This window comes from Pempheris klunzingeri, chromosome 5 (assembly GCF_042242105.1).
Source record: "Pempheris klunzingeri isolate RE-2024b chromosome 5, fPemKlu1.hap1, whole genome shotgun sequence".
NCBI classification, from domain to species: domain Eukaryota; kingdom Metazoa; phylum Chordata; class Actinopteri; order Acropomatiformes; family Pempheridae; genus Pempheris; species Pempheris klunzingeri.
In genome coordinates, this window is record NC_092016.1 from 20167837 (window position 1) to 20312015 (window position 144179).

Sequence of the window (144179 nt, forward strand, 5' to 3'; positions counted from 1 at the left end):
GGAGACAGTGAGCTTTTCTGGCTGCAAGTCCTCTCGCAGTCAAAATGTTGCTGCTTTGAATTAGCGTAGGTTTATAATATGTGAGAGATGTGATGCAATGTTAATGTTTTCAATTACATAAGAGAGAGATGCATTTTTAATATGCACATAAACTTTTGCATGTCCCAGCTGTGTGACTATTGACCAATGTCTGAAGTTAAGAAATCCTTGTTTTGAGTAGCAAGAAACTGAAGGGCTATTATGCACTTACACAGGTATGCAGCAGGACAGAGCCCAATTCACCATATGCTGGAGGAAGTGAGGTGTTTAATGTTTTCTTTTTTTTTTTTTTTTTACCACTCTAAAAAAAAAGCATTGCGTAACCCTCTTAACAAGCAAGTCTGGAGCCACACTAATGATTATTTCATTTTATACCAAAGACAGAAATTGCCTGTGAACGTGCAGCACAGTGCTTATTTTAGGCAAATAACATTTCACTGGTGAACCAGTCCTGTATGATCCATCCATAACAACCTGTGTGTCTGGCTTTATACTCTGCCTAATTCAATACATATCCTTGTATCTCTTTTTTATGTACAATTCCGTGAAATATCCCTGCATCCTCTTATAGATAGATAGAAATACTTTATTGATCCCCGGGGGGGGGGGGGGGGGGGGGAAATTCTTATTCAAATGTGGAGACAGAACAGAACATTTTTTTTGTGCTGAAGACTATTTCAAACTTGTCGGGGCTGCCGTAGCACTGATCCTCCCACGTGGCTGTATTCAAGTTGAAGTTTGCGCCGCATCTTTGTGAGGGATTACAAATGCCACGTGTCTCTGTGTACTCTCAAAAAAGCAGCCACACAGACCTATCTGTCCAGGGACAGGAGGTGAGGGGAAGGTGTCCGCCTTGCTGGATGCACAAGAAGGGAGAGACCGACCCTGTAACGTGCAGAGAGCTGATAGTAGCAGAAGGTCTCCTCCTGGCGAGGGCGCAGAAAAACATTGTGCTCAGTAGAGAGCATAGATAGCATGTCTGATCAAAGTGGACAAACTTTATCTTAAGCTGTCACACTGTTTTTGCTAGCAACAGTGACTGTGATAGTTGAGTGGATTTTAAGAAGGGCCTGACCTTTCCTTTGAACCAGCCAAGACACTTACAGTAGGATAATCATCACAGCTTTTAATAGGTTCTCTGGATTTGCAGTCAGAATTGTTCGGCTGCTTACGTGTACAATATGTTTTTGTTGCATGAGTGTAAGTCTTGGGTTGCGCTGTGATTGAGACAGAGCAAAGCAGTGTATCGGCAATGCATATTTCTGTCTGTGGGAAGTAGCCCAAGACTCACTATGATCACATATTCCATGTGATGCCTTGCCTTTTGAAAGCGATTGTTAGAAACTTATAATTTTCCTAAATTGTAATCTTGAGTGGTTTCCCACTAAGTCAAACTTCAGCCCCTCTGAAACCACGGCACAATCCATGTCTATGCTTTGTTAGGAAACAATCGAATGGGCTTTGGGATTCAGCGGGGATGATGTTTTCTTAAGAGTCTGTGCTGTGGAAAAGACTCAACAAACTCACTGAGACTGAGGAATCACAGTGATTACTTTTGGTCATGCAACCCATTAAGAGACTTATCCCTTCTTTCAGTGCTGCCCATACTTCTTTTACAGAGGCAACGTAAAGATGCTGGTCATTGAATTACTCTAATAACTTAATTGAACAAATCAGAAAAAATTCAGCCTCTTGAGGACTAGTCACTAGCACTGGCTTTAATTTCACTCCCAGCATGACTGAAGTTCAGCGGTACACACATTTCAGTTAACAGTAAAAGTAAAATAAACGCTTTCATAGAATTGCATATTTTAGATAATCAATATACTGCTATCACTCATTGTTCTGTGCAATCATTGTTGTTTGCTATATCATTTATCATTAGGCTTTCTTCAGGGCCATCAGTTTTCAGTAGTCACCCATCTAAACGTATCATGTCACGTAAGGTCAGTATTTATCTAAGGCGCACAATTACACACGAGGAATACTTTACAGTAATTAAAAATCTCAACAAAATCTCTGCAGTTCGGTTATCATGGAGAATCCCGCCGGCTTTGCCCTGTTGTGTAAACCAGTTTCGGTGTTTCTGACACCATTTGAAGGCATCAGGACCGCTGCGTCACGTTGGAAGAGACCAATCGGATTAAACTGAGTTAAAACACGCAGGCTCACCCTGAAGAGTAGTGGGGGTTTCGTATCGTATATTTTCAAATAAATCCACATATATTCAAACATAACGGCGTATTTTCACCACACACCCAGTTACATTCCCCTGTATTGTTATTTTAGCACGTATAACAATTAAATCAACAAGCTTGCGATGTTTCGGCAACGTGTTGTTATTTATAGTTTCGCTCGTTCCCCCCTCCTTGTCGCCGCTGTGGTTTGGACCGATAACTCTCTGTCAGTTTCAAGTTGCGCCCTCTCCTCCGCTGTGTGGCTCCCTGCTCCGGCCTGAGCTCAACAACACACCACCACCGTGGATTTTACCGGGAGATCTGGACGGACACACGGACATGGATTCATTCCCGCCTTACACGAGTGGATTATAAACACACGGGATTCAAAGGTAAGAAGGCACCTTCCTCCCGACCGCCTGACAGGCTCGGTGCATTTTTTAACGTCACCCTTGGATCCGCCGACTGCACCTCCGCTGCACGTTTGGGAAAGTCACGGTCCGCTGGCTTTAATGGAGCAAATAACGATTTAACTACGCGGGCCCGGTAATAAATCTGACATTTCTATCTGCACGGTACACGCACATCGTTGTAATGGTGCATCAGCGGTCATCAGCCCAACCCATGTTTAGATCACTTTAGCTCTCAGTCTGGTAACGTTACAGACCTGGAGACAGAGCCTGTGGGCTGCAGTCAGGTCTATAGAAATATCCACATCTGTTTTTTTTTAAAATCCTTTTGTCTTTATATTATTTACATATATCCGATTGGTATTATTGGTTTGGCAAGGGGACATTAGAAGACATGTTTAATTCAAACAGCTTGACATCTGAGTTTGAGAAGATGCTGGAGTACTCTGTTTTTTTTTTTTTGTAATAACATAGGCACAACTGAAGTGGGGAAAAAATCAGCCAATCACATGTACTTTATTCGTCTGTAATGAGAGGATGCCTGGTCTTGTGGTAGTGTTTTGTCTTTGTACCTTTCTGCATCCCCATATATCACTTTTGACATGAGCAGTTTTGCATTCTGAAGGAATTTGCTGCACAATAGTATACAACAACAGAAGTGGGTTTATTGTGTAAGGAGCCAGTAAAGTCCCATTTAAGTTTGTGTCTGCTCTGCACCCATTAGAGGCTATGTAGCAACTTTTCCCGTTGAAGCCAACCAGTGTGACCTTGACAGTTTCTTGTGTCATTGAGTGTCTTTTCTCTCTGGTGTGTTCACTGAAGAGGAGAAAGTGGGCGAGTTTTTAATTTAGCAGCTTATTGTTCATACTCTTGTGTAGGCTAAGTGACTAACTGAATTATGCACATGCTCCAGGCAGGGTAGTAGACGTTGCATGTTCATCTGTCCACAACACACACACCTACACCTGATTCGTGCCTGGAGGTCATTTATGCTGTAGTATAGAAGTTTGGCATCATGCTGTGATTCTCAATTCACTCTACTTCTCTTACTGATGAATGCTTTTTTTGATGCGTCTGTGTTTGGTGGGTTGACTGACTGCACCTTGACCCTAACGACAATAACAATACTACTGTACGTTACTCCAGCTGACCCACATCGGACCATCCATCAGCACACAACAACAAGGGTGACAAGAGTCAGTCTGTGGCTAAATGGAGCGGCGAGGTCTTGACCTGACAGGCATTTTCCCTGGACAAAGACTCTTATCCTGTCCCAGTTGAGTGATGGAGCATTTATTCTATTGATCAGCGATACTGGCCCTTGTTGCATTTCACCTACATCCTTTTTAGGCTGTAGCAGCGTCAGTGCTACACTTTGGACATCTTCTCCGAGGTTGCGAGGCACCGCAGGGCGGGCAGGCATTAATTGGGATGTGCTGCCTCTGTTGTAGCCGTATGTGTTGTCAAAACACAGTTTGTCTCTTAAAAGATCAGGATGTGGAGCGGTGAAGGAGGAGGATGTTTGCTTGGTGGCTGACTCAGCACGAGACAGCATTGGAGAAGGCAGCAGTCTGGAGTTGGTGTCAGACTTGTATATGTGAGCTCTACTCTTGTTTATAATGAGGTAACCATCCCTTTTAATATCTCTAGGCATCATTCGACAATTACAGGCAATGCTGCAAATCAATATGCCGGACTGCTTTGTGACAGTATCGGCTCTACAAGACTTGTATATGAATGTGATGAAGTATGTTGATTTTACAGGTATTAGATTCAATGGATTAGCAGAAACAAACATGCCCCTCTCAGTTTCTGCATTAAATGTCCACAAAATGTACTATGTCAAAATATATATTGATATTGTGAAGAATAATTAGGTATACTGTGATAAAAGATAGTGTCAATGCTGTCCACTAGTCCTAGTTTAGCAGTAGCCTATACTTTTGTTTTCCCGAAATAAACACCCATAAATGCTGCAATCTATCCATGATGACTATATTAAGCCATGGTTAGTATTGTCCGGCAAGTGTGTGTTATGTACCATCCTGTGTGTGTGTGTGTGTGTGTTAAAATGCAGTTTCCTTGGGACAAAGTTGGCTCAAGCACGATCCTAAATACCGTGAGACTTGCCCAGCATAAAACCAATGTGGCAGATTTGACGTAAGAGCCTGTTTTATCAGTACACAGTGCCGTCCGCTGCATCCGTGGAAGGAAGGGTGGATGTGTGGAGGGAGGGAAAAGTGAAGCTGAGTCAGTCTGACCCCTCGCTGGTCGTCTTTTGGAGGGAGAGGGTGAGTTCCTGTCTAGCTGTGCCCCTCCACAACCCTCCAAAGTAGCACAGATTTGGATGCGCCGCTAGATGAAAGGGTAGCAGAAGGAAGTCCTCTGAAGACAGCGCCTGCTTTGTCATGAGCGGCTGGATGTATCCTGACTGTCAGTTTGTGCCCAGAGGTCTGTTGCTGCGGTTGACTCATCGGAAGCTCGCTGGTCAAACCAACATGCACATTGGAGAAGGTCCGGTCTGGAGTAAGTCCTTAAAAGGTGACCGTCTGTAGCAAGATGCTAATGGCATGTTGTTAACTGCAATCACTTACTGTAAGGACATGGGTATATTGAAGTACAACTACCACGTTCAGCTGTGTCCGTTACTGAACGGGGTCATGTGATGATTAACGTATTCCTGAGTGTTGAGTCAAACAGATTGTAAAACCAAACATGGCATTATGCAGATCGGACTCGGAGGGCAGACAGCAAAAGCGATGGGTGAAGTTGTGTGTATGTCTGCTAAGTACGGCCTCAGTCCGTTTACTGTGGTGATTTCTCACAGCTCCGGATTAAAGACTTACGTCTTGGCTGTTTCTTCTACCTTGCAGGTCAGAAGTAGGTCAGTATGACAAATGCATTCCTGAGCCCAGACCAATGAGCCTGTTTACGTTTCGCCAGTCTGTTGACCCTTGAACACTATAGCAGAGCCGCCCGAACATACTTTTCCCTCTGTATATGATGAATGGCGTTGACGGTCTAAATACTAATAGGACTAAATACATTCGAAATGCAGGTGCACAAAGGGCTCGTGCAAAGCTATTGTTTCCATCTCAGCAATGTCACGCAGTTTTCCTAGTGTGGTTGTAAAACAGCGTTGTAGAAGTTGCAAGGTGACTCATGAATTGTATCCCGTACATGATATCTATCACGTCTCAAATCATTTCCAGCAAAATTCCAACGAAGGCGTATCCAAATTATTGTAGGTCAATAGCCTTGTTAAATGGAACTTATTATACTGCAATCTCATCTCATGCATGTCTCATTAAGGAGGCTGGTACCTATTAGCTGCTGACTATTATGGGATCCACTAATCAATGTTTTTTTTTTTATTAACAATTAATTCATAGCAATGTGAAAGGTGCTACTTGTAGCGTCCTTTTTGTAGCTCATAATGATAACAATTATACACTACCTGCCCAGCACCAACAGTCATCAGACAGTTAGCGACGAGCTGATGAACATAGCAGAGACTTGAGCAGCTAAAGAGCGAGTTTGGAGATGGAGGTGACCAAAACAAAGATAAAAGGAGAGTGAATATTGGACTTACACTCCTGTTCCTTGGCTGGAATCAAACTGGATATGCTCTGGTTACAAGATCCCCATGTTTTCACCCTTTTGTTTTTGTGTGGGTAGATGTTACTGTAGCCTTTACACCCTAAAGCCACACCTTAAGTCAACCATCTCCAACCTAATACTAAATGCCTTTTTAAAGTAATATCTTGTATAACATAACCATTCAGCTCTGTGAACAGGGGGCCACTTACAAAGACCATTACAACTCAAATATAACCTTTGCTCACGTGACATGTCTCAGCTACGTGTGTGTGTGTGTTAACTGCCTTCAGTCTTGCTCAGTGGGCGCTGAATCACATGGAGGTCAGGTCTTTTTCACTGTAGCTTGTTGTCAACATTGTATTGTTTACAGAATATGGCACAAATGAAGGCTAATTCATGAAGGCTAACATAAAGCATCGCAGAATTACAGAACAAATCAGCTCAGCTGTTTCTGCCCTTTAGAGCAACTTTTCAAAGTGTTAGGATCAGTCGAGCTACGCTGCCTATGCTTAGGAGGTATTTGGTAGTGAGTGGACACCACTCACCACAGCCTCACCTGTTGAAGTACAAACTCTGAGATTGTCACAATAAATACACCATGTCTCTGTACTCCAGTAGACTCCCACGGGTGGCTGTTGTATCCTAATAAATGTAGGCTTTACTGCAACCACTAAGGTCTTATTCTGACACATCTTCATATTGCAAAACCTACATAACATAACAAGCCTGTCCTTTTCAGACATCGGGCCTCAGGAAGCATCTAACAGCTGCTCAGCCTATAGCTGTTAACCTTCCTCACAAGTCAGGTCCTTTCACTCCAGTAAACCATTCATCCCTCTGGAGAGCACATCATATTTCACATTCACTCTCTGGCTGTGTGTGGAGGAGCCATGGGGCCTTGTTATCTGCCTATCTGGACAAGAGACAAATTCCTCTCTGGCAGGCCTGATGGAGAAACAAGCCCACTAAATGTTCTTTCCCAGCAGAAAGTGAACAAACCTACACAGGCTTTGTCTCTCCTCATCTTTTTTTCCATCAGAGTAGGGCTGGAGATCTTTCCAGTATCAGCCATAGCTACTAACCAGACAGACAGTAAGTCTTATCACTGGAGTATTGGCTCGGTAAGCTAATAGGAGGGCTTGTGTTTGTGCCCTAATGAGGCTATATACCAACCTAATTATACTTCAGGAAGATGCTGCTTCAGGGACGCCTCTGCAGCTGTCTGAGCCTCTTTCCCCAAACACAAGGTAAAATAGATGTTTCCCATACGGATGGTTAATGTAGTATTTAAAGGAATAGTTCAATAAACACTTATTTCTTTTCTCTCCGAGAGGGAGAAGAGAGGATTGATATTGGTCTCATGTTCTCGGATTTCTGTGCTGACGGTATAAAACCTTCGCTAGGTCTGGTTGACTTCAGCACATTTTCTAAGTCGTTATTCCAATGTCAGTAACATATCTTTAATGATTTGCATGTTGCAATGGCCAATAACTAGAAATGGAGGCAAGTTTGCGCCTGCAAATCTTTTCAAGTGTAAAGCAAGTTAGCCAGGCATGAAAATATAAAAAAAAAAAGGGGTGTTTTGTTTAAAACAAATGTGGCCTTGACTTCATCAATTAGCTTTGACGTTGCTTGTCACAAAATACACAGATTTCCTGCAGCCATTTATTAAGGCTTGTGTCTTTTCACATTGGAATAAATTCATCGGGACGCTGTTTCTGTGATGCGTCTACTCCCCCTCCTTTCCTGTTAATCCACTTGCCCTCCCTCCCTCATTTCTGTTTATTGAAACATGACTTATAGCCAAGCACTTAAAGTTCACATCCAGCGCATATATGTAATCTGCTCTGTGCCTGTCAATGGCTTGGTTCGACTACCTCCTGCATCTTGTAATATGTGACAGGGATTAGTGTCATTTGGGAGGAATCTATTTGCATGCTTTCTTCCGTGAAGCTATCAGCGTTCTTCGTGGCTCGCTGTGGGTGTTCAGTTACCTTCTGGATGCTCAGCTCTGCGCAGCTCACACAGGAAGGCTGACCTTCCCCTGGTCCTGGGTGTGCTGAGCTATTTAGTGGAACTGGCATGAGGGAGATGAAATGATTGAGCACCGCTGAGGCTGGAAAGAAAGCCACTCTTCCATATTCTCCTGCTACCGTCTCTTTGAAGTGCATATGTGTGTAGTCCATTTCACTTTTTGGGGTGTATTTATGGTTTTTTTTTTAAAATGGGTTTGACTTTAGGATTTAATATACAGGTGTGGCTCTATAAATCACTGTTTGGTTATGCAACTCAACAGTGTGTGAGTGAATTTGAGTTAGTAGCAGTAATTTAACGGTACAAACCGCAGATTTCTGTTACTGCCTGAGCGTAAGCCCATAATGAATAATGAGTTGTAGCTGCAGGCACTTGCTGGCTGAACCTCATACCAAGGAGGGAAGGTCTTGGCCCAGCTGATATTTGTATACCTGCGCGCCACAGTCCTCAGTTTACAGTCAACCTATTGGGTATCCTGGTTTCCACTCTAGTAGTTGATTCAGTGAGAATATAACCTACTTCTCAAGTATGACTGGGGCCCTCAGGATTGCTCGCTCCCTGCAGCTGCTTTACTGCACAATGACAGGCTGTCACAAGTCCAAATCTGAGGATGTTTGAGCCCTAGAGAAAGGTCATCTGCATCCGCAGGTCAAGGTAGGGGGCGTTGGCTAGTCACCGTTGGTACAGAGGGCACAGCGGGTAGCTCATTCTTCAGATTCCCTCACTTTACAATCTCACCCACACGTCCTGCGACTTGTTTACCATCTGAGCGGCTCACAGCCGCGCCCACGCACTGAGATTAGAGAAAAGCAAGCGTGGATCTGACAGGATTACGGCTTGTGCTGGCTGTGTGTCACTGTTGCATGTCCCATCAATGCTTTGCAAGGCAGCCATTGGTTTCTTTGGTCTTGTCAGTTGAAATTGATCATAAAATTATTTCAGATGAGGCACTGATGTTGGTAGATCTGGAAAGAATAAGTCTTAGTCTGAAATATTGTTTTGCTCTTCCATTTCTCAACATCATATCATATCATATCATATCATCATAATATCATAATAACTTTTTTTTATCTTTCTCTTTATCTACACCTTGTGTACATGTATCCCACACTTGTAAATTCATTTATAAAATAAAGAAAAGAGCGTTTTCTTACTTGGGATATTTCTCAGAATCAGTATTTCAAATGTCAGAGGAGAAAGCTCCACTATTTTAATAACTTTTCACAGTATCATAACCGTAATTCCTCCATCCCAGTTCAGTCAGCCCTGATAAGAAATCACACAATGTCAGTAGTGGGAATATCAGTTAATTTCTCCTTCTTCCTTTTGCTTGATTTGCAGCCGGCTTGGTTGTTATGTCAGCAGCCATCCACACAGACTGGAGTTCTGGCTGTTTGCTGAGCCTCTGCAAAGTTTAACTATTAGCTTTGTAATTAATATGTGGAGCCACAGAGTTGTACTGTAGTTTCCCATGGCCTGCCAGAATAAGAAACATGTCATAGGTTAGCCTCTGTGTATTAAATGTGTGATCAAGTTATGAGGCCTTGAAGGTTAGTTTTTATGTCTAGGCCCCGCTGTTTATATTCCTGTCCATCATCCTGCATGTATGAACACACACGGAGACAAAAGACTGATTGACGTGTTAGATATTGCTTGATGTACTAAAGGCGTAATTCCTACCCAGCTCTTGGTTTATTTAGATTTCCATTTTCCATTTGATTCATTCTCCGTTATAAAAGAATAAGCTGAGCAGGTCCTGTAGCCAGTCTGAGACATTCCCTCCTTCTCTCCTGCCTGCCTCAATTCCACATCGGTCATGACTAAGCCTTGGAGACTAGTCTGTGCTGACTGTGTTTGCCAACCGGGCTCAGATTACACCTCCCAGTTCACTGGGAAGGATGGACCTGAGTCTCTGAGTAACCAGATACATGCCTCTGTCTCCCTACGCTCTGGTGTGAAAAATGCAAATCAACAAGGGAGATAACCAAATGTTAAAATCCATGAACATTTTTATGACCTAGCTATTCATAGCTGTGCTTTTTTTTTTTTTTTATGCATTTGTCCTCCAGCCCTCTTGTGGTTAGCTGAGTTCGTGGATGCTCTGCTCTTGTTATGAAAGGCATGCAGGTGGGAGAAGTGGCATTCGTGTTGGGATTTGAGAGGTTTCCTAAATCAAATGGCTGTGTCAAGTGCTGGCAGGCAGCTCTAATCGACCCATGTTTAACACCCATAAGCAAGCAGTCTGGGCACAGACTCAGACTTCCCCCTTGAAGCTGAACTAATATGAATTTCATTAAAGACCCTTTGTCGTCAGTAAATATTCCCCCTAGTCATCTCAGAGAGAGATTCTCAGTTTTTTTTTTCTTTCATTGGCTGTGCTCTTGTGCACTTTGAATCCAATCCATTTGAAATCCCCTGTCATGGTTGGAATGAATCTAATATAGGCTAGTCGATTCAGAAATGTAATGGGGCTCGGATTCAGTTAATCCCTGTCTTTTACAGGTAGAATTGATGGTTGCCGCGGCGGCACAACTGAGCCGACAGGGACCAGAATTAATCTTGGAGTACGACCTCTGACCTACAATCACTTCAGCCTTTTAGATTACATCATTTGAAGAGGACAAGTGTAGCTGGTCACCTCTTATCTCTTGCAACTGCAGAATAGAAATATTTTCCAGATTACTAATCACTTTGGTTTACAGATTCGTGGGAGGTTCTCGCCCTTTAAACTTTTCCTGTTAGGTAGGAAGAATTCAGATGAAAATGACACTGGATACTTGCACTGTAAATCCTCATCATAAAACAATAGAGAGGATCCATTTGAAGGGGCGTTTACTCTTTACTGGAGGCGTCATTGACAGAAAGGTCTGACAGGAAATGTATCAGTCTGTTTAGAGTTTAAAAGAGGACGACATGGAATTCAGATTTTATTTTATTGGGTCAGGCTGATCTGTTGCCGGAGTTGATGAAAATCTGCATCAGCTGTACGGAGCTGAAATGAAGTGCTCGGCTGCACAGCGCAGACAGACTGTCAGAAGCAGAAGTGATTCGAAAGCCAGATGGTTCGGAGACGGAGACTCTGCCAGGGGCAAGTTGAGTTTCAGTCAACTAATGTTTGTGCACTCTGTGAGCTCTGAGGCTTTTGTCTGCTGATGTGAAGAGACACAAAACTGCCTCCACTCCTGTAGGCCGATCCCGAGCATACGAGTAGCAGAACAGAGCTTAGTGGTTTTCACTGGGGCGTAATGAACATATCTGTACAAGATCGGATATCAAAGAGGGCAACAAAGCTGGTCATTCAACTTGTTGACTTAAGCTTCATGTGTATTCTTATTCTTTTGACTTGTAGTGATAATGTTTGGAGTGGAAATCCATCATTACTGTCATTTCAGGTAATTATATTTCTTCCGCTTTTTGATCAAACACTTTCTGCGCTGGTGTTTATTGTCTCGGTTCTGGATAACACCTGTCAGAGTTTGACCCGGGGCTCTAAATTCCCCCTCTGTTGTTTACAGATAGACTCAGTAATGATGGGCATCACTGACAAAGCTGTAGTCCTTTTGAAATATGAAAAAGATTACGCTTGAATAACTGCAGTCTGGCACTTTTATGTGCACAGGAAAACGGCCCAACTTTATGAATGGACTTGACTTACACTGTAATTGTAATGCACAGCTGTGTGCATGCACACATACACACACTCTCAGGTGTCTTTGATGGGGAAAGGCATCACAGCATCATTACTGGGTTACCCATATATTCATAAAATTTGAATTCTTGCTTTAATTTAGGTTAAGAGTGGAACAACGTGCACATTAAATGGACATACAGCATGATGACGTTGATGTGTTTGTGTCAGACGGAGGCACACAGCTCTAGTGTTCAGAGCTATTTGGTTAATCAAATAATTGTTCAGTCTATAAAATGTCTGCCTGTCATGTTTTTCCCAAACCAGCATCAGTCCAAAACCCAAAGACATTCAACAATATCAAACACAGAAAGTCTCATATTTGAGAAGCTTGAACCAATGCAGGTTTGGCATTTTTGCTTCAAACACTGGTGGTTTGTTTAATCTGAACAAAAACAGAGGCTGAGGTTTTATGGATTTTATTTTTTTTTTCCTCTTGTTTCCAGTCTTTGTGCTAATCAGAACTAATCTGCTGGCTGTAATTCATATAACAAACACATCATCAGTCCCTCATCTAATGCCAAGATGGTGGCTAAAAAGCATCTTTCCCAAAATGGCGAGTTATTCTTTTGAAAATTAGCCCAACATTTTTCTGTGGTTTCATTTACATGATAATGGCTGTAAACTTTTTGTAATTGCAAGCTTAGGTCATTTAACTATTTTGCACATAAAGACCTGCAAAGATGGGTGAATAAGAGGTAACTGCTCTACTTTTGTTGAAGTGTGATCTATTTACAGCCGGCAGACAGCCCCCATTTAGACCACACCTGCTGCTGCGTTTCTCTGTAATTAGCTTCATAGTCAAAGTGTTATGCAGCCATCTCCAGTGACGGTCATAATGAGAACAAGAGGGATGTTAAGGTGATCATTAAATGTCAAGAACAATAACAAGATGGCAGTTGTGTCAAGGCAAGCAGGAACAAATAAGCAGAGACATAAAACCTGCCACATCCCGCTATTATTACAGGTTTTTAGAACTGGTAACTCAGGCGTGGTCCGCTACAAGTTTGTCGGACTAAATGTTCTGCTTGTACATCCATTAGTGGGAAGATATCCACCGCTCAGAGAGGAGGAGGATCACAGTGCATCCTGCTCTCTCTGCTGCTCTGTGCCAAGTGTGCTGATGGATGACAGGTGGAGACTGGATATTACTTGTATCTCCAGGGTGTCCTCAGAGCATCAGTCATCCCTGAGCTGGAGACTGACGGAGGACAAAATGCTATCTCAGGATACACACTGACATCAGCCCAGCAGTTATTCACTGCTGCTATGGCTCGTAAGCAGTTTACTTCACTTGTTTCCCTTGAAGCTTCTGGGTTTTACTGTCCATCTCTGCTGTAACAACACACCAAACTCCCCTGATTCCTCTTGGTATTCTGTTCTCTCATATTGACATAGAAAATGACATATGAGCCCATATTATTCTCTGTTATTTTCATGCACTTGTTTTTAAGCCTTAAGCTTTGATCTTGGAATTAAAATTGAATTAGTTGCTGGCAAAATAAATAATATAATGTGGCATCCCAGATTATTTTTCCTCTGTGACCAAGCCAACAAACAAAGCACACACGCCACTCCAAGCTATGATTAACATTCATTTACAACATGCTCATTCATCCATTTGAAATCGATAGTTATTTAGGGTCTGGTATTTATTAGTACTACAGAAAAGCAGTGCTGTGAAATGTGTAGCCTAGTGGCCTAATCTCTGGCTCTATTTTTAGATTAGAGGATGATGTAATACAGTACAACCAGTGAAAAGCAAAGGCATGCTGTGTGTGTGTGTGTGTGTGTGTGTGTGTGTGTGTGTGTGTGTGTGTGTGTGTGTGTGTGTGTGTTTGTGTGCGGGGGGTGCTGTGTGTCTAAGGGTTTGCATGCATGTGTGTAATTCTCGTGTGAATGTGTGACATCCTGCAGCTCATCCAGATGCCGGGGGATTTTGAGTGCATGCTAAGCCAAAGCTGTTTTGATTCTTCTTCTTTGTATTATTCACTTAAAACTCTATTATTCTGGAATTTTAGCATTGTCTACGGAAATTATTTCATATTATTATATATTTCATGTCCCACGTTGCCACTCTGGCCGCTCACGTCAACGCGATAATCTGTCATCTGAGTTTGTTCTCCGCTCCTCCTCACAGAAAGCAACATGTTGAGTGACCATATGGGGCTCTGCAGAAGGTTACTATTATTCAAATTATAGGCCAGGTTTATTGTTGTCGTTAAGCTGGGTCAGGGTGTAGTATGTCACAGCAGACCTGCCTGTGCTGCACCACCTCCATCATCTCACACACACACACACACACACACACACACACACACACACACACACTGCGACACAGCATGCCAGTCTGTAGACCCTATTTCCTTCAAAGACCTCAAAGTGTGGTAGATGTTTACCGCTAGCTTTCTCAGGTGTGTGTCATAATGGTTATAGTACCCTCACATCTCCCATGCTTGGCTTTTGATGCGTTGCCCGTAAACTGTGTCTTCATCATAAAAAGAAAAGCCCACAGGGGGAAATCACTCGTGTCCCCGCTATGACTGATTAGAGGAGCATAGTTCTCGCAAAAACGATTCGGTTTCACCATGAAGTGAATTACTGGCCCTCTGAGATCATCCTCCCAAGTTCTTGCTCTGTTTGATGTGCCTTCTTTTCAAGTTTGGCTTCATGAGGCTTTGAACGAGGAGTTTAAGACGACCTGCTTTCCTCTGCTCTCTGCTCCTCATAAAGCAGTCTGAGTGCTGATGAAATGGGATCTCTTTGCTTGTCTTCTGTCATTAAGTTGACAACCGTCGGTAGGGTCAAAGAGCAGAGTGAAAGAATCCAGAGCAGTAGCAAGCTTCAGGCTCGCTTTGTTTTGAGATGCTCCTGTCAGGCTTTTTGGGACTTATCATTTTATTTTCAGAGACACTCCCACATGAGACACTGTACCTCACCCACCTGTACCTCACCCATAAGTAGAGAAACTGTTAGTCATTGCTGTTGCACTCACCAGTTCATCTGATGCTACACCTGTTGCACTTTCACTCTTGTGGATTGTTCGTGCAGTCGCACACTGCATGTATGTGATGCCATGCGCTAGGAGCACGGCTACTGAGAGTCTTACAGTAATACAGTGGCCCATATCTGTGCAGAAAATAAGCTGCAAACTGTCTTTTTATTGCCACACAATAAAGAAACTGCAAGCCTGACTGCATTTCAGTCTGCTCTGCAACAGACCGCAGCTTCTCAAGTCCCCCTGGAGATAAACAGGAACAGGCTTCAGATACCTGATGACTATTTGAGTGACGTTTATGAATTGTCCTGTTTACCTATTTTCGATCTCACAGTCATTGTTATTGACTTGCAAATGAATAACCATCGACTGAGTCGATGGCTGTTGGCTGTTTCCTTTTACACCCAGTCGATCAGAGGATCCCTATTTTGTTTGTTTGGTGCCATCTGGTCTTGACTGTCATATAGAGGAACTACTGCTTGACGGTATCTTGCATGTAAGCCACTAAAATGATACTATGGGATGGCTGTCACACATGATTTATCGAGCACAGGTGTGTGTGGTGTGTGTGGTGTGTGTGGTGTGTGTGGTGTGTGTGGTGTGTGTGTGTGTTTGTGTAAATCTAACTGCAAACCACAACTGCTGTAGGTACAGATGGACCTGTTGTTTGCCATTTTTTGAGATGATAGACAGGACATGCATGTTCACTCATAGAGGAAATGATGGAGCAGGTTATCAAAATGCTTGTGTTGGAAGAGGCGGTTTCCGTCTGTGCTGGCGCTGCATCCCACAGCCCTGATCCTGACTGACTGAGGCAGAGCCAAACCCAGAGCCTGCTGTTTTCACTGCAGTGAGGAGTTGGCAGGCTGTGTAAAGGAGGCCAGCTGACCTCTGTACCTGCCTCCCTTTCATCATGTCTTGCCACTGGGACTGGGACTACATTGGTTTCCATGAACTAGCTTAACATCCAGTGGAGTGCAAAGCTCAAGCTTTTTGCAGAAAAAGTGGCTGACAGTGTAAATATTCACAGGCGCTACCCCCACCACCACTCCCCAGGATGTCACGAGCCGAGTCCTGTCTTCGCCTGACTGGGGAGAGCAAAAGATTAGGTCCCGAGCTTGAATGGTTATGCTCCTCATTATTAACAATCATTGATCAATAAGATTTGCTGTGCCACTATCATTGTCTAACAAGCAAAGCAAGTTTCTTCATTGATGCCCTGAGGGGCCAATGCAAGCCACAGCTGCTGCTTGGCTGAACACGCATTAACTCCGCAAATAGACTGGAGTCTTTTTTGCAGTCATCATTACCACTTTTGTCATTGCACTCAGTGGCATTTCTTTCATCGTCTTTTTTCCTCTTTATCTTCTTTTTTTTTTTACTTACATCAACTGATGTTGAGTAATGCTGACCTTTTAAAGGCTGCTCTTGCTGCTGAAGCCAGTTAAAGACTGAGAGCCTATCATGACATTCCAGTCGTGACAGCTGAGCCACAGACGCCAAAGAACACAAATGATCTCGTCCCCCTGGGGGTGAAGAAGCAGAACACATTAAGTTGCACTGCTGCAAGTCATAGCAGGTAAAACGCCAACAAAAGTCAACTCTCACTCAGTATTTACACAGGAAGCTATAGCAAACTGGGGCTGTTTACAGTGGATAAGATGGTCGCTACCGTCTGGCTTCTTGAAACATTGTTCTGTTGCCAAATAATTTTCCTGAATGACTGGGGTTGTGTTTCATTTCATAGTGTTTTGGGATGAACTGGTTATTTCATGCGTCTGGAATCTGTCTGAAGTGGTTTGTGCCGCACAAACATATCTACACACTGGTGCCCCATGTGTTTCCTGTTTGACTCTGTGTGGGTTCAGTGCCCTTCTTGTGTCCGGCAGCCTCATTCCTCGACAGATAAGAGGTTGTTTGAGGTCATGTCGCTGCAGAAGAATGACGGTGAGACCTTAAATGACCATGGTTCTTAATAGCTGCTTGTCCGACCAGCAGTCACACATATGATTGTCTAGTTGGACAAGATCGGGGCCCAGCTTATTAAGAGGGGCCCTAAAGAGGCCAGCAGTCATGTGCAATCTCTACATGGTTCCTTGCATCTAATTAAAGTTTGTGTTTATCCTCTATGATTCACTGAGTATCATTTCTCTCCCTCTTGCTGACAGAATGAAGATGTCTGAGGCCGGGAGTTAAAGCCCTCCACCAGAGAGAGCGTGTTCCTGGGCTGGGGCTGGACCCAGAGACCCCTGCCTTGGTGGGGGAGGGCCCTCACAGCCCTGTGTGAGTCTGGACCATGGGGGATGGCGGCGCGGGCGCAACTGGAAGAGACGGGGTGAACCACTCCCATGTCCTGTTCGACAACTTTGTCCAGGCGAGCACATGTAAGGGTACTCTCAAGGCCTTCCAGGAGCTGTGCGACCACCTGGAAGTGAAGCCCAGCGATTCCAGGATCTTCTATCACAAGCTCAAGTCCAAACTCAACTACTGGAAGGCCAAGGCGCTCTGGGCGAAGTTAGACAAGAGGGCCAGCCATAAGGAGTACAAGAAGAGCCGTGCCTGTGCCAACTCGAAGGTAAGCTTGATTAATTACTGAATGATTCATATCAGGGCTTGTTGGAGGCCTAGTTCAGTGGGAGGTAAAATTTGATCCTCAATATCAATGAATCATGTGAAGTGGTGCTCATGTTTACCAGCCAGACTGGTGTGCTATTGCTTCACACGAAAGGACACTTTCATTTCTGTAGAGAAAAATGTTCAATTCAGTCTCAGAAATTTGATTTGTCACCTCCTCTGGTTTGCAGTGTATGCATAGCTGACCCCAAATAAAGGTTGAAGCTGTATCATTTTTGTTGAAACGTTGAATTTATATAATTCTTGTCACTTGTCCATAACGCCTGCACCTCTCTGTATTTAGTGTCTGATCATTGGCGCGGGACCATGCGGCTTACGCACAGCCATCGAGCTGGCTTTTCTGGGGGCCAAAGTGGTGCTGCTGGAGAAGAGGGATGCCTTCTCCAGGAACAATGTGCTGCACCTCTGGCCCTTCACCATCCAGGACCTCAGGGGCCTCGGGGCCAAGAAGTTCTATGGAAAGTTCTGTGCTGGTGCTATTGATCATATCAGTGAGTACATGTGATCTCCTGACCTTACACGATTGATACAATTTAGGAAGATGCATTTGTGGGTGTTGTAGTTCTGACGCCATTCGTATTTTCTTTGCCTCTCTGCATTGAATTGTAGGTATTCGTCAGCTACAGCTAATGCTGCTCAAAATGGCTCTCCTGCTGGGCATTGAGATCCATGTCAACGTTGAGTTCAAGGGTCTTATTGAGCCCCCAGAAGATCAAGAGACTGAGAGTAAGTTAGCTAAATCGCTGCCAGACAAGCTGAAGAAAAATGAATGGAAACGGAGCATGTGTTGTGTCAGAGGTTCTAAACTGGCCCTGTTGATGCATTTTTGTTTGATTACCCATTCTGTGTTTTCTTAGGGATAGGTTGGAGGGCTGAGGTCCACCCCAGGACGCACCCTGTCAACGAGCTGGAGTTTGATGTCATCATTGGAGCAGACGGAAGGAGAAACACGCTACCAGGCAAGCCTACAAATACTGAGTGGGAGAAACGTATTAGTAATGCAGTATTTTCCTTGACTAAACAAGGCTAAACAAATCAGCTATTTGTTTTTTTTCTAAGCAAACTTGGTAGTAAGTCAGTGATCTCACTTGTGTACAGCTGTGGTTGGGTGGCTGACATCACTCCGCTCTTCACGTATGAATGAACATTTGTGCACATCTGTGTGTGTTTGTGTTTGTGTCTGGCTGCTGGCTGAGAGTACTTCTGATGGGTCTCCCAGCAGAGCAAAATAGGAATTGTTGAATTGGCTGTCTGTTTCCTCTATGATTGTTGGGGCCACACTGGCAAAGGGAACCCCTGTGGAGTAGAGTACCATGACCCCTCTCTGTACTACTGACTGCTGCATCAACGAAGGAAAGCAGCAGGCCCTCCAAGGAATAACCATGAGTCACATTCCCAGAGCTTGAAAAACTGAAAAGCTGTTATGATACAGAACATCTGGTTGCATTTATAGTGTACAGTTTGTAGGGTATGATACAGTATGTTGAGCATGAGCGCATGAGTGATTGAAAATTAACCTTGTTTTGTGATTTATGGTGTAGTTCAGTACAGTTCAGGTCACCTTGAAGGTCTGCTCCCTCATCGTCTTGTAACTTTTCCACAGGGTTTCGGCGGAAGGAGTTCAGGGGCAAGCTTGCCATTGCCATCACTGCTAACTTCATCAACAGGAACACAACAGCGGAAGCAAAGGTTGAGGAGATCAGCGGGGTGGCCTTCATCTTCAACCAGAAGTTCTTTCAAGACCTCAGAGAAGCAACAGGTCTGTCACAGCTCTGTTCTACTACAATGCTGGAGGTACCAGTTACCTCTATTACCTCCTGTTGAGGTAACTGTAAGAAGCAGCACCTAAAGAAGCAAAAATAGATATATATGTAATTTGGAGTCGTAAGATCTCCAACTAGTTGCTGGACACCAAGGGGTGTTTTGGTGAAATGAAGGTAAAGAGGACACATAATCTGTCCTTGGATCACAGTTCCGAATTTGTCAGCTCATCCAATTAAAATGCTTAACATTAGGTCTGATGCCAAGCCTGCCACACAGTTTATTGCTGACATGACGGTGTCCTCTGGGCTTTGGTTGTGTGCTCTGAGGCGTGTAATTGCTCCTCTAATGACGACATAAGAGCCAGCCATGGCAGTAAGGAAAATTATTGGGCTTGGTATGTAACAATACGTCTTTCTCTTGGTGTTCGTAGGTATTGACCTGGAAAACATCGTCTACTACAAGGACGACACGCACTACTTTGTGATGACTGCCAAAAAACAGAGTCTGCTGGAGAAAGGAGTCATTCTGCATGTGAGTGATCAAAGCCCAGAGCTCAGCTCAACGTGGTGTGTGTTTGAGAGACAATTATTGCGTCTCCTGCTGTCTCTCTGTAGTAGACTTAAAGGCTATAAGCACGCACAGACTGACCGAATCAGAAGCCCGTCCCTCTGTTGTCTTTGTCTCTTTCATTCTTTCAGTCTTTTATTCTCTTTCTGTGTTTGCCCAGTATCGGACTAATGGTCTCACCAAGCCAACAGTGTTTTACCAACTCAAGCATACTTACTGAGTGTTTGTGTCCTCACTATACACGGTAGTTTCCTTTCCCTGGCCACTTTCCACAGGAAACCGGAAAGAGCTTTTTACTTGTCTGTCTTCATGTACAAACATAACGTGAAGGTGTGCTATGATTGTGCAGTGGCTGTTGGATTCCAAATTGCCTCAGAAGTCTTTTAAATTAGCGTTTTTGCAAACCTAATCACAGTCATCACTCCTCTGCTGTCTGACATATGCACAACATAGTTTGGTGGGTGGAAGCTGCCCCTCTGCGTGTGTGTACAAGTCTGTGTGTTTTCATGGGTACTTATGACATTAATGAAGTTTTGGTGTACACTGAGGTCGGAAGCCAGATGGTATTTGGAGTGTGAGGGCACGTGTTAATGAAAAGTCATAATTTTACTGGCATAGTTTCTTCTGGAAGTTTCCTTTTAAAACCAAGTCCTTGACGGATCCTTTTATAGCAGCGAAATGACTCTGTCCTGCCCCTTGGAAAAGGATAGAGGAAGGGCGGTCGAGTGGCAGAAGGGCATTGGAGGCCACACAGTTCAAGGCAGCTCTGCAAATCAGAAAACAGCCCTCATTCATATCTTCCACTACCCTGCCCTTCCCCTCACCCACCATCACCACCACCAGCCTGGCATTGGACAACCGGGGAGTTCGAAGATGGAAGAATGTGCCTCTCACCGCCCTCTATGAAAACATGTCACCTTGAAAGCATGCAGTGATTTGACGCTACATGTTGGAGAGACTTGTGAACTGCACAGTTCAAGTGCTTGGGCCTCTCAGTAGGGCAGTGAAGTCTTAAAGGGGACCGTCGCCTTCAAATTGTTCCTTATTTCGAGGGCAATTTTTAGGATTATTGCTATTTTTCTTATCTCTTTCTTATACAGTAGTTTTCTTTATCGCCAAATGTCATAATGTCAGTTATTTTGTGAGCCTTTAATTGTCCTTCCTCATATAATAGAATACATTTTATCTGGGTAATTTGTCTAAATAATACCTTGTCTTGTCCCTCCTGTAGGACTATGCAGACACAGAGATGCTGCTGTCCAGGGCTAACGTGGACCAGGCGGCCCTGCTGTCTTATGCTCGCGAGGCTGCGGATTTCTCCACCAACCACCAGCTGCCCACACTGGACTTTGCCATCAACCACTACGGCCAGCCCGACGTAGCCATGTTCGACTTCACCTGCATGTACGCCTCAGAGAACGCCGCCATGGTGCGCCAACGCCATGGTCACAATCTGCTGGTTGCGCTCGTGGGCGACAGCCTGTTGGAGGTGAGGGAGCCAGCAGAGGGTTTTAAAGCTTCGTATGAGAGAATGTATTATTGTTCCACGCTGGTCAAGTTCACTTTGTTCTTAACTCTTGCGTCGCAGTTCTACCCCTCTTGGGTTTTTTTCTATCCTCGGTTCTTCTGTGGCCATATTTGGTTGTTGAATGTGCTGCTCTCTGTTGTCTCCAGCCCTTCTGGCCCATGGGCACTGGCATCGCCCGAGGTTTCCTGGCAGCCATGGACTCAGGCTGGATGGTGAAGAGCTGGGCTCAGGGAAAAACCCCTCTTGAGGTTCTGGCTGAGAGGTGAGGGTGTGGAAACACTGATGCATACGCACGGAGACCCGCCCTATTTTTGTACTGGCACGCACACACTCACGCACACACCTAAACACACACGTTCTCTCTCTTCAAACACACCCTTTTATCTCTAAGTGTTTTACTAGGAAATGTGCCTCTATGTGATTTCAAACATCAATCCCACTTCTGCTAATACTAATGTGATAAAAGGCTCTCAGAAGAACTGAATGGAATGTGACTCCTCTGTTCTGCACAAACTCTCAGTGCTTTAACAAAGTTAATGTTTTCTTAATCTGTTGCCATAGTCTCTCCCTATGTTTTCCTCCAAGCAATAACACTCTGCTTATATGTGAATATATTTCATTTTTTCCTCTTTGCCTTAGAGAGAGTATATACCGTCTTCTGCCCCAAACCACACCGGAAAACGTCAGTAAGAACTTCAGTCACTACAGCCTGGATCCGACCACGCGTTACCCCAACATTAGCCTTAACTTCCTCAAGCCCAGCCAGGTGAGTGTGAGAGCCAACGACTCGCAGGTTCCATCTTTGTCTCTGTTGTTATTGCCCACAAAAGATGTACGGTGTCAGTCACGGATAATGTCATCATGAAATCACAAATTTGAACATGTCTGTGGGTGGGTGTACTATAATCTTGTGTGTTCTGATGTTGCAGGTGAGGCATCTCTGTGACACAGGAGAGTCCAGGGAAATGCGCATAGAAATCGAGAATGTGATCAACTCGTCGACACCCAAGTTGGCCAGGAATGGTTTGTACCTTTCACATGCTTGCAAATGAGACAGTAAACTGTTTTAAAAGACATTCTTTGGTGTGCTGATTGATCAGTACAGGATTTTGCTGCAATCACTGTTGCTGAAATGTAATAATGAACTATTTTCACTCTAGACAATTGCCTGCTTGACAAGCAGTTGCAAGGTAACACAAAGTCCAAATGCATGGTGTTGCTTTTCAGGGATTCTTTATAGTTTTAACACTTTTAAAGTGAATCTGCTGTGAACTCATGAATGGATAATGTAAAATGACTAGAGGAATGATGGAACCTTGAGCCTATGAAATTATTTTGTGCGTGTACTAACTCAGTCATTGATAGTCTCATCTGAGCTCCCTGGTTTGGTTCTGTCCAGTATGTCCATTCTAGCTGTTTTGAGGGTTTCCTGCGAGTTCTGCATCCCTTCCTAACCTCTCATTTGCATCCCTTTCCTCCTTTATGTCAGTAAAAGTTTTACATCTCGCAGTTCATAATATTTCCTTGTTGGCTGGTTAAACCTGGTACTAACATGGATGATGAGGCCACGGATGACAAAACTTTATGATCCTATGCTCAGCCTTGCCTGACCAAGGCCATGAGATTGCCCAGCAAGAGATCTGCAGCTCTGCCCAGAAACAGTTTATGTTTCTTTCCATGTTAAATCCACATTCTGCTCAACCTGCTGCTCTGATATCAAGCCCTCAATTTTCTCTTTCTGCCACACCAGAATCCATAGCTCGATCCAGTAAGCTGCTGAACTGGTGCCAGAGACAAACGGAGGGATACAGGAATGTCAACGTAACAGACCTTACTATGTCTTGGAAGAGCGGTCTGGCCCTGTGCGCCCTCATTGACCGATACAGACCGGATCTCATGTGAGTAGAAATGCACACAGAGCACACACCGAATGGAGCACAGATGAATCCAGGTGCAAAATCTGTGTTGCAATTTGTGGATACATTTACAAACTCTGCCAAGTGTGTCTGTTATGGTTAGAGTGAAAGGGTTAAAAAATGCTGCTGTGCCTGGAATGACAGGCCTGCTGTGTTTATGTGAGTTTGTTGGTTGCTAATGATGTTTATTGTCTGGTTGGGACCTTGGCTTCAAGCTGTATATCACTGTAAATGAGGTGACAGCTACCAGTCATAGTAGCCTCTTGGGTCCCTTATGGGAGCCCTCCCCCTTATCCCTGCTTTCCCTCATACACACACACACACACACACACACACACACTCTCTCTGTAAACAACACAGTCTCCAGCTACATTTTCTAATGTAGTTTGTTATTCTCTGGAGGCGACGTGGCAATTAACATTATAAGCTATTAGTGTGTGTGTGTCCTGCCTGGCCTTTACTAAGTAGTGTAGCAGTTGTGCTCTGCTGCCTTTGATAGGCCAGAACAGGAGGAGGGGAGGGACAGTGATGAGTGGAGGTGTCTTGGGAAAACTGCAGCATGTACAAGAAGGACTGTTAATAGGGACTGAGTGGAGCGCTCACTCTGCGCCTGATGTTACATTCTAGTGCTAATGCTTGTAAATGGACTGAATGTGCAGCTGAGATGTATTGATGACCAGTGGTAATGGTATTTTCAGCTGCAGTATAATGACATTTACAGTAATACCTTCCACACTGAGCACAGTGCACAAATACTCCTTCATTAGTGTTTATTGCAGACTGTGCGTCAGTTCATTTCCATTATATGCAAAGCTCCTGGATAGTTGTTGCGGGAAAGCATAGATTTGTTCCCTAATTTTATTTTTCTGAAATGTTGCTGATTCATCACAAAATGAGACATTTGAGATATTTGGTTATTGCATGTTCATCTTCATTTCACGCTGCACGTGAGGAAATAACCAATCATATTTAGATTGTATGACAGACATTCAAACCTGCATTGATAAATATTTTTATATCAGCAGTGGATCAAATGACTGTGTATAATGTTAAAGGGGTTGCTCATAGTGATGAACCCACAGAGAATTCCTATCTTCTCTTCATCCTTCAGCTCACAGATCGTGACTTTGCTGTTTTGTTTGACTCACATCTCTCATATCATCGTTTCCTACCACAAAAAAACACACACTCGTAAAGATTAGTGACAAGCTGGTGAACACACGAGTGAAGTATTCAGCAGCTTAAGAACCATATATCTCCCTCAGGAGTGTGTATAGCGCAACAGGGTTCAAAGGTGAGTGAATATTAGACTCACATTTGTCAGGTGGCCAAAATGAATGATATTGTTGCTCTGTGTTTGTTAAAGAAGCAACTGTTTGCTCACTCATTTGCCATGTCAGCGATCAACTCACAGCTTGTTTTTGCTGCCCCCAAGTGGCCAAAGAAATTTATAACGTGGGTTTAAACGCCACAGTTTGTTTTACGTGAGGACCAGCACAGTTCTTCTAGTTTTTGATAATGTCTAAGCCAAGGTCATGTCCCTGAAGTACACCTGAGCGGCTCTCTGTGTTTGGGGGATGTAAAATGGATAACAATAATCAGACACAGTATATCTGGTGTAATATGGTAGTAATACATGTAGTTAGAAAGACTGCATGTATGATTATTAGCAAAGTGAATGTTGCAGAGTTTGTTTCTGGATCACAAAACAACTCTGCTCTGCTTTGAACGTTAATGCAAAAGTCAGAAAATAATGACTGTAAAATCTAATTTTGTCCTCCAGACTTCACTAATGAAAATCCCAACCTAATCTGATTTGTAGTGAATGTGTTGCCTGTTGTGTGTGTGCTTATGTTACATTTACAGGAACATCAGAGATTAAGATTATTGAGATTAATGCTTATTGTTTTATGATTATCTTTTTTTTTTTTTTTTTTCCACAACCCCCACCCTGTCCCATCTCATTCTCACTTTGTCTTATGGTCCTTCTCTCCTTCTCCCTCTGCCTCCTGCGCTCAGTGACTTCGATTCCCTGGACGAGCGAGATCAGGAGAAGAACAACCAGTTGGGTTTCGACGTGGCAGAGAGGGAATTCGGGATCTCGCCCTGCATGACTGGCAAGGAGATGTCGTCTGTGGTAGAACCAGACAAACTCTCAATGGTCATGTACCTCAGCCAGTTCTATGAGATGTTCAAGGACACAGTGCCACCTGGAGGTGAGAGTGGGTGATACAACAGGGCTGCCTTCGTCTGTAGTCTGGTTTTGGAAGGTGTCTGTAATTACAGCCTTCTCACAGATGCTGTGAAAACATAATTACCTATAATCCTGAAGGGATTTACACTGCTTTTCTGTGCTCTTATCCTTCCATTCTTTGCTTTTTTTTTGCTCAGATAACCACAACTTGAGTCCTGAGGAGAAGGCGGCACTGATAGCCAGCACCAAATCTCCCATCTCCTTCCTCAGCAAGCTTGGTCAGAGCATCGCAATATCCAGGAAAAGAAATCCAAAGGTCAGAGTCTGAAAACAGCCTGTCAGCACTGCTTGATCTTTTCTTTAAACATCAAAAATGTGGGAGTGAAAAATAACTCATGTGTCATCTGCAGGACAAAAAAGAGAAGGATGTTGACGGTTTGGGGAAGAGAAGAAAAACCAGCCAGTCTGAAGATGTGAGTAGGTCTGACAGCGAAGCGTCTCAGATATTGAGCTTGAGATTGTTATTTGAGCAGCCAATTCAGCCAGAACGGACTAATTAATCCCACTAGACTGACAGCAAAACGCAAACAACTGACTGTTTTTCTACTTTCTCACAGGAGGAGGTATCCAGGACGGGCCGTGACGACAGGCCGTCAGTCCCGGCTATCCTGTCGGAGAGAAAAGTGGACTCCTCCGCCGTGGGGAACCACAACAAAGTGAAGGTCATGGCCACCCAGCTGCTCGCCAAGTTTGAGGAGAACGCTCCGCAGCCTACAGGACTCAAACGACAGGTAGTGGGGAAGTCTCGTGGTTCATTTTGTGGTATTGCAGCTGGGTGGGATGGAAAGCTTAAGCAAAAGGGAAGAGACGTTGAAGGTTTTTGGGACGCTGTGGGAGTTCAGATAAGTTTCGCGCACACATTGTGGTTTGTTTTTCCTTACAATGAATATTTTGATGAATACGCAGATTTCTCGCTGTGTGGCAGGGCCTCTGGTCTCATGATGGACGGGCTGTAGGCCACTGTATTAATGAGCCCAGATCCAGAATGCTAATGCTGGTCAGACTGGGCATTGTTCCTGGGTCATGTAGGCGGCCTCACAGTGCTGACTTGGCTTGGAGGGCTCGGGTGAACTGGTTCGCCGAGCTCTGGTTTGTTTGCTTCTGAGAGTAGGAGGGAGTGTGGACTATGGGGACACTAGACGGTATTGTTAAAGGAGAGAGAGACAAATCTCAACTGTTGCTGGTGGAGAAAATGTCTTGTTTCCTTGGAACAACTACTTCTGATTAGATTTTTATTTTTTTTTTTACATCAGATCTTCTGTTTCCACTGCCTTGGCCATCATAAGCCTATGAAATTAGCCGATTTTATGATTATGTTAGTACAAAACTTAATAGTGAGTAATTGGAAGATTTGTGGGGAAGGATTTTCGGATTTACTTTAGGAATTAAAGGTTAATGCTTGGCTGAAGATACTTCATGCACACAATGCATTTCCTCTCTTTCCATCTATTGATGTACATCCATTTAGTGTTTAATGCCTGTTATATTTAGTGCTGTTATAAATACTACACGACTCTCTCAGCATGATCATCTCATGACACTCTGTCATTTCCTTATTAGTTCTGAACAAAACACTATGACTCCATCCACCCATGATTCACTTCCTTCTTTGTTTTTTCTCTCTCTCTCTCTCTCTCTCTCTACCTCGTTTCCACCTCCCATCATGGACTATTTCACGATGCCTTGCATGGTTGTTTGGGCCTCTTACTTGCTCCACTCGCTGTCACTCATCTTTATCTGACCACAAAGGGGGAATCTCTGCCCAATCTGGACCGCCTTTTGTCCCCTTCCCCGCCCCAAACCCCTGTGACTCAGCCAGTGCGCCTGGCACCTGTCCCAGCATGGAGAAAGGTAAAGAGTGGAACCCCCCCCACACACTTTATCCCCATAGAGACTAACAAGTAGACTGACCCTCTAACCTTCTGTCCCTGTGGTGTGTCATAGTGGGGAAAGCTGCTTTGCGTTGACCCGCACTAGTCTGAGCTTCGCTGTCTCTGTAGACAGTCTGCAGATCTGTTTTGTGACATTTAAAAGAATTAACTCGGTAGCTTTTGCTGTGTGGTTAACAGAACTGTGTGAGTGTTTTAAATTCGCAATCAAATGGTGGTGCGCTGTGTGTGTGTGTGTGTGTGTGTTTTTGTGAGAGACATATAACAGTGAGACGCCATCTTGGTTTCTCCTCCTTGCTTCTCCTGTCCTGGTTCAGAGGCGAACACAGCAGCAGGAGCAGCTGAGCATTCGGTACAAAGAAATGATCAAGTGTCAGACACTGCCCAACAGAGGGGAGCAGGTATGGTTAGCTACGCTGGCCTGGTAGTCCTCCAACTCCTTTCACATCCCATTATGTCCAAACCCCCCCCCTACAGGTGGAAATCGACTGGTCTTCCAGTCTAGAAGCAAGGGGAAGGGAAGGTAGCCTCACCAAGCCAGACAACATCATGATCTCATTATACAATAGAAGATTGTGCCAAACATCCTCTGAGAGCCTCATAAGCCCCAAGCAGATCAATCAGTGAAAGATGGGGAGCGCTCAGATTGGTTTCACGACTCCAAAATCTTCTCAACGGCTGTTTCGACTGTGTGCTACAAATATAAAGGAATAGTTAATGTTAAAAATGCAACACTAAAAATGACATAAAGCATGACCATAAAATGCTAACAGACCAGGAACTGTTACCCAGCAGCCATGTTTAAAACACAAAATGAATGCTAAGAAGAATAATGTCTAAATCTGCATTGTTTGCATCCGTGTTTGCTGGCTGAGTGTCTTCTTCGTCCCTGCATTTTGCCGCCGCAGTGCTGCGTTGCTTGGCACGTTAAGGCCACCTGTTGGTCAGAGGAATAGTGTGAAATCATTGGCAGGAACGTCAATCACATCATCATCATCATCATTTGTGGAAGACACAAACAAAACGGGGACTAACCCTCACCCTAAATTATCCCTCCATGGTACTGACATTAGTGAAAAACTTTGAACATTTAATAATGCTGCTGTGACCTGTATTTTAAGTATTGGTTATACGTTTTCTGGAAATCTTTAAACTATGAGACCAGACAAGGAAAACAGAAACAGAAAGGCTGGTCTCATTCGATGATATCTGCCTTCCTCCTCTTTCTTGTTGCCTTCTCTATTGCTTTTAACCCGAGAGCTCCAGTTAAACGCCCCCCTCTATGCTTCTAACCTCTCTAGAAGTAGATACAGTCAAGCTTGCCATTTATACCTGTAAATGTGTCGAAATGTTGCTCACGGAGAAATACGATCCAGTGCTACATTCACTCCTCCAGCCTCAGTAGAAGACCGGCTGCAGCCAGCTGGTTGTCATCCTGCTTTTACTCATCTCACATGTAAAAAAAAAAAAAAAAAAAACAGAGTCGGCACCAGTTTTCTCCTGCTCATGTTTAGAGAGTAGTCTTTTTTTGTGTGTGTTGTCGTTAAGACATTGATTTAAAGCTTTCAAACTCTCCCGTTTTAATGGGATTTAATTCACTGCTGTTCTTAAACGTCCTCTCACTGCGCAGGAAGCCTCTAGCTGCTAGGTAAATTAGCTGAGAGTCAGGATTATCAAGACTATTTCCAGTCTTTCCATCTAAGGACTTTTCCACACTAAGTGCACCGTTACGGTTTTTACAGCCACTCTCGCTTTAATGGTTATTTTTATATATTTTCTGTCTTAAAGTAAAACTCTCTTCGTGCAAGAAAATACAATTCTATCCGTGCTTTCTCTTTATGTTTAGATAACAAATACAGGGGAAATTTTCTACAGACTAGTCGTATACACTAAACCTTATATTAAAGTTAATTGCAGCACCAGATATAATTGTTTTACTTTGCCATGTAAACTTTGTTTGGACTATATTTTCATGGTGTGTGTATGGAAGTGTGTGTCAGGCCACCACACTAATTCTATTAACCAAATCATCACTAAGTTTTTATTTTTATTTTATTTTACTTTTAGGATTACAAGCTTTTGTGGAAGCGTTAAAATGTATTACTGCTGTGAATGACGACAAGCAGGACTGTGAAGCGTTGTGTTTACTGTTGTGTAGTGAAAGCTCATCATCATTCTCATCATCTCCTGCTGAATCTGCTGTTCCTGTTCCTCATCTCTCAAGGCCAGCAGTGGCGCAGACCAAGCATCCAGGTCGGGCTCTCGGAGCTGCCCAAAGAAAACCATTCTGCTCCCTTCTTCCTCCTCCACTTCCTCGCTCTCTCTTCACTCAGAGGTGACACATAGTCTGCTGTATCTCTCTGTTTGTCTGTCTATCTCTGCTGCAGGTCCACAGCAAATCCCATCTAGTGTCCCCGTACCTCTTTTCCCTCTCTGAAAGCATCCTTTGTAATGATAATAATAGTAATACCTCAGATTCAACCTCTGCAATGTGTAGCTCAAATGAAAACAAAACATTGCCCAATTCCCCAAATGAACTTCCTAGAGAGGTTACAGTCTTGTTTACTTCCCTGTGAGTGGGTAGTGGGTGTCATTATCAAAAGAACTGCATGTTTTGGTGCTGAAGGGTATGTTGTTAGGATGTGATGCCTTGTAAATAAATGTAGACTCGGGGGACCTTGGGTAGGTTTAACTTATTGTCAGGCACTGTCAGAGATTCTGCATAACAAGCTGTTCTCTAACACAACAGTCTTTTGTAAGAATCTGTTTATGCCCGATGCAAACCGAAGTGTTAATACAGGATGTGTCTGCTCACTTCTGCTCAAGCTTTTGCGTGAAGGTCCAGCGGAGGAGGAACTTGAATACTACGAGAAGCCTCTGAAATATGGGGTAGAGTAAATGAGTGATTGCATGGATATGTGTTCAGCTTGTCACTGCTCTTTTATTTATTTATTTATTTTTTTATGAGATGATGGTTGGAGTAGGTGTAAACAGGCTTCTTTATGCACCAAACAGCCAAAGTAGGTGTTTCTTTACACAAAGAGTGTTTTTAAAAGCCTCTTTAGCTGCACCCGAAATCAATACAGCTTCTTTGGCAGGAGTGGAATCCGCTGCACCCGACAGAGCCTGGGCCCATTCACATACCTGGTATACAGGAGAGGGCTGAGCGCCTCATCTCAAAGTTTAAGGGCAAACCTGACAGGCCGCCAAAGGTGAACCCCATGCATGGACATTTTCTGAGAACATGGTTTCTGTTGTTGCGTCATCAGGTTTTCCCCGGTCCATTTATGAGCCTGTACTGGATGTAAAGAGCACGCTATTGGGTCCTCTTAAGTCTAACTCCCTCTTTCAACTATTCCTCTTTTCTCCCTGGAGCCTAAGAAAAAGCCGTCCCGTTTCTTTTTAGAGCAGTGGAACTTGTCCCACGGCCTTACCGAGAGTCCTGGTCCACCACTATCCTCTCCTGAGTCCTCCAGAAAGGTTAGGTCGTGGTGCTGTGGACTGAGGCTCTAACATATCGACACTTTGTTGTACTGGAAGTTTTTACATTTGAGTGGACACTCACAATCTTGTTCACTTTATTTATCTTAATTGTAGCCTGTTGTTTTGTATTTCTGCTAGATAGCCTCACTAACTGCAGGGTATTGCTTTTATAGTTTACTCACTTAGGCTTAGATTACCGCCTAAATGAAAGGCTGTCAGCTGGAACTATGAAAACAGTGGCTAACAAAACATCCACGGCTCTTACCACAATAACAAGCTTTTTGGAAAGGAGACTGTTTTAGAAAATAACTAAAAAGCCAGATAATAGCTGCATTTTCCTTTTAGTTCCTGTCCTGTGATTGAATCATCTATGTTTCTCTGCAGGAGCCAGCAAGGCATCTGCAGCCTGACGATGAAATGCCCTTATATGTGCTTAGTATTCAGGAGAGGGCCGAGCAACTCGCCTCTCAGTTTGAGGGCAAGCCAGTCGGACCGCAGGTGAAACTTCCCTATTGACACAGGAAGCAGATTATCAGTCTAGTATTTATAGATGTTGATAAAGGAACATGTTTGTGGGAGACTTGCCCTGTTGGCCATACTGACCTTTTCTGGCGGTGTCAGCAAAATCGTTCATGTATCCCCGGTAGGTTTGTGTAGTAACTGCACAATGGGAAACCTGACAGAGCTGAGTATAAACTAACAACTGCAGGACTAAATCAGATTTCATCTTTAAACTGTATTAAAGGACAGTTAGTAAAAACACAAGCACTACAAAATATATATATATCTCAATAGCGGCAGCTGCCTGCTCTGTCTCTTTCAGCTAATGCGATAGCATGGAAGAGCTAACAAGAACACGTCACTAATTTTAAAGGCAGAGGCTGCAAGAGAAGCTAGATTTCGAAAGAGGGCTGCTGAAAATATCCCACCTCCTCCCTTCAGGCTTTCCTCCAAAGCCACTCCCTCACAGCACACTAACGCGCTGCCTGACTAACGTTACTGCTGGAGGATGATTTTATTACAGTCCTGTGTTTTTTTTTTTTTTTAATTATTGATTTCTGTGATAAGAATTTCAAGAACATAACAAAAAGTGCTTCTAAATAAGTTGCAGACCCTGCCTTTTAATGTTTGAGTCAAGGTCAGCTGACCGTAAAGGTCACATTGGCTAGAAATTAGAAATAGCAGTGTTGGTAGCACACTATTGCAATATATACTTGCATGTTGGCGTAAAGCCTCAGAGGGAGTGAAGCTGACCCACGGGCCGCTCTCCCAAACAAAACTTGGTCCAATAGTCCAATAAGAAATGCAATGAAAGAAATTATACATTCAAATTAGTTTCTTCTATTGTTAAATTGCCATTGTTTAACTACTCTCCTCTCTCCCTCCTCGTTGTCGAGCCTAAGAAAAAGCCCTCACGTTTTTTTATGGAACAATGGCACCTGGCCCGAGCCCAGTCTCCCCCCGACTCTCCCTCCTCCTCCTCCTCCGACACCTTGAGACAGGTAGTCATTTCACGCCTGGAAGGAATGGAGTGTGGTGGCGCTAACACACTGCCCCTGCACTTGGTCTTTCAGGAAGCTGCATCGTCTCACTTAATTACTGAAGTTGCTTAACCAGACTTTGCTCACTTGGGGCTTGCTTTAAAAGATCGCTGCTTGTGAAATACCAGCAAGCTCACTTGCAACCTGTTAATTGTTTACTGTGGTTTTTGGGATTAGTATGTGGGTGAGTAATTAGTCCCGACTGTGATTCTATCTGAACAGGCATCAAAATATGCTCAGCTGGGGTGTGCTTCAACTCAATTATAATTCCCACAGTTATTTTGCCAGGGGAGTCCCTGGTAGTCGTTTTGGATTAGAGGAGCAGTTTGGCAGCAACAATCTCATCTTGTGTAATTCCCATGCTGACGAGCACAGTTCCAACTGTGGAGGAGTGGCGACTTTTCAATGCAGTGGGACTACACAGTAATAATTTGCATGGTGTAAGTTTGCCTCATGTCACATGCGACCTCAATTTCTTTCCCAATAGAGCATAAAATAGATTGTTTTGAGTTATAATAGATTTAAATCCTCCGGTGGTTTGATTTGGGATTTAAACTAAAGGCGGATTCAGATAATACTGTAAAAAACCAGTTGACTGGTCCTTTCCAGGGTTTTCTTTTGTGCATATTTGTGGCTTGTTTAGTATTACACCAGTGCAGTGTGACTGCCTCAGTGTGTGTGTGTGCATGCGAATAAACAATGCATGACTGCTTTACTGGGGTGTGTGAGCACGTACAGTGGTCTTCATGAGCACTGATGTCACAGAAGCAAAGGTCTAGCTTTTTTTTGTCTTTCCAAATTCTGGGACAGTCGCTCTTTTCCTGATGTCCCAAATCCAATATTATACTTCGTTGGCAATTAAGTGCAAAGTGGAACTTCTGGATTTATTTGTCGGACTAAATGACAGATCAGTCATTTTATCACCTCTTTGGTTTGGTTTGGCCAGCACATTGAAAAAGCTTGATCAATCAAGCATGGAAACATTGCATTGTCATGTCTTAAAGTCCTGTCAGGCACTCTCGTGTGTGTAAACTCTTGTTGCTATGGCGAGTGATCTCATTACACACTCCTCTCCCCTCTGTTTCTCATTTTATCTTTCTTTTCTCATCCCCAATTTTCTAACGTTTGTCCACCTGTCTGTTCTTTTCGTTTGTTTGTTTGTTTCTCATGCTGTTGATAGCGCTATGTAAGGATGTACACAGGTGGAGTTAGCTCATTGGCTGAGCAGATAGCCAATCAGCTTCAGTCTCAGGAAGATCCTAAGCCCCCACCTGAAAAGAGGGATTTGGTAAGCACGCTGTCCCCGGGGTAGGAGGCATGTGGCTGAGCAGATAAAAGCCTCACTTGTTGTTTTTCTTGCATATCATCCGGCATTGATATGTTGTTGACACGTTGATGTGTTAGTTTTCTGTCACAGTTTAACCCTGATCCACCTCCTTTAGCCTGAGAGTGTGTGTTTGCTCAACGAGTAACTGTGATACTGTTGTGTTTGTAGAGCATTTGTCAATGATCCCCATTACCACTGATCAATAAGCATTGACTTGCTCGGTTGTTGTGGTGTTATTAGTTTAAAAAAACAGCTCAATTGCCAGCATACATCAACAGTGGCCTGATGTGTGAGCTTGTGCTGTCCACTGAGATTAAGCCTCTCCTCTCCTCTCCTCTCCTCTCCTCTCCTCTCCTCTCTCCCACATGTTTCCTTTCCTGTTCCTCTGAAAACTGATCGGTGCCGCATCCTTCCACAGGGCTCTCTGAGGAAGGAGTTCCCGGTCAACATTGGCGGCAGCGATGTGTGCTTCTTCTGTCGAAAGCGCGTGTACGTGATGGAGAGGCTGAGCGCGGAGGGGAAGTTCTTCCATCGCAGCTGCTTCAAGTGTGACTACTGTGGCACCACGCTACGTCTGTCCTCCTACGCCTTCGATGTGGAGGATGGTGAGACTGACACAGACATAACTTTTCTTTCCTTAGCCTCTGATTGTCCCATCTGTCAACTTCAACTGCAGCCAAAATGAAATTAATGAATTAGTGAAGAATTAGATTTGAGATAAACAACAGAAGTTGGAAAAGTGCTGCATCAGTCGATGCATTTTAGAACCACCATGTGTAAGATTTGAAGAAGTGTGCGAGTTCGGCGCTCTCCGGTGGTCATGTCAGAAAAGGGCCTGTGGCAGACAGACAACGCTCGCCACAACCTCCCACTCCACCCATGGATACAACCTGGAGATGAATGAGCTGAATGGAACACACAGACTGCGCCAGATTTCACAGAGCGCGTCTCATTTTTTGGTACAAACAGAAAAACATTTGCCGCCAGAGTAACTTGAAAGATGCCATATCCACATCGAATTTCAACACCTTCTGGCTTTTAACATGTAAATCTCAGCTTTAAAGGCATTGCCCCACGTTACATTATGTTACGCTGACCCCAGAGCCGAGTGCGGTCTCATGATTCCATATTTCTCCTCGCTGGGAGGTGTCTTTTGTGCTCAAGGACAGGCAGCATATTGTTCACTCACACAGAGTAGCTGTTTTTCAGTTAGACGTGGGACTAAAACCCACCGACGGTCTGAACTGGGACAGAACGAAAGATAAGATAAAGCCTGTGGACACTTGCAGAATCTGCTGTGCATATGTATATTTATGTGTGCAATTATATTTTTGCTTATGTGTTGTCTGTCTGCTTTATCCTGCAGGGAAGTTTTACTGCAAGCCCCACTACTGTTACCGTCTGTCTGGCTATGCCCAGAGAAAGAGGCCTGCTCCCTCCCCTGCTCCAGTCACTGCTAAGGTACCTGTTTTTGTTTCTAGCTGAAATCCTGGCAGAAATCAGGATTGGCTGGGAAATAATGAAGGACTTAATTATTCGGATTATCTCTAAAATGCAGTGCTAACGCAGAAGTGCTAATGTGGAAATCAGACTAGCATATTGAGTAGAGAATCTTTTCATGCTTTGACCGTTGTTGGAGAGCTCTGTCTTCCAGGAGCACCACTGTCTCCCAACACTTTGCCGCAGGTTGACGCCATCTGTCCTTCTACCTCTAACAGGAGAACCAGGCTCCCCAAATTCCCGCGGTGGCCGTCGATGCCCCCGGAAGGCCGATGGCAGCGGCAGCCCCCTCGGCCGAGCTCCAGCCTTCAGGTACCCCACTTTCCTCTCTTGCTGCGGTGGCTGCGCCCTGCCGTCTGGCCATGGGCGTGGGAGTCCCGCTGCGTACCCTCCGCCGCACGCTCTCCTGGACCTGCCACCAGGTGGCACACAACCCCCTAGACTCTCCCTTCTTGTGTACCTACTGCATCTACCTCTTCTGCTGTTTCACCATCAATGTCCTGCTCAACCTCCTCTAGCATGACTCTCTGGTCCCTCCTTTTTTTCCTGCCTTACTTCCTTTTACTCTTTGCTAACTAATGTCAGTGGGATTGTATAGATTTAGCTGACTGTACTGACTCACTGAGCCTGCGGAGTGTTCATGTAAAACTTGTGATTCTTCGTCTCAGTGATTGATTTGTTTCCTGAAGATGCAGCATTCTTTCTGTTTCTGCTACCAGCCATTTTACGAGCTGTGATTGGCCGAGGCAGTTACGCAGCGCTCTGGCAGCATCGTTTTAGAAGTGAATGGTGCATCTTGAATTCCTTTTATTTTCCTTGGCTTGGAAATTAGAAAAGAGTTGGACAGAATTCCTTCTGGTCAGCTCTCCAGGCAGCAATATTAACCATTTGTTTAACTATCCTATTCTGATTTTATTGGCAGTATCGCGCCAGCTTTCTTAACTCAATTAAATTTGGCTCCTAAGTAAATTGTTTACCTGCCTGTGTTTTTAATGAAAAGCCAAGCTTTATTCTTCTGTGATTGTAACCTCTAGTGGCCTGTGACTGCTCTCTTTTAGCTCTACCTCCACCTGTGTGATGTGTTTCTTTTAGAGCCTGCTTTGTGATGTGTTTCTTTATCTCTGTAAGCTGTTTTGCACCTACAGTATCCCTCTTACTGAAACTCACGTACTGTGATGAAGTGCCTGTATCAGTGCTTTTGTGAGCTTTACCTTTCCCCCTCCTATCAGAGCAGCTTAAAACTGAGAGCTGTACTAGTGCTTAAATTAGTGCCTGTGATTGGTTCTCTTGTGATTTTCACTCCTCTGTCAGACCTTTTCGGCTGCCCTTTCCTCCTGCATCCCTCAACCTCTTCTCCCCTGATTGGTTGCTGCTGAGACCCACTTGTGTTTGCTCAAAATAGTGCATCTTTGCTACACGAATAGCTCTGCTTTTATAGTTTGAATTTAATCAAGAGACTGGATTTTAAGTAAGCGAAGTGTAGGCCTGCTGCATTTTGTGGCAAGAGTAATATTATGAATTTCAATGGTTACTCATAAATACTCTGCTATACACACACATACATAACAATATGTTTAGATATTGGCAAAACGAAGGAATTACTTTTCTCACCAAAGATGGGCTACATGGAAAAATAGCATTAAGATAACCAGAGGATGCATCGCATCATTTTACCTGTTGAGGAAAATGGTGTCATCGTGTATAGATGAACATTATCACTGTAGGCTACATGGTAATAGGAAGTTTATATTCTAACTTTATCAGTATTCCCTATGATGTTCCTTATTCTAAGTATTGAAGATTAATATATTTGTTAGGCCGTGGGTCTCTTTAATTCCAGGGTTGGCTTTAATGCAGAGGTGAACCATCACCAGCGAACTGATATGTGAACATGTCGCCTTGCTTAGAGGGAAAAAAGGAAACCATCGCGGCTGTTTGACCACATTCCTCATCTGCACAACTTAACACATGCTACTGTATCAAATATCACACATTCATTGTCATACCTCGGTCTGTTTTGTCCTAATTAGGTAGATTGGACTTGTATCTCTGCGTAAGTGAGTGGAAATATCGTAAGTTTAGTATAATAACAATATATAAAAAAAACAATATTCATTTTGCTCAACTCAAATAAACTCAAATAAATTTGAAAGAAAAATATAATACAGTTTTAAGATTTGCTTCTCAGGACGGGAAAAAGGCAAGGCACCAACCTATTTTAGAGTGTTAAACTCATTTGTGTTTGTGGATACTATTTGCTGTAGGATTATAATCTAATGCAATAAATTCAGTTATAGATCTTAAATTGGTGTGTCCTTGTCAGTTTGTCCTTAAAAGACGAAGGTGCCTCGGAATAGTGGGAGTAATTTAACCACCAACGTGTACAGAGATGCAATAGTTTTATTATTGGATGTGTGATGGATTTGATGCTACTAGAATGACAGGTTCACACACAAAGCTTTTGTCGCCATGATTACAGTCGTTTTCATTAATGCTGACACGGCGGATTTGTGTTTTGGTTCAGTACATTTCCACACACAGACAGATACAGTTAAAGGCTTAAACGCGCCCTTCCAATCCGTCCTGCATGGCTCCTGCACTGCAGAGGGTTATATGCCCCTTTGCTCTCCACTGTTTCACCTGCCTGATTCTCAGTCGCATTTTCCTGTGCTCTCTCTCTCTCTCTCTCTTTTTCTCTCTCTCTCTCTCCTCTTGCCTTCTCCAACCTGCCTCCCCACCCTGATGTCACCATTTCACCTGCTGTCCCCACCTTATGCTCAACCCCAGTACCGGAGGTCAACGGCCTGCAGGAGCCCAGCCTGGCTAAACGTCTAAGGGGAACTCCAGAGCGCATCGAGCTGGAGAACTACCGTCTGTCCCTGCAGAGGGAGGAGGAGCTGGAGGAGGTGCCGGAGGAGACCCTGGCAGAACACAACCTCAGCAGCGTGCTGGACAAGGCCACAGACGCTGACGACTTGGGCTCCAGGTACTTTTTACCTGTTCCAAAAACAGGAATTCCTCACTCTATTTAAATGAGTGACAAGCTAACTCATAGTGATACAGACAACAGCATCCACTAGCGCTGCAGCTACATTTTCACCAGTGATTAATCTACTGATTAGTTTATCAATTGTTAGGTCAAAGGAATCCAAGTAAAATAGCTAAAATTCAGACCCCTTGGTGATGACTTTAAATGTTTACCATCATAGAGGAGGATTAAAACTAGAAAATATTCACATTCAAGAGGCTGGAACCTGTGTGTTTTTTTTTTTTTTTTCTTCATTTTTGCTTAAAAAAGTACTTGAATGAAAACGAATCTCTTCACTGAGGCTCCTTCTCTGTTTTCCAACAGTAGCTCAGAGTCAGACATGGAGGAGGAGGATGAGCAGGAGGATCAGGAGGAGGTGGAGCGACTAACCAGCCCCTCAGACCTCGGCGGCGTTCCCTGGAAGGAGGCGGTAGAGATGCACGCCAAGCTGAGGGGCGAGGAGGCAGAGGGCGAGGCTCTGGCGGACGCAGTCAGCAGAGACGGGGAAGTGGATGAGGAGGAGGAGGAGGACGAGGAGGAGGACGAAGAGGAAGACGAAGATGAGGAGGAGTCGAGCGATGGTAAATATTCATGTATCGCTCTTGCTGTGATTACAGTGGGGGTTCCTGTGTAGACTGGAGATGTAGTTTGTTTCCTTTGGTGAACGCTGTCACCATGTCCAGACTCCATTTGACCTGTTCAAAACTCTACTGGCTTTTTTTATCGAAATCTGTTTCATGTCCAGTGTCACTGTCTCAAACATTGTTCTCCTCATCCTCTTTCCTTCTTTTCCATACCCTCTGCTTCATTACCCCCCCATCCCCCCATGTCCACTGTGTTTGTGTTTGTGTGTGCGTCTGTATGTGTACATGTGTCTTTTTGGTTTTTTTCTTTTTGTTGGGCTCTGTCTCCCCCTGCTGGCAGAGGGAGATTACTGCCCCTGGGATAAAGAGCTCCAGTCTGGCCTTTGGCTGGAGAAGCACCTCACAGATGAAGAGGATGTTGGTACATTCAAAGGTAGCAGCAGAACTGCCCGTGGATGTGTTTGCAGTACCTTTGAGCGTGATATATAATCCTGGCTGGTTTGGGTTTCTTTTTTTGAGGATTTCTACATTACGCGCGTGGCTTTTATACTCTTTTGTTTTTGAGTTATTGGTTGCAGTTGTGGTTTTAAAGGGGTTTTGTGTTCATAAATGTTTTGTCTTTTAAAGCGTTGCTGTGAGTCTCCTCCCATTTTAACCTGCTATATAATACCTCTGTTTCTGTATATGGCTTTGATTTACTAACCTGATAAATGTCAGAAGTTTTTGTGTTCTCCCTCTAGGTGCAGTTATGTTTGGTATTGAGTAGCAGAATTGCTGTGTTCAACAAATGGATATTGTTTTTTCTTTAACCTTTTAACTTTGACGCTCACTTTTATGTTTTGACCTTTTTGCAGTCTAGTGCATGCAGCCTCCCTCTACTTTATGTTTTTATTTTTATATTGATACTGTATTCTAACTCTGCCTCCTCTCTTTCATTTATGTCCTGTCTTTTCCCTCCTGTCTTCTTCCTCTACTGTGTTTTTTTTCTACCTTTCCTGCACAACTGCCTTCATCTCTTTCTGGCTCACACACACAACTTCACCACGACCCCGAAAAACACACACCACACCATACGCTGACACCCTCATTTAGCCAGAAACCTGCAGATCCAACAGGTCCTGCAGCCTGTGGATCCCCAAGCCATTCCAGGTTTGGTGACAACACACCTGGACTATGAGGGAGACAAGGACGGCCAGCAGGCCTCAGCCTCCCAACCCTCTGAGCTCACGCAGCCCTCCTCCGCAGGTAACCCACCCAGAGGAGCTGAACCCGCCAAGCTGTAGGCCTCACGGGGGTTAAGGATCAGGGCGTCTCATTTCACCAGTGTGGCTGCTGCTGTCCTGTTTTGTATGTCTGCGTCTGCGACAGGAGGAGCCCCCTCCCCCAACTAACCCACCTGTTGTTTATAATCACTTTTAATTTTGTACATTTTTTGTCATGTTGCTTTTTTTTCTTGGAATGTCTAATTTTGTGTTCAATCTTTTAATTTGTCGTTCAGAGTCGCTGTTGGTCCTCTGGGGTGAATCTAAAGTTCTTCAACCACATCCCAGTTCACCACATAACCCCCTTGTCAATTCTTTTGATTTTTGTTCTGCTTTGTTCTTTTGTGTTCTGCTATGTTCTTTTCTCATGTGTCTAATTACTTTACTGTTGTTTCCCTGCCACCTATCCCTCGTTGTTCTGTATCTTCTGGGTTGAACGTAGCCCCTGCCCACACATCCGCCCGACACGAGGCAGTGAGAGTCTGGTTGGAGTCCATGTCTGGAGGTAGCACAGACTTAAAAGGGATCACGACATCCCGTCTTAGACTCGTACACTATCTGTCTATCGGCTGGCATTTTCCTGGAGCATGCAGCAACACGTGCAGAGATCACTATACTCACAAGCATGCATGCCGTGTAAGGCTGTCACTCTCAAGAGTTCTGCTCTCTTGAGGTCAGATCAACACCTCTGTTTCGCCTCACACTTCCCAACCTCTCATCCTACCCTTCAAACTTCCAAAATACGTATTTTATGGGTACTCAGAGAGTATACTGCACTGCAGTGTGATGTATTCCAGAAACAGATAGTTACAAAGGCTTGAAAACACTTATCATGTCAGTGTTTCTTGTCCTGATGGGTAATATGTGAGGTATTTCACTTATCTGCTATCACTGCCATTACATTTTGAACTAACCCGTAAATAGCTCGCACACATTTCAGATAATGAGGCTGTTGGGGTACTTTATGAACCGTTTTAAACTTAAATAAATGGAATGAGAGTCCTACATACACATTTCATTTCACAGGCAGCACTTGTGGTAGCTCAGACCCACTAGAGTCAGGTGTTGTGTCAATATTTGCCCGCGTACCCACCTGAACCAACGGCCTGTTTAGTGAATTTAGCAGAAGTGACTTTCAAGGTTGTGCTATTATTTCAAAAATGCATGAATTAACTATGAGGCTCATCACCATTTTAGGTTTGTTAGAAAAAAAATGTCTCTCCGGACAAATTCTGTTTACATGAGGGACATAATGTTTTGGTTATACTTTTGCTTGGTTCATTATCCATTTGCTGTTTTAAAAATGGATAGCTGCATGTACCTTTTTACTAATACTTGTCTGTGCCCGTCCATTGTTCACATTTATTTCCAAGTCCTCTTGTACATGATTTCATTTGTATGCGAAACTAATGTATGATTTTCTTGCCAGAAAACTTTCCTTAGAAAAAAAAAAAAGGATTTTGATTTTGAAGCCTTTTCATCCCTTTTCACCCTTCAATTTTTTCCCTATAACTGCGCTCCACTTTTCAAAATTGGTCTTGAAAGATTTCTTTTCATTAAGCGATCTTCTCTGAACTCTGGTGCTCTTTTCTTTTTGTATTTAGCCTGCAGTGAGAATTTCTGACAAAGGTTCAGTGCAGGTTAGGTTGTTTGGAAGGTGAAAAAAAATCTTATTAGAAATTATAGGTTATAAGTTATTTACTGGAGACAGAATGTGTAGCATGGTGACTCATTTCTTGCCATTTATTTGTCATGCCAGAGCCATGTGAGGATGAAGACCTGGAAGCAGAAGCAGACAGTCCCGATATGGAGCCTGGCACAGAAATGGATCAGGGTAGGTAGTCAATGAGTCTAACAAGTCTTTTGTTTTGGTTCACAAAGAACTCTGCTGCGTCACCATAAAGGAATTTAGATAAACACAGTTATAAAGCTGTGTAACTGTTTAATATTTCATAACATTATGTTTAAATTCCAGATGACATCCCCTCAGATGCAGAAGCTGAGGCCCGTTTGCATCAGTCAGAGCGTGCTGAAGTGCTCCCTGAGGAAGACAAGAAATCAGAAAGTCTGAGAGTGGTCTCCAGTTCTGGTACATGTTGCTAATAATTCCCCCAAATCTACCACTCAGATATATTTTAACATGTTTAAAATTCTGTGCCCTTTTGATTGTTTGTCCTTCAGAACCGTCCAGCGTCAGCAACATTCAGAAAGAGGATGTTGTTCTCTCTCCGCTAAAACCATCTCCAGAGCCAGAGACACAGGTGAGGTTATTCCACACTCATCAAGCTGAAGGTATGTGATGTTAGTTTGGACTGAATCTGGATCGTCTCTGTTTCTTTTTCCAGATAAGTCTGCTGAAGTCTCCTGGTTCCCGTTTTTTCCCCGAACCGTTCATACCTGAGGAAGCGAAGCCCGAGAGGACAACTCCATCTTCCTCAGCAGCAACCAAGAGTCCATTGTGCCCTTCACCTGTTCCAGTCCAGGATCCCCCCCCTGCCCCTTCTCCTACTCTTGCTGCCGCTGCTTCCCCTGTCAGTGTTCCTGCCACGTCTCCTGCCAGCCCAACCATCGGCTCTCCAGTCAAGCCGATCAGCGAGTCACCTGTCAAATCACCTGTCAGATCCCCTGTCAAGTCACCTGCTGACTACCCAATCCGCTCCCAGCCCACCCCCCTACCAGAGACTTGCACACCTAAATCTCCCGTTTACCCTCACCGCTCCATTTGCCCTCTCACGGGCAACCCCCTCTCACCAATCTGTGCTCAGCCTTTGTCCTGCCAGGAGCCCTCGTCACCCCTCAACTCCGAGTCTCCAGTCAGAACTCAGCCTGTCCCCGCAGTAACCTCGACGCCCATGACCAAAGCTGACAAGGCCACACCTGAGCCCTCAAAGTCCATCGATTCGTCAACGGAGGAAACATCTAAAAAGACAGATATCATTGAGGAATTTTGGTTAAAGAGTGCTGAGATCAGGAAGAGCCTCGGTCTGACTCCTTTGGACCGCAGCAGTAAAATCTTAGAGAAGAGTGCTGTTACGGCTCCGGAGGAGAACCCCACCCCTGTCAAGACACAGTCCCCAGAAGTGTCTGAGGAGCAGAAGCCCGCCTTTACCGGCCGTGCTGTCATTCGCAGACTCAACATTACTCTCGAGGGTCAGGTCATTACCCCCATTGCTCCTTCCGAGCTTAAGAGTAACGGCTCCGATAAGAGGGACCTCAGCAGCAGCTCTGGCTTGGGGTTGAATGGGAGCATGGCCACGAGCCAGACAGCAAACAGTGACAGCTACAACACGTCCGACTCCACCATGCTCACGCCGCCCTCCAGCCCTCCACCACCTGTGCCTGCCAATCAGTCTCCAGCCGTGTTCAGGCAGCAGAGACACCAGGTGTCCTGGAGCAACGGAACAGAAAAACCTCCACCTGAACGTGCCAAAGAGCCAGCGAAAACCACGAGTCCTGTTCCAGCTCCGAGGACCCAGCTGAGCCTCGGGGCTGGCCCCGTTCCCGCTCCAAGGAAAGTCTCCTCTCCTCAGGAAACTCCAGAAACGGCTCCAGCGGTTGTCTTGAGGGAGAAGAAGAAGCCACGACAGGAGCAGGCGAGGAAGTCGTTTGTGGAGACGGTGGAGGAGATTCCGTTTGCTGATGACGTGGAGGAGACCTACGATGAGCGGACACCAGAAACGAGCATGAACAAGTACTACACTCCTCCCACCAGCAAGCCCAGCAGGGACAAACCTCCCCTGCATCTGGCTCTAGCAATGGAAAACGGTAAACCCAATATCCCCGTCAACCCAGCCTTTAAGTCTCAGAGGGCGACCCAGTTCTCCCCAGAGGCCAAGGAGATCGCTGAGGAGAGGATAAGAGCCAGAGAAAAGTCTGTCAAGAGCCAGGCTCTAAAAGACGCCATGGCCAAGCAGCTACACAGAATGAAAGAATCTGACATAGACAAGGGTGCCTCACCTAAAGTGGCCTGGAGCGCAACCCCAGATTCTGCCGGAAAAAGCAAAAAGTCATCCGGATCTCCTAAGACATCAGCCGTGAAAGCTCTGGAGTCGAAGAAGGCTGAGACGTTACCCGAGCGTTTCTTCAGCAGCAACAAGAGTCTGGACAGCTCGGTGGCTTCATCGGACGGCTCCACCTCGAGCAAGAGCAAGAAACGAAGTTCCCTCTTCTCGCCGCGCAAGAATAAGAAGGAGAAAAAAGCCAAGAACGACAGCAGCAGGCTCTCCAGCACAGACGAGACGCCGCCCAAACACAAGTCGCTGTGGAAGGCCGTCTTCTCGGGGTACAAGAAGGACAAAAAGAAGAAGGATGATAAATCATGTCCGAGCACCCCGTCCTCGAGTTCCACCGCTCAGGACTCTGGGAAGAAGAGAGCGTCACCTCTTGGGAGATCATCGGGTGAGAAAAGAGTGGGTTTTAAATGTGATATTTGCTACATTTCTAAGAAGAAATCTCAAACAAATCTCTTTTTTTTTTGTGATAGACTTGAAATCACGCAGAAACTTGAGCTTCTCCGAGGACTCCGACCTGTCCTGTGATGACGTTCTGGAGAGATCCTCCCAGAAGTCGAAGGCGGATGTGAGTAACAGCAAACGCAGTCAGACATTTCACATTTTTGTCACTTGGTATTTAGACATGTTGAGCCTCGCAAAGCCGGCCTGAGCTCATTGTTGAGGAAACAATTTAGTCTCCAAAACCTCTTCTGACAATCAGCCGAGCGGACGAGTCGGCAAACAAGGGAGCGGTTTAGAGCACGTGTCAGTTTGGTCAGTTTGACAGTTTGATCTTGGTGTTGTGGAAAAAGGCTCAGTGAAACGAGACACGTCTGTTGCATCCATCTCTATTTTACTTCCTTAAAGAAACACTCTCCTTTTAAATAATCTCTCCTACTCCCAGCGGCACATGGACATCTTTGACCTTGTGTCGGGCATGCAGAAGGAAGCGATAAAGGAGGAGAAACTGGAGAAGGAGAGAAGGAGGGAGTTAAAGGAAAGAAAGAGGGTGAAAGAGACTCATAAGGAAAGAGTGGTTGATCGAGAAAAGGAGAAAGACAATGAGGAGGTATTGCTGCAGAAGGGGGTCAAATGATTTTGAATTTCATAAAAAAAAACGACCAGATTTTGCAAATATATTATATTATTATATTATATTATTATATTATTATTATTATATTATTAATTATATATATATATAGTATTCTACTAACTTTAAGTTCACAAAGTGTGTATCCAGCTTTTAGCCAGACCTCACATTAATCTTTAATAACAAATGTATCCATTTTCGAAGTATTGTCAGAACCAAGACTGTGTACATCTTTGCCCTCAGGTGATCCCAGAGCAAAACATGCAACCAAATCATGATAAAAACACAATTTTTCTTCTTCTTTTCGCGCCATAATATGAAACTATCAAATTCATGATCACATCTGGTAGAAAAGGTTATTAAATGAGTGAATTCCTTAAGCGGCTGGATTCATTAAATACATAGGTGGCAGAGGTTCTTTATTTTGCATCCATTTGGTCTGAAATTCAAAACGATTGTCTCCACTGCTGCTCGGTCTGTGTGTCTGTGCTTGTGTGTTTGTGTTTCTGGTGCTTTAGATAGAGTTCAGGGCCAGAGGCATGAATTCATTAACCATTTGTAAACACAGTGAAGGAACTCAGGCATGCTCCCATTCAGGTTTTTTTTTATTTTTTTTTATTTTGACCGTGCACACAAAGTATGAGCAGACATTTTTGTTATTCTTCAATAATATCGATCTGAATTTGGACTTTAAAGAGCTACAGTAACAGGAGGTTAAAGCTGTATCATGCCTGCCAGGTCATGCGTAATCCAATAAGAGCCCCCAGGAATCGTGTAGACTAGTCTCTAGTGACTGTTGTGGTGTTTATAGTGTTCCAGATCTGTGAGTGTGTTAGATATAGTCTCGTAAAAGAGTGTTGTAGACTTAGTACTGGAAATAACAGACCTCTCTTATTGTTTATGGTACGGTGGGTGTTTTAGAATCTCTATTGTTGTTTTGTTTGACTAATTTCTGATTAACATAGATATATAAAATGTTGCTGCATTTTTGTTTTGGTGTGGGATATTAACATTGCCTGTTTTGATTGTACCAGCTAAATAATTACTTTTTTTTTTGGACCAATTTAACATAATCATTAACCCATTTAATCATATCATCTGTATCATGTTTGTTTCCTCCCTTTTTTGTTTTGTCTTCCCCAAGTCTGTTTATGTCCCTCACGCACTGGCGTTCAAGAGATCGTACGCCACAAAGGTAGTATTACATACGTTCCCATTGATAACCCCACTCCCACCCCCAGCCATCCGCGCATGCGCCAGTTTTCCGTCATAACACCTTTCGCGCATCCGGCCCTAAACTAACCGTACTCTCTGGATGCATGTGGCAGTCTGACCGCAGCGCCCACTCACTCACTGCTGGATGTCCACCCTGTTAAAACATGACTCTGGTGGCTCGCTGCTCTGGTCACAATGATACCTTTGCATCTCTTGATATCAGGGGCTGTTCCTCTCTGACTGGTATGATATTAACCTGTCTACCTGTCACTGTAGCACTGTTTCTCCTCCAGTCTGGCTACTGGGTACTTTGACACTTTTTTTCCTTCAGCACTGTTTTCTCCCTCTACTGTTGTATAACAGCTTTTTATGTCCTCACAAGTCAAGCTAACGGGGGACAAATCCCTGCTTATTCACATACTGTATAACATCTTCCTTTACTGTATAACTTCTAACATCTTCCATCCATAATAGAATGGATGGAAGATGTTATAATGTGAGGAAAGATTAGAACTGCGAGAGCTACACTGAAGTTGATATATGTGTCCATTTTGTGTTCTAAGATGGTTTATGTCACCTTACCTTCAGATTGCAGTGTGTAGGCCTAGAGAAGCCTGTAGCTGTGAAGTTTTAAATATTCAGAGCTAGATTACGTTGTGCTAGTCAATGTTTTTCCTAGTCAGAGCTTCCCCCTCCTCCCCTGGTCGGTTCCTCTGAAGGGCCAGGGCCCCATGGAGTCAACACCACATGGTGGCAGCTTGTTAGTAACCGACTTCTCTGACCCATTTTTTTTTTTAAATTCTATTATTGCATCAGAAAACCTACACAGAAGAAGAGCTGAATGCCAAGCTGACACGAAGGGTCCAGAAAGCTGCACGCAGACAAGCCAAGCAGGAGGAACTGAAGAGGCTGCACAGAGCCCAGGTAACGGACTTTTGATGATCCTCTTGGTGAAGCCTATTTATGTCATGCATGTCAAACTATTTTAAAACTAACTGGGCTATGTCGATACGGTTGGTGGTACGCTAGAGAGGCTCCATAAGTATTGTGTTTTATTTTCCTTCTTTATTTACCATATGGTCACTCTAATGTGACTTAACCCTTTTGGAGTGCGGCCAAATTCATCCTTTCGCCAGGAAATCCACAGTGATTGATGTTGTAACTTTGCAGTCAGGCTTCCAGTGCACTGACTCAGCACTAAGCCACAGCTAAAGTCTGTTGTCCTTGAGCTGTGGGTCAGCCTGCCTGAATTTTGTTGCCTTTTAGTGGCGATTTGCAGAACCCAAGCGGTGCTTCCTGCTTAGCTCCTGTTGCTGCACTGCACTGATAAAGTTCAGCACTGAGGAAGTAAAGAGTCTGAGGGGAAAAACATTTTAAACTAAGCCGTGTCTGTTCATTATCGACACCTCCTTACGTGACTTTACCCACGATGAACCAAATTTCAGTAATCAAATCCTACACAATCACATTCAGCTCAATAGGACCGCATCTCACGTGTCTACTGTTCAGAACACACTAGACATGAGATATTAAAGGTGATTCTCCTTTTCACCGAAGGAGTGTCTGTGAACTAAATTTGCCAATAGACATGCGAAACCCATGTGAACTAGTTGTAACTGGGTTTACATGGATCACTTAACGACATCATCTTTATTTATTGCGCACTTAGTATTTCTGGTAGGTAATAACTGATAATAGCTACGATAAGAGAGAATGGCTGTAATCTGAATTATGATTCTTTATACAAAGGCTGTGCTACTTAAAGGGTCAAAGGTCTCATTTAAATAGTATGTCTCTCAGGTTAGCACTGGTTTACTTTGTTCCTCATAGCATTAGTTTAATAGTGGGTAGAAGAAGTGAAAGTCGAATCTTGGCTCGTTGTACCCGCTGCTTTATATCGCTCTGTGGCCTGTCACATTCACTGACAGTTCCTCCACTTCTTTGATACTTGCCACTGATCCAGCGATTAAGACAAAGTGCTCTTCCACCTGGAACTGATTTTGATTTCGCTGACTCCCCTGTATCTATTATTGTATACAACCCTAACCCTGTAACCTGCCACCCCCACTGCCAGTAACAAGTGAGAGTGTGGCATGAGAACTACACAGTTTAAGCGAAAACTGTTAATTAGTATTTGGCCATCGGAACAGGCTCACGTACTTGTCGACAATACAGTTCTAATTAGAAGTACACCTGTTGCTCCCTGAGGCATTTATTTTTAATAAGGGTAAGCTGTGGTATCAACTGAATGTCAGAGGAAGCCTCTGCAGCCGTCTCCTGCAGAAAGGTTCGGGACAAATGGGTCGTAATTAGCGGTAGATATTATTCTGTGCACCCATGTGAGATAACTCAAATTGCAAATAATGCACTTGTGCCTCTGCGGTTACATTTCCGTGCATTTCTCTAATAATGTGATTCTAACCTGCTTGTCTATTCAGATCATCCAGAGACAGTTGGAGCAGGTGGAGGAGAAACAGAGGCAGCTGGAGGAGAGAGGCGTAGCTGTGGAGAAAGCTCTGAGAGGAGAAGCAGGTAACGGCTCATCACTTACATCCTCATTCACCTTTTATTTTTTCTTAATCAACCTGGCCAGTAATGCTACTGCAGATAGACATAATGCCGGTGCTCGGTGAACTATAGGGCGTAGTAAGTTTCAGAACATTTCCAGCTCTTATTTTTTATTACAGCTGATTTACTGTATGTATAACGACTTAATGCTGTTTTTGTGTCAATGCTGGCTCCCCGAGACCATGTTTTATCTCTATATGATATGAGCTAAGTAGAGTTCTAAAGGGAATAACAATAATATCGATGATTAGGATGATGCAATCTAAGAGTTAGCAATACCTCAGAAAAGCAGTCCCTCTGCAGCCATTTAGACTGTGTCAAATTCACAGTCTGCATTTACCGTTTATTCACTTTCACACATTTCAGCACTTAGACTTGTGTGCAGAAAGACGCGTCTCCTTCTCCAAAGTAATAAACCGAAATTGTTCTTAACAAGGGACTATCACAGACAATATACTAGCGGGATGAAGACTACATTATTTGTTAGGGGAGCAGCACAGTTCATTATTTGGTGCAGCGTGTGAAGCAGGAAAAGGGCTCCGTAGCAATAACACATTATAGTGAGTGAGTTTTGTACGTCAGTAAGGCACTGAGGTTATCCATTATAGACATGACAGTGCATTCCATCCTAATTCACTTAATGGTGACGATAACAGAATTGAAATAGAAGCTTTTATCATGCAAATGCATTCACGTAAATGCATCTCTTTAAATTCGGCCATTATCCCACCAACCAAACGACTATTTACTTTTCCCATCAGCTGTTTCTGCAGTGATGTTGTCTGAGTATGTTTTAACTTGTTTACCACTTTACTCTCTTAAAGGATTGTATAAAGGTACTTATACATTACCCAAACAGCACAAAAGAAGATCAGGTATTAGATTTACTATAGTTACCTCCTTTTTTTTTTTTTTTTTAATGACATGTGACACTGTTATGTAGGCTCCATCTGTGGTGACACACTGCAACAGTTCTCCATCTCTGAACATGTTGATCTTTGTCCGTTCATAACATGTCCGCCATCGTCAGTCCGAGCTGCATGCGATCAGGAGAATGTGTGTCCCGACATAGATTTGTGTGTGCTCATTCTGGGTGTGTTTTGTCTCCTTCACTGCCTCTCAATGAGGAGAGTGTCTGTACTCTGATCAACACTCAGATCACGAAACGTTTCATAAATGCAATCAGAACGTAAGAAATCCAATATAAATTGGCTTGCTGGTTGTCGTCTTATTAAAATATTTGCTGTGGCTGAGTGACTTGATACAGATATTTGTTGAGATCTTACCTATTATGTTTTTTTTATTGTGGTGAGTAATAACTATCCAGAGTTGTTTCTGACTTTATCTGTCGCGCTCAAAGGTCTCACTAAACGCTCAGCTGCACTCTCAGTCTGATGTGAATAAGTATTAAATTATTAATTTACTGAAATCAGACACTGGTGCACATGGATTGGATTGTACATAACTAGAGAAAATTCTTGCTGTTTGAACTAATTACAGCTGAACGCAAGCTACACACACACACACACACACAGACAAAAAAAAAAATTCAATTCCATCGACTTGTCAGCACACAACACATTACAAGCGTTTTGTGATATTAAGCAGACTGAGCCAGTAAACAGCAATACAGCAAATCTATGTTTCAGTCTGAACGTTATTTTTGGAAAATGCCATGTAGCATTGTACAGCCTGACTGTATTTTGCACTGTGGTGAGTACTGACGGACTCTCTTTGTTCTGAGTGTTGCTGCAGTGTGTATGTGTGTGTGTCAGAAAATGTTTGCAAGAACACGCATGACTTGCTGTTGTTGGAGAATTGTGTGTGTGTGTGTGTGTGTTTGTGTGCCCAGTTTGGGGCCATGTGAAATAACTCCTATCTCTAATATATCCCTGTCATTGTAGACTATTGGGGAGATTCTAATTACAGTGAAATCCTGGACTTGCATCTGGGCGGTATGTATTTCAAATCTGTCGCTTTAAACTAACCTAATGGCTAACCCAATCTGTCCCTTACTCCCTTTTTTTTTTTTTACTACTTGAGCTTTGTACCCCTCATATCTACCTTGATTTGGCTGACTGGCTAGCTGGCTAATTGGCTGGCTGGCTGGCTTTTAGCCTCATTGCAATACTTTCTGCTCCTATAAATCCCCCTCCCTCCACCCGTCTCCCTCCACCCTTACCGGGTTTCTAGTTCAGACACTCTATACATCAAACAGAGATCAGACACTCTGGCTCATGCTGTCCTCTTAAGATCGTCTTTGATCTCAATAAACTTATAAATGATAAATGAGTGAATTAATGAGTAACTTTTGTCACTCCTCGGCACACAGACTGTACAATGCAAACTGCAGCACAGACGCAAACGGCAACACATTGCCGAGACAGAAATCCAAATATACATTCTTGCATTCAAAGAAACACTGTGCCTGTGCTGAGGACCACTCCAGCACAGGCGAGGAAACAAAAATAGTTACACGATGAAACTTAAGTAAATAATGCACTGGCACTGTTGACAGTATATTTTTATACTACATCCACAACATGCTCATCAAACATGCCTCAATAATACATAGTTTCATAAAGTCAATGCGTCATTTGTCAACAAGAATCATTAAAAGCAGCAGCATTGATGGTTGAGAAAGCAATAATGACTGTAAATGAACTGGGTTATTGTCTGTGTTTTGCTAATTAAGATAAGATAAGACAAACCTTTATTCGTCCCACATTGGGAAAAATTGTGTAACACTGTATTTAAATATTACAGCTGTATTGATATTCTGAGACATCCGAACTCTTGGTTTGTCTCTTCTTACCTAGTCGGCCAAATTATGTTGATAATATAATCTTTGTTTGTGCCAAACTGATAAGAAAAAGCACACTAACGTGCAAAAGAGACACCACTAGACACACACACACACACACACACACACACACAGTGAAAGTATTGTATAACCTGCCCTGGACTGACTCATACTAAACTGCTGGCATGGCTCTTAGCTTCCCAGAGCTCCTTGCTGCTGTAGTTCTGTCCTGTGGTCCCACCAATGGCTCCCCTGACTTTCTCATACCTGCTCAGTTGCATAACTCCCCCGAGTGTGCGTGCCTGTGTGCTAAAAGGCAATGTTGCAAACCTTGACCCTCATTATGTCTGAACTGTGTTTGGTCAATAGTAACAGTGCTCGCCGTGTCTGGGTGAGATGTCTCGTGGTATCTGTTGTTAATCCTTGACTGTGGCCTCGTTTGAATATGAACGGAATGCATCTTTTCTTCCTCCTGTCTGCTGTGAAGGCTGCGGGCTTTTTGTTTGGAAGCGACGTTTCCCTTATAGTTTTTCAGTGTCTGTGGAATCCCTCAACATTAGTGGGGGAAAAAAGGTGCATTTTCTCATATTTGAGCAGGGCCTGTGCCTCTGTGTGGTTTTGTCCTGCTGGTTGTTGTCACTCATCAGATGGGAGATTGCGTGGAGTTTTGAGATGAATCTATGGACACAACAGAAGTTTTCCTACCTAATGGGTTGACCAGGGTTATTACAGGGACATGACGTTTTCTTTGGGTCACTCTTTCGGTCTTTGCAACTGGATGCTGTCATCCTATAGTGCTCTGAATGTGTTTATGATGGAGGATTCCTGCCAGCGTTTTGACTGAATAGCAGGCTGTAAGATCAGCAAGGTTGTATTTGAGTCCTACAGAGGGCACTAAAATACAAGCCAGGATCAATATATCTGTAGATTAAATACATAAAATCTGTTAGTTTAATATAATTTCCCCAATATTTTAATCCTCTACTTTAATAGCTGTACAATTTAGGAATTACAGAGCGTTAAGAGCTATCGATGCAATTCATAACCATATTTGCATGATTTGGCAGAGCCGTTTAAAACTTTCTCAGGCCCGCTCTGTCCAAAACAGATATTCTGATCTTCCCAACATAAGTTAACTTTTTTCTCTGTGATAGTCCCTTGTAGTAATTATTCTCCCAGTTCAATTTCCCACCAGCCTGAGAGCACGGTGCCTGCCTCCAATTTGGGTCATGTAATGGTAAAAAGCCGTTTCCCCCAGTTATCTGCATGTTCTCCCCGCATATTCTTCACTTTAAACTTATTTAACAGTCTTTAATTATTTTTGAGGTTTATTAAAGTAGTATCCGCTATCTGTGATCTTACTTTTGTGAGAAAATCCGCTTCGTGGATGCATATTAGAAAAAGTCCTAATTTGCACTTCAGTCGTAGCCAAACTTCAAAAACCACCACACTGGCAACTAAATGAGCCGGGTGATCTAAACATGCTCAAGTAGTGTTTACAAGGAAAGGCTGAAACATCTTTAAAGAAGAAGCAATTATCTGCGCCTGCGAGGGAGATTGATCTTCTGTGATCAATAATGGCTTTAATAATGGGATTAAATCATTTTGTGTACCGTGATGCACTGTGTGTGGGCTACTGCCATTTCATAATGCAGAGTGCTGTTGCCCAGCTGAAGGTAATGTGAAGAAGTGCAGATGAAAGATCAAACAGGAGGATTATTTTCCCTTTTTGTGCTCCAGGTTTTCTGTCTTCTCCAGTTTCCTTTTCCTATTTTTACCCCTTTTTTCATCCTTCACACCTCACAGCTGATCTCTCCCACCTCCTCTCTCTAGGTGATTTGTCTTCTCCCTTTCACAGTGCTCCTGCTCTCTTTTGATTTTCTCCTCAATGTTCTTTCTCCCTCATCACGCCCCTCTTTCTGCTCCTCACCCTTCTCCTTTCCCCTCCACCCACACTCTGTCTCCTCCACTCTTTTCCTCTCTGCTCCTCCTTCTGCATCACTCTCTCTCTCTCTGTCTCTCTCTCTGTGTCTCTCTGTCTCTCTCTCTCTCTCTGTCTCACTCGCTCTCTCTGTTTGACGCCCACCACTGCACCCATCTACGTCACTCCCTCACACTCTTTCCCTCTGTCTTGTGGAAGTTGAGCCCTTTGTGGGGATGCCACGCCGAAGACCCCTCTCCTTCTGCCCCTGCTGTTCCCCCGAAGGTAACGTAACCTCGCCGCCTCTGTTGACGGTTGTGGCGGGTTACCATGGCAACCGTATGGATCTCCAGGACCGGGCTACTCCCTTGCGCCCCCCCCGCCCGCCTCCACCCCCTCCTCCCCCATACCGGCCCTCCCTCTCCTCTTCCTGTCCTCACCGTTTGTGTGTGATCTGGCTCAGTAGATTTCCCCAGAATGTTCCCAAAACTCATATTTCACTATTTAGGCATTTATCATGAGGAAATTGATTAAAGATGCTACAGAAAAGCAAAAAAAAAAATATATCTACATTCCATCACAATTTTGTTCACTGCATCAGAATGTATGCTGTTAAAGCCAGTTGGTCATTTTTTAGACTTGTTCACCATGACTGTACAGAGTTGTTTTATATGGATTGAAGTCAGAGCGAGACTTTAACTTTTGACTCCAGTGTTGTAGTAATTGGCTCCCACAGGGTAGATGTTCCAGGCCTGGCCAGGTATATTTTAGGGTTACATAATGTGTATTCTATACAATCCATTGTGAGCTTTGAAAGGCGCCCTAAAAATAAAATGTATTATTATTATATTATTATAAGCTGAGACCCAGTGAAGTGATGCAGTCAGTTACTTATCTGGGTAATAAGCTGGTTAGCCGTGCATGCTAACGCTTGCAGGTCATGTTAAAGCACACAAAGGTGCACTCTGGCTCTTGGTGTTTTTGGTTCTGTAAAAGGCTAAAAAAAGACTCTACCATCCAAGCTATTTCAATATTTTAGTAGAGCTCTCCCTGGAGTGTAGTTCACACTGTTTTAACATGAGGAGACATCCAAAGGTTGACAGGCCTGCAGTGCACTGCTGTCAGACTGGGATACTTTTTATTTAGCGGAGTGGGTAAAAAAAAAAAGACACAAAATCACTGATAGCTGCTGATCATCAAAACTATCGTTTCACTATATTGTGTCATTTCAGTATGTGAAATGTGACATTTTCCAGAAAAAGCAAATGGTCCATTTTAGCCCGTCAGCAGCAGAATACATACTGATGCATATAGTGTATGTTGTAGTGAATATCCTCATTTAGCCACACGAGCATGGTGTCTCAGGAAATGGAGGTAGATTAAAGATCTTTTTCCTATTACTCTAAGTAAGTGCAGTCACTCAAAGGGGAAACTACTCTGCTCTGGTGTGTTTTTACTCAACAGCATGTGATCTGTTTTCTGTTTAGCTAAAGTGTAAAGCTGCGTAGTCCGTTGCAGTCTCCGTTTTTTGCAGTTGTTTTTTAGGAATTCTGACTCCTATCCCTTAGATATGTCATGAAATCATAAAATGATAATAAAACCGAGCCGCGAAGACCCGAGACATGGCTAGCTCGCAGCCAAGTTTGTGGTTCAACGAGTGAGAAACTTGCATGGTGTGATGGTTTGTTATAAATATTCAAATCTTGCACAAAACAAGTCTTAAAAAATGAATGGTTCGTCTGGTTTGTTCCTGAGTCTAACATCTGTCAGTGGAAATTTTGCCTGAGCCTCTAATCCGTGTAAAGATCCATGCTTTTGTTTTTGTGTGCAAACTAGTTTTTTCTTCCTTTTTATTTCTGTTTTCAACTTGCACCGGTTGGTCTTCTCTCCTTTGTGTTGGGAGCCTTGGGCTGAGGGTTGGTGGCGGTGGAACCGGTTGAAATAGAGAAAAATAAAAAACCCTTTAAAAGAATAGGTTTGCAAACTCAGCCTGGCTTTTATAATTCCTCCTGTGTCTCAGTGTTTTTTGTTCCTCTCTAGTGTGAGCAACTCTTCTCCAGCTTTGCCTCTCTGTCCCCTTTCTGTTAATTAGCGAAAACCAGCCCACAAGACCACAACCATGCGATTTATGTGTGTACAATGTTTTTCCTTTTCATTTTGCAAGAGCCTCCTCTTCCCCAGCTAAGTATGTCACGCTGCATTGAGGTTTGCCTTCAGGTGTTTCATTGAAACGGCTTGGCTCCACCTGCTACAGTTAGATAAACGAACGGGATGCATCGCCCCGGCACCAGACTTTTCCAAGCATGCTTCAATAGACTGGTCTTCTCCTGCAGTACCTACTGTACGCAGAGAAGTGTGCAGCTGTTCTGCGCTCAGGCTGATTGTGCTTAATTTTGAAGACTGCACATCCGCAATGCATGCTGCCAGCACCGAACATGCTTTTACCCTGAGGCAGAATTAATAGAGGAGTGTGAACTTCGCTATTGGTCTCAGTGATAAGTCATCCCATGAACGTTTGACCTTGTTATTGAATATGTAAAGACAGTGGAATAATTCATGCATTTTTTACCAGTCCTCAAACGGCTCAGCATAAATGGGGTCTAAAAGGATTTTATTTCTGCTGGAGGGTAAATATGTGGGCAGGGGAGGTTATAAAATTTCCATAGGTCCTTGGATTTACTTTGCTGTAATGTCTTAGCTACTGATTGGTTTGTTTGTGTTGTTTCTAACTACCCATCCCTCCTGAAAAAGGAAAAAGAAAATGGATAGGAGGAGGTAGTTGCTCCCAAACAGCAGCTTTGTCAGACACAGTGTCCAAACTGGGTAACACAAACTCTTTTTGCAAAAACAGGTATTGTCTGTTTGTGCGTGCGTGTGTGTGGATGCACTTTCCACAAAGTTGAAACCTGTATCTCCACGCCATCTTCTGTGCGCCATCTATAAGTATGGCGCTGACTGGCCACGTTGGTGTCGAGTTCATCCTCCCACCTCACCATCCCTCAGCGAGGACATCCTGGCTTGGCTGTCATTGCATTGCCTGTGTCAGTCCTTGTCTGTGTGACATCGGTGTCGTCTCTCAGCCATCTGGCCTCTCACTCCCACTGTGTGCTTCCTCCTCTCCTCCAGGCATGGGCAAGAAGGACGATCCCAAGCTAATGCAGGAGTGGTTCAAGCTGGTGCAGGAGAAAAATGCCCTCGTCCGCTATGAGTCAGAGCTCATGATATTGTAAGTACATTAGTTGAGTTGTGGAGATGGATAAGCTAATCAATGAGCTGATGCATCAAAGGTGCTTTTCATTTTCCAGAAGCATGGCTCCACTGTGAGCTATTGGCTGCTAAGTCTTTTGTTTTATTCTCCGTTTTATATTTTCATGTAGGTGCACTTGTATGTATCAGTGTATCACTTCAGAACTGAAATGCTACAAAACACCATAGAAACGTAGTAAAAATTGCTATAAATTGGTAAACAAGACCAGATACCTATAATCACAGTAAGCTGTACTTTCATTAGATTAACATTCATCACCTTCAGCTGCACTTTATCAGGCTCAGCTGTTGTTTAGCCTCAGCTGTGCTTTGACGTCAGTGTTAAGATCATCTTGGTAACATGCATACAGTTAGCTTGGTACTGTGGTATGCTTATCTTGCTGTTTTAGCATTATTCTCTCATCTCTAAGTACAGCTGAGGCTGTTGGGAATTGGGTGGTAAAATTGTAGAGCTATCTTCCTATGAAGACTCGGCCAAGTGGAACATTTGGCACTATAGGGAGGTCAAGGGATCACCAGTGTCATGAGGATTGCAGCGGGTGTTGAGATATTTCACTCTGAACCAAACAGCAGTGAACAGATCCCAGAGCCTCTGTAACACAGTGTGTAACACAGGGGTGTCAAACTCATTTTAGTTCAGGGGCCACATACAGCCCAATTTGATCTCAAGTGTAAAATCATAGTATAATAAAAAATGTTTTTGTTTTAGTGCAAAAAAGTACAAGTACATTCTGAAAATGTTCAGATTTAATGAACTATCTTTTTACAAACCATTATGAACGACCTGAAATTTCTTTACAAAAATAAGTGCAATTTCAACAATATAATGCCTCAGTTTATCATTTACACTTTGCAAAGTCATCCCCTGGGCCGGTATATTTGATTATAATGTAGGTAATATTATCAATATTACATAATGTATTTTAAAAAGGTTGTTATCCCATAATCATAATAATTTCAAATGCAATAATATGAAGTGGTATCACATTTGCATTCTATTCAGAAAGACAACTTTATTACATTGTGACAAATCCTTAAATTATTCAGTGTTATCTCATCATCAGAAACTAAAAGCAATTATATTAACTCTGAATCTGCTTTTGAACAACTATGTTTTTTTTTTTGTTTTTTTTTAAATCCTGCCTCAATAAATAAAGACACAGCCAAAAAATACAAATCTTGAAAGTGACAATTTAGAAGTAAGTCAAACTGAGTGCATCCATCTTTTTTTCCTCTGTGTCCCAAAGTGCCAGAGAGCTGGAGCTGGAGGACCGACAGAGCCGACTGCAGCAGGAACTCAGGGAGCGAATGGCTGTGGAAGGTGAATGCAGGAGCCCAGTCACTTAAGCTGTGAACGTATAGATCTGTATAATATGCTCCGTCTCTTTAACTCCTGGCTTGCCCGTTTCTCTCTCAGACCACCTGAAGCCGGAGAAGGAGCTCGCTCAAGAGAAGCAGATCCTAAATGAGATGCTGGAGGTGGTGGAGCAGCGTGACGCCCTGGTGGCCCTCTTGGAGGAGCAGAGGCTTCGGGAGAAGGAGGAGGACAAAGACCTGGAGGCAGTCATGCTCTCCAAAGGCTTCAACCTCAACTGGGCTTAAGAGGAGTGAAATAATTGCTCATCAAAAGAGCTGACTCATGATATCCGGCCTCTGCTCCGCGTGGTCATCTTTGATCAGAATAGTCTGCTGAACACCTGCAGCAGTGAATGTGTAAAGAGTCCCCCAACACACACACACACACACACACACACACACACACACACACACACACACACGGCTGCCTCTGACATTGAAGCAGTCTGAAACGTTTACATATCCTCTGCCCAAAGGCAGTCCTAGTTAATCACTTTGCGGTTTTGCTTGCTCTCTCTCTGTGGGTGGAGAGGAGAGTACATTCACAGCTTTATTGTCCCAGCCTTGAAGTGGATCCTCTCATGGGAGGGGCGAGGGTGGGGGTGAATGTTTGAAGACTTGTTTCGTTCTCGATTGTCTAAAGGGAAGAATGCAGTTCGGTCCTGCTGATGTAAAGGAATTGTAAAGAATTGTGCTTTTGTGTATAGTCGTGTAGAACAAGTCACTTTTTCAGCGGACGAGGCTCCTCTGTTTCCCATAAAGGACTGCTACAGAGGCGGGTTTCAATGCTGGAGCGACGTCTTCAGTTTCAATCTCAGATTCTCCTTTTCAGTCTGACTGTGTGAAGGACATCCTCTGCTGAAGCTGCCTTTCTATCCAGTGACAAACTGACCGTCTCGCATCCTAATGACCCACACAGATGCTTTTCTCCCCTCCTTTTTTTCCCCCTCGCAGAGTGTTTAGTGATTCAACACTAAGAATCCATTAAATACGGCCATGCTTTTTTTTTTTTTTTAAATGTATTTATTATGTTTGTTTGCTTTTAACAGATAAACAGATTTTGTTTGTTTTGCCTTCACAGGAGAGTGCCCAGAATCTCATTATCTTGCGCCCATAAGCCATTGCATGTAAGGAATGAAGGCTGCAGACAAATAGAAGAACTTAACCTTGTCTTTGATAGCTAGGGCATAGAATACAGACTACATGCTATATATGAATGCTTCACCTGCCTCGATAATGATGGGCCTCTCCGTGATGTGCTGTTCACTGTATATCACACTGACAATTAACGTTTACAAATGCTCGTCCATATTCAATATTGGATGTTTCGTAATACGGTAATCCGTAGCGAAGTGAACCAACTATTGAAAGTATTCATCTCGGAGGGAACTGCTTCCTACCGCATATTAACTTTGGGATGTTATTATTAATGAAGCTGATTTCTCTGTTGCTAATGGGAGATCAGAGTAGCTCACAATACTCATTTTATGCAACAGGTCTGTCTCTGTTGGTAGATATACTGCAAAACCTGAGGAGCGCACCACAAGAACTTACACACTACACAACACTTACATCAGTATATGGCAGTGTTAATACTTTACCCTTCAACAAGATGCCTTTTTCATTTTCATCCTCTACATTTAATTTATGTTTTAATTTTTTCTGAGTTGACTTGTTTTTGAGGTAGTCACACACGTGTATCCCACTGGAACTCAAGATTTTTACTCGTCTTTTTTTCAAATACTTTTATACTGCAGGTCCCCAAGCAAACAAATCAGATGATTTTAAACGGGGTGCTCAAGAAATGCAAAGTGCTTCATGAGCACGTTGCATCCAACAGGAACATTATGGTTTATGTGGTGGGCAGTCAAATCTGATAGCCTTTTCGACAACTGTAAAAATCCAGGTGGTCACTACTTTACAGCACAGAAACACTAGAGGCTATATTTATGACTTGGTATGAGCTGTGAATAAAAAAAAAAAAGTTACATAATTTTAAGGGTTGTTGTTTTAGATGGTGTGTGATAAGTTTGACATGATTGTATTGATATTTATTAACATGTGTGCAAACTGTATTATATGTAAAGAAAATGGATCCTAATTTTTAAACTGTTCTGTTGACACATGACTTGTAATGTAAATGCTTCATGTAGCTAAAATGCATAGGGGTGTTGGATGTATGCTGAAAATGGCAATAAAACAATGCAGTTCTTTTACATGTTTGCCCACTAAAATCTCACTTTTTAATTATATGGGTTTTGTTTTTTTTTATCTTACGATTGTGAACCACAGTTGTGACCTTAAACAGACTGAAAACAGAAATTTTTGCCTTAACTTTTGCCCCATCTGACTACAGCTCTTTCTGTCTCTACTGCCATTACCATTACCTCTCCTAATAAATGATTAGGCTAAAATCTGTTTTATTTCTGCTGAGATTATGAGATACTGCAACACAGAGATTAACTATTACCCCAAATCTATGTAGGTGGTTTATGTAATGCAGTTAGGCTTCACTGGTTTAGAAATGTGGTAGCATTTAAATTTTGTAGCATTGTAATCCAACACTTGGGAACTCACAATTACAGAATAAAGTTATATTGTTAGTCCCAAGTGTCAACCATCAGAAATGTGGATATCTACATTTCTCACAGAGCACACAGTGTAACTTTTTCATCGACCCTCCCGTGTCTTCTATTACAAATGTCCCCAAGCCGAGATGTCTCCGATAACATCATCAAGGGGTTATTCTCTCATAACCTTTGATGTCAACAAGGTCAGTTTCGTCTGACTGTAAATCTCCTCCAGAGACACAGAGGAGTTTTATTTTCTCAGTCTGATCAGACCTCTTCAGGACAAATAACCTAACCTGAAATTACCCCTAAAACCTTGAAAAAGCCAAACAAAGTGGAAACAACAAATAAAAACCGCATTGCACAACGCAGATTAAAAAGAAGCACACACGAAGCAGTTTATTGTTGAAAGCTTACTTGTATAATTTACCCATTTTGTCCATGCGCTTATTTTGAAAGGGAGCCCGATAAAGGCCTACTTCCGGTCCTCTTGTTTATAAACTTGACGCAGCTCCAGTGTTGCGTTTAGTGTTTGCAGGGATTCACGCTGCTGCCTTAAGATGTCAACTGCGAGTTTCAGAGACTGTCAGGTTAGTGTCTGCAGCATTAAAAGAGACAGGACGTTTTAGTTTTGTTTTTTTTCTGGCGTGAAACTTGTTTGTTTATCAGTTTCGCAGTTCGTGTTTAAGGAGTTGACAGTAAACTCTGAGGAGAAGATGGCGAAGTGGGATGGGAGGGATTCAACTTTGTTCAAACGTGTTGTTTAGAAATGCAGCTTCAGCCTCAAGCTTCAGGTTGAAAGTGCAGCGACGTGACATTAAAGTGAATAAACATAACTGTGTCTGAATGAAGAGCTTCTAACGTGACTTGATATCAGTGACACTGAAAGCCGTTTGTTGAGTGGGCGGAAGTTTGATACTGAAGTTCTGCTGTGTGCGCAGTTTTCACAGGCGCCTATTTGACTTGATAGAGAGAAAACTGCTATGTGGAAATGTGTGTGTGTGTGTGTGTGTGTGTGTGTGTGTGAGTACTGAACTATAATAATACAGCAGGCTATTGATATCCTCATACTAATACTTGTGTCCTTTGCAGGCATGGAGGGCGGAGGGTCTCCAATTGTCCACCACCAGTAATGAGGCTTGCAAGCTATATGACGCCGTGATCACCCAGGTAGCCGACCTATCACCCACATACAGTCCTTTCCTGGTGTGCACACACACCGTGATATTATCCGCTAAAAACAGCATTTCAATTTTGTTCGGGTCCTAGTATGTGAAATGGCGCAATGATGAAAGCCTGGGAGGATTTGAGGGATGCATCTCTGCCATGCATGCAGCTGACCCCAACTTTGGTAAGTAGATATGTGGTCAACAAGTTTTTCTTAATTCTATTTAAGTTTTTCCTCTAATCATGTAAGTCCTGATCATCAAAGTAGACTCGGCTTGGAGGCAGCAGAGTAGTAGAGTTGAAAACTTATAAAAGGAGACAACAGCAAAATAGGTGTGAGGAGTTGTGATTAAAAGAATAAGGGATGAAGGCGACTTTGCTAAATTTATCCGCTGCAAAAATAGCCTAATTAAAAGTGACTGTGACCCTCTATACTTTAAATAAACATCGGAGAGGTCAGTTCCTCAAAGTCCTCTAATAGGGAGCTCCAGGTAGAGAGAGCAATAATCATAAAAGCACCTTGTCAGCTCTCGTGATCTGGGAGAAATGAGAAAAGTGAGAACACAAATAAAAGGCACCATGACGCTTTATAGGCACAGGTCCTGCTTAACTAAACAAATACACTTTCCAAATAGGCTATTTTATTTGCGGACATTTTCCAGTGGTATAAAATGATTAATGATTAATCGACAATAAGAATTTCGACTGATTAATCAGTTAAACAGTTGTAAAAAATAATGTTGCCTCGACAACTGCTTGTACAAAGAATACAAACAAGTGCAAAAGTACAGGGGTAACTAACATGAGTTAGATTAACATGCGAGACAGAGGCCTCGGTGAGGGATCTGTGCCCCTCTTCACACACCAGCGCTGAAAAGTGGGCCATTTGGCTGCACATGAATAGTGTGCATTGTTGCCGGACACAGCGGCTGCACAGTACTTCAGTAAGGGAGTGGTGACCCAGGGGATCTTAGGCGGACTCTATGCTGGAGATCATGACAGCTGTGGTCGCTCACAGTGCAAAAATGACCCAGTTAACATCACGGGTGAGGAGCTCCTGCTGTAAACACATCAACAATAAGTGTATTGCACATGTTATTGTATTTGTATTTTTTAATGGGTCACAGTCGTTTTAGAACTTGTCGGTTAATGATTAATCAGAAATTGGTTCATCAGAAAAAAAAAAAAAATTAGCATCTCTATTGTAAAATGCAGGTGCACAGGCATAATTAATAACATTACCAACAACGGCAATACATTTGGGTGAACCAGTTCCTGGACACTAATATTTTGCATGCTAGCTCAGCAGATAGACTCACCAGGACGATTAATGGAGCTGTGGCATAATAAATGTTCTTAGTTACACCTGCTTTTCCTGCTATGACCAATCCAAATGTCTGATATCATAAAGACAGCCATAGATATAATAAAGGCTTTGAAATGTAGCACTGACCTGTTGATGTTCATCATGAAGCCGAGGTCCACAGTCGCTGTCTGTCAAACTAAACAATATGAAATGTAATCAGTGTTTTAGATGCTGCTGTTTCTGAAGTTGCCTTCAGTTTGAGCTCCTCTCAAGTGTTTAAAGTGTTTGGTTGTTGTTCATGCAAATGAATCAAAACTCTCTTGTGCAGGTTCAACACTTATTGGTGCTCATGGGAACATGCAAGCTGCTTTAGACTTGTGTATATAAAAGATACAGGATCAGATCATTTAAATGGTGTGTATGTTGTAGTTGCAGAAGGAAAACAAATTGAGGTCTCCAGGTCTAAGATGAATTACATTGCCAACATGAGTCATGAGCAATACATTAATTCAATCTGAATATATAAATAAAGCACAATACCGTTTGCTGGTGCTCTTGTTTAAGCTGTTCACTGTTTTGCATAGAAAATAAAGTATCAATATTTAGAATCAGTGGTAACTTTGGAACAAAGTTTTTAATAAAGTACAATTCATGACAGGAATAAACATCTAGTTTGCGGTCAGAATGCTCAGTGAATCACCAGTGAGCCACCTCACGCCATCTTCAACGCTACCCTCTCTTATTAAACATAGCTTAAACCCAGCATAGACAGCACAGGCAGTTATGTAAACTGTTAAATTGCAGTAAAACAGTGCAGAAGAAGAGACCAGTGTTGTCTGTTTTCCCTGTAGTTATGGGCCACGTGCTCAGTACTGGGCTGGAGCTGGGAGCAATGCTGAGCTCCATACGCCTGGATGAGCGTTTGTCCAGTGCTGTGAAGCGAACAGTGGAGCTGGCCAACAGTCAGGACATCACTCCCAGAGAGAAGCTCCATGTCAAGGCTTTGGAGCTCTTCTCACGTGGGTAAGATCCAGAGCCAGGTTGCCAAAGTTGAGGTGGGATTTTAAAAGACATAGAATGCAGTATTTCTCTCTAAGAGACAACATTTTATGATGCAATAATGCATACGCACATACTATTTAGTACAAAAGCACAGTGTCAAACCTAAAATAAGCACATATATACTTTGAGTTGTGGGCAGTTCAAAGCTGTCTGTGAATCTTTTCCTACTGAATACTAAGATCTCACTCAATGAGTTTGGCATTTGATTGACCGGACAATATTTCTGTCAATTAAATAATTTAAGTGTAAATGGTGTTTAAATAGATAAGTAAATGAAAGGAAAATGTACAGACAACTGAATAATAAATTCAGTTTGACAATATACTAACAGCAAAAACATCAAAATTAACTTTGGCAGACAGCATTTCACAAAGCTACATTTTTATAGAAACAAACCAGCAAAATAAGGTGAAGAAGATGTTATGATCACATTAAAATTCAGCATATAGTGTCTATAATATGATATATGTTTTAATAAAATAGTTTCAAGCAACATTGTTCACCATAATGCTTGAATTAAACTGTTCTGATCTGACCAAAAGAGACATTTCCGCTGATTTATTGTAACATGTTCAGAAGTGAGCGCTACAGTGCAGTCAGTCATCATTAGGTCTCAGTGGAGAAGGGATCAGTTTTGTTTACTAACACGCCAGAGGAAATGGGTTGCCTGTTAAAGAGTGACATCTCTTTCGACAACAGAAGACTACAAGAATGTGTTTTATCTATCAGGCAATATTCATTCATCCCCGAGTTCCTCTTCGTCTCTTTTTATTTGATATGCTCCAGATCCACTGCAGTCATCTGTTATATTGTGCGCCAGAGACTCCTCTGTAAATGTCACAGTCGAGTGTGTAATATTTGTATTTTATCTGCAGTGTCTTTTCCCCCTGTGGCATAGTGGGCTATACTGATTCTGAGAAGACATTTTGCCTCTCAATATTGTCTTTGAGGATACTTAGATTTTTCAAGGGCCTCTGATTTCCTCCATTTGCACATTGAATTCTTTGTGATTCTGTTGTCCGCCATTGCTTCACAGAGCTGTGCCTGACTTTTAACAGTGACTCATGTTTCTTGTAGAGATTGTCCCAAAGCCTGCCATGTATGGGAAGACATTCTGGTTGATTACCCTACTGATTTGCTGGCTCTCAAATTTGCCCATGATGCCTACTTCTACATGGGAGCCCAATCCCAGCTAAGGGACTCTGTGGCCAGGGTGCTGCCCTACTGGAAACCACATATGCCTTTATCCAGGTACAGAAAACAACATACATTTTAACCATATGAAAACTCACTGACCTCAGTGGCTTAGTTATAGATGTAATGGGAGTGCATATATATTATATATATGATATTGAGCATTTTGAAAGTTGAATGGGGTTTGTACTGTGCAGCTGCTGACTCACTGCACAAGTACAATTGGACTGAATGGGCCTTCATATATAACTCATAATAACTCAAACTGTACATGTACTCACAATAATGAGCTTATGAAGAGCTTGTCAGTGTGTAATATTGAGCATTTTAGTTCAGTTATCAAGAAGAAAAGACCCATCTACAAGTAATTGCACACAGTGAAACATATCAGTCATTTTGGCAGCATTAGAAGATACAAATAAATGTGTCTTTAAAATGACTATGATATCAAATATATGTATATTATTGGCATTTTAAGAATAAAGATAACAACATGAAAACGATGCGAAAGGGGTCACAGATACTGATGTACTGATGTTTTCAGCAAAATGGCTGTAAAAGCCCACTGTACACTACCTGCTCAGCACCAGACATCAGACAGTCACAGGGTGCAACTGGCTGGTGAACATAGGAAAGCATTTCGCAGCTAGAGATATTTCCACCAGGAAATGGTAAAAAAGCATCAAAAGAGAGTGAATATTTGATTTAAATTCACCAGGTGGCCAGAAACACAACTCCAAATAAATGATAATGTTGCTCCATATCTGCTGAATATGCAAACAAGCGATTGTTGAACACATCAACTTAAAAGGTTTTCAGGCATAGCTCATTTTATATGAAAACTGCACAAAATTGTCTGCATGTTTTAATACATGAGCAGTATATGTTGCATAAATGTTTTCTGAGTTGCAGGTAAGCAAACAAACAACAAAGTATGAAAAATCACCCAAGGCGGTGCAAACACAGATAGCGTAGATACTGATGTCCCTGTTTAGTGCACTTATGTGGCTGGTTAGCTGGTGGTTGTAGGAAAAATGGTTCTTGCTGTGAGAGTAGAGAGAGTCTGTAGAGGTGATTGAACCATAGTGTCCAGCAGGGGGTAATTTCTCATGCAGTGGGTAGCCTCTGTAGCACCCTGCAATCATTCATGTCCTTTATGGGTGAGGAGAGTAAATGTTCCTCCTCCGTTCAACAACACATAGTTGAAGTCACACCAAACAAACAAAAATCCAATTCATATTTTAACGTGTACTGGTAACATTCAACAATATCTTCAAGCTTCAGTATACATTTCCACAGTGTGAAATAAAAGCCTATATTCCCACATAGCAACAACATGAAGGCAGTCATCAGTATGATCAAAAGCTGGTGATGGAGCACAGAAGGTGACAATAATGTAATGATCATGTTGACTTTTAGTCAGTAATTTTTTTACTTGCACCCTCAGTTATCTGAGTGGACTCTACTCATTTGGTCTCCTGGAGACTCGCTTCTATGACCAGGCTGAGAAAGTAGCCATGAAGGTGAGATATTTCGTCTCCATTGTTCACAGCGTTGTCATTATTGTAGCTGGGTGGTCCAGGCTGTCTGTGCCTGAGCTTATTGTGTCGGTTCAATTCAGCAAGTAATTTGCTGTCGAACACCAATAATAAGCAGCCCTCGCAGTCCTCGGCAGCCTTACTCTTCTGTGCTGAATGCAGAATGCATACAAAGTAGTTGTGACACAAGGATCACTTGAAAAAAGAGTGAGGAACATCACAGATGAAATGAAAGACGGTAACGAGTGTTAAGCATGCCATTTTTTTGTTTTTTAAATTGTCATTTTACTCTGTGTAAGAAATACAGATTTTTTTTTTTTTCTGCATCTGCATAGCTTCTCCTTACTTCAGACTGTTAAACTCTCATGTGCAGGGCCTCGCTCTGACTCCAGACGACGCGTGGTGTGTCCACTCTGTAGCCCATGTCTATGAGATGACAGCAGAGGTGGACAAAGGCTTGAAGTTCATGGAGAGCAGAGAGAAAGAGTGGCAGGTACAACCTTTGGCTGCTGTATTGACACGTTTCTCTGATGATTTACATCTCAGCAACACTGTGTCAGAGTCTACTGAATTAAATTCTAAATTGCAATAGCCCCAGGAAAAACATCTCAAATATGTATTGTTTAATTCCAGACTGCTGACATTCTGGCCAGTCACAACTATTGGCACTGGGCTCTATACTTCATCGAGAAGGTAAAGATTTGTAATGAGTTTCCTCAGTCAAGAGAATAGTTGGCATTGTGAAACTCATATTTATGATGTCTTTCCCCCAGGGCAATTTAAAATCTAGAGTTGATTATATTGCAAGATTAATTTGTGTTTGCATTTGTGTAACGCAATCTATCAGCCTCACTTATCTCTCAATTCTGAAGTTACTCCAGTTCATCTTTCTCGCCTCCTCCTCTTCCACAGGGGCAATACGACGCCGCTCTACAAATATTTGATTCTCAGGTTGGTTTTGTGTCCAGAGTTTTCATCAAAACTTTAACAGTATCTCTGTCTGAGTACACACACACTCAGTCCTTTTCAAGAGCCATGCATGTACCAATACACAGGGGAAGCACACTAAAAGCAGTATGTCGTGCTTGTTGTGAGTCAAGTATGTGCAAATGGAAGTCAAATCCACATGAACACATTTCAGTGTGTCAGCTGTCAAAGTTTATTACTTTTTTATTCACTCTAAAAATAGAAGAGACAGTTTTAAGTGTTACTTACTGCTACCATAAGTTTGACCACAACAGAAATCCTCACATCAAGTTAGCTGAAGTTCATGAATGTTTAACTGTTCATGTCAGGGGAATCCAGCAAGACATAAACATGTCTCTTTTAAAAATTGATTTCGTTGGGAAATGCCTTTGTGGAGGTGGTTACATCTTACATTCTTCATGGGCCAGAGTGAATCTTAACAGTTTGTCCTGTTATCCTTAGATATTCAGACGTTGTAAGTCCACAGGATCCATGTTGGATGTTGTAGATGCCAGTTCAATGCTCTGCAGACTGGAAATGGAGGGTAAGATGCAGGCAAATATGGAAATTCACAAGGAATTGTTGGCAGTGGAACCACTGTTTGCACTAAGGGAAGTGGGAAAGGAGTTTTGATATCTGGTCTGTCTGTCACATGCACAGTCTTGGACACCAGCGATTAGAGAGAAAATTTCTAAATTTCACTGATGAAGGTGCTGCAACATTTGTTAATGTGTTGCTAATGGGCTGAAGGGTGACTGCAACATCTAATTTAGTATAATTTAAAATGCTATGGTCTTAAAACTGCTAATGATGTGAGATAATCTCAGTTATCATACCTCATTAATCTGAAACCCAAGATGCTGTGTTGGGTGTAATTAGCAGAACCTCTGACCTAAATTTTTGTTCAAACGAACAGACCACATGACTGCTGACATTTCAAAAATATGTTTTTCTTCTCTTTTTGTGGCCTTTATGAAATCTTAAAGCAATGTTTGCATGTTTGTGCTGGTGCATGTGTCAGGTGTGTGCGTGAAGGACCGCTGGCGAGAGCTGCTTCAGGTAACAAAGCCTCACACCGATGATCACGTGACCTTGTTTAACGACCTCCACTTCCTCATGGTGTCGCTGGGAGCTAAAGACAGCGGGAACTCACAGCGTCTGCTAGAGGGCCTCCAGGAATTGGCCAAGTAAGTTCCGCACCATTTCTTCTCCTCACTCCACACCTCAGCACTCTGTCAGCATTACATAAGAGCCACCCTGGCCTTATGCAAAACTGAGATGGAAACTAAGGCTGAGCGTGGGTTGGCGAGATCTAGAATGGATGCAGACAGAAAGTGAAATAGAGAGGATGCTGCCTCTCCTTCTCTTTTGTGGTGTCCGACCAAGGACAGCCTGTGCTCTACATTTTGTCCACCACACAGCCCACAGAAAAGCTCCCATTTAAAACCATTTCCTTAAATTGTCAAATTTTTCAGTGTTACATAATACAGTGCAAGTCACAAGAGTCGAGGAATGATGAACCTACGGGTGGTAAATGGCTCTTGAGAGTCAATTCATTTCTAAGTAGAAACTACTACTACTTTGAATTACAAGGCAAACCATGAGGAAATGTTTCAGCTTTGCATTTATTTAATTCCATCACTCACATATACCGTGTCACTTTGATTACCTTACATTTGGAAGGATCGCACAGTTTTACATAATCCATATTTAGCAATGATGTCATTTTTCATGCTTCCGCTCACAGTCAGAGGCAGTGACTGTAGGCATTAGCTAATCCAAGAAAGCCTCATGCCAGTATGGAGTCTGTGGCCTCACAGTGAGGTGAGCCCCACTCAGATGTCAGTGCTTTTCACGACAGACTAATGCTTGAATACCTTCATCACTCTGTAGGAAAAAGAACAACCTGCTCCTTCATTTTTTTTGGTGTGTTTTTTGAGGAGATTACATGTTGGCATCATTCACGGATTTCGTTTCATTGAACTTTAGAGTTCCCTCTATAAAAATGTCAGGAGCCTTATTGTGTTGTGCAGCTGAAGTGAAGCCACCTGTAAATCTTAGCCTTTAGTGTTTGAAAAGCAGTTTGTGAAAGTCCTGATGTCAAACCTGATCTGTATTTTCCAGAAAATACAGCTGTCAAAAAAAGTTTATTTTTCATCTTAGACCATTATTAAACAAACAAAATAAACCTTATATGCTAGCTATTTTTCAACAAAGGTTCACCCCAAGAATTCTCTTTTCATATGTTGTGAACTGTTCCTTCCTTTCACAGAGAGCCAGGGGACAATCAGCAGCATCAGATGGCTGGGCCTGTCGGTATACCACTGTGTCGGGCCATGATTGAGTACGACAAGGGCAACTATGATCGAGCTGTGGAGCTGCTGTACCCTTTACGCTACAGCGTTTTATCTGTGGGTGGCAGTGATGCACAGGTAAGTTCCATAGGAACGGGTAACTGATGAACTCAAAGCAAATAAGAAAAATGAAACAAAATCAAGTCCAAACCAAAGTTCTCAAGCAGTTCTCAAGCAGCCTTAAGGCTTTACTTTCTTTGGATACTATTGATCATACTGTATTTTGTGTTCGTGAGTGAAACAGAAATCCCTACGGTAAAATAGGCCAGAGGTGAAGAACACTCTGTCCATGAACATACTACATAGTGTAAAAATGTGGAGCACAGTGCACCAACGTATGAATTATGAATCTATGTGTTGGATGCTGATGGGCTTCCTGCACTCTATGTCCTTTGTGCTGAGAAAACTGTTCCCCAAGGTGCAACAGTGCACATACAGTATAACACAAAAGGGTAGAAAGACTAGACTAGATTTGGTGTTGGAGCATGTGTGTGTTTACTAATGGGTTTGTCTGCTGTTGTTTTACAGAGGGATGTCTTCAATCAACTGCTTATTCATGCAGCCATGAAATCAGAGAATAAGCACAACCAGAAACTGGGAAGGTAATGCACAACAGAGATTTCAGGCCAGACAATTTCACTGTCAGGTATCTTTGTTATCTATGTTTTTATGTGAAAATGTGCGTAGAGATAATAGGAGGAAAAAACTTGCACCATTCGAAGCACTGGGTTTCTTTATGATACCATAGAGTTGCTGTCGTGTTGCTGTCCACCACAGTTTTTAGATGCAGTCTTGCTTGTAGAATGCATGCTCCCATGTGTAACTGACATCCCCTGTCTGTCCCCTGTCAGTTAGGCTTTCATTATTGATCAGGTCAGCCTCTCAACTTGTCTCTCTGAATCTGTCTTCATCTCTTAGTACTGTCTTGTGTTGTGCTGAATTCCTGCAGATGTCTTCTGGTGGAACGAGAGGCTGTGAGGCCAAATTCCTCTCTGACGAATCGTCTGATGCAGAAAGCTGTGGTTCTTCACGACTAGACTGGTTGCAAGGTGCGCAGAGCAGTTCCCATGCAAAAAAAAAGGATTTCCCCAAGGGCACCAATGATTTAATCAAAATTGAATTGAAACGTCAAGCAACAGTGTAACCTGATGTGCCATTGTCTGACCTGGGGAGACTCCTTTACCAACTGGCAAGAAGAACTTGTTGCAAAGATAATCTGATCTTTTTATACAGCAGCCTTTTCAATGTAGAGCTCATTGTGCGTTAAGATTGTTGACCTGTTAAGCTTTGCAAGTAAACAAATTTTCACATTACTCAAGCTTATATGAGCTAATATTAACCACAGGCTGCCAATGTGCATGATAAATAACAGATGCCTAATTTGAGCTGATTCATTTAGTTTAGAAAACTGACACAGCTAATCAATACAGGGAAGTGTAACTTTGTTCCTCTGAATTTTATTAGCAAATATCACATTTAAATATACTTCATCTGAAATGAAATCTTCATGTCAAGATCAATACAAAAATCATGTTTAAAACCAATAAATATACAATTTTCACTTTGCATGCGACTATTTGAGTAACACTATAAAGTGCACTACAGCGTTCAGAACGTTCAGAAATGTACTCAAACGTTGCAGTGATACAGTAGCAGTAAAAAAAGATGTCCTTGCACATGTTAGAGGAGCTGAACAGAGTACTGTAAGTTCTTTTCTTCCCTCCTCTTTCCCTGTGTCGGCCCACTCTCACAACACTGAGGTAATCTCATCTTGGATCTGAGAGATCAGGATCTGGGACAGCACGATGCCTGCAATCTAGAGGACAGCAGCAGCCACTTTAGATTACAGAACAGACTCTCTGTAACTGTACAGCCTGTGCCGAGCATCTCAAGGTCCCTCGGAAGGATGTCGTAATGCTCATTCGGGAGGAAATGTTTCAAAATTAGATGAGAATGTTTGGATTGTGTCATTTGAAATAATCCTTTACTCATATTTATGGGTCTGTAACACTTAATACGTATTGCTTCCTATAGCGCTTATTACAAGAACACACACATTTGGTGGTAAACAGATCTTTGAACAGCTTTTCGCTAATTAACAGTTTGATTTAAACATGGCTTGTTATTCAGACAAATCCAGTAATGGTGTTTAGTTATGATGTGCAAGACACAAAAGAGAACTTTGTCATCAGATTTACTTCACATCAAAGCGTCTGGAATACTAATGCAATTGTTTTGACAGGACGCATGGGTAATTCACATGCTTCCCGCTTAGCAGAATCTTTGGGGACCCAATCAACCAGATATGAGAGTGAGAGAGAGATTAGGCTGAAGAACCAGTGGCAAAGCTGCATGCTGTGGGGGACAGCAAAGTGACAGTACCTGAATCATTTTGATAAGTAATCGGGCTAATTATTTAGAGGCAGCTTTTGATAAGTGTTAATTTGATTTCATGGCCAATCTAACATATTGACTTGAGTTATTAACAGTACTTAATGCTGTGGGATTTGAGCTCTGTTGTGCAGTGGTGCTCAGTGAGTAGGAGGGAATCGTGGGTATCCTCCTTTCCTAGGCACATAATCTGACATTATCACACAGAATCCTCTACCTCGGTTGCACATTAACCTGCACTTATAGTCCAGAGCAGTGTAATAAATGAATAACGTGCAGTTAAAATTTCATTGTCCCATTGTGCCTAGTTATTGCTGTCTAAGTATAATCCTCCATTTCAAACGAGTTTTATCCCAATGGCCTCACATTAACCCTACACCCTGTTGGTTCCTTTTAGATGAATATTTTTAATAGATTCATTTTTCTGTTGTACTAGGGCGAGGTGAGAGAATCTCATGCAGGGAAGCTGTCGGAAGGCCCACGATTGATGTTTGTGTATTACTTCAGGAAAGGTGCAAGGTCCTGATTGATGAAGTGTTGCTCAGTCTACTTCGCAGGCTCGTCCAAATGCACCTAATGAGTAGGGCTCAGCAGGGCTCATCAATATGTTGATTTCTACCCGCTCAATCTGGTGAGCCTCCAATTGATGCCAGTATTGACTCGTGCGTGAGTTTATTTAAGACAAAAGTAAAGAGTCGTTTCAGCCTGTCTGAGGTTACCAGTGGCAAAGGACTGTTGCTAATTAGTGCACATCCTGCATTAAATAAGCGCATGTGTTCGTTTACCTGAGGCAAGGCTAGACCCAGGGCAAGAGCCCCCACCAGCAACAGATGAGACTCGATCCACATCACTGCTCTGTCCGCACAGCCTACCGGGTAGATTGACTTGTTTGCCTCCAGGTAATTCTGGGTTTGAACCCCAAAACCGCACATGGTGTTGATCACTGCCTGCAGGCCAAATGGACAAAGGCAAAGACAGACAGAAAACATGAGGGGTTGAGAGAATATCCTTTAATCTTTGTTTCTTTGTCTCGTCGATTAAACCTGAAACACCGAAAATGGTGTTCAGGAGATACTTTCACAAGCTGCTGTTTGACGTTTGTTATTTAGCACTGACAAAGACAGTAGCTATTGTGACAGCCAAGGGAGAGCTATGCAGAAGTCTGTTGACTGCAGAGACTCAGAATAAAAAAAGAGGAAAGAAGACAGCAAGACAGCAATACAACCACGTCCATTTGATGCGACATGAAAGGCTATTCAGTCCCCAAAGAAGCCATGCAGTTATAGGCTCTGAACAGCAGGTTGCAGCACTGCATCAGCTCCTCTACTGTTAAATTAATGGCTTTTTCAGTCATGCAGGAAAAGGTTGCTGTGATCTGTTTTCCGTGTAGCATGATGTATAATCAATAGTTGTGTGATGGATCTACATGCAGTCTTTAGTTTCCTGTCTGTTCACAAACTAGAAGGAATTGTCCTTGGTGCCCTGTAAGCTGTGCTGCTGTGAGTCTGCACAGAGGTTGGACAAGTGTTTTGGACGTGTCTTTGTGTGCGCGCAAATGCGTGTGTATATCATGCATGCACGAGTGCAGCATTTACATATATACTATTACCATGCATTCTTATTTGCACACATTTCATTGTTTTGTGCAGGAGGCTTTTTGTGTCGATTCTGTGCAAACAAAATCCCTTATAACCTTCATGGAAAAAGAGCACATCGCCACTGACACCACTGCCACAAAGGTTGGTCGTGTTACTGTAGGCAAAGCACTGTATGTTGAATATGACCATAATATCCCAGTTTGCCAGTTTCAGCAACTCAGCAACTCCTTTCATTAATACAGTTTGTGCAGCTCCCTTTTAAACATTTCCCTTGATTATTGTATCGTTCTGATACTTGATGACTTGATACTTGATTTTTAGATGCAAATGGAGGTGGCTCGTGACTCACTAAAACACTCAGTCACACACCAATCATTCATGCAAGCTGCAGATTCTTGACAAGGGAGACACACCGGTTGGTCATTATCAAAACAGTTTGTTGCACGGCAACTTACTTCACCCAGAGGAAAGCAAAGTAACACCAGTGACAGTTTATACTGCAGATGTAGACATATTGATGTCGCCTCCAGGCAAAGAAATAAATAGCTCCTGCAGTTTTGACACACTAGTGCACTTAGCCAATGTGAAAAAAAAATAGTGCATATGCTGTTTGTCGTTGTCAAGAAACTCTGGCTTGATTCGGCATCCACAGACTGCTAATGGTCCAGTATATTGTATAGGTGATTTTGAGTGCAGGGTGAGTGTTAAAAAGGAACCTCAACATGGACAAAACAATAAATAAAACTGCTATTGTAACACTTGGATGATAGTTAGGCCATTTCATTTCACTTTACTCATTCAGAGTTCATGTGGGGGATTATTTTGTTTTGCCCTCACCAATCAGTAGTGAGCGACAAATCAATAGCTAGCAGGTGGCATTATTTTCATTTGACACACAAGCTGTGGTAATGTATGACGGTAAGGTAAGGTAGTGTGTTTCACATGAATCAAAGAAATGAGTTGATTTAAGAGTTGTTGTTGTTGTTATCTGTGAAAAACAACATACAGCTGTGTTCATCTCATCCAGGATTGGTGCCATTTTTCTGTCACTATTTTTCATTAATGTAGGTACCTAGCTTTGTATAAAGATGATGTTCTCAGTCTTAATCCTGTGTAATAAACTCGGATTTGTCAATTGTCTCTCTAACTGAGGGAAACTGCTGTCAGTGGGCCCAACACCAGATCTTTTTGAATGGCTGAACAGATCTGAGATGTTGGCAGCATTCAGATATGTAGGCTTAATTGAAACGTAAGGTAGCATATTTGTTCTCTTTCTGTAAATGGTGCACGTCAGAATATCTACATTTGCAGTTCCCTTTCATAGCGTCTTAACATCCCACTCTCATCACGTTATTAAGGAACCCAGTTTAAACTGTCGCTGTGGTACACTTTTCTTGCCTGTAAGTGATGAAGGTTGAACTCTAAGTGCAGGTCCAGGACATAAGCCTGAAACTTGTAAACACTGTGTCCTTGTTGACTGATACATCTGCAGGTTTTTGACCAGAGAACCTTGGAACTTAATTGCTTCGCATTACTCTAAAACCTGTTTTTATAGCTAACAAATGCTGCTAACTTGCATTCCATTACGAGTCTTCTGTGAAGCAGTGTTTTCAAGTTGAAGTTACTTCACAGTTAACACAGTTCGATGAAGCCTTTGTATTAGTTTGTCCACACATTGTATGTAGTTAGGCTGCATAGAAAAGCACGCACCTCTCCAGGAACAGGAGTGCAACAGGAGTAAGGCACAGAACAGCGCTCGGAGCTGGGGTTCTCATGTGTACAGTTAAAGTACAGGTTCCAAGACCAGTCTGTGTAGTTGTTCCACCCACAGCACTTGAACTGAGAGAGAGATATGGGTGGTGGGGGGTCACATACAGGAATATATTTAGAAACATGTTGCTCTTGTACTTTACATCCTGCCAGTCTGGGCTTCTCCCGTGGGGAAAACCCAGGCTCACAAGTGTGCCAATATGTGCAGATGGAAGAGGAATATCACATGAGGAGACCCACAGAGTACAGGAACTGTATGTAACATGTAGCCTCTTGTGTAGAAAACCCTCACCAAGGCCAAAATAACCAAACATGAAACATACAGCTCTGTGGTCTCTGTGGTTTCCTGGGTTAGTGCTCAGACATATTCAATAAACCACTGGCTGTGATCAATGCACACACTTGTGTGGTGTGGACAGCTACAGACATATGCACCGCCACTCTGGCAGTGGAACTGGCCACTGCACCTCTTTCTGGATGTAATCCATCAGGTTCTGCAGATCCAGGTCATCCCTGTAGTGTACTATGGCTTTCTTCACAAACTTTCCCAAAGCATCCCGAGTCTAAGGGTGAGGACAGAAGGAAGTTATTACAAAGGATAATAGCTTTAATATCAGCATTGCAAGGTTCCAAAAAATTAAATCAGTTAAATTTTAATAACTTCATTAAAAGAGCCAGAGGTGAGCAAGTCTATTAATGCCCAGGTGCTCAGTGACATGAAACCTCTCAGGTCTTGTGGCTCAGTTAATTACTTGGGCTGCATCTATGGAGAATTACAAAGTGCCTGTTCTGTTCCTGAAATGTTCTTTGGATCATATCTGGGATCATTTCAAATCTAAGTTGAACCCATTTCTCCAGAGTGATCAGGCATTCTAGGTTGATCAGTTGGCTTTCTTTAGATTTTGTTGCTGCATTGCACTGCAAATGTATTCTTTATTTTCATAAAATGCTGTCCAGAGACACATTCGGTTTTCAGCTGTGAACTCTCTGATTTGCAATATTCGTGTTCTCTTTGAATATTCTATGTTCATGTATCTGTCCATACAAAAATAAACATGAATAATAATAGATGTCTGTGGGGGACACGTAACATCTTCTTGTTGGGATTGCATGAGCATCCTGTGGGATGCATCTCAACCAGACAACAGCGTAGCAGGAACTCCTGCTGCAGTGTGATGGCTGCAGGAGTGCGGCATCATGATAATAATAAAACCATCCATGCCTCTCAGATCAATACATGCGATGCATATCAAATGCGGAGCACACAGGCAGTTTATTTTACACTATTTCCGCTGTGGTAGATAATTGCTTGAACTTGCCCATTTGTTATTATAATGTGGTAATTTTCATCAGCTCCACTTGAGCTGAATAAACAAAATCTAGATTAAATATAAATGAAATACACTGATTGTCTGAATAAACTGTAATGAGGATTTCAAACTAAATGAAGTTGAATCAGACATTAAAACTGTGTCCATTATATTCCTTTTCAGAGTATTAATGAGGCATTGCATTGTTAATACTGAATTTTTCTATTCTCAAATATAAATAAAGTGTTTGAAAAGGTACTTAATGCAAATCTCCATCCTTTAAAATCCTGAAAACAAGGAGGGCTATGGTTGTACAGACTGAGTTCAGATGTAATATATGCTAATAGGGACACTGTATGCTAATAAGAAGCTGAACTTTAAAATTTCATTAAGCTTGAAATGAACTTCTGTGAGCAGTTTGCTGAAGGCTTTCTGAATTGTTCGTATTACAGCCCGTGTAAGAACAGGTTATGTTGATAAATACTGTGAGCTGTATCAAAATAGCCCAAAATGTTTTATCCCGAAGTAGTTTTACTAAATTGTGTTTTGGATTTTTACGGCGTCCCCCTCCACCCTCACCCCGCCCTCCCCTCTGTTTCTGTCTTCCCACGTGGTACAGTATGCTCGTGGGCCTCTGAGCCCACCGTCACACCTCCCCATGTCATTAGCGGCAAAGTCTCCTTCAAGGGATCTGTTGAAATGGAACATTTGGTTCCACTTTGAAGTGCCAAAGCATTTGAATCATTTAGCGAGGAAGGATGCTGCGAGGGTTGTTAAACTGCTCTGTTTAGCAGCAGGCAGTCCGAGCACAGACAGAGAACACAAGGGAGAGGAGAGGTATCATCAAGCACCAGGCACCTCGCCACCACACTGATGCTGCTGAATGTTACCACTGCTGGCTGTTGTGTTTTTATTCCCAGTGGAGCCCTAATGGGATGTTACTGTAGGAGATGAGTGGATGTTACAGGGGGGATTGTTCCCTTCCACACAGCCTCAGTCACTGGGATCACACATGGGGCTCAGACAGATACACAGAAGTCCACATACATGTACATTCATGCACGCGCTGGGTGGATTACCGGTTCTGATACAGACACAGATAGTTTTATTCAGTGATACCCCTGGGGCTAGGAATCGAAATGATAGGAAAAAGAAACTTGTTTTTTGTTAAATGCTTTATAATTAACTAACTCTTTAGGCTTATAAAATTCACTCAGATGACAGTTTGGGAACCCAGTATCGCTTTTTGATGAGTCCCAATTACATATTGCATACTAATTGTATGCAGTATATACTATAAACAAATCTCTATGCTGTACTATTCAGGCAGTTAGTCAGTTAGTATTCAAACAAACATCACACTTAACGGTTTTATAATAAACCGTACAGTTAGACGGTAATCAATGCATTGTGTACATCAGTCTCACTGATTAAACAAATATGTCTATTGTGTATTCTAAATTTAATCACTTTTCCCGTTTGAACACACTGCGTGTTCAAATACTGCTTCAAAATAGTATGTAGTAGATGTATGGAATTAAGACACGGTTATATATCTTCAACCTGTTAACGACGGGTCACAGCTTTGTCGCAAGCAAAAAAGCATTGGGAACCATTTCTGGCTTTTCCTGGGTAGAGTGGGTCGTCGGTGGTTCGATCCCAGGCTCCTATGAGTCAGCATGTTGGGCAAGACACTGAACCCCAACTTTGTGTGTGAAAGAACAGTCTCATCCAACTTAGATTCCTCCTGAATGAATGATGTGTGAATGGGTGAATGAGGATGTGATGAAAAAGCCCTTTGAGTAGTCGACTTGACTAGAAAGGTGCTATACAAATACAGACCATTTACTATAGCTATGGCCTTAAGTTCGTTTATAAGACTTGTGAGTTGTTTAATACACACAAAATCACGATATGAACAGTTTTCTTTGAAGGTAAAACTGAAAGTGAAAGCACCCAAAAAATATGAATAATCCCTAATGTTTGAGAAAGCTACGGCAAGTAGAGGAGGTCAAAGTTGAACCAGAGGATGTGTTCACTGTTATGAATGTTAACAATGGAGAGTGTGGGACATAATGTTACCATTTGCTTTTACTTTTTCCACTAATTGGTAAATGGTCTGTATTTGTATTGCGCTTTTCTCAAAGCACTTTTAACATCACATCCTCTTTCACCCATTCACACATCATTCATACAGGAGTAATCTAAGTCCCATACACATTCATACGGGTTCAATGTCTTGCCCAAGGACACTTCGACATGTGGACTTGGAGGAGCCGGGGATCGAACCGCCGATCTTGATGGACGACCTGCTCTACTCATGTCTAATCATCTGACTGTTTATTGCCCAGTCTTTCAGTGCACTGCTGTCAGCCAAATCTATGAAAGTAAAACCCAAGCTGTAACAAACTGGGATGGTCCTATAAGTATTTTCCAGTCAAGTCAGTTCAAGTCAGTGCTTCTGAGCGAGAGCATTAGGATGTTTTCCTCTCTTTTCTGGCAGTCTACAAAACAAACCTGAGACACACATTTTCAGGGGTTGCAGGCAGCAGCACAAACACTGATTTCCACTGTAGTACTGGAGTGTTTTTTTTTCTGTGTATGCTGGGTCAGACATTGACAAGACATTCCCCCTGTGGGCTCAGCGGGCCTTCTTTTATACATTGTAGTTCACACAGAGAAGCTGGGAAAGAATACAGTGAATAAGTAGTGTTTGGGGGCATTCATGATCAATGACGGTGACGCTGCCTGTCCAAATGTGACTGAGTGGAGACTAAATGTGACCTTAACAGTGACTTCATATTGTAATTACTAAGCTAATCCAGAGAATGGTCAGTATGAGACACGAACCTGATCAGAGTAGAAGAAGCCCAGGATTGCTATGGCCAGCTGGGTCAGGAAGACCAATGTCAGGCTGAAGGAGAACTAGAGTAAGAAATAAACAAATATTAAAACACAGCTGGACTAACACAGAATCATTAACTGACTTTAGGAGATTTGTTGTTACACGTGAGATGTAAGACTTGGCTTTGGATTAAGCTTAATTTGAGTTTCTGTAGCAGAAGAAAAACACAGCGTCAGTATCAGTAATGTGACTGTTATGTCTGTTACTGTCTTGAGAAGGCGAATGTTCTCTCGGAGGGCTCCGATGCAACCACAGAAAGTGATGAAGAACATGACCACCCCCACCACAATTAGGATGACAGCCGGGTCGATCAGGAACGTGTCCCGCACCGTGTCTGGCACAAAGACAGGAACACAACAGCTCCTGTTTAGATATCTCTTTTTATTTCTATTTACTACCTTTCTATCCTTTATTCAGATTCATTCCCTCCCTCACACCCTTTTTTTGTTTTTCTATCCTCTCTTGCCGCATTCATGCTCTTACAATATCAACGACTTGTTATGGATTACGCCGGATACACAGGCGTAATCAGTGGAATGAACCCAGGTTAATCTATTTTGCTGTCCATCTACTATGTATTACAAAGTAATGCGAAAATAATATCACAAGGTAAAATAAGGATAACGCTCAAGCTGGCTGACCCACTAAAACATGACATGCTATTGCTTTGTGTTTGGGGGAAGCCCAACAGGTGTGCAGCTAAAAGAGGCCACCATCTCGCAGCAGCGCAGCTTGAATGACTGCAATTTATGAAGACGGAGTTTATCACAGTTCTTTTATTCACTGTGAGCAAAATGGGGGACTAAATGGATATACCAACACATAAAAATCCTCTTTCTGTATTTGTCAGAAAGGAGAGAGACAATTTCTGTAGAGTGCGTGGAAAAGTGTGTTCGTATGTACCTGAATGTGGGGGAAGTGTGCCATGTTATGTACCTGTAGCTTTCTGGACTTTAGCATACACCCCAATTGCGACAATCAACAAGGAGAAAACCTGTGAAAAAAAGGGATATGGGGTTCAGCCACAGAATGATTTGATTGTGCTTCAAACCTTCTGGTAGTTCCATGTTGGCTGCCAAATAGTGCTGCAATCATTTGCAGTGATGGAAAGCCAAACCAGACAATGGGTTTAGGTCTGAAGTGGTTAAATTAGTTGGACGAGAAGATCGATCCACTCACAGTGTATTTCCATCAAATATGAAGGCACAGCAAGGAGATGTAGAGGCTTAGTGAAGCATAAAAACACCGGGGGAACAGTTCAAAGCCTCGCTCTGTTCAAAGGTATACAAAAGGCCAACCAGCACCTCTAAAGCTCAACAATTAACATGATTTTTGTTTTTTAGTGTTTGAGTCGATAAGTTGCGTAAGTTAGCTTTCCCACCCCCCCGTGACTCTATATTAACCTAAGCTTAACATCTCCAGGCTTTAGTCTAAAATTGAATGTACAGAAATGAGAGTGGACTCAAGTGGAAATGAGCATAATGCTCAAATGTTGAACTGTGCCTTCAAAGGTTGGGTAAGAATTTACAATTCGTAAGAACACATCCACCTTTTCTTATTTCTTAATTAGCGACTGCAGTATCTTGAACCAGTGTTCTTTATTTGTTGTGTGAAAAGTTATTTGTGAGGAAAATATGTTGCTTCCAGTGTGCCGGCTCTGATTTGAACAGGCTTTGTACACACCATCGAGCAGGACAGGTGTCCTCAGATTAGCGATGATGAGCCTTTCCTCAGGTGCTAAGTATGCAGGACACTCTATAGCCATAGCAACCACGGCAGTTTATGTGTTTACAGACAGATGGATGTCGGCGGAGAAAAAAATAACAAAACATATGGATCTCTGCTTTAATCATCCGAATTTGGTGGCCGTGTGGATTGTCAAAGTGGAGAATTAATTTTTCTGACAAACTTAGTCCATCTGTGATTTCAAAGACTGTTTTTCAATAGCAAAGACCATATGAGAGTAGAACTTGACCTTGGTCAGAAAATCATGGTTATTATCCACTCACGCATTACTGAGCAGTGTTTTATGTTTTGATTATTGAAGATAATTTTTTTTTCTACGATGTCAAGGACTACAACAGCAGAGACGCAGAGGCATAGAGGAAAAACTAGAGTGAAGGTCAAAGATGAAGAGCAAGCAAAGAGACGGTGTGTGTGTGAGGCGTTCAGTGTGTCGATCTGTCTGAGACCTGCTTGACATTCTTCTAAAAAAAAAAAAAAAAAGCTCCGGCTGCGTAAAATGTTGAACGAAAAAGAGATGTCGGCAGCCCACACGGTGCATGCAGCGTGTGAAGGCAAGAATGCCTGCTCTAATGAGGTCTCAAAACAGTGACAACATTCAGGTGAAGACGTCCCTGTGTGTGTGTGTGTTTTTGTGTGATGTAAGTAATGGTGTTGCTTGAGGGTGTGCTGTAGAGCTGCACAAGACGCGAGTTCATCGTAGGCGAGGCTACAAAAAAAAAAACAGCAAACAGGGTGGGAAATAAGTGGAATTAGAGCTTCCCGATGATTGCATTGTCAACACTAATTTCCATCCTTACCTTGTTTGTTTTTCTCACCTTGAATAACAGTCTGCATGGCGTGGATTTTATTTCCAGCTTCCAGATTCACAGATAATCTACTGATTACTAATTGTGTGCGTCATTGTGTATGTGTGTTTGTACACAGAATGCCTTTTGTTCAGACTGTATGAACATGGATTGGTTTTGTTTCGGCCTGAACAGAGGGTATTGGATCTCTGGGGGTCACGAGTATCCATGTTCCTTTGTGTAATTTGTATGATAGAAGTGTAATTATTATTTGGCAGCTTTCACATCCAACCCATTTTTAAAAAATATGTTCTGGAGGAGTAAACTTTGTTACTTTGAAATAGTATGTTTTCTCTCTTTCACATTTTTGAATCAATAACGGCGAGGCAATAGCCGACAAAACACAAGACATCGATAATGCACATTTTCTTTGAAGCTGCAGTGTTTTAAAGATTTTTGAGAACACAGTTAGTCTTTTTTTTTCAAAAGGATATGTAGGAGTGTGTGTACCTGCAGCTCCATTTGTCTTGTTTGCCACTGTGTGTGCTTATGTGAATACTGGTGGCAGTGTGCATTTGCAACAAGAGACACACACACACACACACACACACACAGAATGTATTCCAGCTCTGTTTTCATGCTTTTCAAAAGGATGAATCAGGCTTCTCCCAGCGGATTGTGTGCCGAGGTGAAAGCCAGCTGAACTGAGCCATGGGGACGTGGGGACAAAGGGCTGATGGATTAGGGCTGCAGTGTTCACTTCTGAGCCCGCGTCTGATAAACAAAGTCAACACGGGCTGGGCTGACGGGGCTGTGGTTATTGCTGATTGGCTCTAAACACAGCAAGAGTGTGGTGCAGTGTGCAGTGCCCCCTCACTGTGCTTGTGCAGGATTAGATGAACAGAGATATGATGGAGGTGTAGGGACTCCGTAGAGCTACAGATGTGATCCGTGCGCTCAAAGTAGTAATGTAGCAGGAAAGCGTGGCAGTTGGAGAGATTCTTAACTATGTGTGTGTGTGTGTGTGTGTGTGTGTGTGTGTGTGTGTGTGTGTGTGTGTGTGTGTGTGTGTGTGTGTGTGTGTGTGTGTGAAAGCAACTCCTGATGATGGACAAATGGCCTGATGGATAGTTTAAAGGTTGCATCCGATTGTGTCCTATACCTTTCTTTTTCTCTAACAGTCCCAGTTGTCTCGTGGCCTCTTAGTTACATTAATAGCCAGCAGTGGCAGCAGGGAGCTCCCATAGTTTGAGACTGTACGTACTTTCAAACCTGTTGCAGGTATGTACTGCTGGTAGCAACACAATAACCACTGCTGCTTTACACACCCACTGACCGTTTACTGAGCCATCTATTATAATGATTAAAGATTTATTGGTCTCCAGGGGGAAATTCCTAAGCTACCTAGCAGTATGTAATAAGATAAACAGTGATTTATTCATGCCATGTTTTGGATAAGTCGATCATAACATATTGGATATGAAATTAATCTGCAGATGCTCCGGTTCAAAATGAGACCAAGCTTTTCTGTCAATGTTTTTGACCCAACTAAGGCCAAATCGTGGCCTGCAGCAGATTAGGTATGGCTTGTTTTTAGCCTATCCGAATGTCTTTTGTTCTGTGATGTCAAACTGAAGCAGTTGTTGATTACTTGAGGCCCCCGTCGGCCAATTAAGAAGAGTGAGGGGTCAGCACTCAGTGATGGTATCAAACACTCAATTAAACCGGTGTCTCACAACCATCAGAGGTCATTCAGCACGAGCACCATAAATATTAGGCTGGTCGGTCCAGTAGTACGAGAGATTAGCCGCAGACACACACATACACAAACATGCATGCATGTACACACACATGACAAAACGCATAATGCATTAAAATGAGCTAATTAGAAATGCAATTTAACATTTGTTCTATTAAGTTGTTTGTTCATCAAAACGATGTTGTTTTCTTGTCGTATTCTAATCTCAAAGAGCTTCAAAAGACTTAATTTGATTATTAAAATCACTAAAATTTTCTTACAATGGAGAATACCTCATTTTAGGAGCCTATCTTGTCATCTTTTCCACTACTCCAGAGTTTGTAGCAGTTTGTACCCTTGGTACATACTGTATGTCTTGTCTTATATGTATATCTTTGGTTTCCAGCCATTTTTGGTAGCTGTTCCCCCACTGCTCTGTCAGATGAAAGTGACACATCCATCATATTTCAAATGTATTTATTTGGTTTAATTTAAACTAGTTTAAACTAGTAAAAAGTTATCTAACAGTAGTAATTCTATAAAAGTGGATATTGTGGATACCAGCGTTTTACCCATTAGCTTTTTCAACCATTCATCCAATTCTTGTAGCCACAGTTACTCTTAGCTATCTGTTTCAATAATTTTAACATTAACTTGCTTTTAGTTAACATTTCTAACATTTATCCATTAAGCAATCCATTTTAACTGTTCATTAATTTTTCGGTATGTATTTGAACCATTTACCCATTTATTTTAAATGATAGACTTAGAGTCTGCTTGCCGCGTAATTATTAGGAGTGTAAATTATTATTATCATGAAGCAATGCAGCTTACAATATGTTCAGTAATGGCTGTCCAGTAACAAAACAGAAGTATCAGGCAACATGACAGACAGTATATTCTGTAGAAATATCCAGATATGGGCGACCAGCTGGCTCTCACAGCTGCCAGGTGTTTTGTTGTTCAGTCTCAGTCGGTGCTCAACTAATCTGTTAAAAATGCACCAATAAACGTTTGCTATAGTGACTTATGAGCAATCCGAGTGTCCATATATAACTGTAGTAAATGTAAAATAGGGAGCAGTGGGGAGGCTGTTTTATAGCTCCAGACACAGTACTGTCTGAATTATATTTTTTCATTTATTATTCATAAACATTTGCCATTATAAACATTAGATATGACTTTTTGGAAATCTACAAAAACCTGATACTGAAGCTGGAGATTTGCGCAGAAATATTAAGACTATATCGTGTTTTGGACACCGTAACAGCTGCGTATTTTATCAGCACTGGCCTGTGCTACACAAAGAAAAATCCTTCAACAGCGTGACTTTACTCACCCAAAATAGGAAGCTGAAAAAGAAGAGAAAGTATCTGATCCAGGGGTTGACGAAGGAAAACGTCTCAGCTCGGTTCAGATTCAGTTTCCTGTCCATTGTTGTTGATGCTGTTTTTACAGTCACGTTAAGCTACAGTGACTTTTTATTTCCAAACAGTCCCCAGATCCAGATCCAGCCCCACCCTGCTGATACTCTGCCGCCATGTGAATCTGAGAGGAGGGGGCAGTTTTCTGGCTCCCAGGGTGTCAGGCTGCCTAAAAAAAGGGGGCACGGGGCTGTGACGCTGCCTCGCCATACTCGTAGGGCCCAGAACTGTCTGTGTAGGCGGGGGGGGGTCAGATTACACAAAAAATATCTCTGGCTGACTGCAGCTGAATGGCCTACGAGCTTTGGAGTGTTGTCGGCCTGCTGCTAGATTGTAGACCGTCTTTCACCTCCGTGCACTTCGTGTCATTCTCTGTCACCTCGAAGTTCCTGGATCCTGTCTCTTGGGCCTACAAGCATATTGCCTCCTGTTTAACATCAGAGTTTATTGCTTCTGAAAGTCTACAAAGTACAGCTTCAAAGACAGATGCACTCCTGCAAAGGATTGAGCAGAATGACAGTTGACAAAGGCTGGACAATGACATTTCTGAGAGGAAGGACGTCTAATGTAGTTTGTTCTGATGTTTCCTCTGTGCCGTGTCCTTTTGTGCTCGTGAGTGAATCTGCTGCATTTCAGCCAAATGACTCTCAAATGAATCAAGAGGCAACACTGTCATGCCACCTATTCTGGAATTGATAATCGTCTGGCAAAATGGAGCATCTGTCAGACTGAGCAGAGGAATTATCTGAGGATGGAGTACAGAAGAGACAAAAATCACACGGCTATTAAGTTAATGTGAATGTATAAAAGATTCACTACTGGCTGTCTTCTAGCTCTAGCTCATGATTCAGAAATGTAGTCTTAACTGTCCTTGGCAATGGGAATACTGCATGTGAATACTTAATCACAAGGTTGGGTTTTTTTTTGTTTTTCTTTTCATTACTACATCAAGAGTCTCCTGTGGAGTGACAGAAGGACACGGGGTCCCTCAGGTACCTCGATGCCTTGCCAGAGGTATATGAAGACTTAATGAGATTGATCTCTCATTTTAAACAGGATACTCTGTTTTTAGTCCCTCTGACACTTAATTGGGATGAGTTCTCCCTTCCTATTCCTCTAACACTGTGCTTTAGCTTTTGTACTCTTTAAAGGTAACTTACAGTGTACATGTTGGATGTTGAAGCCAAGAGTTAGATGACAGGATTGATGCCACTGTCGTATCTTTGCAGTAAATATGAGCCTACTGCCAGCAGCGCATTGGCTTATCTTAGCTTAAAGACTGGATGTACTGGAATAAAGACATGTTGGTTTAATTCTTCAGTTATTATACGCATTAAACAATTAAAACGCAGCGTGATTGTTAGTGAGCTTTTGAGATGCTGGTAGACAGATATTGTAACCTTTGGACAGAGCCAGTCTAACAGCTGTAATACCAAGTTAAGGTAACCTAAGCGACTGTTAGCTGTGGTTTCATTTTTATCATGCAGACATTATAGAATGGACTCAATCATCTCATCAAACTCGAAAAAAGCTAAATAAGTGTATTTCTCAAAATATCAACTCACTCCTTTAAAAAACTCAGTGCTTTCCCTTAAATCTGAAAAACCCCGAAAAGATTTCACTACAGTGGCTTTTATATAAACATTGTAAAAGTCATCACTCATCTACTCAGTAGCCTTTACAGCCACTAGCTGGGTTTATTATTGCACTCTTGCAAATAGTTCTAACTCTGCAGCACTCCGTAAACTTTGCAGATTTATCAAATTATAGTATTTTACATTGGTAGTTTTATAGTGTAGCTCTTTTACCTCTGGTGACTCCATTTCTGCCTCAAAACTCATAAAAGCAGTGTCCATTTGAGAAGATTATCTCACAGAACAAAATGTTTTAGTATCATAAACTTGTATTTGCTTCTTTTCTATGATAATCCAAAATCAAATAGAGAAATCCCACTGGCATTTTGGTCAAGGAGACCAGGGCAGTGTGTACTTCCGGACTGGCTTATAAAAATACATCATTACTGGAACACCCAATAGATCTTTTAAGCTAAGTGAAGTTTTAACATAGATCAAATCGTATAAGTCTACAGAAAGCCTGCAGCAATGTTAGTCATGCTGTTGTTGAATGTGAAGTCAGTTGGAAACAGCATGACAAAGACCAGAAAAGCTCACTGACATGCATTTAAAAAAGATAGCGAGTATGCTCAGTGATACACAACAGATTGAGAACAGTTAGCAGGAGAACAGCTTCACTGCAGGTTAACAAGCTGAATAATACAGTGTGGGGACAAACTAAGCAATCTCATCAAAGTGAAAGCCCTCCCAATTCAGGTTAATGAAATGAGCTCTGCTGAGGATGAAAGGAAAAAAATGTGAAATGCTGTAATAACAATTAAGAAAAATAAAGTATCCACGGTTGATTCTGTTCACTTTATTATTTCAGTACATTTTACTCATACAAAATAATCTGTACAAAGGCTAAAATAGGTCATTTTTTGCATAGAAGGAACAGTGATGTAAAACAAAAAGCCAGGATGGAATGGCACAATAAACTCCACTCACCATCACACATGGGCCTCATAACAATTAGGTTAAAAAAAGGATAAAGCTCCATACAAAAATACTCTGCTGCTCACTCCATGCTGTGGAAAAGCGAGACAAATTGCAGATGGTTTCCCACTTTCATCATCTCCTTTTTGTTCTTAAAAAAAAAAAAACCCTCTGCTCGACTGGCTGACTACCATTAGCTCATCCCAGCTTCTTTAGGACAACAGTCCCTCAGGTTTTGTTATTTTTTTAAAAAGAGGCCATTTTAACGGCAAAACCACTCTCTTCTATTCAGTACACCATAGGATCTGCTTTGACACCGCTTCACTTTGCTCTTCATGCCAGGTTCTGTCTTCAACCCCCCAAAAAATGCAGCATCAAACACTGTTAAAATCCTGCCTATGTAATTGACAGTGACATAAAAAGGAATACTTCAGGTGCATGGAGTCATTAAACATGAAAGGCAATGAGCGTACGGTATCGTGGGATTTTGTGACACTCTTTCCTTTATTTAAAAAATAATTGATTTAAGAGAATAAAGAGAAGGTAGTGCACCACCTAGTATAGATATTGAGAGTGCTTTCACATGTAGCAGAAAACTCCACAGGACAAGGCTGGCAGATATCAGATAGTGCCATCCAGCTTAACACAACATCAAACACACCATTTCTAGAGCATACATTTCCACTGCTCAGATATTCAGTTTTAGCATTGGGGAAGGATTAGGAGGAGATTACAGAAATAATATGTCTAAGGTGGCAAAAAAAAAAAAAAAGAAGAGTGAGACATAGAGTGTTTCTATGTCTTAGAATTCTTCACAGCAGACAAAAACCAATTACTGCATGTGCGTTCATCCTTTACCATCTCTGTGGCTTACTGGGAGTGCTTCCATGGATAAGAGGGAATACTTTATGCTGCTTCCAAAAAAAAAAAAAAAAACATACAGAAAAAATGTGCTTTGCTATAAGATGCAGTCAAATAAAATGTGAAAATCATACTGACAAAAACACAAATTTACAACAAATGTATACTGCGCCTGTACTTTTAAAAGAAGAAAGAAGAAAACAGAGGCAGAAAAACTATCAAACGTGAGAAAATTGTTAACATATGGGTGGAATAAATGTCCGTAAATGAGCACAATGGTTGGCATGGGTTGTTAGGCAATTCAGAATTAGGAAATGGAGATTAAACTGTCAACCTAAACGTGAGTACAAGTGGCGGACGTAAAGTACAACAGTAAGTTTCATCAGCTGTAAAATGAGCGTATTTACATACAGGGCTGAAATACTGTAGTGACATGAGCCCTGCGTTGGGCAGTGTCCTCTAATAGATCATGCTCTACAAATATATAATGGGCCTTACACTGGCAGTTTGAAAAGACGCACTGCAGATTATACCAGCACGTCCTGATTTAATTAAACTAAGTCCTAATACAGAGAAGCACGACGACAAGCGTGCAGTGTGCCTTTTGTGGGCTTCACCCGATGCTATATGCCAAATTTTCCCTCTCTATCACTTCTGACTTAATTGCTTTAACTGCCTGTAGCAATGTTAAGACAGAAAGGCGTTTCTGCACTTTGCAGAGGAATATCGCACTGACTAATCCTCTAAGAAACGAATGATTAACGGTGTCATGTTCTCACAGTGAGAAACAATGAACGTCAGTCAAGAATGGGGAAAAGAAAACTAGCCTACAACAAGAAACAACAGTATATCGTATAAAAACAAACATTAAAACAGCGACAACCACTGTACAAAAATAACATCATCAAACAGCTTTTGTTAAAATGGCATTTATCCCTGCATTCTAAAAAACATGAAGGTACATTTCCTCTGACAAAACCGTGACAACCAGGTGACTGTGGCAGCGCTGAAAGGGAGTTCACACAGAGCAGAAAATGTCAGAATGTCAACACAGTCAGATCAGTCGGGGGCAAACAAGTACAGGCTGAGTCTCTGGAGTATGACGTCAGATTTGGAGTTTGTTTTAGTCCCACTATTCTCCATTCTCGCATTTTCTGTGACATCTGCGTTTAAGCACTCTTCCACCCGATGCAAGACGAAGCATCACAACAAAATATTTATCTTGGGTTTCTTCTGAGCTTCTCGCCTGCAGTAAGGTTACAATGCAGTCTGATTTCCAGAACGTTTACAGCTACTTCCTCCTCTAACCCCCTCCCGGGCGCGGAGTATACCTCACAGCTGCTTTGAGGCGACCAAAGAGAACAGCTGTATTTCTTCAGTGTCAGTGCTGCCAGCTACAGTATATGCAAGCGCCGGGTGTCTGCAGAGTGAGGCGGTAAATAAAGGATGTGTGGAGAGTTTTTGGAGGCAGCCAAGCAGAGGAGATGTGACCACTCGTGCTTGCGCTGTACATCAGCAGCTGTCATGTTCCCCCCGTGGACACAACAAGAAGAGTCGGAGCATATGGGGGCAGGCAGTGAATTACAGCCAGCAGGGTCGCTGCACATCGCAGCCCAAATCTGTTGCTTCCTGATGCACAAACCCCCCTCTCCCTAAAACAGCGTCTCTCGGATTAAGTCATTAATAATAATAAGCCGATAATTACGGAAAAAAAGTAGAATGACTTCAGGTGATACTCTGAGGCACACGGGCTGCTAGACTGGAAGAATGTCTAATGAGGGAATCTTGGTGGGTTTTTTCCCTCTTTCTTGCTTGTCATTTGTTAGCCAGTAGCAGCAGTGCACTGTGTCTGAGTTCCAGGGCTTCATCCAAAGCAACAGAACTCCTTTCAACCTTTTCCTTACAATGCAGAATGCAGCCACGTCTGGTCCCAACGTTTTTCTCTACTTGATTTCCAACAGCAGCAAACAACTGATCACCCGAATTCTCCAGTTTAAGGACAGTTCCAGTTCATTACAAGCTGGTCTTAGTTTTGTAGTTTTGGTAGTTTTTGTAGTTTTCAATCAGTCAGTAAGTGTGCTGTATGTTCTTTGCTGAGATCTGGGGACGTAAAAAGAAATCTGATGACTTTCACTCATGGAAATAAGTCTGGCCTTGTACCCAGTGATGGCTGTTTCTTGTTTTCTTTGAGCAGCGGGGACGTCTTCCTGTGCCAGAGCCAGAAGAGTAGGCTCTGTCCAAAATCACTTCCCCCATTTACTCCACAGTGCACTATTTTTACTCACTCACATTTTGTGAAATTTATGCACCACACAGTTCCCTTCAAAATTCCCACAATGGAATACATCTTATCAGCCGGAGTGATTGAACACCTGTGTGGGTGGCTTTTGCATCAGCATATTTCCTCGACCACTGTGAAAGACTCCAGTTGCGTTTGTGTCGATTGAGAATGACTTTATCACATCAGATAAGTCGCTGCAGATAGACGGCAAAGGAACACCCCCTCCCATACAGAAAACATGGTGTCATAATGGGAACTAAAATGAAGCCCAAGGAGCAGGAGCAGTCGGACGGTCGTGCAGGTTTTCAACAAACCTGCAGATTAGCCAAACATACTTGGAAGAGAAAAGGTGAACAGTGTAATTCACTGTTGAAAATATTCACGACCTGTTAAACTTGCCATAGACCCACTTTCTGTTTTGATCTGGTTAAATGCTTGAGTTGTTTACAACCTGTCTGATCTCCTGACTGCTTGTTTTCTGCCCTGTTGGACGTTGAAATACTGTAGCCATGTTCTCAGCATTTACTTTGGTGCGTCAAATGCTATCACAGCTGATAATCATAAATCATAAGCAAATGTAAGCTAAAATGATCCTCGCACAATAAGCTAGTCCTTTACACCCCCTCTCTCACAAGCCCAGAGCACTGGAGGGCATTTTCTTTAAGTCACCACAGCAGATGTAGAGTATTTTCAGTCTTAAGGAAGCAGACTGGTGCTCAGGTCTCCTGCAGGGAATCAGCAGTAAACAGACATAAACAGACTTGTCCTACAGGGCATGTTGCCATACCTATCTGTCTCAGCTTTGATCTGCCTACACTCCCGCCAGCCCCTTTGTGGCTGCAAGGAGAGGAAGGTTGGGTGAAATGGGTGAAGTTGCAAACCTGAGAGGTGTAACTGCGTGATGAACAGGAATGTCAGCAGAGGTATTGTGTGTACACAAGCGTAAAGCTCATCACTTCCTGACATGTGGGAAGAAAATTGAGGTGGAAAAAAAAATAAGAAAAATGGAGGCGGAGCGAGTTGACAGCCAGAGAGAGAAAAAATGAGGAGGGCAGAGCAAATGGATGAGATCTCAAGAATATAGACGAGTCTCAAGCCGCCTCCGCCAACACGAATGATGGCAGCAGGGAGACAACATGCCTGCTCTGTTTGTGCCCCTCATGCCCGTGCTTCTCTGTGTTTCTTTGCCTGATTTTTTTTCCTCTGTAGCTCGGACAATGTGATAAAACACACACGACAATATTTGGTCTGAATTCTCCAAGGGGGAACTTCATCACCCAGATCTCCTCACTTGACAGTCCTGGTGGAGCCCTAATAAACAGCCATTTTACACCATTTGTATTCGCTCACAGGGAACGGGAATACTGCTGCTGTGTGCTAGTACACAGTGTGTGTGTGTGTGTGTGTGTGTGTGTGTTTGTGTGTTTGCGTGTGTGTGAGTGTTCACAGACAGATTTGTGCATTACAATTTATTATTCAGAGGATACTGCCAAATTTGGTATAAAATAAGTCCACTGATGATTCCTCACGCATACATGACGTTCCTCCATCACGCTTACTTAACCCAAATCTGTATTGCCGAATGAAGAAATTATGAATCATGGATTACATTAAACGCCATTTTGACATGTCCGTGCCCCTCCGCAGCGACGTCATGTCAATCCCCCCCCCACACACTGCATGTCTGAGAGCTCATTGCACTGATCTGTTCAACACTTACATTCCACAGAAGCGTTGATGACACACTTAGAAAAAAACAAGACAAAATGGAGACGTTTGACATTTTGACAACAAAGGTAAATCAGTAAAGTAGAAAACTAGCATGCCATGTTGGAACTTTTTTCATTTACAAGTGAAAAGGGGGCTTGACTTTAATCAACAACCCTTGTGGAGGGTATTATCAGTTTCAGTTCTCTTTGCCTCAGAGTGGGGTGTGCGGGCATTAGTAAAGTCTTCATTGTCTCCAAGTCCATCCTTCCATCCAGCAAATTGTTAGTCCACGCAATAAAATAGAATAAAATAAAATAAAATAGAAATGTACTCAAGAGGAGTGACAACCAATGGGATTCCTTGCCAAAAGTAGGTGTCCCTTCTCTTCCAGTTGTGTTAGTCTTTGGCAAAATGAATGGTGATAGAAGAGAGCAGAGCAGAGCGGGGACACAGCTGGAATCTGTACAGAAGGTCTGGGAAGGTGGGGGGGACAAAGAATGCTCTAAAGAGGTTGTAAAGTGAGGGGGGAAGCAGGGGTGCTTAAATCAGTCTCATCCCATCAGGCTCCTCTCCATTGGGTGCCTCCCTCAAAGGCTAAGCATCGTACTTCTTCCCCGTTCTGTGGATGTGGTGGAACAGCGTCATGGAGAAAGCCATGCCCAGGAGCTGTGGAGGAAACCAGAAGGAGATGGTGAATTTGTGTCTACATCTATAGTGTATATATCTATGCGTGTGTGTGCACATGTGTGTGTGCGTGTTTGTTTATGTACGATATATGTGTGTGCCTGTGTGGTCTTGATGTTGACGCCTTTGGCCGCTGTGTGTTTTGATGCACAATAAATTCTGTGCTGAAGCACAAGCACATTTTCGTTTACTCTCAGATGGCCTTCAAACGCGAGCTCTGGAATCTTTGTGATGGAAAAAATGTACAGCATGCACAAGCATTAAGTCAATGAAGTAAATTGAGATGCCACTGAATCAAAGTAGCCAGCTATCTCTTTGAAGTTTCCATTACCCCTGATACTTCTACATCAAACACAGTCACAAGGCTGATCCTAAAACCATTATCTGGCAAAGTTCAGATGGCAGGGAAACTGCAAAGTACTGTACGGCGCATAGTCTTTACTAAAAAGGCAATGTGGACTTCCTGCAAACAGCCTCCGCTGGGGATTTCTACAGGATGTGATTAGTCTGGGAAAGCTGCTGATTCACTTTTGGTTTCAGTCAAAACCTAATTCGTAGGGCTGCTTCAGAGAAAATGCTACCTTAAGCCGCTGTCAATCAAATCGTGAGGTGCCATTTGAGGTAAACATCTGACTAAGAAGGAGTTAGGACCAATGGGAAACTGTCCTAGTGCCTCAAAACCCACCCAATTATTTACGTGTGGCGCAACGTTTTTGCTGTCTGCTTCTTTCAGTCTGAGTGACATGTCGCTACAGCACAGCACTCTTCAAAGCTCAGTCATCATTCATATATAAATGTGGCTGAGATTTTGGAAACCATTGTGGGGGAGGTTTTACATATAGGATATTGCCAAAGTCTGTCATATTCTCTGCTGGTCTGAATCATTCATGAGCCAGTTCTCCAGGCCTCTAGCTATTATGTAATATTGCAGAGGGTTGCGGGGCACCATCATTGTCATGTCCTCCACCTTGCCTTCCAGTCTGCTCATCTGACAGCTCGAGGCCTATTTCTCAACTCTCCCGCCTCTCACCTGGATCACAGTGAGGAGAGTGTGTGTGTGTGTGTGTGAAGAGGAGGAGAGGGATCATTAAAGTCAACGTCGGCCGAGCCTGTGTTGTGGGGTCTCGCTCTGCATGAAGACCTCAGTGGTCTCCAAACAGACCGATGTTTGTCACTGTGCTGCATGTGTGCACTGTGTGTGTTTGAGGAAGAATGGAGAGACGGGAGAGACGTCGTCCAACAGAGAGAACAGAGTCACTCAGTTAGATTAGACGCATGTGAGTGTAATAGAGTTAGAAATGCTGTTGCTGATGTTAATTCTTCTTCTTCTTCTTCTTAATTCTTATATAATTTGTATTTTTGTATTTTGTCTTAAAAAGTTAGTTCTATTCACTGTTACTATCATAGATGTTTCCTGTGGAAATGACCTTGCTGCACAAAGTTTTGTGGATGTTTTCATTTAGATTGATGATGCCATTTGTATTATGGCAGGCTGCCCTGTGTTATGTGAGCAATGTATAGATAACTTCCTAGTGTTTATTCTGTTATTTGCATGTTTAGGGAGCAAAAATGCAGATAAAGAGACAGATAAAGAAATATCAATTAATGGATTATGTGTCTTCTGGAGGTATGTGCTTTCCTTTATTATATACCTGCATAGTCGCCCAATACCACACACCTTTTTATTTTGTCCACCAGGTGTTGCCGTTTCTCCTTTTGCACGCTTTTCATGTTTTGAAGAGTTTTATTGTTATGATTTAGGTTTATGTTTTTCTCGTTGATTTTAATAGCTCCCGACTGTAATGTGTAAACTGACTGAGCTAAGTACATGCTGTTTGTTAATAATAAACCTTTATTCAGTTTAAGAAAGAAAAAGAATAGGCCCCACACAGTGCTGTTTTGCGGATGTTTTGCTGGTGCAGATAGAGAGACCAGAGAGCAATTAATGGGACATATGTCTCCTGTAGCAGTCAATAACTGCTGGAAAACAATCCCTTGAGTCGTTCTTTTCCATGCCCTACCTATGTCTGTTACATGAGCATTTGAGTGTGATATTAGCATGAATATATGGTCAATATTCAGTAATGCTGACTCCCTCATTGAGGCTGTGAACTTAAACTAAAGCTCAAACATCATTTTCCCTGAAGGGCTTTAGAAATGTGCACAATCTTACGAAACAACTCGAAGATTTCCTGGTGAGGCCACCTTGCTCTGGATGAGCCATGAATTCACAGATTAGCGGAGTGAAGGCTCATCTTGCACAAGCACAGTCAAACCCAAGATGACATACAGATGAAAATACAGCAGGAGGGAATGTTAAAAGCATAAAAGTGAGAGGAAGAAGCGGAGCACATGGGATGATACATTCCATGAACGTAAAATTTCTGCTTTCATGCACATGAAAAATTCAAAAAACCTTGTGGCAAAAATGTAATGTGACATTCCTCAAATGAATAGATCAAACATGCATTATGTATTTCCAGCACGTTGTCAGCATTGTTTTCATTCATTTAAGGTTTGGCCCAATATTGTTGTGCCTCCTTCTTCTGCAATAACTTAATGGCCCTCAACTGGAGAATTAATACCAGCTAAGTCTTGACAAAGGCAGTATTTAATATTTGTAAAATAGTACTTCAGTTAGCTATTTCTTGTGCAGATTTTCAAAAGGCTGCAAAGACATCAGGTGGGAATTACACAGTAGACAATAGAGATAATTTGTATATGCTTGAGTAGCGCCTGAAGTGGAGTGCAATATAAGAATTGCAGGGGGAAATGGTGCCCAGGCAGGTACAAGAAAATATGAAATGGACCCGATAAAAAAGGAGCAGCACATATAGCCATTGTTAGAAAAGCTGCACCAGGGACAGAGCACAAGTGATGATTGCATACAAAATCTGAAGAAAAGGCACATCTGTCCATCCTTGCATCCATCAATCAGGGGGGCAGGAGGCCACCCCAGTTTAACTTAGGGGATGGTATCACAGGGGTGCCACTCACTCCAATGGGTAATTTATCATCTATGTGTAAGCCTTAGGAGCCACACGGAAAGCACATAAACTCCACACAAAAATCTGCCCACAAAAAAGACGTGTCTGTGTGAGCTAAAAATGTTTCAACTTGAGCTAAAACTCCACATTTAGCCTGGGGCTTTATGACTCAATTTCATGAACGCACAGAGACTACAGGAAAAACAGAGAGAGACTGGAGGAAGATTACAGAAAGAACAAAAGTCCTGATGAGTTCTGAAATCAGTCTTGAGTTGTCACACCAACACAGCACAGAAACTCTCGGCACGCTCAAATGATCTGTGCACTGCGAGCTAGTTCCAGCTAACACCTGTACAGTTGCTACGTTAGCTGTCTGGAGTGAACGAACACAAAACCATTCCAGCAGTCAAATGTATGTATGCATGCACACAAAAAATACACGTCGCTTTGTTCAGTCAGACGACACTTTTAGGACGTAACCTCCAAGTGTAACAGCTATTGCAAAAGCAGTGAGGCACTCATTGCACAAAGAGGGAAAGATGTAAGGTAGCGTTCGGGACAAAACGAGAAACGTTATCTTTCAGGGGGACTATCTGTCAGCCCTGCATACAACGCCTTTAATCTGCGACCATAGACCTGCTCCAATATATTCAGTATCTTCACTCTACTATCTTTTGATGGCTTCTTATACATAACTACAGACTGCTTGGCACAAAGCCAGGTGGTTTTGATTCTCCCAGACAGGTTGCGGATGCAGAGGATACAGAGGATATTCACTTTAATATTTCAAGATGTGTGGGTGTCTGGATCGCCCACTGAGAACAGGCCTCGTAACTTCCTTAGCTGAAGATGGCTGCACAGAGGCCATTGGAAGCATTTTTTTTTTTTTAAACATGTTGCGAGACAGGCAGATAAATGCACCCAGACACAAAGCAGAAAAAGAAAAAAACAAAATAAATGGGAGAGAAGAAAAATAAAAAATGAAGAAAGAGGGCACAATTTATCACTGAGCCTCCTACCTGCACTACCAAGATGACCATGCCTATGGTTCCCAGCAGGTGCTTGTTGTCATCCAGCCATTCCTCCACTTTCTCGAAGCAGCCCTAAAATGGAACAGAGGCTTGTGAAGATACCACTAAAGGAGCATGCATTTTCACTGTGGCAGATGAACCGTGTCACTGCAGTTACGCTGTTGCTTATAGCTTGGTCACCTAGAAAAACCCAACCATCCAGGTCACACTTGTACAGAAAATATGCATCTCTTCCATATGAGATTCACGCTTGGGTGAACTACCAGGTGAGGTGTTAAAATAAGTGAATTACCCATGAGTGTTGACTTTCATATGCAGACTTATGGATAGACATGTGCACTAACTCATATTATTTATGTTCCCACCTGGGTTCATTCAGAGGTCACTCACTGGCAGGGAGATGGTGCGAGTCACTTAATGGTGGTTTCAGCTGCAAAGTGGCGCCCCTTGTTGAGTGTGGGTGCTGAGGCAGTTTGTAAGACTTAACTATGTAGTGTGTGGCCGGCTCCTCTGGGCAGGATTACACACAAGTTTGTAGTGCTGCACCTTCCCAGTGGACCAGCTCAATGTCTGCCTATTCTAATTTTGGCAATTATGTTACATCTTTTAATCCCCTACTTTGGACCTGCTAACAAACCACATGCCAGGCCAACAGCAGATTAAACTTGTAATGAGGGGAGATCACTTGAATAGTGTGGTGCAAGGTTTTTGAGAAAAAGAAGCTGTTGTCTCATGCATAATGGAAAAAAATCCATCAGAATTCTGCAAAGAGGCAAAAACTTTGAAGCTACTTCAAAAATACATACGACGTTTTAAAAGCTACCACTGAACAGATGGACTGAAGATTAAAGGTGCACTATGTAAGATTTGGCCGTTTAAAACATTCAAAAAATTTCAACTGAATGTGAAGCAATAACATTATTGACATTTTGTCACAGACGTCGATGCATTGTGCTGTAAAGATATTTACTTAAGTTAGCATGCTAAACAGCTAGCCTCAAAACCCGTCCTGCCTTATAATGGCGCTGTGCTGAGATACTGAGAGTTTGTTAATCATGCTAACGGCACAGTCCCCAGTTAGATTATAAGGACTCAGATTGAAAGTGGGATGGGGGAGGGGGTGAAATGCTGCCCCCTATTTCCCACTCTTATGTATTGCACCTTTAAAGATATACAGTATAAGACTTGTGATTTTTATGTTGCCTGTGAATCCTGTACTAAGTCTGAGTCCTAGATCAACAAACCAGACATCCAGACCAAACGAGACAAGACAACTACAAACCCCTCAACTCGTCATTTTACATCTCTTTGTCGTCATTTTGAGTGTCGTAGCTATTTAATTGACTTTCCAGCAAGAGCTGTTACAGTCTCTTCAAAAAGAAGCCCAGGGGACCTATGACCTCTCGGAACTGTTTCGGAAATCCTTCAATGGCCATATCATATAATTTATGTATAACAAAAACATTTCTGCATTTATATTACAGCCAATTGTGAACTCACCCTGTTCCAGAACATGTTGGTGGAGTTTTGCCCACAGTTCTGGTAATGCTCCTGGCAGCACCGGTCAGGAACGACCTTCTCCTTCAGGGCCTCGTACCAGTCGGTGTATGCTATGACACCGCAGCATTTCCACTGTCAATGACACACACACACACACACACACAAACACACACACATTAGACACAAGATTACTTAGTGCTTCCAGTCACACCAGGGAGGCCTCAAACTAACTTTAATGTAACAAGTATCATAATTAGTCCCTTTGCTGTAAAGGACTGCAATAATGGAATGAAGCGTACTTCAGCTGCCAGTTTTGAGTTTTAATGCTGCATTAACGCCACAGTTACAAGCCTGGAAATACATTAGCTGGAATATTTCACTAAAACTTTGCATTTATGTATCACTTCTAGTGTTTTGAGTGAACATTCATGCTAATGTTATGAATATTTGATGTTATGTGTGGTGGGAGGTCTGCCTACCTCTGCCTGGATGATGTTCCAGGCATTTCGCAGGCCTATGTTGTTTTCTGAGTTGTAGAGAGCCAGCCCGTCCTTCAGATCCTGCTTGGCATTCTCACTCACCTGGAGATGAGAGAGACCTTAGTTTAAAGGGGATGGATGAACAAGGACTGTCAAGTGAATTATAGTCCTAATTATAGTCTTTATATTGGAGTAGGCACTTCAGTGTTTGTAAGGGAGCATTCACATTATTGTGCTCTTTCCAAACTGTCTTGAAAATGTCTCTTTCACTTAGATGCAAACGATAATGGTGGTGCCCATGGTGTGCAGTCAAGTGCTTTTTGGTGTTTCTAGAGGATTGCATATGACTGATAATGGATTCCTTTTTTTGTCATCTGACTGATCATGTTGAAAAGAGTACATAGACAGCTGATTGTAACAACTAGAGTGTAAAGTCTGACTAGTGGAGACAGATCAGTTACAGGTAAGCTTTTTTTTTTTTGTCATCTAAAAATAACCCTGTCACAGTGACTTGGGCTTTTGCATGATGATTGTAGATCTGACACAGGTCATGTGTCGCTTCCCTCCACACACACACACAGCTTCAACACACCCTTGAGCGCAGCTAGCAAATCATTTTCCTCTTGACTGAACCCCAACAATGTGCTCAGGGTTCTGCCATGTCTGATGGAGATTAATATCTCATTGGATGTGTTAATGAGATACAAAACCAGAGCTTTAGTTCTCCTGCAGTTCGCTGTGCCCGTGGGGATTTGCTAACTGCCAGGACAGATTGAGAGGCGCGTCAGATAAGGGGTAATCATTGCTGGAAAAATGACATGCTCTGCCACAACCATGCTGTACATCTTCACAAGCAATACAAGTTTTATCACAACAAAAGGAACGTACTTGCTTCAGTTAAAGCTTACAGCCTCAGACTGTGCCCAGGAAAAAAAACCAAAAAAAAAAAAACCCATCTGCACACAATAAGAGAGGGGCATCACGTCTGTCACTGCTTGACACAACAAGCTTCTTTTCTACAATTTCTTTACTCGGAGAGGGAGGACTGGTGTTCTGCTAGACAGGGTTTGGAGGCTGCTCAGTAAATCCTTCAGTTAGAAAATAATAGAAGCAGGAAAACTGAAGCTGCCTTGTAGATAATGTAAACCAGCTTTTATAAAAGAACTACAATTTTAATATCACTTGACTAATTACCTCCGTTGCTCTGCCCAGACCTGAATTCTATACACTGTGCTGCATATGGGAGACAGACCAAACCTTCCTTTGATTGTAGAGAAAACCAGATTAAGCTTTCAATTAAGCGATTCGGCGGTTTATTGGTGTGATGAAAAACCCTCAAACCCTTGTTTTCTGAGCTGCAATACACAAGAAAACTATTTGCTGAATTAAACATAAAAGTGAAACATTTATTTTCCTTATTAATTAAAGTTTCCCTAGCAATAAAATGCTTTAGTAATCATTAATCATGCAAACCCCATTAAAACATGCTCTAAAACTTCTGAAATAAGATTAGTATCATTTCAAATCACATTCTTCTTTCTCGCTCTGTAACTTTGCTGATGCAGACGAGCAAATCTGTGTATTGCACCTCGGGCTGCAGACCCTACCATATCTGTCCTTGTGTAGGAAAATGAGATGAAGAGCAGCATCATCAATCTCTGCCTCGTACTTTGTTTCTATCCTCTATCTTCTGGTCTCTAGTCATCTAGGCTATATGTGATGCTGCTCGCTCATTACTGACTCCTCGCTAACACAGTCACTAGAGAGCAGGGGGCCCCCCTACTACAATAAAAATCATCTTCCGAGTCTCCAATAAGTCTCTGTACATCTTCCATTTCATGTGTGGAAGTCTTTGTTACAGCCTGAAATGAAACTTAATGATCCAGATTTACCGCTAACGAGAGGCAGACAAATGACTGCAGAACAAACAAGGATTTGATCATGCAACACTCTGCCCCATTTTCTCCTTGCAAAAGGAACAAACACATCTTTGTTGCATTAGCCTATTTTTTTTGCGATAAAGAAAACTAACTTCTTGACTGAAACCCATGTTGCTAGTATTAGAAATAGTTCACAAATAACAGTTCAGCATCACATTTTGGCACCATCCAACCCCTGGGAAGTTTTTTATCTAACAGTTGCCACAGAGCGTCGACGCAATACCTCAAGTGTGGCATGCTGGCAAAACCCTGAGACACAGCTCATACTTTACGCAGATAAACTTGTGGTTTCACCTGGGCTGATCATGTCCACGCTCAGCAATACAGGACAGCACATTCATCGCAGAATTTTTAAGGGTTCGGCTGCCACACAAATGGAGAAAACAAAGAGATGTGCGGATATACATGTTGACAGTGTAAAGGAAGGAACGGGCTTTCTATACAAATTGGTGTGTGTGTTGTCTGTCACTGTGCACAGAGCGCAGAGCGCAGAAAGTGGATGATTGTCTGATAAACACCTGTCTGTCACTCGAGATGCTGTAATAGTACAATACATCAGCCAGTAGTGAAACCTCCAAATGGAAAAGTTTTAAAGCTGTTCTTTATTTCATTTCCTGCTTGTTTTATGCTTTAAACAATTTTCAACTTTAGTGAAGTCTTACATGCATATTTCATCTCATTGCAGCAGAGACATAATAAGGACTCTCTACTGTCAGAGCTTGGCCCCAGATCTGGTGACATGTAAACACCTTGGAGAGCAGGTACACTGGGACTTGTCACCTTGCAGACAGGGAGCCACACTGCTTATTCATTACCAGACTGAGCTGACTGCTCCAATTTTCAAAAATGGGAAAGATCTTTTTGTTTGCCTTTGGTGTATCACTGCTGTAATACATGTGCACCTCAAATCCAATTTTCCTGTTCATACAGCAAAAGTTATGTCTGAGTCATTTAGGTGAAAAATTCTGGGATGGAAGAAGGCATTTAGAGATATGGGACCCCCACTGTTGGTTCCCTTTTATCTCTTTCTCATTAGTTTTTCCTCAGAGGATAACGACTGGTGTCTCCAAGGGTAGTTCGAATTCCTCATAAAACACAAAAAAGTATTTCTTGTTTACAGGTGGTGGTGAGACGGATGTAAAGAAGAGCAATTAGTGTACTGTTGTGAGTTTTATTCACTTTTACTCAACTGCTATCTATCACTTGGAGTGATTACAATTCTGCAAACGATGTTACAGTTTAATTCCAAATGAATCAGTCTCTGCAGTGCAATCCCCCCCGACCTCCCCATAGTCAACAAACTATGCAGGTGGTTTAGTAAACATATTACCAATCTGTGAAAGGAGCAAACTAGATGGAAAAACAATCCATCTGTGAAATAAGAAAAATGGTACAAACAGAATGTAAAAATGTATCCAGACAAAAATAAAAGTTTTTATTAGTCTGCCATCTTCTGTGCACACTGGCAGGAGAACAGCCTGGGCATCGTCAAAAGAAAAAAAAGTGACAAGCATTAACGTCTCACTGAAAAATCTCTTAACTTAAACCTCTAATATATAATTTGGCCACTTGAGGATGGAAACACAAGCTGTGAACAAAACACAGATGTGAAAAAGATGTTATCACCATTTAACTGGATATGACGAACATGTTAGAAAAAAAGGGAGTCATGTTTCTGGCCGTGTGCCAAATGTAAGCCCAATATTCACTCTCCTTGTAGCTCTGGTTTGGTCTCCACCAACTCCCGAAACAAATAACTGGCTCTACAGCTGCAACCTGCTGAGCTTGTAATGTACAGTGGGTTTTTAGAGCTTTTTTATAAAAAAAAAAAAAAGAAAAAAAAAAGTTGTTTTTCAGCCAAAAACAACGGCAACTTAAGAGCAGTGAGAAACAGTCCAGCTGAAAGTGGAGAAACCAAAGCAATTAGTTTAAAGAATTATAGCGCTCTGTAGAGATGAAGGGAACTGCAGAAATGGCTAATAATTTTCTGTGGGTTTGTCATTATGAATGACCCCTTTCACATACAAGTAGTCCACTTCACATTTACCCTGTTGGTGTACCAGGACAGATTCTTGACACAGACACATCATAACACAACGGTGCACTCTGGAGAACCAATGGATACCCAAGATGGTTCATGTACAATCACACTATTCTTCAAATTTATATTTCCTCCTCCACTCACGTCATCTCCCCTCTCATCTCATCTGAAGTCTTTAAACACGACTCACTCTGTGAAGTCTTAAACAGCTACACAATTCAGAGCAAATTGTCACTTCTTCAAGTGAAAGAAAGGGAGTCTTTTTCTGTATTGTCAGATCACAGAGGCACCGTTGGCTTATCTCCTGTCAGCTGTGCACCAGGATTGAAAGAGTGTTCCCTAATAACCACACACTAAAGTAACAGTCACACCCTATCTTCCATCATTAGCTCCGCACACAGGGATAAACTTATGTTGCCCTATAGATTCTTCCTCTCTCACATCTAAGTTGTTACATTTATTCTAAGGTACCTCTTTCAAGTGTTCAATACTGTTATATTTTCCACCATCATTCTTGGGTCATGAGTATACTGTCAGGGCACACTGGCTCTAATCATTACATCCTTTGACTCTTGAGAACTCGAAGAATCAAAGCTAACTATATTTTATTCTCGCTCTCATTGCACAGATCTGGACAAGCGCGTTTGCTAACCGCCCGGAAAGTGTAATAAATGATGTGGAGAGAAACAGCATCACGGCCAGAGGTCCACAACAAGCACATCATTAAACAGGATACTTAACTCCCTCGGTTGCTCAGCAAGCCTGTGCCGGGTAGCCTGAGGCCAGGGTACTCGACAGAGTGAGGGAAGACCCTCCCTACATCTCTGTAATTGGTCTGAAAAAAGCAAAGCATGGCCATGGATGGAGCATAATTCAGCCTGTGCACAAATGTATATGATTAGACGCACAACTAGATGTTTCTGTTGGTTTGCTGGGTTGCTAGAAAGATAACATGAATGTGGCAAGGCCTTCCTTAATCTCTGAACTCCTTTTTTTATGTGACTAACCTTCCTTCCTCCTCCATGACATCACTGCCTTTAGAGTGACAACACACTTTTGTCACATTTGTCCCCGTTTGATCCTCCTGTTAGGCTATTTTTATGTGTTACTTCCCTCCCTAACACATTCATCTTCCTTCTCTTCCCTGCTTTGGTTATCTCACCTCGATTTTTCTCTCACCTGTGTCCACCTGCTTCCTTTTACTCATTCAGAGCTAATAAACCTTCACTGGTGTTCGGCTCGGTGTGTTGGGTCGACGGAGGCACAATGAGGTCACAGCGTTAAAGACGGATGGCTGTAATCTGGTTTGTAGCCCAGCCATCTGCTGTAGTCAGCTGGCTGCTAACTGCAGGGCCAGCCTTTATTGTACTACGGCCTCTACATGGCATTTAATCAGAGCGCTTAACATCACCAGGCTGCGGAGGGAAGGAGCGTGTACCTACACATAAGCCATACCTGGAGGCAAGACTGCCGGGGTGAGGGAGGAGAGAGAAAGTCTCCATTAAGAAGAAAGAAGAGTACCTCTTAAATAGGACTTAACTGGTGGAAATGCAGAAATAAGGAGGGAGACAGGGTGACTAAATGAGAGCAGTGAAAAAAAGCTGTTCCTGTGTTCGTTTCTTCCCCACCTCGTCAACAGCTTGTCACTCGGAAGGATCACTGTTTTCAAGGGCGTCACTCATGACTTAAAGATGACCTATTTGAAAGACTAAAATATCTGTTTTGCAGGCCTCTGTCGCCTCACACTTAAAGGCTGCCAACTACTGTATGTCTTCCAGACTTGTTAATAAATGCCTTGTGATTAGAAGATCAAATAGGAAAAGTGAATTAGTGATTCCTCTGATCACAGCCTGTAGCAAAGGATGAGGAGAGCCTCACACGGCATGCGAGATCTCACTGGAGAGAAGCAAACCACGAAGAGAGCAAAAAATGGAACAACATTTGAAACCCTTATGTGATGGCCAGTGATTGTCCTTCATCTAATCCTGTCAGTCTTTAACATAAATTGCCATTTGAGTAATGGCACCAAACAATCCTCTTAAATGTGCAGGGAAACTTATTTGGAGGCAGTCTGAAAATGCCCTCTTCAATAACATATAATTTGCTGTGATGGCCTTGTTTTCCAATGACATTTGAAGACCAATAAAGGGAAATAGATTTGGTAGCGATCAGCATTATCATAGTTTCACATCCCATTAGGTCTAAGCCAGGATAAACACACTGTAATTTGGCAAGATGGGAGAAACATGAAATACGATTGCAATTCACTGGAACTTGTGAATGAGACAGTTCTCCCCGACTAATGCCCTATCTCTTACTAATGCAGACTCATTTGATTTCACATTTCAGAAATCCTCAGCCCCACTTGGCTATCTTTTCCTGACTTCACAGGTGATGGGAAGGCGCTGCTGTGAAGTCAAGAGGCTCTCTATTAAAATTCTGCTGGAGGGATCAGGGTTTGGGTTTTTTTTTCCAAAGTTAAGCCAATAATATTTTGGAGATAAGGCAGAAGACATATTTACTCCTGACAGGGTGTGCCTCTGAGACCTGATCCAAATCTGAGAATGGATTGGCTGCTAAATGAATTCCTTTATCTGCCTGAGAGACTAAGTTTGAGCAATAACCTCAGAACAAAGAGGGAGAATTAGCCGACATCCCAAGGGCCAGGCAACCCAGAGATTTGGAATATATAAATAGACGGGTCTATCAACGACGTGTCCTTGAAAACAATCTTCAGTGCTTGTCCTGCTCAAGACATTTGCCAACTGCAGGATGGAACATTTGTGGGGCGATTTAATTAAACATGGAGAAGAATTTCGTCTGTTCATGGATGTCAGTAATCTCCGCAGCTTTACATATCGTCATCTGTTGTCGCCACACAGACATACACCTGACTTGAGCCCATACAGGGGTCATGGGAAATGTGCTTGGGACCACTTACATGGAGCCAACTGGTGGGGATTGAGCTGCACTTTGTGGCCTAACCTTTGACTGCTGGGTTAATGGCAGAATGAAGACATTCAACCTCCTGCCTGAGAAACAACCAAATATAAAAAGAGGAAACTGGGATCCCTGAAAGCAACTGGAACATGGATATGTCTATCACACTGACACCTTTTACTGCTTTGTGCAGCTGTGCATGGTCCAATGTGTGTGTGTGCAAGCTTAAAGACATTAACTTTCCAAGCCCCAAACTGTAACGCATGCTTTACAGCCTTGGCATTATGTGTCCACGCTAGGGATAAGCTGTGGTGAACTGTATAAAGAAAATGTTACCGAGTTAACTGCAGCAATAACGGGCAAAAGCTTTAACATTCAGACATAAAATGGAAAACAAAATTAACTTACCTTATCTGAGTACACAAAGAACAGGATGAGCAATATCAGCTCTGCCAGGAGAATTATCAGCAGGACAATGAAGAACTGTCAGAGAGAGGAGAAGAGCCGTGTTTTAACAATTGCTTTGGTGGTATTGTAGATCTACCTCGTCATGCAGAAAAAAACATGTTGAATAATGAATAGAAATCTGAGAGGCTAGGCCTCTGCTGTAGTTATTTGTGTATCTGAGGAAAAGCAGGCATTACATGACTGGAGATTGTATACGTGACAGTTTTCATACATTTCGATAATAAGCTAGACATCTGTGATTTGTAGTGCTTATGATTCATTCTCTACCCTCAAATGGAACGCGAGAGTGTGTGATTCTTTCTATACAGTGTATTTGCATGGAAATATGATCAGTCGATTTAAGTTAAAGGACTCATTTGTGACAATAATTCACACATTATATCTAAAAACCAAAAGAAGACATGCTTTATGAAGGTTTATGTGCTGGACTGGAGATTCTGCTGGTTGCCTGACAACCTCACTGACAGTGACAACAAGGTTACTCCACCATAGCCCTACACTAAAGCAAACAAGACATGACGTGTTAATTACGGAGCTTTAGAGGTGCTGGTAGGCAGGTTTTCTTGCCTTTGAACAGAGCCCAGCTAGCTCTTTCCTGCTATTTCCAGTGTTTGTGATAAGCTAAGCGAACTGGCTGCTGGCGGTAGCTTTATATTTAGCATACAGACAGATGAGAGTGTTATCGATCTTCTCATCTAACGCTCAGCAAGAAAGCAAATAGGCATATTTTGCAAAATGTTGAACTACTTTAAGGTTACAGTGAACTATCTCGGTTTGTGAGCAGAATGCACAGCAACACAGATTTCTCAACAACAAAATAAAGCAACAAGCACTCAAAAATAGTCAAACGGGACAAGGAAAGATGGAAAAAGAGAGACGCAGGAGGAGGTGGGAGTGACAGAGGGAGGAAAAATGGAGAATCTCTGGTCTGTGAACGAGTATTAGGAGGAGAAAGTGGTTTAATACCTCTCTAGGTTAATTTCCAACACAGCCTTGCATCTCATCTACTATTCTCCTCTCCCCACTTGACTCCCCTTCAGCTCAATATTTACCAAGCTCTTCTGCACAGCACGCAAACCTAGATTTTAGAAAACCCCATTAATTCCAAACTCAGATGGGAGCAAAGAGGGGTAGGCTTTTATTTGTGTCAAGGCCCAAATGAAATGGTTAAGACAGTTTGTTGTTGGTTGAGTATCTGGGTTGCCAGTTTAGTGTATCACTGTTGTGCCTTCACAGTCGGTTTGTCACATTTTCCTGGTGCTGAAAGTTAAAGGAACAGCTTCTGTATTCTAAACTGGTGCTAGTCTGATGGCTCTGTGTGTGTATGTAGGTCTGTGTTTCCATGCATACACAGCTTTGTAGGCGTATGTTCTCATTTGCAAACAATTCACACATTCAGGTTTTAAAGAATTGATGTCTCAGCTGGAGTTATCAGTGTTTTCTCTCCCAATTTTTCCCCTTTTTTAAAATTTGTTTCAGTAAACAATTTTTGGCAGCAAAAAAGAAAGACTGAAATTCCCTGCAAAGGATGTCTCGGCTTTAAATATTTCTAAGCCAGAGAGAGTTGTCCACAGAGTAACTTTAGAGAAAATATGTCAAGGTAGATGCTCAGATCTGTCTGGGCAGGGAGATCTAAACCCACTCTGATGTTTCCACGTCCTGTTACCCCCACCACCACCACCACCACCACCACCACCACCTCTTGGTGTGCTGAGCCGGACAGACAGACGAGGAAAAACAACAACTATGTCTAGCACACAACTCTGCACTAAACAGAATTATCATGGCCAAATATGAAACGCTGCCACAAACAGATGTGGCAAGAGACTTAATGAGGGACCTCACATTTTTCATTAAGTCTCTCTTTTTTCTCATTCCAGCCCATTCCTCCCCCTCCCCCCCCTCCCTGAGCTCCGCTCTCTTCTTCCTCTCTCTGCTTCACAGTTGTTAGGCAGGTGAAGGAAGCCATGTCGAACACTGAGGATTTGGTGGGGCTTTTGACTGATGCAAGAGCTTCAAGGGATTGAGCTGTTTGTGATGTTAAGTACCCAGAGCCCAAACTCCACTTCTCATTTAAAGTTTCTTTACATGAAAGTTCTTTTTTTTCCTTATTTTTTTTCCAGCGGATCCCCTCAAATCTCATTCCATTTGGCGAACTTTTGTAATTAACTTGTGCTTAAGGTAACACACTTTGTACTACTTTGAGCAAGCTGTGCAACATGCGGACAGAGGAGTCTTTGTTATGTATAATAGAATATTCTCCATTATTGAGCACAGAAATATCAAGTGGCTTTAGTGTGCCATGTACAGTATTTCAACTACGTTGGTGACACAAAAGGCCTCTTGATTGACAGCTCTTTCACTGGGCTGTGACCAAAGCCATGGAAATGACAAGAATGCGTTGGTGTTAATTTGCAGAAAGGGAGAATCCCACTGCTCAGCTGTAATTTTCCTTAGTGAGCCCCTGAGGTTTGATAGAATGCAGACTGAACCCCTCCTGTCAGTCGTCTATCTCAACTGAGGTTCCGGCTGGAAGATAAATACAAATAAGCTGCTGAATCTCACTGGCCTGTGACCAGTGTGTGTAGGTGTATAGACACATATGTGAGAGGCTGTCTCCACAAGACATTTCTGTCAATATTTCCATGGGTGATATATGGGAATGTGAGAAAAAAAAAACATATCCAAAGGAGCAGTGAAAAGAATAAAAGAGGAGTTGCAGTGTGTTCATTGTTGCTTGGACAGTTGAATGTGTCTTATTTATAATATAGGTATTTAAATTTAACTCACGCTCAGGAGCAGGCACTTGTTCTCCTTGATGGCACCCAGGCAACCAAGAAAGCCCGTTACCATGACGATGGCGCCGATGGCGATGACCATGTTGGCAGCCGACAGTGAGGGGAATGAGGGCGAGAAGGTGGCGAAGCTGCCCTGAGACACAGAGAGCCAGATGCCCACGCCGAGCAGCCCACAGCCACATAACTGCAAGACAAAAGACAAGACAGATGACAAGGTGAGGAAACAAACAACAGATGAGTGAAACCTTTTCAGAGTTAGCCACAAAAATGATCAACAACCGACTTCATTTGCAGCTTTCCCCTTGCAGAGTTGGCAGATTTAGCTCATAATGACAGACCTTCTGAATAATATAGCAGAGTAAGGTTAGCATTAAATGGGACACAAATCCCAGCTCAAAAATCCCAGTGCAACAGGCTCAACATCCCTCTGGCTGCCTGAGGAATTGTCCACGCAGTCATCCATCAACAAACACTGCTCAAAAAACAAGAGGGTTTTCCCCAACTACAGCTATGATAAGCCAATAACAGCTCTGCAAGAGATTAGAGCAAAAATTGGACTTGGGCTGCACTGGTTTTGCCTGTTTGAGCTGATTATGCTAAATCCAGAACAAACAGAGATTCAATTATTGCCGCCCCCTAAAATGAAAACGTTCATGCTTTCCAAGAACCACCTTCAGTGGACTTGAACTTCACCTAGAGGGAGCAGTTCCCTTATTCCTCTCTGCCATCCTGCCAGGTCCCCACTGATGCGTGTGAGGTCTGCAGTGCGAGTCCATTAAAGCAAGAAAGTGTTTATAGAAGGCTTTGATAGGCAAAGTGGAGTCCCACCTGCTGATGTGTTGGTCCATCTATCATAGATAAGAGCCATACAACATGCCCACCACTCTGTGAAATATGGGCTGGGAGGTAAGTGGTGACATTTTTGCCTACACCTAATAGAATAAAATACCCAGGGCAATCTTGCCATGAATGAAAAAAAAAATCCCAAATGAGGTAAAATATGGAAAAGCACCATGGTAAATCGCAGCACAGCCTCCCTATCTACCCTTCTATTCACAACGCTCCCCTCCTCCTTTCTCATCTTCGCACCGCTGCTTCGCCCCAAACACTTTAATGCCTGTCAGCAATATGTACAACAAACCTGCTGTGCATGCAAACAAACACACACCGGGGCACACATTTATAGGCAATATAAACATGGTCATGATCAGGTAGAAATTATGGATACAAGTGAATTGCTTCCTTTTTCTCTTTCAGAATAAAATAATGAATCCACCACACACAGCGTTAATTTACTTAATGTGATTAAGTTTAAGTAACAAATAAGCAGAACTGATAAAAACCCGGAGATGTGCTGCAGCACTCTGCCAACAAAAAAGTGTAGTTTCTGTTTGACTAATGGTGCACGACTGTGGATCGGCTATATTGCAGCGCAGGCAAACAAAGTGATCTTTAACACATTACGAGGCCACCAAATTCAAAAGAGGCTCTCCGAGATGTTAGGTGATGATGTGTTAGAGAAACTTTGGGGTTTCAAATGCCTCATGAGGTGGTGAGAGACGCCTCAGGCCTAATGACTCCTATAGGATCTGTAGATACATAAACTGAGTTCAAGCAACCCCTTCTCACGTATCAGATGAGTGCAGCTTCACCCTCGTTAACCTGTGACCGTTGAGCAGTCAGGTTTGACTTTGTGCAGCCTGACCTCCGAAAATTACAGCGCTTCAGTGCAGCAGTACACTGGGGCAGATGAATGATACGAGTGTTCTCCTGAGGACTAAGAAATGATTAGATGCAATTAAAAGTGAAGATACAGAGAAAAAAAGAATCAGGACTGTACGTGAATGCCTCAGGATAGATAAAAGCCCTGTTTGAGTGCTCAAGTTCCAGCACTCATTGAGTGTGCTGCTCAGGTTGCGATTTTGTGAAAGATTGGAGTTCCTGCTCCAACAAACAAAGTCTGAGTACTGCTGTCAAGGTCAGAGGCTGCGTACTGAGCCTGTCTAGCTGACTCTGAGTGAAAGACATATTGTTTAGACACAATGAATGACAGTAAAGTCGCATTGGACTTCTCACTCGGAATGAACGAGTGGTTTGCATAAGACCAGAGAGTGAGGTGCAGTGGCGCTCAAAAAACTTTCAATCATCCATCGTCTAAATAATTCAGAGGCAGCTGAGTTCTCTGAGAGGCACCCGCCGGCCCTTCATGCTTCCCTGATTAAAACAGGAGAATGAAACGTCAATTGAAAATGCTGGTAAAGGTCATGTCTCTACGCAGAGTGGCTAATATATACGAAATCACAGCTGACACTCTTCGGAAGGCCAGATTACATAGAGCGTGAGGAAGGGTTCTAGGGAGCAGGAGAGGAATAGTAGGTTTAAGAGCCCAGATAGATAGAGTGGATTTACAGGCAGCAAGGGGAGCACCGGGAGATTTAAGAGTCCAGGTGGGGAGGGATACAGCGCCTTCGCTTAATTGTGTTTAATGCTCAGTGAAGGGAGCTCGTCCGAGTGTGTCGCTCTCTTAAGTGACTGTGAAACCACCCTGCCCCCGCTCAATCTGTCTGATCTGCGCCTACCAGGAGCAAGGTCTAATCTCTGCCCTGCTTCCACTATCACTGCCACTACTACGACGACAACACGCTCTCTGTGTCGGTGCCACAGGAAATACCTCCAGCATAAGCTCCCAACTCTTTGGCTATCCGACCGTCTGAGCTTGACCTCGAGCCTCTCCGCTGAGCTTCTTATCTTCTTTTAATTGTGGGACGCTCGTGTTTTGATGCCCCATCTGCAGGGGGAAAGGATCAAGGAATCTCCAAATACTTGAGAGGCTTGTAAACAGTCACGGAGAAGGCTTAACGTTAAGGCCGCTGTTGTTATTACATCAATCAGAGTGGTGGATGCTGTAGGGCTATGATTAACATTTGGGTTGGAGGAATAAATTGGCCTATTACCATAGTTTCTAGAGACATGCAAATACAAAACTAAAACTTTGCACAATAATGTTTCAACTCGCTTGTGGTCTGAATGATGTAAGTCAAAACACTGACTGATGCAATGAGTTTTCTGATGTAAGACCCGCGTTCACCTTTTATGTATGATTTGCTAGTCTCTCAATAAAAACGTCTCACAGTACTGTGATCCTCACCACTGTTTACACAAGATTATTTGTTGTTGGGGTCCCTGTCTGTTCAACTTGACCCCGTGTCATTCTACACCAATTATCTGTGTAGATAGAAACAGAAGCTTAGCTGTTCTTGGCTGTTAGTCTATTTTCATGATCCATGTATGCATGGACCCAACATCAAACAACTGCGGGCCATGCACGGCAGCTTGCCAAGTCCACTACAGTTTCAATTTTAACGAGATTCAGTGAGGGAGAGAGTCTTTTAGCACTCTTGTAAAAAGTCATTTATTTCTGGTTTAGTTACTGGAAAACACTGTCAAAACAACTTGGCTGTTTTCATCTTGTTGATGTTCGGTTTTGTCTCGTTGACATTCCCATGCATACATGCAGTGCAGAGATGCTTCCTTCCTATTTATCACTTTGAAGCTTACTTTCATATTTGAGGCTGATAGGAACATATCTTCCAGCCGTGATGATGAATAATTCCTTGCAGTCTGGAGCACAAAACTTGATGCTCTGAGCACTGAATTGAGTTCAGGACGTTAACAACCCTTCTGACAGCTTTGCGTATGTAATTGTGGTTGATAGGGAGTTGTTTTAAAAAAAAAAAAAAAAAAGAGCAACAGGGGGCCGACAGAATATGTGACCTTTTCATAAATATTGGGCAATATTTTGAAAGCAACTTTATGGCGAGAAATAGAATGGAGTCCGGAGTCTAAATGTCTTTTGTGGAAGAAGTGAGTAAAGGAGCCCAGCAGAGAGGAGTGGAGTAGAGCAAAGCAGAGAAACATCACCTTTCAAGGGGAAATTGGAAGACATGCGATGTGACTCTATCTAGCTGGATGAATGGGATCCTACTGTGGGGGGCCCCTGTAACAAGCTGAGGCTAAAAATAATTGCAATAATACTGTGTGAATCAACAGTGGGGCCGCTTTCCAAACAGGAAGGAAAGGTGAAGGAGTTCAACCAAAAGGTGTGTTGAAGAGAGAGAGAGAGAAGGTATTAAAGAAAGAAAGATTGGATGCACATGTGAGATGTGTGAAGAGAAAGAGAGATTGAGCTTAGTGGGAGAGAAGACGGAGGAGAATATAGAGGCTGACCCTTCATCCGAGTGACTGGCTCGGAGAATTATCTGTATCTGCAGTAACTGGCTCGGTGACACAGAGCCTCTCGGCACAGGACCCCACTTCAATTTCCCCCAGAGGAAGGAGGTCTGAGAGTGGGGTGGGCAGTGTGTGTGTGTGTGTGTGTGTGTGTGTGTGTCTGTGGAAGTTGGGAGAGGTTGACCTTTTCACACTCTGAGCCATCCGATAGGTCACGTCCTGTCGTAAAGAATGACAGCTTTTGTCAAATTACTGCTGTCCTTTGCGGCTGCTCTCATCACACAGACTCAAAGCTCCTGTTAACGAGTTCGTAAAGTGTGAGTGAGTGAGTGGTGCATGTGTGTGTGTGTGTGTGTGTGTGTGTGTGTGTGGGGCTGTCAGTGCACTGAGAGTGTGTGTTGAAGCTACTTGCTTAAATTTCCTAAAGGCTTTACTGCTGAGGGTAAATAATTGGTCAACAAAATCATCATCTTCTAATCAGAAATGATAATCTTCTACAGACATCTGCTGCACCATACTGAACTAACCCTTTGTTTAGGTGATTAGAAAGCATTTCTGCCATTACAGCATCATAAACCATAAAATTGGGGAAAATGCCAACCTTACTGCACTACTTGAGGATGGAGCCACTTTTTCACTTTATGATCCCCTCTGCCCTTTACTGCAACTCCATCTTTCTTTTATTGGAAAAAGCACTTTTCTTTTCTTGTGGCACACAACATCTTTTGCTTTATCCGTCATTGATTTTGCACTGAAATGAAGACAGAGGATATTCACCTCAGATAAAAGAAGATTTTTCATTTCTCGCCATGTGATCCCTCAAGCCTGTGATTCATGTTTCCATATAAGCACTAAATGGCCTGCCAACTGTGAGAGGGAAGCAGAATCACAGAACAGCAAACACAATAAAGCAACTGTAAGCATCAAACAGGAGTGGATGAAAAAGCCTAAAAGTAAAGACAGGCTATTTGTATTTTCTACCCAGCAAGTAGAAAAGGTCTTCTTTGAGGCATGCTGTGAAAGAAAAGGGAGTCAATTTTAAGAGTAGACTCTCCAGAGAGTGTTTGTGTGTGCCTGTCAGAAAAGGTTATTTTTTAAAAGATTTCTTCCTTCATAAATGAGTACTTTTACTGTATTTATCATCCACGGTGGCCACTTATGAGCAAACAAAAGAGAAGCCCTTGTGACACAGAAGAACAATATATTACTTTTCACATTATTACTACTGATTTATTCAATGACGCACTTCTGTGTATACATAAATATATACAGTATATATATATAAATAAAAATATATATAGCCATTTAACAGCTGCTGATCGTTCAAAGCATGTTGCAAGTCCTCCAAAACAAACGAAACAGAAGCGGTGTAGTATGAAATACTGAACATCTGGATGGACGCTTAAGAGGTGCAAAGTACAAACTTTTCACAACAACTTTTAAAGTTTACAAGGAGGTAAAACAAAGGTTTTCAATGGCGGATTCCAATTGACTATCACTGGAATCTTGTTTTTCGTGATACAGGCATAACCCTCTCGCACCCCCTACAACCCACACATATACCCAGTCACACACACCCCTTCAAAATGTTATTTGTCTTAAGTACAGTAAAACGTAAAAACAAACTACAAATGGATAAGACACTTGAAGCAAGTGAAGCTGCTTCAAAAAATGCATTTAAAAAAAACACACTTTTCGCAAACAGACTTTTTCAGTGAAGCTTGTGTAGTTATAATAGGAAGTGAATCCCTAACCCTTCCATTATGAGGCACATGCTTTTCACTACATCCCTTTGCCCAGTATTTATCCCAATGATGGTAGACAAGCTAAGCTGTAGGCAATGTACAGCTTTCCAGTAAAACTCCTCACCCCGGCCCCCGCCCCCGGCTTCCTAGGGGCATCCTAGTCATTCCCCAGTGAATAGTGTATAGCTGGTGTGAGTTGTAGAATAAATAAATTATTCACTGGGTCTGCGATGGTGGCTGAGGGAAACAGTGCTTTCAGGCTCAGAATAAACACTGCATGAATTCAAAGGGCTGGGACAGATGTGGAGCGTAAGATTAAAACGCTACATCTGCCTAGTTAAAGTTTCATTCAGCCAGTGGAGTCCTGGTGGATTCACACAGAGCGAGAGATTACCTAGAAAATCACGCTGTCACTTTTTATGAACATGTGCACTTTAATTTGGAACAGTCGAGCTTTTATGGGGTCGAGCACATATTGTCTACACATCTCAATTGACTTTCAGCACACGACAAAGACAAAAAGATCCGTCTTCTCAGTTCTCTGCTGATATGCTTCCATAGAGGAAGACTTGTGCTTAGTCAAGCATCCAGAATTATGTAATTCTGTGGTGATTCTGTTTGGATGCCTTGGCTGAGCACTTTGAAGGGGGAATTTAGATCACCCTGTTTTGGGGTCTTGCACCTATCAATGATGCAGGGCTTGCCATGCCCCCCCCCCCTCTCTCCTGAGGAGAGCTGAAAGGCCGATTCACCTCTAACTGACTCAAAATCAATCGCTCCAGGAAGGATTCATGACAGACAGGCTTTTTCTGCCTGTCTTCGCTGACTTGTCCACACTCTTTCACACTTGACAGCAGCCTCTACAGTTAGAGGACAAGCCACATAGAAAAAAAAGAGAACCAGGACATTCTGTTGTTAGATCTTTACCATCCCAACAAGACTCTTCAATCAGTCTAAGAACCCACCGACACTTCAATTATGCATTGAAAAGGAGTAGGAGAGCACCAGGAAGGGAAAAGCCATCCCATGAGCCTGGGAGTGAGGAAGCTCTGCCTGCCAAAGTCAGCCACAGGGAGAGGCAGAGTGGATGGAAGATTGTAGAGGCGCAAAGGGAAATGGGACCTGCAGAGCCACAGACCAAAGCCTTGGTCCAAACACAGACAAACACTGCCACAGGAGAGCAAAGCTCCTTTACTTCTTCATGCTGGGGATGCAGGATGGCTGCGGAGATGGCAGCTGCCCTGTCTTACGGCTGTCTCTTCCCAGTCAGGTCAGAACCAGTGCTCTAAACCCAGTGTGCTTAGTCCCTTAAAAAGATGAAGGACCATAAAAATCCAAGTGATGTTCTAATGAGGACAATGAGATATAAATACATAAACGGAGCTGATAACAGAGGGAGACGTTTTTCCACAAGGCGCTAATTAAATGTGAATATTGCTGCTTGCAGTTGACATCAAAGGTGCTTATGAAGATATCTTACGAGGCATTTGCGTACAATAAAACGTCAATGCGTTAGGAAAAATAAATATCTATTTATGTGGAGGTAGTGCCTTTTTATGAGTGCCTGTTTTTCTCCACATAAACTCCCTCGCCTGTACTGGCACACAAACATTAGCCTTGTATAAATATCTCACTCTGGTTTGCCAGTGCAGCCATGCTGAAAATCTTCAGAGGGCGGCAGACGGTTGGTCAGTCTCCCATTGAGTTTCACTAGTTGAAGGGCTTAATGAGTGTGCTGGCTCAGCAGAGGTAGAGCATGGCCAGAGACTTGTGTATCAGGCAGGCTGGACACTAGACTTGTTCCCTACATAGCACCTGGAGCAATGGACCAAAGGGCTCAAGGAAATGGGAAATCCCTTATGTACTGTATGGCAGCTATGGTGTGCTGCAAGTAACAGAGAAAGCCAGAGTATTATGCTCTGCACATTTTTCTGCTCTTCACCCCTAACAGTATCAAAATAAACCTAAGACTCAATGTCAATGTAAAGGGCAACAGCTAAAGGGACTTTAATGGGGGCATCTGTTACAGAGAGTTCCCCAACAGAGCTGTCCATATGCTAAACACACCCACATCTCTCCACTTGCGTCCACATTTCAGAAAACCACAAACAAAACACTAACCTCAACAAACAACATCAACGACTGTGGCATCATTTATTTTTCCTAATAGGCTTAGGGACGAACTGTGGGATGAACTGAGGCGACCTTGGTTGGCTATGTTTGAGATTGCCAGAAGAGCAAAACATGTCGTTACAAATGTATTTCAAGTGTCTGACAATTGCCGGCCTAAAATGAGGTAAAATGCAGCCTTGGGATTTTTGCCTGGGAACGAGTGAAGCACTTGGGCACGTAAAGCACATTGTTATGGTTTTACCCACAAGGTCAGTCTGACCTTGTGCAAAAACACACTGTGTGGTGTTAGAGGATAAAGGTGATACTAAATGTGCAAGTGTGTGTGTGTGTGTATGTATGTATGCACAAATGTGTGTATACCATGTTTTATTATCTCATTTCAGTTGGAAAAAGCCCAGAGTGGGTGCATGGCCTTGCTGCAGGGATGGTCTGATTGAGCATTGCACAGCCCACCAAGATCTGACCTGCTGCTGCTGGAACACAACATCCATTAGAGACACTGGTGCAAGCACATGGCTTAACAATTCACCACAATGCAATGAACAGGAGAGATTTCATTTGCACGTGGGTATAATGGCTGGAACGCAAAATGAATATGAGGGAGTGAAGTGAAGCCTAACTCCTTAGCTGTGCAAAAACACTGCATGTCTGTTCACTATTTGAGCTTTAAGATGGCTTGCAGTGGGGTGGAACAAATTTTTAACAAATGCATATGAGTAAAATTGTGAACATCTAAGCATATGTTTATTCCTGGAGCAGCGTTACTGTGAATGGAAACACTCCCGTTATGCAATGCGAGGCATTATGCATCCCTGGAGGGACAGAGGGAAGATGAAGACACAAAATATGCACATCAGCTTAAGTGAAAACCAGAGCACCGGGCGGATACCTACCGCGAAAAGAGGATATTCAGATTGAAAGACATATAATCAATAGTCACTCTGCATGCCATGCCACAGGATAAATGACTATTTCCCTGTACTTACTGTATCAAGGGCTTTTTAATACCCTTTTCTCCTCTTGTAGTAAATTATTCAGCACACTTTTAAAGACAGGGCTAAGGAAAGATACTGTAGGAGAGTTTTGCTAATGTTATTACACCCTTTCCTATGAAGTAATAAAGTAGCCTGATGGTGTACAATTGAGGCTTTTATTATTGGCCCTGTTCCCCTTCCCCTTATATCTTATTTGTTTCACTGGTGCTTCATTTCATGCTGTCGTGAACAATTCTTTTTCTCGTTTCTACCCAAGTATGTTGCAGTACACTGTATGATTCATGCCATAATTCATGCTGTATTACAACAGAGCGGCAATCTTTGGGAATATTTGCAGACCTGCTGGAATTCAGCAGAACGTAGCATGTCCCTCCTCATGAGCAGCACAAATCCTGGAAAATTGGCCTTATTCCATCAATGTGAGCCGCAACTGACTTCATTTTGGAGATGATAAACTTAGAGTGTGATAAAACATGGAGTGAAATATGTGAATCTGTATTCATCAAGGAGCAGTGCATCTCTGGGTGCCATCTGAATGTTGATGACAGTCAGTCAGCATCTGCTCCTCATCCGGAGGGGAATAGGGGCTGAATGATTCTATTTCACCTTTGGCAGGACAGCCACAGCACCTGACTTTGAAGGCCAAAAAGCTTATTGATCATTATGAAAACCTACTCTTGATTTAGACAAGACTGTGAAACGCTACTGATGCAAGATAAAGCCTTGATAGCTGTATCTTACTTACTTCAGCTTAAATCACAATAAAACTTTTAAATAAATTTTAAATAAAATCTTCCCTTATACCTTTTCTCTCTCAGAATCCTATTGCTTCTTTTTTCATTCATTTAAAAAGAGCTCAAGTGAGATGAGAGGGTGAGAACAAAGATGTATTCTCTGTATGCCCGGCTTCGTGAACTATGAACTCTATGAACTCTATGAACCTGTCGAAACGACCTTCAGCCAGCACTTGAGTAGTTAAATATTTCTGACAGTTTCCACTCAGTACACACACCTGCTTCACACTCCACAAACCAACGTAGATTGAGGTCTGAGCACAACATGACAACCCCCACCACCAAACACATGCTGCTAATAAACGCGGTCTTCCCTTTTTGACTGGCGTAAAGGTCAGATTTTAGTGGTACTTTGATGGCACAGAAAAACTTCCTTGACTGGCTCTGCCCCTATTCCTCTCCTCTCCTATCCACCCCTAAACGCCTCATTGCAGGCGCCTTTACAGTTGACATGCTAATTAGCTCAGAGGGGAAATGGACTGTGTAACCACTCTTTTCTGGTCAGCCAACCCCTGAATTCCCATCAGCCCCTCATCTCAAAGCACTGGACCGCACAAAGAGACATATCACTAAATAATAGCGGGGCATCAATCCCTGTGTTAATGTTGTGATATAATCGTAGCTGTATTGTTCACTGTAACCCACCCCGGGCTGTAACGGGGAACAAGGAGAAATCAGAGAGAGGGAGATTAATTCATTCAGGCTGTAATGCTGCACTCGGGATGCTGTAATACGACTCCATCTGTGACCTCCACTGGACAGCCATCAACCCGCAACAACTCCTACGACTCCACTTCTATTTCTGAGTAAATGCCGAATTGGTGGGTAAAATATATGTGGTTGTATAGCATCAATAAAATAAGGTTAAACAGTATTGCTCCTCTTTAGAAACAACAGAGTATTCTTGTTTGCAGAGGACAGGGGAACTAGCTTGGATGACGGACTGAAAAGGAACATATGGATCAATGCCTGCTCTGCGAACAGTATTGGAATTAATCAATACTCATTAGATCTGCATTAAAGTCTGTCAGGAAAACATGAACTTGCCTTTAGCTTGTCATGGTAACCCTTTCAACATTACATAAGTTATTCCCTAAAGAGCGTGTGAAAGATAAGGAGCCTGCTTCATGCTGGAGCAATCCGAGAGCTCCTGGTCAGCTGGTGGGGACTAGGGTGGGGTTTCAGTTGTTTCAGATGGTGCTTTAATGTACACCCCCCCTTCAGTATGTGCAACTGCAGTAAAGCCTCACACTCCCCACACCCACAAGTGTGCATATTTTATCACACTTATTTATGGGCGATTCCAAAATGCCATGTAAGGACAGTTAACATGTACATGAAACGTACCACAGTCATTCATTTTAATGACAACTTATATATCATTTTCTTTTATAGGCCAACGCCTGATTTCATATTTTAGCAGTTCTATACGTTTCTGGTATTTCAGACAGTTTTTGCTTCGTCGCTACATCTTGTCACATCTAGTACTACTGCTGCTGGATTAAAAAAAACAAAAACGTGCTCTGGCTTAACACTGTCCTTCAACCACAGCATTAGATTAAACATTTCTGTTCAAAAGTTATTCACATTTCCCTTTGCTGCATGGTCACACGTGTCTGAACAAGTTACTTAAGTATGTGCAAGATTAGTTTAGTGTAGCTGCAGTTCAGAAAAGAAAAAATGTAAATAACAAGAGAGGAAGATTGAATGATTTCAGTCGTTTTTATGTGATACCAAATACCAAAATAGTGAAGTATTTTTCTTTTAAACTAGAAAACCTTTCATTCACCTCTTGAAAATGCATGGGCGCAATCACTGTATAGGGTTTGCAGGCATATTGTTAAACTCAAGGTACACAAGATAGACTGTGGACTGAATGCTTAAATAAATTAAACGGCTTCTGCGCACAAGGCCACTTGTGTGCCTATGTGCTGATTGCAAGTTTTGTGACCTCCAGTCAATAACCTGAAGAATTCTAGCGCCTGCAGTGGAGGCCACTCTGTCATCAGACACGAGTTCAAAGACAAAGCTAACAGGGGGATTAGTTTCAACAGAATATTGTATGTAATTTCTGTACGTGATTGCCACACCGCCACACTGGCTGTTAGCTTGGTCTCAAGCCAAAGCACGAGTCACACGGGGAGAGTGTAACATTTTGTCAGGGGCCCTAAAACATGAAATATGGTGATCCTAAAAGACTTTAACCTTTTCCGCTTTCAGTTGGTGGAACCGTGCACAAATGTTGCCATTTGGCTTAAAATAACTCAAATGGTCAAGCACGACTGTTTAAAGTCAAGGCAGCCAAAAGGCTCAAAGCATGAACACAAAAAAGCCAGAAGTGGGACGAAGCCTTTTCAGCATTAGAGTCATGAAATATGTAAGAGTTTCTATAAAGTTCAAGACCCAGTATCCTAATTTTGTCAGTCAAATCCACGTGTTTCTGTACTTGCAGCACAAAATGCAAAGCAGGAGAAATTCACTTTCATAGTTCAAGGTTGATTACTCAAACCGTGGGGTTTTTTGCGATAAGACGTCACAAGATTAGATGAGATAAAATGAGATGATTTTGTTTACTAAGCCTCAAAATGTTGCGATGATGTATTTGAGAGGGAGGCTCTCCTGTGGGTAAACTCTCGCTGGCAAACAGGGGATTTCACACAGACGGACAAAACCGCTGCTGCATCCCAAAAAACATTACAGGGTAACACGATGAGATGAAAATCCTTTACAAATACCCATCACTACTGTACCCTGCCGCTGTATGAGGCAGAAATACTTCAGCACCAATGTAAAATGGAAGAGGATACGAGTATAGATTTTTAAGTTCCATTGGTGAGTGTTTTCTTTGGATTATCTATGTAATCTTTGCACAAATTGAACCTTGTTGGGTCACAGGACTGCTAAACAGAAAAGCTTCATGTAGGATGCCTATAATTTAAGTATTTCTCATGCTCTCTCCAACTCTACCGTCCTCAATCTCTGGTGTTAAGCCAGGAGTGCTAGTACGCGGGGGTGAGGGTTCAGACAGGAGAATTCACAGGAGAGGTCACATTTAACTCTTATTTCACTTGTAGTAGCAGGGCAGCTAATCTTCAAATCCATTTAATGCTTACTCCCTGCTCTTTGCGCATGTGTGTGTGTGTGTGTGTGTGTCTGAATGTGTATAAATCCCTTTCGGCCCTTCCTGCTTCCTAGAATAGAGAGGTGTATGGGACTATCAGAGCGCGTTTCATGCCTCTCTGGTTGCTTCTGTTCAAGCTGTCCTCGTGGGAACGTGGTGGCCCTCGGCTGATTTAGAGACCTGTCAAGCACGCCTGTGGTCCAGGTCAGTGTCAGGGGGCTAAGCTAGGTCAGGTCCCCGGAAAGAAAAAAACACAAGCAAGCAAAAACCTTTCGTAGTATTTCCTGTTGCGCCGAGTTCTTGTTTCACAGTGACACCGTGTCATTTAAATGCAAAGTGAGCAGTGGTGGGGGTGGGGGGTTAGGTGGATTTGCTAAAGAACGTTCACATGGGGTGTTTCATGGACATGTTGACCACTGTACTACTGGGTTGTCCACCTTGAATTGAAAAGGGGTTATTTTCAAAGATTCACGGACATTATCAACATTTATCTCTCATGTAGCAAGGATACATCCACCTGGAAATAGAAAGACGTGTGGTGCTTTTATTTGCCATTTAGTCGGGTTGCTGGTGGTTTTCTGGAGATTTGCAAGCCTGCTCATTTGCTGAAACTACACACGACAACAAATTAGTCGTAGTCACTTTCCAAAATGTCAACTAGGCAGCCATCTTGGATTTAAAAAAATGACAACCGTAACATTTACTAAAATGTTAATGATGGACACATTTCACTTGAGACAGATGATTGAAAAATAGGTTTGTTCAGTTCTTAGTGCCAGGGCTTTAAGACATTACAGCAGGCCTCTTTATTAAAATAGCTTTTTGTCATACCTGCTGTAAATGTCACAATATCCAGTACATGATGCAGGTCATCTGTGAGAAAAACCAGCTTCCTTTTGCTCCTCCTATTTCTCCTACTGGCATTTGCCAGATCAAAAACAACCAATCAGAGCCAGGAGGAATCTCTGACAGTGTCAAAGTCCAAAAGATAACGTTAGGCAACAGTTACTATAAAACATGTTATTTCTAGCTATGCAGAGGATAGTTGGTGTTTTATTTATTCTGTTGTGTACACCATTTGCATTGCTCCTCTGTGGGAAGTGGCTTTAGGGACAGAACTGGACTGCAGCAGAGAGGGAGGGGCTGGGAACTGAAAGTTGTACTCTTTCACATTCTCAAGCAAGTCCACTCTCTTCTCAGCCTCACAAACTCCACCTTTAACAAGCTTTAACAAGTTTCTTTACCTTTACTGTCACGAGTTTTACAAATGCTTCAAGGACATTGATTCACTGATTACCCTCTTAAAATAGAAGTTGCCATGCTAGCAATTCCACCAAATAGTAGCACACCGACACCCTTGACTGTCTCCATTTGTCACATGACCCTCACCTTGCAGCTTGTCTTCCCAGTTTTCATGATCCCAGGTTCTAGATTAAATACTGAAAAACAGAAATTCGCATTTGAATCTCTAGCTGAGATGTGCCATGTTTTTGTGTCCAGTGTGGTTGGCCATCTGCCAGTATTTCTTCAGTGGGACTTGAATTACCACTCATCACAAAGAGCATTAGGTTTACATGCCAGGTCAGTAAAACCCTGTCCCTCTGGCACATATAATGCAGTAAGGTCAGCTGAAGTCCACCCAGTCGCTGAGCTGATTGAGGTGGTTATATATAGAGAGCTAACTTGTACAGGGGACCAGGCGGGGGTTCTGTCACAAGGCTTGTGGTGATTTAGTGCAAGATCTTTAATATAAAATCAGGCAATGGTGTAATGGGGCCAGACCTTTTTCTATGACACAAACCAGAACAATATTTTCCCTGTGATGAAGGAGATGAAATGAATCAATTCAAAATAAACCGAGGATGATGAGAAATTAATTGTGGTTAGGCTGGAGGAGGGCAGTGAAGAGTTTAAGAGGTAGATTTCAAAAGCAGGGCAGCAGGAGGCATGGCGATCCAAAGAAACATGCCAGTGGGATTCAGGGTACATGATCTGAATAGCCCAGTATTTTGGAAGATGTTAATGTGTGTGGTGCTATGCAGTGCATGTGAGCAGAGGGCTTTCACTTTAGCAAGGCTGAGTGACCATCTTTTCAATGTCAAAGGCAAAGCAAAATATCACTCCGTCAAAGGCAGCAAAGTGACATTCAGGGTTTGCACAGGTTCTTAATCTTGCCACGACACACCATTTTTTAAAGTTATAGTTAATGAAGTCAACATTTATTTGCTGAGTAGAGGCCACAGGTGACAATTACAAGATCATGGCAAATGCCGAAAATGCTAAAAATGTAACAAAAGCAAAAGTTGAAAAAAAAAAGAAAAAAATCAAGTCAGCAACTGTTATCAGATTAAGCATGTTAGTTACAGAGTGTCTCTAAACGTTGGCTAGCATTAGCCACAAGGGTTGTACCAGAGCGAGGAAGGCTGTAGCAACAAACCCCCGGAGTGTATTAAAGCAGAGCTGCGTTTTATCATTTATGAATTCAACTTTCAACTGTAGCTGAGAGTTGAGACAGAACACAATGTGAATTTTAGAGGCAGCGCAATTGCATAACAGCATGAATTGTTGAACGCTTCTTCAAGATGTTTTGTTTGAGTAAATAAACGTGCAGAGATGAGAGGTCACAGAACAGCATCCGTTCCATACTAGCTTACAGCTACTGTCTGCTATACTGTCTGCTATTCAGGGTGAACACACACACAAATTGAACAGTCAAGCAAATTACATAAGGTGAAAAATTCCCTCCTTTTCTGTCTGAACAAAGGCTAAGCTGTGTAATTTCAGTTCTTTAACATACTGGACTTTAAATAGTCACTAAATTGAAATTAAAACATTTAACTAGGTCTTTCACTCGCATCCAAGTTAATCTAAAACTAGACCATGTAAGTTTTGAGAGAAGAAATAACAGCCCTCCCTGCATAGAACCATACACATCTGCACCATAAGCAAAATGTGCTAAAGGTGCAAAATCGAGCTGTGGATGTAGAAAAAGAAAGTACCTTTATGAAGTCAAGTGCGCCTTAAGCCAGCTTTATGAAAATGAGAAATTTTCACTTTTTGATACTCAAGTATTCTTGATTTTCTCTGTCCTAATGTAGAGCATTTTTTCCTACTTTTTAGTCACATGAAATGAGACAAGACTCGGTGAAACACTGCAGTCTAAAAGGCTATCAAGATTTTAATAGAAAATACATTTCTCAGCATAGCACAAGTGAGTGCAGGGTATATTTCTACTCCGCTACAGGGGGATTCTTTCTGCCTTTTTGATTGATAGGCCTCCTTATAATAAAAATGGAAAGACATTAATTAAGCTTGAACCTCAGACTCTGGACATACACTCCCCGTGAGCGAGTGAGTGATTGAGTGAGTGAGTGCGTTAAAAAAAAGAAATTCCATTCATGCATGACTCATAAATGAAAATGAAAGTAGGAACAGAGGGAAACAACAGCGCTTAACCAGTGAGGACTTTAGACAGGCTGTCATTTTTTTCCACCATCCAAATGAAACAAAAATCATCCGAGGATAAAAAGACAACATCCTTGTCTAACATTAATTGTTAAGGCCATTACACTTTACATGCCACATATTGTATGGACCACACACAATCTGTTTGTAAGTGTGCAAAATAAATACATGAATAATAAACTATCTGATTAATCCATTAATTCATAGTGTTATGAATGTGTGGGAGTATGTCTGAGATGTGCACTTTATAACAGGAATTGTAGATCAACAGTGTAGGTGGAGTTGAGGTGTATCTCTCTAAATGTCAGAGATGATTAATTAACTTAAGCTACATCTGTCATCCATGCTGCTCATAGATAGCTTAGTAAACAGACTTTCAGGGGTAATCCCCGTTAGCTGAGCACAAATAGGAGGGATCGAGGAAATGAAGATCTTCACAGCAACCAGCCAAAAGATAAAATCTGACTTGGGAGTTCAGACTGAATGGACTTCTTACAGTTGAACAGCCACTAAATAAAATCACAATGTGCCTTAAATGATTAATTATTTGATCCATCATCAGTAAAACTGGGCAGGCTACATGTAGAAAATGGAATAAGAAATAAAAAAGACCTGGGGCCACTTTCAGAAAAGTTTCTTGACTGCTTTTCCTATCTTAATTTACATTTCAAAGATCAAATTCTAACCTATTAAAAAAGCAATTCCTAAACCCATGGATGTGTCCTTCTCTATCTCAGGCCTTGTATATTATCTTAACTTAAGAATCCTATCTAGAACTGTAACCTCCAATCTTTAATTGGCACTCGTACTGTCTTGCCTGCGTCCTTGATTAGAATGTAATATCAATGGCTGTCTCACGTCACTTATCACGGGCTAGCCAGCTTGCTATAATGGACAAGAAAAGATGGACGCTGCTGGAGGAGAGAAGAAGTTTTCTCCCCAAAATCCGGCCAAGGATAAATTTGAAGAGTCATCATATGGTTTGTTCAGTGTTCATGTTGGTCCCTATCTTCATTGTCATGGCCGTACAGACTTAGCAAAAGTGGTGCTGGCATTTTTGGCAGTTACTTTGAATTCAGGACAGGGCCTATGCCATCCTACATCAGGACTCCTAACTGAGGAAATGTTCTGTAATAGCTTAATTCATATCCTAAGATGAGAAGAATGCAGTTCGGAACATGCTTCTGTAATACCAAATATCCTAAATGTCATTCTTAACTGAGATAAAATAGGATTTCAGACTTAGGAGGTTTCTTTAATGAGTCCTTAGGCCTTAACCTTTTTATTCCTTTTATCTGAGATTTGGAGCAGAGTGGTCAGTATGCAGCCTTCGTGTCAGAGTCCACACGCTCCCCAGATAAGTCCTTAACTGTGGCTGCTGGACTGGAGGGCAAATAAGGGCATTACTGTACATGACCAAGCAGTCGAATACCTTCCCTGAATATCTACTATTTATATGTCAGTCGACTGGAAGGGCAAAAGGAAGCTTTTCATGTTGCAAAGGTTGTACACCTAGCTGATCGTCTCTCTTCTGCATGAATAAAAATGAGAAAGGGAGTTAAGTTTTGCTGAGGAAGAAAGCTCAGTGGATTTGTTTTGAAAAGTTAAGCCCATCTTCCAGTTGTCTATAGGCCTCAGAGCCTGCTTTTCTACTCGTGCCTTTTCTGAGGGTTTCTCATGATAATAAGACGTGCATGTCCTGACCTCCAGATGGCCGACTTCTTGGTAAAACATCATTCAAAACATCATATTCACATGATCAAAATAGGATGAAAAAAAAATTCTTTTCCCATGACCTCCCTGACTTTTGCTACTTTTCCAAAAGTCAAAACATAAATATATTGATACGGTATGCAGCCTGGTGCAATGAAAGGCCCTCTGTGTGATCTTCTCCATCCAAACACCAAATCTGCTCTGCTCTCTCCTACAACCCATCCAAACACGTTTCATCATTCAGAGGTAAAGAGCAAAAAGCCTATGGCACAATCCTGAGCTACAGGCCAAGTAAGCAAATATGCTTTTACAGAAGACACGCCGCAATGGGGGAGCTAATTTTACAAAATTACAAAGAAAAGCAGATTTTCTGCTGCACTGTAATCACTATGAAACATAAAAACTGGAGCTGAAATACTGTACCACAAGAGGAAATGACTGATTTGACCTCTTTACTAAATTATGAAGAAATAATGTTTAATTAAGTTGAGTGGTTCCACACTATTTTCCCCAGCAGTGTCACCCTGCTTTCCTTTCTCCCAAGCCACACAATCACTCCTCCAAAGGCAATAATCACTTCGTTTTGCAGTACTCTCCATTATGCTCCTCCTTGAAAGGTTAAGCTGCTTCCCCTGTGTCACCCCACGAGAGAGCTGCTATTATGGAGCAGGTCTTTCAAATTATCTGACCGTCTCTGTGCTTTTCACATAGCCAATTCCATGTCATCTAGCATGAACTCAACACCGGAGGAAAAGGCTTTTAAATAGTAGTTTGATTAGTGCCCCCGCTGACCGAGAGGCAGACAGAATGACAGGAAAAAACTAAAAGCGATGGAGACAATAGTAGAGAGAGAGAGAGAGAGAGAGAGAGAGTATACGGTGTGTTGAAATTAAATTGTAAGAATATCAGATGGTGATTAGTCAACCATCCCTATCTCTGTGTGTCCCTGAGGTTGTGTCACAGAGGATTCTCATTAAATCAGATCAATACAGGACCGGGTGTTTGTTTATTCACCATGAACACAATGAGCCAAAAAATGCAAAGCAAATACCGGTTTGGTTCATTCTATTGGCCTCACTAAAGGTTTCGACCATAACGGCGCAGCTTTTTATAAGAGAGAGCTGCTTGTTTCATACCTGCTTAAGCCTTTGCTAATACAATTTAAAACATATTTAAAAGAAAAAGCGAAGTTTTCAACATCTGCAGCAAGACAGATGTTACTGCATAATTCAAAACACACATACTTTAGCAATGCTGGCACTGACTTTTAAGCAGTTTTAATTTGTTCCTTTAAAGTAAACAATACTTCAAGATTCATTATTGCAGCTTTATGTTTGGTGGTTCTTGAAAATCAAACCATAATGAATTCAGCACACGACAATTTAATGAAACTAATGTTTAAATAGAATAAAGAGCGTGCAGAACACATATGCCTTCGCTCTTATTCCTGCGGTCCTGCTGAGTTAATGAATTATGTGTTGCTTTGTTAGTGCATGCAGAATTTAACCCCGTGACACGTGCTCTCTTTAGGTCCATTAAAATAAAAATTTCTGGAGGCGATATCACAGACTTGGCTTGGCAAAAGAGTATTAACCCTGAAGCCTTTTAGGGTGAAGGCAGTGAGGCACAGAGGAGAGAGAGAGAATAGTGCTGAGGAGCGGCTGTTTTGAATGCTTTTATGTAATCTTAACTCCAGCCAATCTCAATTTCTGGAGACTGTAGATAAAAGTAAGGAAAAGTCATTTGCAAACACGCACGTTCCCAATGAAACTAGTTTCCTCTGGGAAAAAAAGCTACAAAAAACTAAATCTCCATCACAAGAAAGAGGCTTCAAAATTGGATTTGTGTGGTGCAAGTGCTGAGGGCAGAGGATGGAGATTACACAGTGAGACGTACTTAACATGAGCAATTACTGTGGAACCTGAACACTGTTGTGGCATTTCAGTGTGTGAGTGTGTATGTGCTGAAGCTTGATATGGTGGCTTGGTCAAGCCAAGCAAGAAGTCACTGCTTATGGACTCAACGCAAATTCCTGCTCGGAGAAGATAATTTTGTGTGTATTAGAGCATGTCGTCCAGGTATGGGGGGAGAAGCAGAGTCCTCCCCCTCATGTGCCTCACCTTATTTGACACTGACAGTCAACACCAGGTCATTTTTTATTAAAGTAACACTACAAACTGTAAACAATATAGAACCAAATGAAAGCCTTTGATCCATGCTTAGAACTGACATATTTTCTTATTGGCTGAAGGTTTTGCTGAACCGTGGTGATGAGGGGGTGACTTTAATTATGTGATATAGATGTAGAGGATTAATTCTGTAGCGTTGGACCTTGAGTGAGCTGTGATATAGTGCTTTGAGAGCAGAATTAACACCATTGTCCCATGTGGAGGCTTGTATCGCTGGACAGACGCTCACAATATGACAGCTGATCTGACTCATTACCCTTTGGAAATGGGTTGATTGCCCTGGCCTTTCCTGTAGTGCCTAATGCTACTCCAAGTCGAGCTGTGTTTTGTGGCTGATAACTATGCAACCAGAGCTCATCAAAAATAGGCCTTTGAAAACTGACTGGTGTGTTAAAATATGCACATGACCTTAAGGAAAATACTGATCCTGCGTTGGAGCTAGTAGTTTTTTGGAGGAGGGATTCCTGCTCCAAAGTCAGAGAGGCAGCATCTTTGCGCTGCAAGTTAACTGGCTTTTTGCCTCACGGTGGATGTCAAGTGGCCGCCGCCACAGTGACGGAGGGCTGGCTCTCCCAATGTGAGGCCGGATCTATTAAGGGAAACTGGAGCCCTCATGATTGACGAGTTGCTCCACTTCATCCATCAGTCCTGGCACACAGAGGCCTGACACTGCCATATCCCTCCCATGTGGCCTGGGCAGCTACAACCCTGAGCTATATTTGTTATCTGACATTAATGCCTTGCTCTTTCCCAACTATCTAAGCCTCTCTCTCTCCCTTCTTCCATGACTCTGCAAATCTATGGCTACCCTATCCTGTGCTACTTCATTACATCAGCTTCTAAATTACAGCATCTGATGACTTCCCAAATTCTAGGTAAGTACGAGCAATTTAATGCATAACAGCTATGGTTTCCCACACTAACAGAGCCTCAAGATGGTTCACACATCATGTATATACAGCACTTTTGTGACAAAGCATATAGAGTACGATACACAGTCAAATATATCATATATTTTATGTTGGATATTCTCCTAACGTTTAAAATCTTCTATCATTTGTGGTGCACTTTAACAAGAGGTACTGTGCTTTTTATTCTCAGGTAATTAACTCTGCAGCACAAGAATAAGGCAGCCACTGGAGGTTTGGGGGATATTGATTAAAAACTGAAAATAAAAGAGCCTAGATAAACCACTCTCCTGAAAGAGAGAGACAGACAAATACAGAGGGGACAGATGCCCACAATGCTGGAGTCATGGACATTGTTTTATGAGAGTTGTTACTTGTCTGATGAGAGCTGTCTAGCCCGTTAACTTCCTCGTCCTGTCTTTGTCTTCATTAGAGTGTACTTGGCTGTTGATCCATGCTGCAATTCTAATTAAAACCCACAAGAAAGCAAGACTGAGAGCTGCTCGACTGTTGAAAGAGTCTCCCCCCCTCCTTATTTTTACAAGATTGGGCAATAGAGGGGTGAAAGAACCTCGTCACAGTGGGGGGTCATGGATATCAGAAAAAAAAAAACAACTTATTGCTGCTCTACATTCTGGTCAGGACTGAAAAAAGCTGCAGTGTGAGCAGCTCACCTTGAACCTGCAATTAAAATCACAGTGTCTAAGGCAACCGTCCGTGTTCACATGCTGGTTTGAGAATCTCACATCATCGGTTGATTAAAAATCACAGAGTATTATACGATACTAAACTGTACTTAGACACCTCCACATGCACGGCAGCTACCACTGGGCTCACGCAAAATACACAAAATCTTGCATCATGGATTAAAACATGGCAACAGGGGAAGAAAGCTATTTATGAACTAGACCGTACGGGGAGCTGCTTGGTCATAAGGGATGTTTTATGGATTGACATTAGGAAGCAGACAGTTGTAAAACCCGGCTTAGCGATGCTCATACTTCTCATATTTAGCAAAAAGATCCCACTAAGTGCAACATGAGGGACATTCAGCCAAGCAACAGGAAAAGGTCCACTCTAGGGACCCTTGCATAATTCCTTTGCATAATTTCCCTGTTAAAATCCTCCTGCATCATCTTAATGTAGTGTAATTAATGAGGACAACTTTGCCCTGGCTAATTGAAAATCTGCAGAGTCAGTCTACCCAATGGAAGTAGAAAGAGTGAGCAGGGATATACAAAGAGAGAGAGAGAGAGAGAGAGAGAGAGAGAGAGCTTTTAACGTAGCTCTATCCTTGAACGAACTCAAATAAAAAGCCCCTGCACTATATACAGAGAGCTCCTGTATTCGTCACCACCTGAACAATATATTCCCTCAGGGTTTTTCCCAATCCAATTTGAGATGGCATCTCCTGCCTTGGGCTGGGTGTTTGGGTCATAGCTCACACACCGACTGTTTAGAGAAAAGGAGGAGCAATTATGATTCAGTGAGGGAAGATGAGGGGCTGGATAAAAATAAAGACTCTTAGTTTAGAGACTCCACGTGGGATAAATTAAACCTTGTGACTTCTGTCAGGAAAACTCTTCAGATGGCCACGTCAGTTTCTATCTTCTTATCTAACGTGATCTCCTACATCACGTGTTCCCTTTCTTTCCATTCATCTTCCCAACAGACAGTTGACTTGACTTTTTGTGTGATGAATAATGCATGTTCATGCTTCTTGGGCAGCAGGTGGAACCTGTAGGTCGTGAAAACATTTGCATACAACAAAACTACAGCTCCTTCATCTCGGTGTGTTAACACTTACTGTGCCTTGGAATTTGGCTAACAATGATGCCCACATACTTACATACAAACCAATAATGCAATTTCTATTTCTTTCTTTTTTTTTTATGTCACAAGGCCTTTAATCTTTAGCTATTTACATGCATTCACACAGAGGGGTTTTAGTTTAAATATGTCACGACAAGAGTGCTGATGAATGCATACAGAGATCAAATAAGCAATCTCATCCTGGAAATGTTTAAAAAAGAAAATCCAATTCAGGGTGACTAGAATATTGAAATGCACTGCGACTATCAAAATGTCCATTAGTCACATGCCACGTCTTTTCATCTTGACTTATATAGTCATTACAGGAGTGAAACACTCCATTTGGCATTGTTGTGCACACTTAATTTTCCTCTTGATTGAGCCTGCCTATTAGTGCTTTCCAACCTCAGTACAGCACACCAGGGACAGAGGATTGCTGAGGAAAATGCACAAAAAAAATAAGATTGCATGTCGGAGCCAGCCAAGCCTCTGGGGTCAGGAACACACTTCAGCTCACAGTTAATTAACAGTACGTTTGAAATGATTTTGGTAAGTATTTTTGGTCTCTTTGTGGGAGGAAAACTTTATGGTTATGAATAAAACATGGGGTGTACCTTACGATGATTAGATGAGGACTGACTGAGGCCAAGTGGTACTGTACGAGGCAGCTCTTGTTTCATTCCTGCCTCTGTGCTGCAGATGCATGCACATTAGGATTCCACTGGATATCTGCTGGTTGGGATTCACAAATAGTGTGCCTGTCTGCCTGCATGCCAAACGCTGAGCAGACACTGTGGCCTGATGAAGAATCACCAGCTGTTACCTAACAGTCCCTCTAATCCCTCGATCCACCACATTCAACTGTTACTGGTGAATGATAAGGCAGTGGAGGCAATAACCGCTTTCTGCTACATCTCCTCTTTCTGCGGCTATTAGACGGGCTGGACTTCAAAACAAGACAAAATTACATCTAAATTGGCATCTTTGGGCTGTTTTCTGGTGCACAGCCTTGCAATGTTCCTGTGCTTCTTGTATCTCTTTATCATACTGGGCTGAGAGGCGTTGTAATTTAGGTCCCTGGAAGAAGATTCAGTGTTAGTCTGGAGACTGAAAATGATGCAGGCTGCTGTCGCAGAAGTCCAAGATAGAAAGCAAGAGAGGACGAAAGAAGAGAAGAAATAATCTTAACGTAGAAATAATTGGTTAAATGTGGAGGTACAGGGTGTGGGTGCGAGCTTTCCGCATCATTACTGTGGTGGTTTGTCTTTTCTTATAATGAGATTGCCTGTAATCAGTACCAAATCAGTTCCTCTGGGACACAACAATGAGAATTAAATGGTTGGACAAGCCATGGAGGATGAAAATGGAAATTACATCTGACAAATCAACAGGCAGCCAGCAGCCCCATTGTGCATTTGTTGCACCTGATTGAAATTAAAACACACCATACATCGTCAAACCTATTTCTACTAATCTGTACATCTGACCCAGCGACCGTGATTGGCTGCCTTCTCACACTGAGCCATGACTGAAAAGAAGAAGACGCGGCGCATATGAAAGAATCTGTGTCAACATGTCAAGTCTCTATTCTTGTCTGTGGCATCCCGATCACAGCTGCACAGTGTAGATAATTGGGTTGTAATTAGACGAGAACACACCATAGGAGGTCATGTAATGCTGAAGTTGGCGTATAGCCGCTGGAAACACTGTAGCTGTTCTGCATGATTTCCTATCGAGGATAGCCATACTAAACACGCTGAAATCATACACAGATGTATGCAATCACACACACACACACACACACACACACACACAAATAGAGCTTTCTGTTAGTGGGCTGTTAGAGGAACTCACTTTGACACATCACTGCATTTGGTTTCCACATTCTGCCCTAAGGGAGATGGCGCCTTGCCAAGCTGCTCACTTCTGAAATATTAAGGCTAGAACCCATTGTATGTTGCTAATTCGAGAAAGTGCTGAAAAGGGACAGAAAAGGAAGGTAAGAATTAAGCTCCTATATTTTTCATGCTCAAAGTTCTTCCCCTTTCATCTGTTCACAGAAAAAAGAACATACATCATTACTGCGATTAAATAAAATAAACAAAATTGCCCTGTCACATCCAAACTGCCTTATCAAAAGGACACAAGATGCCTCAGTAAACACGACTACACACACATTTACATATTCTCGGATTCATGAAGTCATACTGTAAGTGTCAGGGAATGGCTAGAGCTTGTAAACAACCTGTGGGCCAGAGCGTACAGGCTGCAGTTCTCAGGCTTTTTAATTTGAATTATGTGACACAGTGAAACCCTGCAGGCAGATAACCTGACTGCCTGATTTCTGCATAACCTATGATGTCTGAAAAATAAACATTTCATTCTTGTTCTGCCAGATTGGTCTCATGTATAAATTAACAGGCCGGTATTAATAACGTTAGACTGCTCCTGTAAAAAGAGGGCAGGCCATAAAAATAGTAACTGACACGAAGAGTGTTAAAAAAAATATCAATTTACTGGAACTTTCCTTGCAGATCTCACCTGCACCAACAGTGTACTCACTGCTATCTGCCTGCATGGATATCAATAATTAATGATCGTGTCTCTGCCCCTGCCTGGTTATATTCCACAGCAAGATAACTACTACTATATGGACTACAGGAAAGTGATGCATGCACAGAGTGCCCATTTCTGTTTTTAAACTTTGTGTCCATCATAATATTTCATTATACTTGTTCCCGCTGGAGTGATGAGGCTGCAAGAACAAGCGAAGCAGACGCCTGGTGGCTGATAGCTCCCTGTTTTGTTTATTCACAAGAGGATGGTATATAAAAGGTGATTTATATTCCGGACAATGATAAGGTAAAGCCTCTTAGCAGCCCCTGCTCTAAAAGAGAGATAACCAGAGGCTGGATGTGACGAGCATCCCTTCTACTGCAAAAATGTTGGCTGCCTAGGAAACTCAGTGATCTGTGAAGCTCCACTCTCGAGAAGAATGATCAATACACTCCCATCTTACTATTTTCTCTCTGAAGCTCAAAGAAATCACTATCCGCTGTGCCGACACTGAGGAGGTGTGAAGCGAAGGCGGATAGCAGTGGGCGGTGAAGGTGGTCAATTCAATTATCCCTCTGTCAGAGCACATTTTCTATTCTAGACAGCCTGCAAACTCCCTTGGAAAAAAAAAAGGTGAATACTTTGGATTGCTCTTAATATTTCTGAATCTCAATTACATCATCATCATCTTCAAAACCCATTTTGTGTGAATTTATATTAAGATTATACCCTTTTTGATACAGTTTGAATTAAACATGTGTCAAAATCAGAATTTCAAGGGCTGTCAAATGTCGACAATGCTAATTTCTATGGAAGGTTAATAGAATACTTGGTTGCAGACATCACCTTTTATATATGCATCCCTGTATGTGAGAGTCACTGGGGGGCTGTGCTGTGTGATAACAGCAGATGCTGTGAAGCAGCGTGGGTAAGGTATGTCAGCTAAAACCACAGGATGACGAGTCGGAGAGAAAGAAGTCTGATTGATGTCAGTGACATAACCCAGACTCTGTGTCTCTGTTAGGAAATGTCAGGGGCACATGAAATTCTAGACATAGGCAAACTTTAGGGGGTGATTATCAAATGTAAAATAAGTCCAGATCCCTTCCTAAAAAACTATCTATAACCATTTTAGAGCTAGAAATAGTCTGGCATAGACAAATGAAAATAAAAGGTTAGCATTTATGTAACACATTGAAGGGTTCCAAAGGCCTGTTTTAAATAGCTGCTCACAAGCTGGTGGAGTCTCTGCTTTACGGCATTCCACAAAATGGGGAAACATCTTTTCTCATAAATTATTAGTTAAATCTATGGTAACCACTGTGTAATGGAAGTCATTTGTGATAAAAAGCTGTAATTTTCATTTTTTGATACAACCATTTTCCCTCAGTCTTTCTCGTCTGTGTGCTTTTACTTTAATGATTTTGTAATTTCCCAGAATGCCCTTGTACAAATGTTTGAGTGATGGGCATGACGGTTCCCTCTGTTAGCTGGAACCTAATGTGCATGACAGACACTGCACTTAACTCACTGCAGGAGGATTTACTTTTTAAAAGTCTCTCCTGTCTGGATTTCAGTTTTCCTCATACAACAGCTAGCATGGGAAACAAGCCACTCAGATTTGAATGTAAGTGCTAAACATTTTCTCAGACTGAAACCAAAGGATGTGGATTATTATTTAGTTATCAAAAATATACACAGCCTAGTACTTTGCTTTGCTTCTTTTATAAGCCAGTGGGAGAAATGTTTATCAGGCTAATTTACATCTGCTGTTTACTTTGAAGTGAAGAAAAGCAACAGCAGAAGTGTTAAAGGATTAGTTTGATATTTTGGGAAATACGATTGATACCACAGTTGTGTCTGTACAGTAAATACAGAGCAACAGCCAGCAAACATTAGCTTGGCTTAGCATACAGGCTGAAAACACCTAACCTGACCTACATTACATAACACCTCTTGTGCCTGCGCTGTATTATAATTTATCAAGGTTACCATCATCGAAGAAAATGGTAACTGGTATTATGAGGAAAACTTTTTTCTTTCATTCAATTTCAAGAGAAAGGGCTTCTCTTGATTCTGAAAAACTGACAACAAAGTTGGATGTTTAGCATTTGTGTAAAAATCTATTGAACTCTTTTGCAGCTGCAAATATCTCATTGTTAGCTCTTGTCAACACTGACTGACCAAACATTTACTGAATATCAGCAAAAAGCCGACAAATGAGAAAATGAAACCAAATATGCAAGATACAATAGATGCTGAAAGAATTTTTTATATGGTTTAGAATGAATCTTTCTCTAATATCTGTATCATCCAGCTGAGCGTTCTCACGGGAATAACACACAGGGTGTGTCTGCTGAATAAGAGGTACAATATAAATCAGCATCAAAGTGGAACACATGTTTCTAAACAACACCAAATAGACATTTGGCCCTTGGTGGCATCCTGAATTAATATTTATTTTCCATTATGTGCAATCAGTCAGCTTGAATCTGACTAACAAATGTGGGTGGAAAAAGTCATACAGAGGTAACGATAATAATAATTGTAACAAGTATGATGCTGATGTTTGTTGATTTTCAACCAGATGCTAATCTAGTCCAGCTTCCCTGGACTCCGTCACAGCGAGGTACGCAATATTTAACCAATAATGTCATGCACATGAGAGGGGAATATAGAGGTATACAAAGAAGAAGGATGACTTGTGATAGATGTGACCAAGAAGAAGGCTGCTGTAAACACTATTTCCCTTTGGCTGCTCACGTAGCTCTTTTGCTTCCCCTCCACATTTATATTGTAAACACCTGTCTCTTTTCCAGTCTACTCCTCCCTCCACTCACTCCATACAGGGACAGCTCATCATCCAGAGCAGGCTTCTCTGCTGCACTACCTATCAGCTCTGGCTACATCTCATACTCCATTCAGACACAGAGTAAACCCAGGCTTCATGTGGCTGGCCCGGGTAAACAACACCAGACATTTTGGTTCAATTTCCAGTCAAAAGCAGAAGGATGACACAAGGAACTGGGATTGATTGTTTTTAATCAAAAAGGTTTAAGTCTAGGTTTTGAAGTTGCAACTATTTGTGGTTCTGCATGGCTGAACATACAGCTAGGCAGGATCTAACGATTATTTTCAATTCATTAATCTGCTGATTATTCCCTTGAATAATTGATTATAGATTTTATTTTATTTATTGTCTGTAATACATTGGTGAAAAATAACCACCACAACGTCCTGAAGCACAAAGTGAGGTAATCAAATGTCTTGTTTTGTAAGTCACCAAATATTCAATTTACTACAATGTAAGACAAAAATGCAACAGCAAGAGAAGCTGGAAGCACATAATGTTTGAAGCTTTGCGTGAAAAAAATACTCAAACAATTCATTGATTATCAGGATAATTACATTTTCTCTCAACTAACAGATTCATCAATTGATAATTGCAGTTTTACAGAAATATTTTCATAACAAGACTAGATTCTAAAGCTCTGAAAGGCCATAGTCAGGCACAGTGTCACAATGAGCTAAACGCTAACTTTAGCACACTCACATTCTAATTGTGGTAAGATAATATGCAACTTTTTAGCAGGTATAGTGTTCTCAGCCTGTTAGCAAGCTAACATTTTGTAATTAGCAATAAAAAAAAAGTAGAGCTGAGGCTGCTGGGACTGTCTTTAATTTTGCAGATGTTTGTTCATAAATGACCAATTAAATTTTGACCCAATGCTGACACTGGATGAAAAAGTACTGCAATTGATTTTGAGGGGGACATGGATGTTTGTACCAAATTTAATTCAGTTCAGTAGCTTTCAAGATATTTGAGACTGGACCTACGCGGAGGAGCGACGGACCGAGCGACATTTCAGTTCTATAAGTAGATTTCCAAAATGTGCCCCCCTGCTAATTAAAACATGAAGCCTCTCATGGTTTAAAGCAATCATTTTTTTTTTGGCTTGATTAATTATGAAACTCTACTGACTTTTAAGATGATTGATGAGAAGGTTAAGATGATATACAGTTGACACACACTGCATGGATAAAATTTGCATTTAGATAGATCTTCTTAGTTCAAACATCTCTCGAAGACACTGTGGCTATTTGAATATTGCATTTCTACAATATAAAATGAGCTTCAAAATAGGAAAGAAGAGGTTGTTTCCAGCTTCACTGAGCCTGTAGGCTATACAACACTTGAGTGTGTGTTGGTGTATATACAGTATATGATTGTGTTTGTTGGTCTTCGTTATGTTTGTTTGTCTCCTCGTTAGAGCATGTGTAGCCTGGCACTGACACTATACACATATTTAGAGTCCAGCAGAACTAGATCTGACAATTTCCAAGGTACAGCCTGACCTCTCATTCACAGAATATTGCTAAAAGACATACAACAAAGCAATCCCACTGCAAACAAACATACACCGAGGTAGAGCTGTGTTGGTGAGGAAGTGTTGATCCAGAGATTGCAGAGCTAACAAGTGGAGGGAGGACAGATGCAGCACAAACTGAAGTAGTGAGTAAACTAATAAATATTTTGTTTAGTTAAATAGTTGGTCTTGAGTCAGCAGGCCAGAAAGTAAAAGTCCAAGAACAAAGAAGTTGTTCCATAATAGCGAATAATGTTCTCCCACTTGCTTATCACTGCTGTTGGGAAACAAAAAAAATCTCATCTGCAGCCACAGGCAGTGGTTAATTGAGGAAAAAAAATCTCTCAGCACACCATTCTCCACCGTCTACACATAATGAAATTCTCTACCTAAAATTGTTTATTTGACTGCCCTGACCTCTCTCACTCTTCATTTCCAGTATAATGGAACAGCCTGCGGTGGGAAGATTGTGCAGAGATGTGGATAATATCAGAAGACTACTGCTGAGGCTGGTCTTGCTACAGCATGCGGTCACTGGAGCTGATAACCTGGGCTGCTGCATGCAAGGCACCACAGAAAATATCAGTTTGCTCTTCATGCTATTAATACGACGATCTGCTCTCCAGTAGAATATGACAGATTAAGAATCAGTCGACTTTCATCAGCGGCTACAAAGAGGCTTTGCAAGCTTTCAAATCTACAACAAAAGTTAACCTTTATAAGGAGCTTGTAAGTTGTAAAAGTGGTGCTACTGTACAGATGTGAAATGCAAAGCTCTGCCTAATAGTTGGAAAAAATGAGGATGGGACTGGCACAGTGAAAATACAGAAAATGGTGTGAAATCATCGGAAAGTACAGACACACTGAACTGCACACTTTGTCTTAATTATACCTGGAAGTGTTGGTTGCTCAGACTCAGCTTTATCTGTGCTTTGTTGCTCTCACTACATCCAGCCAATGTGAAAGAAAGGAAACAGTAAAAAGTCCTTTGAAAGTCGATGAAAAACACTCAAATCTCTGGGGGAGCGTGGTGAGATTGAGCCAGACTGCTTTCCTTCATAAATCAAAGCACATCATAGACATCCGCCAGCCACTGTTGCAACAGGTGTTTCGCTCCTCCCTCCTTGCTCCTCCCTTTCTTCTGCTTTAGCATGCAAATAAACCTCCTCGGAATGGGCTTGTTTATCAAGGAATGTCTCTGTATTACACACACACTTAAACAAGTGCTGTGCAGGGTGTCTCTCAAGTAGGCCACCTCAAGTGGATCCAGATACAATGTGTGTTTAGAGAGCACTCCTCACTGAAAGAAGACAACCATAAACATTCTGCTCCATCTCACTTACTTCCCCTGCGATTGCTGGAGTGACAGGGACACTTTCGAGAGGAAGCCTATCTGCTTGTCCACCTGTCGATCCACCGCAACAACATCAGAGGTGTCGGCTCAGTTAATTTGCTCTGTGGCTCTCTACCGTCTTGACATGCTTCTTGCATGCCCATCTCCCGCTTGCTTTGTCCTCCAATTGTCCTCTATCCTGGGAGTTTAGGTTGGATAACGGTGGAGAGACAAGTCTGCTGTACTTAACGCGTACCACACAGGTGACGCTTCTAAATAGCCCGTCAGATTGTCACTGTGTCACTGCAGGATGGCTGCCAGCAGATAGCAGGTCTATCTCGTTTAGACAGGAACAAATGAGGCAGAAGATAGAGCTAAAGCTGATCCACGCCATCGTGACTTATCGCTGTGTCCAGATGCCATTTCACACTGAGGTCTGCTGATTATACTAGCTGCTTCTATGGTAATATTTGTGCATCATGGGTACACCTTGAAATGTTTACTTTTTATTATATATATATATATATATATATATATACATATATATATAAAACTCAATGCCTGAAAGCATGTATCAGTTTAGACTTTCCGTTTCTATTAGTTAATTTTAGAGAACATGAGGGTATTACTGGTGCAGCTGCTTAAGGGGGCCATTTGTTCCTTTTGAGCTGCTTGAGTCCCCCCCCTGTAGTGTACTGCACGGACCGTATGTGATTGGGTTTCTCCAGGATAATGAGTTCATGTTTGTGCCATGGAAGAAGCTAGCTCAGGAGGAGTGCAACTGTAGATGCCACAACCCAGGCTCTCTACTGTGTAGCCACTGGTGTGTTGGACACCAGGAGACCTCCTGGGTAATCAGCACGACGAGGGGACAGAATAAGACGAGGGCATTCTGATCGATAGAGGTGATGAAGTTCAACATTGATCTCTAATAGGCAAATTAATTGCCTTGCTCAGACGTATGTCTGATTTTCAAGTGTCCATTTGCATTCAACTCCTCATCAATTATGTTGCCTCACTTTACATTCAATTTCTTCACCTCATCTTACCTTACCTCACATTACCATGTCTTACCGTGAATGACCTGATTTTTTTTATAAACAATGTGACACTAATTCGGAGAGTTAAAGCCCCCATAGTCCTTGTCAACTTTAATTACATATTACAGCTGCCCCCAAAAGAATATCCAGATGTCAACTTATGCTAACTGGAAGAAGTCAGGAAATGAATTAGTAACAACTACCAAGAAAGAAAAAAGCAACTCAGTAGAGGATGCATTTCCTTAAAAGATGGCAGCACGATGCCATATTGTTAAAAATGCATAATCATTACAAGTGGTTTTAAATAGCAGATCAAACAGTATGTATCCATTTTTTAGAACTCAGCTCACCCAGTTTATCCATGCTGCTCATTACGGAGCAAACAAAGGTTCATTCCTCTCTGTCTCTGAGCTGTGACCGCTTAAGTCCCATGTGCCTATAAAGAATAGGTCACACCACTGGTGAGGTTGAGACAAAGGTCTAAATTGTATACGTAAAATGCACTGCACCGTGAAAAGGTCCCCATTTAAAGACAACCTACTTTTTTACCTCCCTCCTGTCACCCAGCCTCATTGAAGATGCTTTTGTTTGGTGTGCTGCACTGACAGTCACGCACTAAAAGGAACAACGGGAAAATCAGCAGACTGGCTGAACCGTATTATCAGAATGTCCATAATAAGTGGTTAGATGCACAGTCAGCTGCCTTAATAGGTGAAGAATGTCAGTGATTGGCAGCACTAAAGCAAAGCCATTAACTTGGAACCTCGTTTCATGTTGGGAGGTACAAAAAGCAAATGCAGCATTTAAATGTACATGAATTTGAAGCCATTGGTATGAATATACATGGGCTACGTCTGCGGGTGAATGCAGAATGCAGACACACAAAAATGTTGACAGCAAAGTGCAGGCATCTGTGTGCTTATATGCTCCTGCAATGCCTCCATGCTCACCATCTTCGCTAGCGCAAGCACTGTGAATCTCCACGGACATACTGGCATGCATTTGAGATGGACTCTGATATAATGAAGATCTGGTTCCCTGCAGCTGCACTCTCCACTCTCCATCTCCCTCTAGCCAGCACTGATGCAGAGTGAAACTGTTTCATAGGATATTGATGTTTTGTTTTTCTTTTCTACCAGAGCACATCCTCTGCAAATAAACATGTCTTTGAATCAAGTTATTCTTGTCTCACCAATGAAAATGGAAACTGCTGATCACAAAGGAATTCTATGGGTGATAAAGCTGACCGC

At 42.4% G+C, this 144179-nt stretch overlaps 4 protein-coding genes across 5 annotated transcripts in view; 2 read left to right on the forward strand and 2 right to left on the reverse strand.

The window, feature by feature from the left end:
* The first annotated feature begins 2497 nt into the window (after window positions 1-2497).
* On the forward strand, window positions 2498-60651 carry mical3a (microtubule associated monooxygenase, calponin and LIM domain containing 3a). The gene is made up of 47 exons (XM_070830015.1): window positions 2498-2608; window positions 17115-17521; window positions 17864-18071; window positions 18190-18306; window positions 18438-18539; window positions 19184-19339; window positions 19775-19875; window positions 21143-21400; window positions 21586-21701; window positions 22079-22205; window positions 22369-22462; window positions 23190-23337; window positions 25375-25571; window positions 25747-25865; window positions 25960-26022; window positions 26167-26340; window positions 27359-27460; window positions 29723-29833; window positions 30325-30387; window positions 30597-30710; window positions 30874-30978; window positions 31366-31479; window positions 32379-32483; window positions 33703-33810; window positions 34268-34454; window positions 35216-35310; window positions 35568-35661; window positions 38137-38335; window positions 38702-38958; window positions 39302-39394; window positions 40054-40206; window positions 40666-40728; window positions 41983-42057; window positions 42199-42312; window positions 42405-42484; window positions 42569-44621; window positions 44707-44801; window positions 45120-45284; window positions 46450-46500; window positions 47337-47444; window positions 48959-49052; window positions 49913-49963; window positions 50993-51043; window positions 54032-54097; window positions 56939-57038; window positions 58327-58400; window positions 58497-60651. Exons 2-47 carry the CDS (start codon window positions 17243-17245, stop codon window positions 58679-58681), a joined length of 7584 nt encoding a protein of 2527 aa, XP_070686116.1. The 5' UTR covers window positions 2498-2608; window positions 17115-17242; the 3' UTR covers window positions 58682-60651.
* An 860-nt stretch (window positions 60652-61511) lies between these two features.
* ttc38 (tetratricopeptide repeat domain 38) lies at window positions 61512-72158 on the forward strand. The gene is made up of 14 exons (XM_070830271.1): window positions 61512-61595; window positions 62098-62175; window positions 62275-62356; window positions 64330-64501; window positions 65618-65791; window positions 67182-67257; window positions 67646-67765; window positions 67906-67965; window positions 68185-68223; window positions 68701-68782; window positions 69260-69425; window positions 70511-70670; window positions 71121-71194; window positions 71542-72158. Exons 1-14 carry the CDS (start codon window positions 61566-61568, stop codon window positions 71627-71629), a joined length of 1401 nt encoding a protein of 466 aa, XP_070686372.1. The 5' UTR covers window positions 61512-61565; the 3' UTR covers window positions 71630-72158.
* A 73-nt stretch (window positions 72159-72231) lies between these two features.
* On the reverse strand, window positions 72232-86360 carry tspan33b (tetraspanin 33b). 2 transcript variants are annotated; one of them, XM_070830274.1, is made up of 8 exons: window positions 86175-86360; window positions 81503-81560; window positions 80851-80900; window positions 80512-80586; window positions 76819-76914; window positions 76292-76420; window positions 73769-73930; window positions 72232-72408 (listed from the first exon to the last, which is right to left on the reverse strand). In XM_070830274.1, exons 1-8 carry the CDS (start codon window positions 86268-86270, stop codon window positions 72340-72342), a joined length of 735 nt encoding a protein of 244 aa, XP_070686375.1. In that variant the 5' UTR covers window positions 86271-86360; the 3' UTR covers window positions 72232-72339. The 2 variants fall into 2 exon arrangements, with proteins under 2 accessions (XP_070686375.1, XP_070686374.1); XM_070830273.1 differs by having other exon boundaries at window positions 80773-80900.
* A 7075-nt stretch (window positions 86361-93435) lies between these two features.
* The window catches only part of tspan9a (tetraspanin 9a), a 62493-nt gene continuing 11749 nt past the window's right edge, over window positions 93436-144179 (reverse strand). The window contains exons 2-7 of the mRNA XM_070830862.1: window positions 110521-110712; window positions 107671-107745; window positions 100342-100443; window positions 99863-99994; window positions 98351-98434; window positions 93436-94326 (exon numbers count right to left, since the gene is read on the reverse strand). Of these exons, the coding sequence (XP_070686963.1) occupies window positions 94255-94326; window positions 98351-98434; window positions 99863-99994; window positions 100342-100443; window positions 107671-107745; window positions 110521-110712 (657 nt within the window). The 3' untranslated portion in view covers window positions 93436-94254. The remainder of the gene's footprint in view (window positions 94327-98350; window positions 98435-99862; window positions 99995-100341; window positions 100444-107670; window positions 107746-110520; window positions 110713-144179) is intronic.

Bases quoted from the DNA above. Each gene is read 5' to 3' on its own strand.
- mical3a (XM_070830015.1), top strand. From the start codon at position 17,243: ATGGGGGATGGCGGCGCGGGCGCAACTGGAAGAGACGGGGTGAACCAC. The intron at 18,307-18,437 runs GTAAGTTAGCTA...GTGTTTTCTTAG, and splicing joins AGAAGATCAAGAGACTGAGA to GGATAGGTTGGAGGGCTGAG. The intron at 33,811-34,267 runs GTAAGCACGCTG...ATCCTTCCACAG, and splicing joins CACCTGAAAAGAGGGATTTG to GGCTCTCTGAGGAAGGAGTT.
- ttc38 (XM_070830271.1), top strand. From the start codon at position 61,566: ATGTCAACTGCGAGTTTCAGAGACTGTCAG. The intron at 67,258-67,645 runs GTGAGATATTTC...TCTCATGTGCAG, and splicing joins CTGAGAAAGTAGCCATGAAG to GGCCTCGCTCTGACTCCAGA. The intron at 70,671-71,120 runs GTAAGTTCCATA...GTTGTTTTACAG, and splicing joins TGGGTGGCAGTGATGCACAG to AGGGATGTCTTCAATCAACT.
- tspan33b (XM_070830273.1), bottom strand. From the start codon at position 86,270: ATGGACAGGAAACTGAATCTGAACCGAGCTGAGACGTTTTCCTTCGTC. The intron at 81,561-86,174 runs GTGAGTAAAGTC...TTTTTTTCACAG, and splicing joins TTTTCAGCTTCCTATTTTGG to GTTTTCTCCTTGTTGATTGT. The intron at 72,409-73,768 runs GTAAACGAACAC...GCTGTCCTCTAG, and splicing joins TGGGTCTAGCCTTGCCTCAG to ATTGCAGGCATCGTGCTGTC.